The 138456-nt window shown below is 41.3% G+C and overlaps 9 protein-coding genes across 12 annotated transcripts; 5 read left to right on the top strand and 4 right to left on the bottom strand.

Annotated features, from left to right (window-relative positions):
* Positions 1-4402: 4402 nt before the first annotated feature.
* LOC106097835 (scavenger receptor cysteine-rich type 1 protein M130) lies at positions 4403-6944 on the bottom strand. The gene is made up of 6 exons (XM_019361431.2): positions 6716-6944; positions 6283-6588; positions 5910-6194; positions 5423-5740; positions 4989-5071; positions 4403-4893 (listed from the first exon to the last, which is right to left on the bottom strand). The coding sequence occupies exons 1-6, from the start codon at positions 6846-6848 to the stop codon at positions 4789-4791; spliced, it is 1230 nt and encodes a 409-aa protein (XP_019216976.1). The 5' UTR covers positions 6849-6944; the 3' UTR covers positions 4403-4788.
* A 5475-nt stretch (positions 6945-12419) lies between these two features.
* Positions 12420-16793, top strand: LOC102082019 (uncharacterized). The gene is made up of 5 exons (XM_005470593.4): positions 12420-12900; positions 15027-15197; positions 15276-15380; positions 15463-15690; positions 15794-16793. Exons 2-5 carry the CDS (start codon positions 15062-15064, stop codon positions 16066-16068), a joined length of 744 nt encoding a protein of 247 aa, XP_005470650.1. The 5' UTR covers positions 12420-12900; positions 15027-15061; the 3' UTR covers positions 16069-16793.
* A 1875-nt stretch (positions 16794-18668) lies between these two features.
* LOC109202883 (microphthalmia-associated transcription factor) lies at positions 18669-22062 on the bottom strand. Its single transcript, XM_019361418.2, has 3 exons — positions 21900-22062; positions 20453-20568; positions 18669-19828 (listed from the first exon to the last, which is right to left on the bottom strand). Exon 3 carries the CDS (start codon positions 19817-19819, stop codon positions 19370-19372), a length of 450 nt encoding a protein of 149 aa, XP_019216963.1. The 5' UTR covers positions 19820-19828; positions 20453-20568; positions 21900-22062; the 3' UTR covers positions 18669-19369.
* A 224-nt stretch (positions 22063-22286) lies between these two features.
* Positions 22287-23803, top strand: LOC102080245 (trichohyalin). Its single transcript, XM_005466527.4, has one exon. The coding sequence runs from the start codon at positions 22448-22450 to the stop codon at positions 23762-23764; it is 1317 nt and encodes a 438-aa protein (XP_005466584.2). The 5' UTR covers positions 22287-22447; the 3' UTR covers positions 23765-23803.
* Positions 23804-26743: 2940 nt separating this feature from the next.
* Positions 26744-35216, top strand: cfap53 (cilia and flagella associated protein 53). 2 transcript variants are annotated; one of them, XM_003457924.5, is made up of 8 exons: positions 26744-27038; positions 29874-30103; positions 30634-30807; positions 31182-31485; positions 31760-31978; positions 34172-34388; positions 34667-34769; positions 34848-35216. In XM_003457924.5, the coding sequence occupies exons 1-8, from the start codon at positions 26970-26972 to the stop codon at positions 35095-35097; spliced, it is 1566 nt and encodes a 521-aa protein (XP_003457972.1). In that variant the 5' UTR covers positions 26744-26969; the 3' UTR covers positions 35098-35216. The 2 variants fall into 2 exon arrangements, with proteins under 2 accessions (XP_003457972.1, XP_019216961.1); XM_019361416.2 differs by having other exon boundaries at positions 26965-27102.
* A 2310-nt stretch (positions 35217-37526) lies between these two features.
* Positions 37527-86169, top strand: myo5b (myosin VB). 2 transcript variants are annotated; one of them, XM_019361414.2, is made up of 40 exons: positions 40609-41027; positions 53314-53424; positions 54359-54530; positions 55010-55154; positions 56387-56543; positions 56988-57131; positions 57216-57297; positions 57599-57706; positions 60411-60520; positions 60597-60862; positions 60952-61033; positions 61119-61259; positions 62925-63047; positions 63746-63829; positions 64769-64903; positions 64978-65075; positions 66164-66250; positions 66541-66652; positions 67348-67559; positions 67831-67987; positions 68682-68921; positions 69939-70175; positions 70711-70804; positions 71962-72092; positions 72707-72826; positions 73500-73634; positions 73743-73808; positions 73924-74181; positions 75265-75359; positions 76755-76832; positions 77515-77713; positions 77803-77896; positions 78040-78183; positions 78612-78763; positions 78849-78938; positions 79024-79174; positions 81560-81854; positions 82844-83018; positions 83110-83190; positions 84211-86169. In XM_019361414.2, the coding sequence occupies exons 1-40, from the start codon at positions 41001-41003 to the stop codon at positions 84361-84363; spliced, it is 5541 nt and encodes a 1846-aa protein (XP_019216959.1). In that variant the 5' UTR covers positions 40609-41000; the 3' UTR covers positions 84364-86169. The 2 variants fall into 2 exon arrangements, with proteins under 2 accessions (XP_019216960.1, XP_019216959.1); XM_019361415.2 differs by lacking the exons at positions 40609-41027; positions 76755-76832 and adding an exon at positions 37527-37650.
* Positions 86170-100870: 14701 nt separating this feature from the next.
* Positions 100871-110757, top strand: il7r (interleukin 7 receptor). Its single transcript, XM_005470596.4, has 8 exons — positions 100871-101105; positions 103281-103422; positions 103508-103665; positions 103869-104020; positions 104635-104791; positions 104878-104989; positions 105068-105140; positions 105904-110757. The coding sequence occupies exons 1-8, from the start codon at positions 101018-101020 to the stop codon at positions 106303-106305; spliced, it is 1284 nt and encodes a 427-aa protein (XP_005470653.1). The 5' UTR covers positions 100871-101017; the 3' UTR covers positions 106306-110757.
* A 76-nt stretch (positions 110758-110833) lies between these two features.
* On the bottom strand, positions 110834-117589 carry capslb (calcyphosine-like b). 2 transcript variants are annotated; one of them, XM_003457917.5, is made up of 6 exons: positions 117392-117589; positions 114669-114807; positions 113223-113400; positions 112719-112928; positions 112448-112564; positions 111011-111092 (listed from the first exon to the last, which is right to left on the bottom strand). In XM_003457917.5, exons 2-5 carry the CDS (start codon positions 114803-114805, stop codon positions 112463-112465), a joined length of 627 nt encoding a protein of 208 aa, XP_003457965.1. In that variant the 5' UTR covers positions 114806-114807; positions 117392-117589; the 3' UTR covers positions 111011-111092; positions 112448-112462. The 2 variants fall into 2 exon arrangements, with proteins under 2 accessions (XP_005470654.1, XP_003457965.1); XM_005470597.4 differs by lacking the exon at positions 112448-112564 and having other exon boundaries at positions 110834-111092; positions 117392-117588.
* Positions 117590-119752: 2163 nt separating this feature from the next.
* On the bottom strand, positions 119753-137629 carry LOC100700602 (uncharacterized). Its single transcript, XM_019362047.1, has 4 exons — positions 137543-137629; positions 135884-136163; positions 133509-133584; positions 119753-121944 (listed from the first exon to the last, which is right to left on the bottom strand). Exons 2-4 carry the CDS (start codon positions 136152-136154, stop codon positions 120357-120359), a joined length of 1935 nt encoding a protein of 644 aa, XP_019217592.1. The 5' UTR covers positions 136155-136163; positions 137543-137629; the 3' UTR covers positions 119753-120356.
* Positions 137630-138456: the final 827 nt, after the last annotated feature.

Below are 138456 nucleotides of genomic sequence, written 5' to 3'. Positions count from 1 at the left end.
CGTACTGCAGACGACCCTGTCCGACACACAGCCCTGAGTCCTCACATACTGTGGTCGGTCGGTGAGGTAGTCCAAAATCCAGGTAGTGAGGTGATGGTCCACTCCAGAGTTCTCCAGCTTGTCCTTCAGAACCGAGGGAAGAATAGTGTTGAAGGCACTGGAGAAATCAAAGAACATGATTCTCACAGTGCTACCAGCGGTCTCCAGGTGAGCGAGGGAACGATGTAGGAGGTGAATGATGGCATCATCCGCTCCAATGCCAGGCTGGTAGGCAAACTGAAGTGGGTCCAGTGATGAGCTCACAAGGCGCCGAAGCTGAGCCAGGACCAACCGCTCCAGGGTCTTCATCAGGTGGGATGTCAGAGCCACCGGCCTGTAGCTGTTGAGGTCCTTGGGGCGTGAAGTCTTTGGCACTGGAACAACACAGGAGGTTTTCCAGAGCTGTGGGACTCTTCCCAGCCTCAGGCTCAGGTTGAAGAGGTGCTCCATCACCCCACACAGTTGGTCCACGCAGGACCTGACGACCCTCGAGCTGATGCCATCTGGACCCGCTGCCTTCTTGGCTTTAATCCTCCTCAGTTCCCTCCTAACCTGGGTGGGGAGGGAGGACCCAAACGCTGGACATTTGATGAATGCAGTGTGTTTATTTACAGTGACGTAAAGATAATCCACACAACAATAAATCCCCATGCGTCCCTGCCTCCCACTCCGTGTCTTCTCCAAGTGTCTGTGCTCCATGTGGCCGCTCCCTAGTGCCTGTTTACTCCGTGCCTGCTGCCCTCGCGTTTCCGTACTCCTGCCGGGAAATAACAGATGCAGCTGTTAGTATAATTAACTTCACTGTGGCAAGCTCAGACTCACAAACCAACTAGTTGGAGAACTGACGGGAAGTCTCATGCAATGACCCAGCATCGAGGAGCGCTCAGCCACACTGACGAAGCTTGATCACCTCCAGCTGTGTGATGATCTTCAGGTGTCGCCAGCCACCTGGCAGGGCCACACCCACCAGGCCTGAAGGTGCCTGTCACAGCCACACTCACACATGCACACACACCTGCCTATATACATAAGCATGGACAACAATACAGTGCAGCAGCAACACATATAATATGATACAAGTCCATAGCTGCTCAGGGACCCTGGGTCACTCAGATCCAGGTACCTAACAAGAAAGAGAGACACTGGGGAGCAAAATGCTTGGGAGTGGTGCAAAAGGACTTGGTCTGAGTGTAGAGTCCATGTGTGAGTGGCCTGAGGGTTACTCAGACTATGGCTCAGATTAGTGAGGTGGTGGGCAGGGGTGGAGTGTTTGGGGATAGTGTTTGTTAGCAGTCAGAATGGCTCAGTGGAAAAAGCTGTTAGTGAGTCTGCAGGTGTGGGTTCTGATTGACCTAAGGCACCAAACAGGAGGCAGCGGATCAAACAGGTGGTGGGCGGGGTGCAAGGGGTCACCTGTGATGGCCCTGGTTTTCCTAAGATAGGAGGATCTGGAAATGGCCTCCAGGGGTGGCAGAGGGCAGCCAACTATTTTCTGGGCAGTGTTAATTAGCACCAGAGGGACAAGTTCTTGACCTCCACCCTTTACGCTGTTTCATCTCAGCGATGAGCCAATTCAATTTTATACAGCACCAAATCACAACAACAGTTGCATCAAGGCACTTTGTATTGTAAGGTAGACCCTACAATAATACATGCAGAGAAAAACCCAACAATCAAATGACCCAAATTGGCGACAGTGGGAGGGAAAAACTCCCTTTTAACAGGAAGACAAATCCAGCACAAACGGGCTCAGGGAGGGGCAGCCATCTGCCGTTGGCATACTTGACGATGATGTTGGTTGGGTGGGTTGGTGTAAAGTCATTAGTGTACAGGGTGTAGAGTAGGGGGCTGAGAACGCAGCCCTGTGGGGATCTGGTGTTGAGTGACAGTGGGGGCAAGAGGTGGGGCCCAAGTCAGATAGCACCATGATCTGACCAGAGTTAAACTGCCTCCTTTTAAAGAGATGCCCAAGGTGAAAGACTCTGTGTGGGTGAGGAGAAACTGATGAAGTTCAGAGTCCAGAGAACACCTGAAGATCTGTTTTTTGATGATAGCTTGATGCTGGTGGTGGTTGTTTCAAGGCACCACGAGTGCGGGTATTATTGGTGGAACTGTTGCAAAGCAGAAAAGTTTGTTTGCTGAAATAGTACACTTTTTCTAATAGTAGAAACCCAGTCATTTTGAATGGGGAGCAATGCCTCTCTCTCACCTGTGGATTTGTGGCAGAGTTACCACTCATTCACATCAGCCTTGTGTGGTGAAGGTTGTGAGTTCAAATGCAGCATGAAGTTTTTTTTCATGACCATATTTTTATTTTTATTGCAAATTACACTGCAACACACTTTTCAGAAATCTTTTTTTTTTCTCCTCATCATCTCAGACAGGAAATTAGAATTTTTTTCCATGAACAAACAGATTCATACATTCATACATGCAGAGGAACAGCCTTACTGCGACAATGGAAATGTCCCTGAATTTTTCCAGATATTACACAGACTAGTTGTCACATGTTATGAAAAGATGATAGTAAAAATGGTTTTACCTGAACAGGTTATGTCAAATGTCAAAGATGCTGGTAGGTGACAGTTCGCAAGACACTGCACATTGCCCCAGAAGAGATCGAGACAGAAGACCGTCACGACTGATCAACCACATAGATCTCCTCAGGGCATCCTCTCTTCTTCCTACAGAAACAGCAGAGTCACAGTCCACATGTTCACAGACAACAGCTGCTTCATTCTGGGTCCATGCATCGCCCTTCACTGGTCTCCACTCTCCCATATGTTTCAGCTCCAGTATTCCTGCACAGCGACTGGCTCTTCCCAAGCCTGACATCATCAGACTCTGAACAGAAAAGGAATTTATGTCTGAAAATATTAAAATCAAACTTAGCAGATTCTGCTCCAGCAATTCTTTAAATCTCTTTTTTTTCTTCTTACCTGTTGACTTCTCTTCAGCCTGGGCTCCTGAGGAGGACATGAGAGAAAACTCATGAGCACAAAGAACAATTTTGAGTGGAGATCAGTCGAGGACAGAACCAACATGTCAGTGTGCATGTGAGATGAGAATCTGAAAACACTGATCATTTTACAAATGAAGACAGCACAATTAAACGATTTATGAAATAAACAAGAAAAGTCGCTCACAAAAAAAAAAGTTACATACTTAGAAGTGTCATACATTTTTACCTTGTACAACATGTAAGTGTATAAGACTGCTGAACACCTGGATTACACAGTTTTTAGGGGAGTCTTTGGAAATTTACAGAGATCAGTCTAAATAAAGTTTAAATAAAGACAGAACAAACAGGTTGACATTTAATGACAAATTCACATTAATTATGTTATTGTGCACTTTTTTTATTATTACTGTAAGTGTTTATATGAATATTTAATGTGAAAAGGTTTACCTACAGACCAACCTGGTGTGATCTTACCAGGAGGCTTGTTGGAGGAGTGGATAGAGGGTCCACAGATCTATCCTTTGATAGGTGCTTTTACCTGTGCTGTGTAGAAGAGATGAAACACAATTTTTGCTCTTGCAGAGGAATCAGCAGCATTTCTGGATGAGCTTCACATACAGCTCCTTCTTTGCATGATGGAGCTCCAGCCTGCACTTGTGGATGGCAAAGTGAACTGTTTTCACGGAGATGGATTCACATGACAGGATCATTGCTGTTTTTGAAGCAGTGCTGCCTGAGGGAGCGAAGATTTTTTTTCTGGGGGGTTTTTGTGTGTCAGCTAAAAAAGTCATTTAAAGATGTGTTAAGCTCCTTGCAGGTCAACACATAAAAACACAGCAGTGACCCATCTAACCATCTGTGAGCCATGTGAGCTTATCAAACACGTCATCATGATTGTATCGACTCACAAAAAACACAAACTGTCATTGAATGACTGGGAAGCCGTACCATACACCTGGGAAATACAACTGTAGTTCTCAGGGAAACTACCAAGAAGGTGTTTGGTCTATCCTCTGGACAGAGGCTAGATGATATGGAGACTTCATGGTAGAACAAGGAAGTGCAAGAACGTATTTAAAGTGGGATAGTCAGAGAGATAAAGAAAGAAAACTGGAAAAGAGAGAATTCAAATAAGTTTTATTTTTATAAATATTTGTATATATATTGTATATTTTTAACTTAGTTTCAGGGGTTTATTTAACAAATCAGTGGAAAAAAATAAATAAATCTGGAGCTACAAAGAAAAGCTGAAACCCAAACAAAACCAAGAACAGATGTACTTTATTATAATATTTGACAAAAAAAAAGGTAAACAAAGGAAATCTCCACTGAGAAGTACCCAGAGATGCTACAAACTATTCAGAAATGTCTCACTAAAAACCAAAACTGTGTCCCAATGCCTTCTAGGTGTGGGGAGGGGAGCTCACCAAAGGTGTCTAACCTCCCAAACAGAAGACTTCCGCTTCACTAAGAGGACAAACTAAAAATTTTACTTCAGGCTGTGCTCGAAAGCCGATCAGCTAAGATCCTCCCACAGACTGTGGACTCTCTGGATGCTAGTGACGATCAGAAATAGAAGAAAAACCACAAACTGTCTCCATGTGTGAACAGGTGAGATTCAAACTGTATTCATGCTGACATAAAAAGAGCAGAGATTTGTTTCAAACACAGTACGAGAACTACAGAATAATTCCAGTTTTATTAGTAACGGGAAGTAAAATCTTTCACTGAGATAATTGTCGGTTGTGTTTCTGCTGACAAATTAATCAAGATGTTACGTGAGCTGCTCAGACGTCCTGTTCTCCATGAGCTCCTTCATCTGCACAAACACCAACTTTACAGTCCACCATCTCAGTGTGCTCCTGTCTGCTGGACCTCTGCTTTCTCCTGTTCTGGAGTGGCACACAGATTAGACTGACTGCATCGCTCCTCACTTCAGTTCAATGAACAGACTTCATTCCTGCTGCTAAAAAGATCTATTCTTTACCTTACAGCAGAAATATAAGACAATGTTCTCCAACAGCAGAATCAGCGGCAGGAGGATCACTCTGACAGTAAGACCTGTGTGATCTGATCAGACACATCACAACCATCATGAGTCCAACAGCTCAGCAACATGAAAACAGAATAAACAGAATAAACCTGTTTGAGTCAGTTACCTTTGAAACCTAACAAATATTAACAAGCTCAATTAACACTGCTGCCTCTTGGCAAAGGACACTCTTACAATTAATCTTCATTTTTAGTCTCCAGATATTTTATTGCTTGTTAAACTGAAGCTTATAATATGCATGTGAATTAGAGTTTTGTTTGCAGTGTCATCTCAAAATTTATGTTTTGTCAAGTGTTTGTCTTTTTCACTTTTTCCTTTTGTCCTCAAACTCATGTTGATGTTGATGGCTGAAGTCAGCTTCAGCTTACCTGACACAGTGACAGACAGCAGGCGGCTCTCAGAGGAGAAGTTATGAAAAAAAACATGAACGTGATAAACACAGCTGTAGTTTCCTTGGTGGGCGGGCTCTGCAGCAGGAAACAGGAAATGGGCAGAGTGATTGACAGCTGCTTGGGTGTATTTGTATGCTTTGTTGAAGGTAAGCTGAAAGGAGCCTCCAGGGTACTGTGGCTGGATGAAACAACTGATGGTGAAGTTGGAACTTCTGGATACCCGAAACCCCTGCTGCTGGGCCTCAGAGACCCCATCATTGGAGGACAAAGAAATGACTGGCTGAACAAGCAGGTCTGTAAGAGACAGAGATGATGTAGGTAACAATGAAAGGTGTGTCATGTCAGGTGAGGTTCAGTAGTCCATGGAGGATTTGAATCTTTTCGATTCACTCCAATGGAAAACGTTAACTGTCGCTGGACACATGAGTGTTATTCATTATGTCACAGATTATGGTGCGCTTACCTGAGCAGGTGATATTCACAATGGAGGAAGAGTCATTTGATGTTGCACACTCTCTCAGAGGTGATCCAACCTGAACACAGTTAAGTCTCATCACCCACACTGCCAAGTCTGAGGACTCCACCCTCTGTCCTACAGAAACAGCTAAGCCACAGTCCAGTTGTTCACACACAACAGCTGCTTCCTTCAGGGTCCAATCAGAGACATCCACTGGTCTCCACTCTCCCAAATGTTTCACCTCGAGTGTGCCTGCACACCGATGGGCTTCTCCCACCAGCCTGACGGGCTCTAACAGAAGCAGAGAGTCATCAGCAAAGAACAAAGTGAGAGTAAAAAAAAAATCAAAGCCACATCAAAGCTGCAGCTCCTCTTCTACCTGAGCAGGTGAGTCCAACAGCTTTGCCAGGTGAGCAGCTGTTTCTAGCTGAGCCTGAGCTTCTACAGTCCAGGAGAGCAGACTCATGGCCTCCACACTGGAACTCTTTGCTCCACACTGGAGCCTCCACTTCTCCATAGAGCGCCCCCTGGAGGACCGAAGGAGGCCCACAGCCGAGCTCCCTACAGACCACCTCTGCATCCTGCTGGTCAAAGTCAGCTTCACACACTGAGGACCAGCTCTGGTTAGACTTCACCTCCAGTCTGCCTGAACACAGACTGGAACCATTCAGCAGCCTGACAGAGTCTGGAGACATCAGAGAAAGAAAAAATGCTGCTGCTGAAAACCATCATCTAAGAAAACTTGCATATGTGTCAAACTGTTGAATTAATGTCAAACACAATGACACAGATTATGTCACTAATAAGCTCACCTAAACAGGTGAGAATCCGGACTGTATAAGAATTATCTGGTGTTGCACACTCCCCCAGAGTAGATCCTGACCAAACACAGTCAAGTTTGATCTTCCACAAAGGTGCAGGCTGCTGCATTTTCCATCCGAACATAACAGCAGAGCCACAGTCCAGATGTTCACAGACCACAGCTGCTTCCTTCAGGGTCCAGTCAAAGACATTCACCGGTCTCCACTCTCCCAGATGTTTCACCTCCAATGTAAATAAAGTCTACCTTTCCTGCTGATTCTGATTCAGTATTTTAATTTTAATTTTTGTTTTGTTTTGTTTTTTGTTCACCTGTTGAGTTGTGTTTCCCTTCAGCTTGGACTCCTGAAGAGAAAACCAAAGAAAACCATCAGTTTGAAGCCAGATGTGCCAGATCAATAAGTGCAAGCTACATGTGTGGAATGAATAGTGCATTTTAATGATCATGAGCAGAGGCAATAATGGGTAAAAGCAGCAGGAGTAATGGAGGTAGACGGCAGGTGAATTCATGAATGCATGAGTCCATTACATTACCCAGCACGTCGGACTAAAAGCGTTGCACAATAAACTACTTTTCTAAACATACGCTTTGAAACATTCACATCCATCCAGAGGTAGGATATGAAGCACTGGACAAGCTGTCCTCATTCTTTGGGCCAAAAGCTGCGCTCTCAGTGGCTGTGGGGTAGCTGTGGCTCAGGTGGTAGAGCAGATCAGCTACTGATTGGAAGGTTGGTGGTTCGATCCTTGGCTTCCCCAGTCTGCATGCCAAATATACTTGTGTTTAGAAGTGCTTGTATGAGTGGGGGTGAATGAGGCATGTTGTATAGAGCGCTTTGAGTACTCCGGGAGAGTAGAAAAGCGCTATATAAGAATCAGTCCATTTACCATTCAGTGCGTTTTTCCCTGTAACTGAATTTTCTGCAGTGAATCTGTGAGAGAAGAGACTGTCTACCCTGCGTTCTATGGCTGCATCACATTCATCCCCCTGACAGTGAGAGGAGCAGCACAGTTTGATGTTAAGTTCAAATTGACCGATTTTGCAGAGTTTCTTCTGTTATTTTCCTTTGATTGTCAGATATGAGTGTATGCGTGTTTGTATGTGTGTTATGTTGGTGTGTGAGTCTGTTCAAAGTGCTTTAAAGCCAAAATCTACGAGAGAAAGATGCAAATAATGAAAAATGAATAAAAGTACCCATTCAAATCTGAATTTATAATTCGTTTTTTATCATGTAATAGAGATTTGGAAACCAAAGAAATCTTGAGTCTAGTTAATTTCATACCCTGAGCACTAAAACGTGCTTATCTGAAATTGTTACTGATCGTGTTTTTACCAACTGTCTTTTTAAACTGTGATAGATGGATTTATAAGATAAGATAAGATAACCTTTATTATTAAGTTTAAACTGTTCCCATGAGCTCTGACCAGTGTGAGGAGCTGAGCCAGTGACGGTGACAAGAAGAGTATGTGGAAAATAAACAATCATCCATGTCAACTTTTATTTTGACAGCATCTAAAAAGTTGCTACACACACACACAAAATGTATCTGGCGTCAAACAAAACTTAAAAAATCTTTAAGACAAATTAATCATGTAAAAAAAGTTAGAAAAAAGTTTTAAAAATAAAGACATAAAAAGGCAAGATTAATCCGCTCCGTACGCCATACTTACAAAGTATGATGCTGAAATATTGTCTTTGCTCAAAATTACCATGAAATTATGCTGCAGTTAAAATTAGTTACAGTATGATTTATCGTCTTGATGCATTCTCAATCATCCAGGAAAGTAAATCTCCAAAAGTTGAATCTGTTCATCTGGACGTAGCGTTTTGTGGGAGAAACGTTTCGTCACTCATCCACTCATCCAACTACTTATGCAATACTTCATATAATGAAGTATTGCATAAGTAGTCTTTATGAGAAGTCACTTGGATGAGTGACGAAACGTTTCTCCCACAAAACGCTACGTCCAGATGAACAGATTCAACTTTTGGAGAGTATGATTTATCATTTCCTGTAAAATATATGGTGTTATGCTTAAAATTACTCATGTGTTGTGTAAGATTACTTACACATTAATAAAGACTACTTGTGCAATAATTCATTATATATACAGTACATTTTATTTTTTTTAATCTGACTTACCCCCTTATTTTAGTATCCCTACCTTTAAATAATAAAATTTATATGAATATAATTACATTGTAACTTCTAAGAAAATACATAAAAATTCCTTTTAATTACAGGGGAATTATGTCCTTAGTCACAAGCCGTATTATAAAGTGTTGATTTTTTAAACTTAGTTCTTCACCAAATATTACACTGAGATTTCTGATGTTTATGTTACAGTTATTTTAAATAAACTATTTGGTTAAAGAAAAGTTAAATGTGCCAGCAAACCTGTGCTATGCATGGTGTTTGCTTTGGGGTTAGGTAAATAAAGAATGATGCATTTTTCTTTATTGGGATTAAATAAAATGTTTCATGGGTTTTCGTGTTAGTAAGTAAATGTATAAATGTTCTCTGTGTTTCATTCATGTGGGTTTTGCTTGTTTAAACACTAAACATGTTAGAAATATTGAAGTTTAATAACTTTATTTCTACATGTAATTTGGGGTTTATTAAGTCAACAAAGCATTACAGTCAATATCACATGAGCTTATGACAGAAGATTTACAGTATATACTGGTAAATGTAACAGAACGATACTAAATCATAATGTCACCATTTGACCTGTCAGATGTACAAATACATACAATAGCATGAAAAATATTTGTCTACATCATAATGTTGGTGCTCTCAGCAATGTTTATTCAAAGTTTCATCATGATTGGTCCACTAGTCTAGGATGAGATAAGGGACTTACAAACACACATACAGCAAAATCATAATGTATATAATTTTCTCACTGCCATTTGGTGAAATCCTCCAGTCAGATCAGTGAAACCTTACAGATGATGTTTAAACCAGTCCTGCCTGAGCTCCGCAACAGCAGCAGCAGCAGGTGATCCATGTCCAGGTAGATGTCTCTCTGCCTGCTCGCTCCTCTGATCATCAAACCTGCTGTCCTCAGCAAGTATCTGCCTGCAGGAAGAGGCCAATCACATTTATTTTTTTATCGTGAATAGGAAGTGGCCTTACCTCACTGACACATGTTCAGTATTTCCTGGGTGTTTGTATTTCTGCAATGTTGAAAACTATCACATAACCCATAAAACAGAAATTATTTTTACAAATAATAAACTGTTCATTTACCTGTGGGTATAAACACCTGTGGTCATTTCAAATGGTAGGAAAAAAAAGCTCACGCTTTTAAAACGCTTTCCTACTCTGCCGGAGCACCCAAAGCACTTTATACAACCTGACTCTTTCATACCAGCACTTCCTACTATCTAATATTCAAACTCTGATTCATGCATCAGAGAGTATTTTGGGATTAGTATGTTGCCCAAGGATATTTGGCATGCAGACAGAGCAGCCAGGGATCAAACCACCGACATTCTGATAAATAGATCACCTGCTCTATCTCCTAAGCTACAAGCACTTTATAACTGTTTAACCCTACTGATGGTATTGTTTTAGTGGTATATGCATGCTAGGTAAAAGTTCACAAATACACAAGTGTGCACCATAATGCAGGCCTTGAAACTGTGTGCTAACAACTAGATGAAATCTTCCTTCTTCCTCTGTAACTGAGGAGTGAACACAATTTCTGGATCTGATGATTTGTTTTTAATGTAGCACCTCTTTTATTTAAACAGTGTGTTTGTGTGTGTGTGTGTGTGTGTGTGTGTGTGTGTGTGTGTGTATGTGTGTGTGTGTGTGCAGCGTGAAGGAGGATGAGCATGACTGATGTGCAGAAAGCTCTGTTATCACAGTCAGGACAGGAACCCAAAATGCATGATTGAGAATGCATCAAGACGTCAGGACAGGAACTCCACCCACTGAAAGTGAACCCCTAGACCTCTGACAAAACAATCTGTTATCTGTAAGCATGTTTTTTAGTTATTAGTTATTATTATATTTTCTGCATGGTTTGTTCTTCATTCACATCATTCAAGTTTCTATTTTATGCATCATTTAGTTTTCCCAGTTCTAATCTTTGCCTTTCTTAGTTTTAGTTCTCTTATACTCCATCATTTTATTTATTTATTTTACTTTATTCCGTGAGTTTCACTTCACTGAAAATGATCGCACAGCCTTTTTATAGAAACTGCAGAATATTTAAATGAAGAAAAGGTTGTCTCATTTCCTTCACACAGAAAGATGCTCACAAGCAGCACATGAAATATCAGCCCGCTTTAGTCAGACCTCGTCATGAGGGGTCAGTGAGGCAGAGCAGTTTCATCTGTTTCTGGTTTCTGCTGGTTCACAGTTCTGTTCCTGTTTGAAAAACATAAAGATAAAGTTTGTATTTGGAGATTTTCTATTTCTGAGAAAACTGATGATAACCTGGAATTTGATAAGAAGCTGCTGTCAGATTACAGGGCTGTGGTTTTTAACCTTTCCATAAAACAGGAACTGAAACTCTTGAGATTAAGAATGTTTGATGTGAGCGTATCCTGGGTTCACACCGGCAGCAGTGACCCAGCACGACTTTCAATGCAGGAGGAACCAGAGCTCCGGAAGGAACCAGGACAAGCACAGGGAAAAACATCGAGAATCCACACAGAAGGGTCCCACCTGAACGCCACTGCTGCTGCCATTGAGTTACCATGACAGCCTCACTGAGATGCTCTTATCAGATTACAGCTCATTTCAGCTACGAGTGATAACGCTTGCTAAGAAACCAAAGTGCAGCTCAGGATGATGTTCACTGTTTTACTCCATACTAATGTCCAGTTCAGGGTTCCAGGAGAAGGATCAGTTGGGTTTCTTCTGACCGGTGGTCTGGACCCTCAGGTGCCACACAGGGTGATCAACAGATACAAATATAAGTTACTATTAAATATAAACGCACAAAACTTAAAACAGTGTAAATCAGGCAGTCGATAAAACAAGTCTGGAGTTGGACTCCAAAGACATGTCAGAAGGAGTCCGTACCACAAAAGAAGCACCTAACCCATTTCTTTGGAGGTGGAGGAACAGCAAAGTAATTGCTTAAAGGAGCTTGCTTCTTCGACATCTTTAAGAGTTCTAAACAAATGTCTGTCCTCCTCCAGAAAATCTTATGTACGCAAACACACATTGCAACTTCTTATCTGGTGCGCGTCTTTTATTTTGACAGTGCATGCGCACCTGCGGACCACTTATTTGCACCCCTGGTTATAAATTCATCTTTTTATTCATTTTTCAGTTTATTATTTTAATGTAATGATATTACTATTAATTATCTTCTCCACTTCCTGCTGACAGGAAACTTTATTTTTGAAATCTACAGAAAGTCCTGTTGTGTTGTTCAAGTAACTTTTAATGGGTGTGGAGACAGAAGTTTATCTACACAAGGTTAAATGTAATTTGTTTCAGAACCATAGTTTTTCTCCCACAGTGTGCACATCCTGTGACCCGATAAGGTTACCTGTCCTATGAGCTGCAAGTGTTTACATTGCGCATTCACACTGACTCTCCAAAGAACTGCATTTGATGCACAAAGTGTAATGTTACCATAATGGTGGTGCTCTGGTTAAACTGTGCTCTGTTGGTCTGAAGTTTTGATTGAAGCTTGAATCACTACATTTTTTTGATACAATCTTTTTCTTGTGTGTCTGCTGTCTCTGATCTCTCTGTTTGATCTTCTCTGATGTCTCCAGACTCTGTCAGGCTGCTGAATGGTTCCAGTCTGTGTTCAGGCAGACTGGAGGTGAAGTCTAACCAGAGCTGGTCCTCAGTGTGTGAAGCTGACTTTGACCAGCAGGATGCAGAGGTGGTCTGTAGGGAGCTCGGCTGTGGGCCTCCTTCGGTCCTCCAGGGGGCGCTCTATGGAGAAGTGGAGGCTCCAGTGTGGAGCAAAGAGTTCCAGTGTGGAGGCCATGAGTCTGCTCTCCTGGACTGTAGAAGCTCAGGCTCAGCTCGAAACAGCTGCTCACCTGGCAAAGCTGTTGGACTCACCTGCTCAGGTAGAAGAGGAGCTGCAGCTTTGATGTGGTTCAAACTCACTTTATTCTTTTACTGATGACTCTCTGCTTTCTGTTAGAGCCAAATGATGTCAGGTTGGTGGGAGGAGCCAGTCGCTGTGCAGGTACACTGAAGGGAAACTATCAGGTCAAGCAAAGACCAGTCTATGGCTTTCAGTAGATTATCATTCAGTGCATTTTTGACCTGAAAGGTACCCACTAGTGTTAAGAGTTGAATGTGAATGCAATCATGACTATGTTTCCCAGGGTCATATATCAGTATATGATTGCGTAAATAACCTTTTCACATCCACCAGGTATTTGATCGGTTTAGGGGAAGTGGTTGTGTTTATTAAACTCAAATAGAAGTTGCCAAAATATCTTAGACTCAGTTTAAAATCAAAGTTCTAGTTTCTGAAAATCTCCCTTTTTTACCTTGTGACTTAAGTCACACCCAACCCTAAAGCTAACCGTCAGCTGTTTACTGTTGACTTGGTGGATTTTAAAGAGAACATGAAATGATAAACGTACAAATCAGTTTACGTACATCACTTTTGTCTTGCACCTGTGTGTAACAATGAGTTTTTGTTAAGAAAATGAGGATATATTGTCCACGTTCACTGTCTTGAATGAGCGCGTCGATAGGACCACTGTGTACATTTACTTACTTAAGTGCTTTAAGTGAACCTCCAACCTGGACTGCTTCCTCTTGTCTGATCAGTATCACTAAAATTAAAAACATCCTGCCTATGAGTGAAGCTGAAAAACAAGTCAGCGTATTGTTAAATGTCACTCAGAGTGAAGTGTTCTCATCTTTGTAGTAATGTTTTGTGGCACACAGGCGTATCTGTGAGTTCTAAAAGTTCATTCTTGTGAACACCATATTTGGCTGTGATTCCAGGCCATGGACTTAGAAGAATTGTATAATTGCTGAAACATAGAGATGTTCCTGTGCATTACTCTTAAAACTAAAGATAGCATTTTTCTACACATCACATTTTAAAGGGGATTAAACCTAATTTCAAGGAAAGTTTACTGAACTTTCCAGCATTGAATAATAGTTTATGAAAATGTTTCATAAATTTTTTTTCACTAAATGAAGCTGACTGTGGATCATATCAGGCAAAGAAAAACAAGATGAGGGTTTTAATTTAAGTCACTGATGAAAGATGATGGAAGTGACATATATCACCACATATTTCACTGTGTCGACTCATCCTAAATCATCTAAATTACTTTAGTATCAAAAGTGTTAAATGGGGCTGAGGTGACTCACAGTAACAAATAAAGTTTAGTGTCGCTGCCGACCTGCAGAGGGTCGTTCGTGGATGTGCAGAGAGGAGGCAGAACGATCTGAAGCTTTGAAACAAGTCAGACTTTGAAACAAACCAAACTTTGTGCTATAATTACTATACTATGATTTAAAAACCTTTTTTCACTTAAAAAAAACGTTTTAAATAAAAAGAACTTACAAAAAAACTCCAACACTTCACACTGGGCTCACACTGTGCGATTTTTGGCCCATTTTGAGCCGATTTTTGACTCGTGCGACCGTTTTGGTGATCGGCCGAGTTTGGCCTTCATCGTGCGTCGTGCATCGTGTAGTATACATGGGGTAACGAGAAGCAATTAACACCTCACGACCAGCTCCCGATCATCAATCGCTTGGTCGGGAGGGTGTCACCGCAGCCGCTCACACTGCGCACGCGCAAACACATAAACGTCGGTGAAAAAGACAGAGTAGCAGTGCAGCGTGTGATCTGGACACAAGCGATGGAGGCACTTGTAGAACTTTGGAAAGCTCATCCGAGCCTTTTCGATGTGGCCTCACAAAATTATCACGACCACAACAACCGTGAAAATAGGTGGATTTACACTGCTGCTCAATCACAGCTGCCTGATCAATGTTTTTCATTAGCAATTTAGCAAAGTTGATGGTGGTGGTGTGTGTCTGTGTGAGTGAAAGACAGAGAGGGAGAGCGAGTGACAGATTTTCTGTTATGTATCTAAAATGGAGATAAATAATAGATTAACTTCCCAAGATGTCCACTCATTACTGACAGCTACAAAACCTCAGCCAGAGACTCTGGCTCTCTGGTAGTGGCACAAAATGATGGCAATGGCTTTTCATTACAGCATTACAAAGTCATCTATTCCAGTTTAAGAGGAGAAATGATCAAAACATAATATTCACTGCTATAATCTTTAATTAAATGTGTAATTTAAATGTTGTTTTCCATATTTTACAAAGACAGAGGCAGATGACATATTCAGGTGATTGCCACGATGGATGACATGCTCAATTCTGCAGATACGACTGAAAAAGCGTACGATAGAAATGCTGACAAAGCAGCGGTCCACGATCCACTACCTGCTACTTCAAAGTTGCCTGTTACACGTGATTCCACTGCAGACCTTACAGGTATGCTCACATGAAACACGTATTAATGAAAACACACATGCTTAGTACCCTGATTTCTCCTTGTTTCTGCACTTTCAGAATCGTTGACTGAAGTCAATAGTTTTTCAGAGCAGATTTCCACTGAGGACACTGAACTATCTTCAGTGGACCTCTCTGCGAATGTCTTCCCCCATAGAACAGTAGGTACGCTGACCTGTGAGTTCTTTACTTGTAATTTTCTCCTCTGAAAAATGTTTCCACAACAAATTTCTTCTGTCTCACACAGAAGCTCCCAAAAACATGCAAAATATACCAAAGTCAGGAGTGACCAGAGCAGTACCTAACTGCAGTCCACAATCTGTGGAAAAGGAGCAGCCAAAACCTCGCAGTGCCCTGCTGCCGTCCTCTCTGGAGGTCAGCACAGTCCATGAATTGAGCCATCCACCCAAACCAAAGGGCAAGAGCCAAGAAAGCCTTAAAACCACTTCTGCTCACACCGACCCAGGCGCAGAGGGTAAGGACAATAGACTTTAGTGAAATCCTATTTCATCTCATTGTTCCCATATATCTGTTTTCTTTCTGCATCTTTCCTCACTAACCCTTCTCTTCTATGGGAGACCTTTGTGCTGCGATCCTCATGGCCTGCCTCTTCTGCCACCCCCTGGACTGCCTCCTGTCCACGCTGAGGGGGTTTAACGGGTGCGCCTGGTGGCTTTGCTCGTCCTTCTACGACTGCGAGCCTCTCCTGCATGTGATGCACCACTGCAACCTGTGCGGGTGTCTGGGTGTTTCTCGCTGCTTCCAGAGCGACTGTCCACTGTGCGACTTGTGCCTCCACGCTACAGAATGCCTGGACCTCGCTATGGAAATCTCTCAGATGCTTTACCACTGACGCCTACTGCCAGAAAATAAGGCACATCCACACACAAACCGATGGCAATCATTTATTTGTTAAAAATCTTCTCAAAGCCAAATTGCAGTGACAAGACATATTGGTTTGTAGTTAACAGTCAGTGTGAGTATGAGTCACTGTGTATATGCCTGGTTAAGTCAGGGTTAATATTGTGGAGAAGAGTAAAAGCTAAAAAAGTACAGAAGTTCTACTCTGTGATTTACGGGAACACGACGAGCAACGCTGAGTGATGGAGTGGAGCTGCTTTAAGCTGAAAGGTACCTCCAACGTTCTGAACGATCAGTGGAGAGCTTAAAAAAATAATTGTAACCACCAATCAATGCCACTCAAAGCTATGATTTAAATATGTTTTTGGCTGTTTTAACTAAAAACAGTGCATCAGTGTTAGAAAAAACAAACAAAAAAATACTCAAACACACATTCATTAACTGTACACAAGGTTCAGTAAGCATGTGATGAAAAAAAACCTAACATTTGTGACTATTTAATGGAATAATAATTGCATTGAGATTTCATTCAATAAAACATCATACATTGTTATAACAGAAGTGAGACTAGTGGTTGGTTTAAAAAAAAAAAAAAAAAAAGGAGGTCTGAGCCAACTGAATTCAGACTACAATGAGCAGGAATCCATTATTAGATTATATCACTTTTCATCATCCAAAAAAACAACAAAAAACACACCCCACATATTTATTAGAACATGCTAACTGGTTAAAAAAATTATTCAGTGATCACAAAGGTTAATGGAGACAAACTGACAACACACATTAGTCTGCAGAAACTACTTATCAAATGATCAGGTATAAAAAAAAATGTAATGAACTACAGTACTTTTTGTAAAAGGAGAAAATTGTTCTGCATTCCCACTGACTGAGTGAATATATAAAAAAAAAAGAAAGATATATATATACATATATATATATGTATATAAAAAATGAGATATATATAGATAGATATCTATCTATCTATCTATAGATATCTATCTATCTATCTATCTATCTATCTATCTATATATCTCTATCTATCTATATATCTATCTATATAGATAGATATATATATATAAAAAACACCCAGCACGCCCCTGCGGGCGGTTTATCCTTCAAGCTCGGGTCCTCTACCAGAGGCCTGGGAGCTTGAGGGTCCTGCGCAGTATCTTAGCTGTTCCCAGGACTGCGCTCTTCTGGACAGAGATCTCCGATGTTGTTCCCGGGATCTGCTGGAGCCACTCGCCTAGCTTGGGAGTCACCGCACCTAGTGCTCCGATTACCACGGGGACCACCGTTACCTTCACCCTCCACATCCTCTCGAGCTCTTCTCTGAGCCCTTGGTATTTCTCCAGCTTCTCGTGTTCCTTCTTCCTGATATTGCTGTCATTCGGAACCGCTACATCGATCACTACGGCCGTCTTCTTCTGTTTGTCTACCACCACTATGTCCGGTTGGTTAGCCACCACCATTTTGTCCGTCTGCATCTGGAAGTCCCACAGGATCTTAGCTCGGTCATTCTCCATCACCCTTGGGGGCATCTCCCATTTTGACCTCGGGATTAGGTGGATTCACTGAGCACTCGGTCAGTGAATACAGCACAGTAGTGCGTAGTGGTTAAACTACACGCCTTTGGAGCAGAAGATCGCAAGTTCGATTCCTGCCTGGGGCGTCTGTATCCAGTAAGGGTCCTAAGGCTAGACCCCCTATGCTAAAGTGAGCCTACCGCAGACATGAGCGAGACAGATAAATATGAAGGCATGCCGGCTCAGACGTCGCCCGGATCAACAAGGTCCGCGTCAGGTGTTGAGGAACCAGGGCACCCTGACGACAAGTGGGCTACTGGAACAAGAAGGCATCGGTGGGCAAGAGACGAAAACAGGGCGTTGTTGGAATGCTACTACGCAAGTAACCCTGGCGGAAGGGGTTACATGAATAGGATGAGGGACCTATGGATTCTTCGATACCCAACATCCACAATGACGGCGAAACAACTAGTAGCTCAGTGTTCCAACATTCGAAAGAAGGGACTGCTCTCACAGCTAGAGATTGACGAGGTACAACATAAATGCTACGGCAAGGAGGAGTCAGGACGCCAGGTCAGGGGGGAGATATCATCACCCCCACCCGAGATTGGGTACATAGCCCCAAGTGCGATAGGAGAAGGATCGTTGAGTGCGAGAGGAGCTGACCTGAAAGATAGGATCATGGCCAAGCTTGAAACCTGGATCCCCCGTAGCCGGTTACCAAGATTACGTGAAGTACCCTCAGAAGGTCTGCTAGATGATGTTAATGCAGCACTACGGACGATACCTACAACCACGATTACCGACACTAACAAGCTGATCTACACTACGGCAGCAGTGATCAGTGAGATGCTTGGCATATATATATATATATATAATGCTGATTTGTAATTTGTAGCTACTCTGGCTGCAGCAGCAAGTGATTTTTTTTCACCGCCTTTAAGGTTTTATTACAAATACATGCGGCCTGGGCCTTAGCTGTCTGCTGTATGTAGTAGTAATGAAAACAGACACAAGCTTTCTTAAAATGCATAGACTACAATAAAATAAGGTTCAAAGAACTTGCTCAAAATAAAAGACTCTTATTTACAATGTGCTGTAACTACTACACAATATGCCAATTCACTTTTTTACAGAGATCCCTTCTGTAGTTGCTGGTGATACAACCCAACACGCAGGAGCATGCAACTGCTTTTAACAAACCCTGATTCCAGTCAGTTTGAAGAAAAACAAAAAACAAACACACACACACACACACAAAATATATGCTATATATTGGCATCTCTTGACAAGTTAGTTGTGCCAAACATGTCCTGTCACGAAAAAGAAACCTCACAGCTTTCTTCCCTACAAATATGCATATAATAAATTCAAGCAAACCTTATATCCCTCTTAAAATCTCTGAAGAAATCTTAACAACTATTTAAGAATGTAATATTTCTTAATGCTAGGTCCATGCCCCTATTGTACAATATTGCATTTTATACTAAGATTGCATTCAGAAACTCAGACATAATCATCTGATGTCTGACTGGCTCCAAACAGGAACAATAATAATGAATTTGTATAGCAAAAAACAAACAAACAAACAAACAAAGAAAAATTAAAATTTGCTGTCTTCTGGTGTTAGTTTTGTTCATAATTATAGTTAAATTTGACTATTTAAAGTTCAATTGTGCAGTTCTATAAATAGCTATAGTTATTTAAGGATAAACTGCACTTCCCGACATTCTTGTCTCTACAGAGTCTCTGACCACAGGCAAATCATCACAAGTCCTCGTCCATCTCAAGGCTGCTCCTGCGACTGCTGGTTTTAGAGGCACCCGGTGACAAAGGAGAAAACAGCGGCTCGCCAATCCTCTCTGGAGACAGAGTGCACCCGTCATCCATAAGTATGTCTCCCAAACCCATATCGGAGTAGAGGGCGGAGGCCGGGGGGTCATCGAGCTCAGCAAAGCTCAGGCTGCCCAGGTCCAGCGGACTACTTATGGTGAGTCCGGCGGGAGAGTCTGAGGAGGGTGGGGACAGGAAGGAGGCAGGCAAAGGTTGTCCAATGGCTACCGGACCGAGGAGGTTCTGGTTGGAGGCTCCTCCCGTGTTGGGAGCCAGAGACTGGCTGCTCTGTGGAACTGTGGACTGCTGCTGGAGCAGGGAGGGGTCGGAGCTCAGAGCAGAAATGTTGTTGGAGGATGAGAGGCCGTGAAGCCGTGCCTGCATTTCCAGTTCCTGAAAACAAATGGTAAATGGTAAATGGCCTGTATTTATATAGCACTTTAACAGTCCCTAAGGACCCCAAAGCGCTTTACATATCCAGTCATCCACCCATTCACACACACATTCACACACTGGTGATGGCAAGCTACATTGTAGCCACAGCCACCCTGGGGCGCACTGACAGAGGCGAGGCTGCCGAACACTGGCGCCACCGGGCCCTCTGACCACCACCAGTAGGCAACGGGTGAAGTGTCTTGCCCAAGGACACAACGACCGAGACTGTCCAAGCCAGGGCTCGAACCGGCAACCTTCTGATTACAAGGCGAACTCCCAACTCTTGAGCCACGATTCTTTCTGCTGACACCTTGGTTCACACTGACAATTAGAAAAAAGCTGATGGGAAAAGAAGGATGGAAAATGCCTGGAATTTAGTTACACTTGCAAATACTGCTGCCTCCAAACTGCAAGCATCAATAAAATGTTACGGTATTGTTTTCTATATCTGTGGATATCATTATTGGTAGTTTTCTTGAAATAGAAGATCTTCATTAAAAAAAAAAATCGCTGATAACATTGATGAAGCTAGCGCCCAGCCCTACTGCACGTACTGCAAATATAAAACTGATATATACTTACATCATGAAGCAATTGATGTCTGGTTTCCGACAAATACAGTAAAGAGGTGCGTTCTCCCCCTCCATACCAGTGTTCTCAGGCACTGGTACATGGTCAGTGTCAGACACTTCACTGTCCTACAACATACCACATAGAACCACATTAGAAATGACATATATGCAGACATGCTAATTATACCTGGCTAAATGGATGCAGTAACAAAATGTTACTCAGCTACTCTAGTTATTAGTTTCCAGTTGTGTGCAGTTGCTCCAGTCTTACTGACAGTATACTGTTTCAAACACCAGTGCCAACATTTTAGTTTTTAAATCTTAGTACGCTTCTGGACCAAGACTTGTGGCCTATTGTCTGACTACACTAACTGCAGTTCATAAACATCATTCATTTTCTCCTACTTATTTTATTCAGGGTGCATTCCAGCTGTCATAGGGCAAAAGTACACCCTGGACAGGTCGCCAGTCTGTCGGAGTATTATTAGAAAGACGCAGACAACCACTCACACCTACAGCCAACTAACCTAACCCCGCGTATGTCTTTGGAGGAGTTCAACACCAGTCTGGCCGAATCACAGATAAGCAGGGTGTCTGGGCTGCAGAGCACAGCTGTGTCAGAGACTCTCTACATCAATGTAGCGTTAAGGATGAGGGTCAGGACGCGGAGCGATGGGTGCACTAACACAATGTAAATATTAGAGTTCTCGCCATTGTCAATATGCTGTTGCGCTCTTATTCGTATTATTGCAACCATATCCCTATTCTAGCTTACCCTAAAATTTTGGAGAGAATTGGTCTGTTAATGAACGCGATCAATTGTTTGGGACTGGTCTAGGAACCACGTCGCATAAAATACTCTACTTTCGTTGGGAAAACTAATTAAGGGTAAAGTCGCACTAATAACACCTACCACTCACGTTCATATGCGTACACTATGATCACTTCCACGCAGTAACGTTGTAATAAATATAATCCCCGGTAAAGTCAGTTAGCGAACACTACTGGCATGTAATGCCAATGACGACCATTTCACAAACTGTAGAAAATGCTTAAAATGTTGTCGGCACCAAAAGTGAAGGGCTGACAGTTGCGTTTATATACGAACCGTAAGCGCTAATGTTGGTTAGCATCAGCTAAAGCGAGGAAGTTTGACACTTGCAGAGGCTGTGAACGCAGAGAGAGCTTAAAAATGCATTGTGTTTTTTTGTTTAGTTTTTGTTTTGTTGCTTTGATTTGTTTTTTTGTTGTTGTTTTTTTGCATTAAGATGTTGCACACAAAATTAAAGATATAACGGTGACTTAGCTGCCTGTTGGATAAACCCATGGACCTTAGAAAAGATCAACACTACTCGGATGTAAGCACCCGTGTATAACACAATAGGCAAAATTACGCTCGCTAGCCTTTCCACATCATAGGCTTCACATTATATAAATATTTTTTTCAAAATACTCACCATGATCTGAGACCGTTTAAATATTTTGTTACTCTGAAAATATGGCTGTATGAAGCTAAACTTTTAGCTTGACGGCTAACGCAATGCTAAGATTTACACGGAAACGATCAGCGGAAATCGTTAAAGTACTATTGGTCTACATTCTTCTTCTATGGTAGCAGCCTGGGCAGAGTAACACCCAACTTTAAACTGCCGCCATCTGTTGGCACCAATGACCGTAGAAAACATTATTGCGACAACACGTTTTTTGGGGAAAATAACAGAGATTGAAACTTTACTGATAATTTGTCCAAGTTGAAAAATGCCCTCCTCCAAAAATATCATGTGACAACCTCATTGCCTTACAGAATCATGACGTCACGCACATGTAGAATCTTACCACCACTTTGATCCTTTGGTCCTTTGATCCTTAAAACCCATAAATAGCGGTGAAACGCAATGACTTTTAGTCCGTTTCTCGCAGCAATCTTTGCAGCATTGAACCGTTCGCCAGAAAAGCCTTTTGAAATATTTGGATCCTTTGCATAGTCACTGTTTCCAGACCCAACATGTCTCAAACAGAATATCCAAAGGGACAAGAAGTTGACCCCAACGCTGTTCCCTGGGATCAGCCACTAGACCCTTACCTCTCCTCTCTTCCTTGGTGTGACCAAGTAGAAATAGAGGAAAAGCGCTTGGAAGAAATGGAGGATGAAATGCTCACGAACGCAGAGAAGGTTAAGTTATTGATGGAGGAAAATGAGAGAAACAGGGCTGAATTAAAAAAGTTGTCCTACCAGCTTCAAGAAAAGGAAGCTATTATTGAGGAGAAACAACAGGATCTCCGGGACATGGACAAAAAGAACCAGGAGCTTCAAAGAAAGCTTGATCAAGCTCTGCAGCAAAATAAAAAACTCGTCCAAGAGAAGAAACATGAGGACATGAAGAAGAGAGGGATGGACCGCAATCTCCTAGACGCGGAGTTAATGTACAGTATCGAGAAAAAAAGGCTTGGTGACACACTGCAAGCAAATGAAAAGCTTCTACAAGAGAAAAGGCAACAGGAGATCAAACAAAAAGAAATGGATCGCAAGCTTCAGAGCATCAAGCAACACAATGAAAGCTTGCAAGGAAAGCTTGATCAAGCTCTGCGACAAAATAAAAAACTTGTCCAAGGGAAGAAACATGAGGACATGAAGAAGAGAGGGATGGACCGCAATCTCCTAGACGTGGAGTTAATGTACAGTATCGAGAAAAAAAGGCTTGGTGACACACTGCAAGCAAATGAGAAGCTTCTTCAAGAGAAAAGGGAACAAGAGATCAAACAAAAGGAAATGGATTGCAAGCTTCAGAGCATCGAGCAACAAAATGAAAGCTTGCAAGGAAAGCTTGATGAAGCTCTGCGACAAAATAAAGAAATCCTCCAAGAGAAAAAGCAGCTGGACAGAAAGCAGGGAGACATGGAGTGCCAACTCCAGCACATGGAGGGAAAAGACAGGATGCTGCAGGTAAAGTTCGATGAGACACTGCAGAAATATCAAGAGCTGCAAGAACTTCATAACAAAATGAAGTACAAAGTAACTGAGCTGGAAGGAGAAAATGAAAAACTGCAAAAACAGGAGGCAACATCTAAAGTACTGAAAGAAAGGTTGGAAGACAAACAAGCTGAATTAGAAGAAGTGGAGAAAAAATGCAATAAACTGGAGCAGCAAAATACTGAAACAATCGAGGAGTTGAAAATCCTCATCCTCGAGAAAAAAGTGCTCATAGAAAAGCATCTGGAGAAGAAGAAAAGACGCTTCTTCCGCTTCTTCCGGAGGAGGGACACTCCTTCTTTCACTGCTGCCGATGTCACCTCGTCTTCCTCCACCTCCGTTCCAACTTAATCCCCCCCTCCCCCCTTTAATTACTAACACCTCTCCCATCCCCCCCCCCTCTCTCTTTTTTCACACTCACCCCCCAACCAGTCCCGACAGTTGACTGCCCCCTCTAGAGCCTGGTTCTGTCATAGGTTTCTTCCTTTAATCCTTTAAAGGGAGTTTTTCCTATCCACTGTCGCCTAGTGCTTGCTCAGAGGGGATTGTTGGGGTTTTCTCTCCTCTATCTCTTTACCTCCCCCCCCCCTTTCACACTCACCCCCCAACCAGTCCCGACAGTTGACTGCCCCCTCTAGAGCCTGGTTCTGTCATAGGTTTCTTCCTTTAAAGGGAGTTTTTCCTATCCACTGTCGCCTAGTGCTTGCTCAGAGGGGATTGTTGGGGTTTTCTCTCCTCTATCTCTTTACCTCCTTTCTTCCCCTTTACTCCTTTCTCCCCCCACCACCCCCACCTTTTTTTTCTCTTAATAATATAACAATAAAAACAATTGGCTGCATTTTAAATGTGTCACATCAATGTCTTTATTCAAGAATACAAGAAATGGGTAATAGCTGCATGTGTGTTTGTGTGTGTGCATAATATGCATACTTTACTTGTTGGATCCAAATCCCACAAGGAATTAAATAAAACAAGAAGACAAACAAAAACAAAACAAAAATATATTTCTCTCCCTTCCAAGGTCAGGAATCAGAGGAGGAAGAAATTAGGTCAGATCAGTGCAGGTTTTCACACTGCTGACATTGAAAAATGTACGGCGAGATTTCCAAAATACATTTGCAATCAAATAACTTTGACAACATAAGTTTTTTAAATCAGAGGGCGGAGCTGGAAAGACAGCTTAGCTCAACAGGTTACAGGAGATCAGATGCCACCTACTTTTCATGACAATCTTTGTGGCCTAAATCTCCCCTTTGATCATTGATCAGTAAATCACTGCATATAAATTCATCTAACCGTTATAATTTCACGAGTAAAGATTCTCAGATGATTGAATTGCGGTTTTAGTGAATGTTGAACTTTATCGCGATTTCTGTTTTTAGAATCAATAGTCCACATTTTGATTTAGTTTTGCAAGTTGCTGATTTCACACAGATCCAGTGCTGAAACGTGCCCTTTGAGTTTTTCATCATTTAACAAGAATAGGCTCAGGCTATCATTGTGTAATTAGGCTTAGCATATGTGACAGTACATGGCACAAAACAAGAGGTTTCCATGCATCTAAATCCAGATTTTAGTCCCAATTTTTGTTGACTATAATGAAAATATATACTCTTTAGTATATATTAACCACTGGATGCAAAGTAATATATACAAAGGAAAACTTTCTGAATCACATTTAGTGTTACATTTCAGATCACCACAATAGGATATCCACAATTTAGGATTCAGGCATTTGTTTTAGTTCGATATCGCAATCATTCTATGTTTGAGTAGTTTACAGAACCAGCAGTTAGCAGCAGTAACTTCTGCTGCTTCAATTCAAGCATTGCAAGCATTCCTTTATACACAGCATTTCAGTCAGATTGAGGTCTGGGCTTCCATGCTGTAGATTTGCTGCTGTATTTGGGGTCATTATCCTGTTGCATGGCCTAATTTAGGAGAAGCTTTAGCTGTCGGACAGACGGCCTCACATTTGACTCTAGAAAACTTTGGCATACAGAGGAGTTTGTCAACTGCAAGGTGACTATCTCTTGTGGCTGCAGAACAAGCTCAAATCATCACCCTTAAACCAGCATGCTTGACAGTTGGTTTGAGCCTCCAATATGTTTTATAGACGACTGTAGACACTCACTGCTGTAGCGCTCTCCTGACCTCCTCTGCATATGATGATGATGATTTAGACTAAATTTGGAGTCATCACTCCATCAAACCTTTTGCCCCTGACTTTCCGTCCAGTACCTGAGTAAGTTGGCATACTTCAGCTTCTTCTTTTCCTTGTTTGCATTCCTTAACACGATCCCTGCTAATGATAACATGTTCCAGCAGTGTGTCTTTTCCTATCAAGTGTTAAATTTTGAGTTTTTGTTCTTTCTTTTGAGATATATATGTATTCAGTCATTGGTTGACACACCATTTAGTCACTGATAGGCTGACACAATAATATGGCTTCACAATTTCTTGTTAAGATGTGCTTATTAATAGTAAATGTAGGCACTACAGTAGTATAAAAGTACCACTAATATTAGGTAGGACGTAAAAAGTTATTTACAAAAGCAAATATATTACATTTTCGGTCCGTCTCACCGACTCACCCGACACAAACACACTCACAGAGAGGGAAAGAGGAAGAGAGAGAGAGAGAGAGAGAGAGAGATCGTACACGACCATGGCAGCAGTTACACCTCCACCACTGAGAGATGTGATTAAGGCTGCGTGTTGGATTGTCCTCTACAAAATGCTGTGAAATGTAAGTATGCCTTGTTTCCTATGAAGCTAATAAGGAGAGATAAACTGGACAGACTTTGTAGATGCTGATATATTTCCAAAGCACAGTGTTCAAGTATTTATGGCTTGTGACTACAAACCTTCAAATTGATTAAATATACCGAATCTAAATATGTTACTTTTGGTACTACATTGTTTTTGATTTATTCTCGCGCCCCCTTACCTTACCTTGTAGATTGTCTCTCTCATAAATTTCATAAAAAGCAGAAATGTGGATAAAATGTTCTGTATGAAAAATGTCAAAGAAGGTAAGTACTACTTCAAGAAATTAATTTTTAATGAGTGCAAACTCAAGATCTCACTTCCTCATATTGCTGTCAGGATATGAGTGTACTAGCTTTCATCTACATAACCTTCATTTTATGGACGCACAGTGTGAGCACTCAGGTCACATCAGAGCATCGGGCCGTATAGTGTGAGACCCTGCATCGTGACCTACGAACTTCTAACCCCTGCGAGTCAGGCGTACAGTTTGAGCAGAAGGTGAATAACGCGACTGAAAAAATCGCACAGTGTATGCCCAGCAGGGGGCGGAGTTGCCCCGGAGAAATACGGCGGCCACGCTGACGCACCGGAAACCGCAGCCGACATACACTGAGCTGTGACCAACGTCTTCTCTGTTTGTTGCTTCCATGGTAACGGAAAGCGAAGGTCTCCTCTGTGTTTTAACTTTTAACAAAGACTTACGGAGCTCCGAGAGGTGAAACGAAGAGTCGTGAACCGGAGAACAGGGGAAGAAACCCGGACACCAAGAGCCCAACCCCGCGGGATGCTGCTCAGTCAGAGGAGAACGAGGTGCAGGGAGATCACCGGACCCACGCCCCACTCTGTGGCTGTGGTAAGAGGGACACCAACGAAGAAGCAGCACCACGCCTTTAGTAAAAATGGTCCATAATAGTAAGGTAAATAGGTAAATTTACTGCAGGGTAAAAGTACAAAAAAATGCAGCGGTGTAAAGGCAACATTTAAAGTAATAGCACTTATACTGCTGTTAAGTAAAAGTACAATTTCTGCAGTGTGAAGGTAGGCTCATACAGATGAAAGTAAGAATACAGTAAAATCTGTTACGAGTACGCTAAAAGATATACATTCAATTCAATTTTATTTATATAGCGCCAAATCACAACAAAAGTCGCCTCAAGGCGCTTTATATTGTACAGTAGATAGCACAATAATAAATACAGAGAAAAACCCAACAATCATATGACCCCCTATGAGCAAGCACTTTGGCGACAGTGGGAATGAAAAACTCCCTTTTAACAGGAAGAAACCTCCGGCAGAACCAGGCTCAGGGAGGGGCGGGGCCATCTGCTGCGACCGGTTGGGGTGAGAGAAGGAAAACAGGATAAAGACATGCTGTGGAAGAGAGAGAGAGATTAATAACAGATATGATTCGATGCAGAGAGGTCTAATAACACATAGTGAGTGAGAAAGGTGACTGGAAAGGAAAAACTCAATGCATCATGGGAATCCCCGGCAGCCTACGTCTATTGCAGCATAACTAAGGGAGGATTCAGGGTCACCTGGTCCAGCCCTAACTATATGCTTTAGCAAAAAGGAAAGTTTTAAGCCTAATCTTGAAAGTAGAGATAGTGTCTGTCTCCCGAATCCAAACTGGAAGCTGGTTCCACAGAAGAGGGGCCTGAAAACTGAAGGCTCTCCCTCCCATTCTACTTTTAAATACTCTAGGAACAACAAGTAGGCCTGCAGTGCACGAGCGAAGTGCTCTAATAGGATGATATGGTACTACAAGGTCATTAAGATATGATGGGGCCTGATTATTTAAGACCTTGGATGTGAGGAGCAGGATTTTGAACTCAATTCTGGATTTAACAGGAAGCCAATGAAGGGAAGCCAAAACAGGAGAAATCTGCTCTCTCTTTCTCGTCCCTGTCAGTACTCTTGCTGCAGCATTTTGGATCAGCTGAAGGCTTTTCAGCGAGTTTTTAGGACATCCTGATAATAAAGAATTACAGTAGTCCAGCCTGGAAGTAATAAATGCATGAACTAGTATCTGAGACAGGATATTTCTAATTTTAGAGATGTTGCGCAAATGGAAGAAAGCAGTCTTACATATTTGTTTAATATGTGCATCGAAGGACATGTCCTGGTCAAAAATGACTCCAAGGTTCCTCACAGCATTACTGGAGGCCAAGGTAATGCCATCCAGAGTAAGAATCTGGTTAGATACCATATTTCTAAGATTTTCAGGGCCGAGTACAATAACCTCAGTTTTATCTGAATTATACATGCATTGAAAGTATAAATACTCCAGTGTAAAAGTACTCTACTGTGAGTAAAATTAAAAATAATACTATGAGGTAAAAGTGAAAATATTGCATAACTAAAAGGTTGGTGGTTCAACCCCGTGTGCTCCAGTCTGCATGCTTAATATCACTGGGCAAGATACTAACCCCAAGTTGCTCTCAGATGCATCCATCAGAGTATGAATGTGTGAGTGTCAGATAGAAAGCACTTAAAAAGAGCATAGAAAAAAGTGCTTGTGTGAATGGGTGAATGAGGCAAGTTGTATAAGCGCTGTGAGTGATCTCTTAGAGTAGAAAGCGCTACATAAGAACCAGTCCATTTACCATTTACTATGCAAAGTGTCCTATTTCAGAGTAAATCTATAAAGTATTATATTTGCTGTTGCTTCAGTATTAACCTGCAAAGTAACTAAACAGGAGTAGTGGAGTAAAATATGTTTGTGAGTTACAGTGAATAGAATAGAATAGAATAGCTCTTTATTGTCACTGTTACAAGAACAATGAAAGGCAGTTTGGCATCTCTCTGTGTGAAATACACAATAGCGTAAATAAGTATTTACATAATAACACAGACAGCTTTACATTTACACAAGAAATATATGTACAACTTATTCATACACCTGCATACATACAGATACACCCATACATACATATGCATACATACATATATATATATGTATATATTCATGCATATGTGCATGCATACGTACATACACAGACATATTTCCACATACACGCTTACATATATATATACATACACATACATGCCATCTGAGGAGCAGGTGCATTGTGAGGTGCAGTGTGTGATGATGAGTGATATTACACATTGAGTGTGTGTGTGTGTGGGGGGGGGGGTGTTGCTACTATAATAAATACGGTTATAATAAATACAGTTTACAGAGGTAGGAATGTTGGTTGCATTATAGTATAAATAGAGATATGATGTACAAATAAAATGTAATGTCCATGAGTGCAGTTATCCTCCAATCAGGGTGGAGGTAGGGCATGTTTGACAGCCTGTGGGTAAAAACTTCTACTGAGCCTGTTTGTCTTTGACCTGATGGACCTGTAACGTTTACCAGAGGGAAGGGGGGGGGAGTGAGTGTCCAGGGTGCGAGGGGTCTTTGATGATGATGCTGGCTTTCTTCTGAAGTCTGCCAGGATAAATGTCTCTGAGGGGGGTTAGTGAAGTGCAAATTGCCAGCTCTGCTGCCCTCACCACCCGCTGCAGTTTCCTCTTGTCCTCCAAAGTGCAGCAGTTGAACCAGAGTGTGCAGCAGTAGGTCAGAAGGCTCTCGATGGTGGAGAGGTAGAAAATATGAATACTACTCCTCACAGTACTGCAGTGTTACTGATGTCAGTTTCTGTCTGTGTGGTTGTTGTTCTGGATCTGTGTGGTGTCTCAGAGAGCCCGGCCTCCTGCTCTGAGGCCTGCAGAGCAGCTGATGCTGCAGAGGCAGAGGCAGGACGCGGCCCGAGACAAAGTGCTGGAGTTCTCCAAGTACCAGCAGAGCTGCAGCATCAAGACATCATGGCTGAAAGACACGGAGCGGCGATTCCTGAGAGGAGCCGTGGAGAGGGGAGTCCAAGCCGCCGTGAGCCAGCACGAGACTGACGTCGAGCGGAGGAGACGCAGGTTTGATGACAAAGTCCACCCACAGCACCTTTAGTACTCTCATTACTTTATACTCTGATTACACAGCACACATGTAACCTTAGTACCTGCTAATCAAGTGACTTTTTACCGGTTTTCATCACCCAGTATCCCACCTAAAATGAGAGATTATTAAAGCTCAGAATAATAATGCATCATAGTTTTAATCCTCGGCTGTAGTGAGGGAGGAGAGCCTGGAGAGGTGGAGGTAAGAACTGGAGAGAAGAGGAATAAGCACACACGTGTAAAGATGAACATGCAAGCAGCAGATGAAGGTGGATGAGTTTAAATATCTGGGGTCAACCATCCAATGTACAAGGGTGCACAAGATGTGAAGAAGAAAGTGCAGGCAGAGTGGAGGAGAGGAAAACCTCAGAGGAGGTTCATGGATGTAGTGAAGGAGGACATGCAGAGGGTTGGTGTGACAGAGGAGGGTGCTGAGTGGATGGTGGGATACAGTATTTACAGTCTGTGCTTGCTGTGACATCTTTCTCACCCAATCGTGTCCTCAGGCTGGCAGAGCTGCTGGAGGTGGAGGAGCAGCAGCTCCTGCAGGAGATGGAGGAGAAAAAGGAGACAACATTAGAGAAACAGGCAAAGATGAGAGAGAAAGCCAAAGCGCTGAGACACAAGAGAGAGAGCGAGCGGCAGCAGCTGGTGTCTGAGAAGCTGGAGCAGCAGTTCAGGTACCCTGCACCCTCCACCTAAACGCCCACCGTGGCATGTCTTATAGAGATGGTGATTCACTTTAATTAAATAGCAGAAAACAGTTACAAATATTCATCTCAGTTACAAACATTCCCAAGATAAATCATTAATATTAGAGCCAGTGAACTCCTCTGAAGGCATTCATTTCAAACTACTGAGTCACACTGGAACAAGTTAAACGGGAGCACAGCTCGAGGCAGGAAGCTAGTTTGGCCTGCCTGAACTGAAGCTGCTTAAAAACAAGTTCAGAAAGTTAGACTTTAAAAAGCTGATTCGGTCCTTTAACCAACATTAGAAAATCCTTTTAATTTTTAATGAGTAGTCTCAGTTGTGTGGTTGCTGCTGTGCTCAGGGAGCAGTGCGAGGAGGTGCGCAGCATCCGCAGCAGGCTGACGGAGGAGCAGGTGTGCCGGGAGCAAGCCGCTCAGGTGAGGAACCGGCAGGAGCAAAAGCGGCGGCAGCAGGAGGAGGACCTGCTCTTCTCTGAACTGTGGGCGGGTGATGGGCGAGCCAAAGAGGAGCAGGAGAGCGCCCGAGCCCAGAGCCAGCGGCACAGGAACGAGGAGCAGCGCAGCATCCTGTGCAGGCAGATGGAGGCGGCCGAGCAGCAGAGGCAGCGGGAGAGGGAGCTGAAAGAAGAGGAGGCCCGGCTTCTGGTCTGTTCCTCAGTCATTACAGTCGCACTCATCTCAAATCACCACAAGGGGGAGACACAGCTCACAAACACACACAACCACTGCAGCTCATTCTGATGCCTGAAAGATGATTTAAAGGGTCATTCTGAGCATGCGCAGGAGCCTCCTGTTCATATTCCACACTCCTGCTAAACACAACACTGTCTACAGTTCCAACCTAGAGCAGTGACACATTCACCTTTTGCACATTCGGCAGACGTGACAACTGAGTGTATGATAACTGTGTGGCGTGCAGGCGCAGCAGCGGCAGACAAGCCTACTGCACGAGCAGCGGGAGCAGCAGCAGAAGCTCCGGGCGCAGCAGGGCCAGCGGCGGCTGCTGGACCATGGTTTAAGGCTGAAGATGAAGCGCCTGGCCCAGGAGCAGCGCGAGGAGCTGGAGCTGGACATGAGTATCCTGCAGGCACTGCTCAAGCAGGAAATAGACGAGAAACAAGGAGCTGCTCAGAGGAAGGTAAGAGAACCTGAACGTCAAGGCCGGATTGAGCCAGGAAATGTAAAATCAATTCTTTAAATGATTGTTGTCTTGTTTGTAACACTGGTGTTTAATACAACATGAGATCTGTGTCCTCTCGAGGATGCTCACAGACTTAGATTGGTGGCTGTTGGACTTCAGTCAGGGTGCTTTTTATCACTGAATTTGTGAACCACTTCTTTGTTTTTGTGCTGATTATGTAGTTTTGCTGATCTGATTAAGGGAAAGCCTCAAACTAGCACTATGGCAGGAAACAGCATTAACATGTCTGAGCTGTAAAAGGTCAGAGAGCACTGTGCTATAAGTGTCTATGCTCCTGTTCTTCAGTGGGAGAAGGACGGAGCAGCAGGCTGCAGGTGGATGGTATGATGGACTGCTTTGGTAATAAGAGAGAACTGAGTGTAAAAGTAAAGCTGACCGCGAACTCTGGGTAGACCAGAAGAATGAGGCTGAGAGCTGTTTGTCTGCATCAAAAGGATCAGGCTGAGGTGGAATGAGGAGGTTCAGAAATGACCGGGTTCAAGTTTTCGATCTCCTGCTTGGAGGAGGCCTCATTGCAGACACAGGACACACTGCAGAGGTCTGGGAGGTCTGACTACTGCTCCTGAGACCTGAACTTCAGGAACAGCAGTCAGAAGATGGATGAACATTATTTGATTGGTGGATGAGTTTTCTGTGCTGCTCTTTCTGTGGTTCAGTGACAGATTGATTCTTAGCACTGATCCTCTCAGACAAATTCAAACGACTTCAGTGGAAGAACGAAAATATTCAGGCATGGTTACCCACAGTGAGTGCACTTCCTCATTCAGGCCAGCAGGGGGCCTCAGAGCACTGCAGTCAGCTGTAGAATAGAATAGAATAGAATAGAATAGAATAGAATAGAATGCCTTTATTGTCACTATACAGTTGTAGAATGAGATACAGAGCATCTACTCAGTGCAAACATGCTGGGGGGGGGTACAGTTCTGCAGCGCTATATACATATGGACAGTATTAACAGAGGGAAAAAGATATATATATATAAAATGTACAAACATACAAGCCGGTTTTAAAAAAAGTAATATGTAATAAATAGTGTTGTGTATATACAGTTGGGTTATTGCACATAGAATTGGTATTGCACAGTGGTGGTCCATAAAGGAAGTAGGAAGAAAAAAAATTGCGGGGGGGGGCTGTGTTATCGGTGCATGTGTGAGTTCAGGGTGGTTATCGCTTTGGGGAAGAAACTGTTTTTGAGTCTGTGGGTTTTTGTGCTGATGCACCTGTAGCGCTTCCCTGAGGGAAGCAGGCTGAACATGTTGAAACCAGGGTGGGAGCTGTCCTTGATAATGTTTGCTGCTCTGCTGAGGCAGCGGGAGGAATAAATGTCCATCAGGGAGGGGAGAGGGCAACCGATGATCTTTTGTGCTGTCTTGACCACACTCTGAAGCCTCACTCTATCCGCCTTGGTGCAGCTGCCGTACCATACCGTGATGCAGTAGGTTAGCAGGCTCTCAATGGACGAGCGGTAGAAGGTCAGCAGCAGGTTGGAGTTCAGCTTGTACTTCCTGAGGACTCTCAGGAAGTACAGCCGCTGTTGGGCCTTCTTGACGACCGCTGAGATGTTGTCTGTCCAGGAGATGTCAGCAGAGATGAGGACACCAAGGAACCGGAAGGTGTGGACCCTCTCCACACACTCCCCGTTGATGTAAAGGGGGGCTAAGTCAGTGCTGTGTCTCCTGAAGTCAACAATGACTGTAGCTGACACAAGAGTGAACATTGATGAAGCAGGTCAGACATTTACTAAGGACCTGAAGCGGTCTTTAGGCTGAAGTTAATCAGTATGGTCTAACACAGAGTAAAGACTAAATTAATGTTTCAAAAGACGTGGGTTGGCTACATCTGCAGCCTGTCCGCAGTTCAGGACACAAGCATTTCACTACATGTTCACTATATGTTGTACTATATATGTGACACATAAAATTTGTATGGTATTGTATTAAAATTGGAAAAAATGTAAATAAAACATTTCTGAGGTGATGAGAATCGAGAAATTCAGATAAAAGATGATGAACAGCATTCGCAGTTTTCAGCAGCGAAGAGAAAGGTTTTCACTTGTGAAGGAGCACGAGAACGCACTCATCTGATTTACCGCGTGCTTGCTTGTGTGTCTGTGTGTATGTGTGCATTCAGGAGGAGCTGCGTGAGGAGCAGCGCAGGTACCGGAAGTATCTGTTCGAGGAGCTGCAGAGACAGAGGAAAGAGGAGGAGGAGATGGAGCACCTGATCGAGGAGCAGCTGAAGGAGGTCTGGGCTAAACGAGAGGAGAAGAGCCGGCTGGAGAGGGAGGCCAGGAAGAGGCTGATGGAGGAGGTGATGGAGGCGCAGCACCTGCAGATCCAGAACAAATGTGAGAGAAAGCAGAACAGCATTCATGCTGCTGAGAAATGATTTATCCTACATTTCATGACGTCATGTGCTAAAATGAAAACACGAGACATTGTGAGGCCGCCTGATGTGAACGTGTTCCAAAACACAAAGACGCTCAAATGAGATTCACAGCAGACCCGAGGCAGTTTTTATACTTCAATTTGAACTCTTTAATTGTTTCACTGTTTAAATGCTGACTTAGTGTGTGCATGTGCGTGTGTGTGTCTGCGTCTGTGTGTGTGTGTCTGTGCACTCCAGTGTATGCTAATCTGCAGAAACAGGCCGAGGTGAAAAAGGAGTGTGAGGAGCTGGAGCGAGTCATTGAGGAGGAGAAGCAGAAGGAGGAAGAGGAGAAGAGACGGTAGGTCAGCAAACGGCCGAGTGCTGTCTGGGTTGTCTGATGTCCATGTGTCTGACTTACTGTCTGTCCGTCCCTCAGGCAGAAGCAGGTAGCCGGGGCATACCAAGCCGACCTCCGTGCTCAGATGCAGCTGCAGCAGCAGCTCCGCTCAGAGCTGAAGGCTCAGGAGCAGCGGGAGCACCAGCAGGGCCTGATGCTGGAGCAGCTCCTCAGCGCCAAGAAAGAGCACATACTGTCCAGGTTCATGTCCCACAGTGCTGGCACCCACCCTTTTAGGAGAGTGGAGGTCTCCAGGTCTGCGCCCCAGACCCGGCTTACAGACTACTGAACCCCCACAGTTTAATTGGGGGACGGGGTGTGTATCAGGTTTTCTCCACATGTATTTTGTTTGGATATTTCTCTTTTATTTAACACACAAAATTCATTAAAAAGAGTGATTTCAAGAGACGTTTTAGTCCGGTTGTGTTTCTGTGACTATTCAAATTTAAAGAAATTGAATCATAGCTGAAAAAAGTTTGGAATACAGAAAAACAACACTTAACAACAACACTTAAGCTCATGTTGGTATTAATAACAGCGGTTCTCTGAAGTAGTTTTATTTATATCGTGATAATAAACACCTGAAGCAGGTGACAGATTTATGCTGCTTTGGTTTGCCCTTTAAATGCTTCACTGTGAAGTGAGTGATGGGGTGAGTGATGTCAGAGGAGCCTGTTTGTGATTCACACTCTCTGTTGGGTAATATTTACTGAAGGAGAGGGAAGAGAGCAACGTTACAAAACGTCTCAGCCTTTTATTGTGAAAGAATCGTCATGTGGTAAAAAGAAAATAGGCAACAGCAGCAGTTTGATGTAACGGGGTGACTCACTGTAAACCATCTCTAATAATTATAAATGACTCTTCTTTATGAACATCACTGCAAGCTGACAAAGAACTCCCAGGATGAAGCTCCCAGCTCAGCAAGCATCATGTCTTTAATGTATTTAATGAACAGGTAACACTTAACATGAAGGTGCACATACTCACCATTCCTTTCCTGTTTATTAGTAGCATATTGGTTCTTCGTTATAAAGCGCTCATCCTGCATGACTATACTCAGGTAGGATGGGAGGTTTAAGCAGAATAAATGGATAAAACTATTTGACTGTTTTTTGAAGATCGCCCCAAATGGCTTTTGCATTACCTTTGGCAGACGTGTGACCTGCTCTTCTGGTGGAATTTATACTCGGCCTCTTTTTCATATATTTGTCATTAATAAGCTGCTGTGTTGTTTGGATTGCACACTATCAAAAAGTCTCGATCCTAAAATCCTAAGCCTGACTCCACTAAAGTCTTAGTCACTCCAAGAATCGTTCACACTAGTTTTTCTTTAACATTCCCTTCATGCGGGGCCCAAAAAAACATCTCTTTGCCCGGGGCCATACTGTAATGCTGTCCCCTTGCATATGCTTACATCATTGTTACATTGTTAATTGAAGAAGTTAATGAGTATTTAATGTACACTAGAGTCTGTTACTAACAACATACTGTTGCAGTTTGTGTTAATGAAGTTATTCAATCATCGTGTTAAGGAAATATCACACTAACACACTCTGACACACTCTGAGGTTTTCATAGGTAAACTTGTGCAAGCACAAATAAACTCTGCATCATTTCATCATTACATCATAGCTGGAGGTGGGATGGACAGAATAACATGAACACCTCAGCATGACCACAGTGTTTTGTTTTTGTTTTTTTAAGAATGCTGAGAAATAGCAAAACAATCACCTGAAGGTCAAAATGACTTAAAAAAAAACGGTCTCTGCAGACCTGAAATCACCTGAATAACATATTCACTTAATATTTTCATTTATTTCAGTTCATCTTTATTTCACCTGATCGTGTTTGTAAACCAAACATAAACTGTATATCAAAGATGGACACAGCATCTAGGTCAGTAAAGTGAAGTCTTGCACTCCTCCTACTATGCAGGAAAAAGAAGTCAAAAAGGGAGTCTGACTGAATAGAAGTCTTTGACAAAATGAGTCTACTGCTCACCTGATCTCTGACCTCTGTGAATTTTTCTTGAAACTCCACCCTTTCCTCCAAATATGGTCGCTTCTGGTCCCACAGAAAGTAACATGGCAGCTGCCAAATTCCTAAGAAGTAAGCTTTAAACACTTGTTGCTGTCCCTCAGCACACCTCTGAAAACTGGTGAAAGAAATCAGCTCATCCAAATCTCTGAATCATGCACAGCTACCCTTGTAGAGTCAAAGAATAAAAAAAATGCTTACATGTTTATGCTGTCCATTTTCTTGTGTAACTAACTGTGTCTCTATTGCAAAGACTGACCACAGGACTGAACGGTGATTTGTGCAGCACCAATAAAGATTATTTTGAACTGTTAATCGTGCACAGCTCCTCTGTTCCCAAGCATGAAACAAAGAGCTGGAAAACAGTGATATGAATGCTTGTGCCACATTATATTTCACTGATGTCAGAGGAGCACAGGTTCAGGAACATTAATGAAAATCACAGGTCTGTCAGCCTCTGGTGAGATTTCTTCTTCCGTGTGCAGCCTGTTGAAGTTCTCTGTTGTTCTTTTTCACGCCTGTGTTTCACAGCCTTCACGGCTGTGGCAGCGTGATAAAGCCTGTTGTGGGTGGACCGGCGTCTTGTCAGATTCATGTGCAGGTAAACACCTCATACCAGCAGAAGGAGTGGTTTGGGAGTGGACTCATTAGCTGAGTAAGAATAATAGCTGTGCTCAGACAGGTCTGAGATGAGCTGCTGCTTCCCACAATCACTGTCACAGGATCTGATGCAGCTTCCTTCAGCACATGAGGATCTATTTATCAGCCGGAGAGGATGAGTGGAGATTATTACCCCTACTCCAAGGTAAAGGACCCGTTATCGCCTCTGTACTTGCTGTAAGAGCTCATATCTGTGGTTAATGTTCACACAAAATATTCTCTATAACGTTCAGCCTGTCGGCATTACACAACATCTCTGATAACAGACACACTTTACTGATGTGTTATCAGAAGGAAAAGTCTGACTTACATGAGAACATTTTATGTAAAACCAGCTTTATACTTTCAAATTTTATGTCTGTGAGGAGCTATTACAGGAAATAAAAAATGTGATGGGTGGTGGAGCATGAAGGTCAAATATCTACTTTTTCTGGCTCGATAGAATTTTTAGTTTGACTGTGTTTGTGAGAGATTTATCAACATGTCTGAAGAGAAAAGGATAAATTAGTTAGTTGGAAGGATTCTTAGAGGCCTGGATGAGACACAAAGAAAGCAGCCAAAAATCCTACATTTCCCATAGTGCAGCTGGATGGAGTCTTACTGCACTGAAGCAAAACATTAACAGTGAAAGAGACCCAAAATCTTGAAGCAGAGCGTAGTGCTCTTTTAGTGATGAAGTATTAATATCATCTAAGCAAAAGCACTGTATTTTTAATAATACGACTGGAGCTTGTTTACTTTCTATGCTGCTGTGTAGCTTCATCTGTAATAACAAGGCATAATTTCTCTCCAGATTCGTATTTTTAGATTTATGTCTACAAAGTCTCATGCACAGACTAGTTTTAGGCACCCTTTGGTTTTGAATCCTGCTGTGTTAGTTTTTTGTTTCTGGAGTGACCACATTTAGACGAGGTGGCGGAGTGCAAACTGACCACCCAATGCTAGCTAGCATGTTAGCACCAAGTTACATTCCTAGAATTTTACTAAAACTGGAGCTCAGACTTCTCTGCCGATCTGTGACAATAGTTAAACTCACAGCAACCATGATATTGGTCAGATAATTGCCTCCAGCAGCACGAACGCGGCAGCTACAGCCACCTCTCACCACCATAATAATGCAAACTGTAATAATTAGATCAAACCCAACAATCTTCACAAAGTCAACAAGGGAGAAATAGGTTATAGTAACAAAACAGTTTCCTGTATCAGCCTGCAAACATGTTATTTCTGCAGTAAAGCCGAACATTTTAACATGGGAGACTATGGGGACTGACTCAGCGTTGGAGTCTCAAGTGGTCATTAGAGGAACTGCAGCTGTGCAGGCTGACACTTCATCTTGCCACAGACTAGGAAATGCCTCCTGGCAGTTATTTAAAAGACTGAGTCAACAGTAATAAATTCTACGTCAGTGGTCACCAAGTCTGAGGACTTTATCCCAAAATAACATTTAATAGTGTTTTGCTTTTGTTTTTTTTTGTTTTTTAACGGCTGTCCTTGCAGGCTAACTGACATGCACAGGTTACATCGGATTAAGGTGTAACATGTGACATGTTTGCTGGTTTCAGCCTACAGTGTAACTCCTACTGTAAAATAAATGGATTTATAAAGTACATGATTTGCATTTAAAAATAGAAAGAAACATAAAAATTCTTAAGTACAAACCAGGTGTTAACACAGGATTTCTTTACATCCCACCTCATTATTGCAGCTTTGATTGGTCTGGCCTCTTTCTGGTTCCACTGCATTCAGTTTTTGTGGTCAATTTAAACACAAAGAGTTGAAGTGGAACAAAGCTTAAGGTGTGGAAAGAATGACACGACACGTTTGGATGAATGCTGTGAGGTGAGGAGGCGTGGACGAGCGTTAAATGATTAATTCTCACAGTGTGCAGCCTGTTTGCTTTCATGTCTGTTTGTCTTCTCTTTGTGACTGATTGTTTGACATTCTAGTTGTCACTCCGAGCCTTCAAGAAAACATAATCAACAAACAAAAGAAAGATTAAAAATAGAAAAATGTAAGTTCCTCTGAGGGTAGTTCTCTAATCAACCAAATGATGGTGCTATTGTGACAGCACCACAATTCCAATATTTTGCAATGCTTACTTAGACAGCTAATTTTGGTTATTTTTACTTATATTTTTAACGTTTTTTAAATATATTTGACTAATTGTGGTTTATATAGTTTTATTTATTATTGCTTAATAAATAAACCCTTGCACTTAGTGGTAAAAGTGGTACAAGGTCAGCAGTTTGTATTTATAATATTGACCTTTATAAACAGATTTGGTTGTAACTAGATAAAACATTAAAGAGTTACAGCAGTTTGACCGTTAAAGTGGCCACACCCACAAAGGTGTGTCAGCCAATCACAGAAAAGAAGTTTTAGGTTTTTAGAGGTCATTGATTATAATATATACAAAGTTTGGTGAAGAGTGGAAGAATATTGGAGAGCAGGCAGACAAAAGTATGTTTTTGTTTTATGTATGTATGTTACCAATGAGCTTCTCATATGTTGGAGGATTCCCACTGTGGGGTCTTCCTGCTCCATATATGGCGCTCTGAATTACTGTGAGAAAGACTGAAAGTCATATATGTTGTTTTATTACAGTTCATACACATGATTGACGCTGGATTTGCAATAAGTGAAATAAAATTCGGACTTTCAGAGTTTAGAGAAGCAGCTAGGAGTGATTATTTTAGCGGTTTAGCTCTGTTCACTTAGACCCACACAAATAATTCTATATACTGGAATAAACAGGCAGTGGAATTGCTGCCGTTTTCCACTGGATCCACAAACACAATCAGTCTTGTATTAATTAGTTCAGAATATTTTGCAAGGCTTCCTAATTTCTGAACAGTGGTGAGCTATCTGTACCAGATCTGACTGTGTGAGGCAGTGAATTTTGGAGAGGCTGACATAGTGTTGATGCTTTTACAGGGTTGGTATTCACAGAAATTCAAATAAAATGTTAACTTGGGAATTTTTTTAAAAAAAGGACCCCTCAGGTTTCTCTCAGGACCCTCTGTGGGGCGCCACGCCTCACGTTGAAGCACCCCGCGTCGTGTGTGTGTGTGGTTGAAACCTGGCTTGGAGCCAGGGATCAGCCAATCAGCGGGCAGTGTGGGGAAAACACGGCTGTCAGGAAGAACCGGCCTCCTCCCTCCACCTGCGGGTCGCTTCAGGCTTTTCGTTTCCGTTTTTCTGGATTTCGGGATCCTTCTTCCGGTTCTAACACTTTTCATCGGCTCTGAGTTTACCCTAAAGTATCCGAGGGTTCGTTTTTACCGGAGGAAACACCAGCGGGAGCGTGCTCCTTCGGACCGACACTACACCGAACAAAGTGACCGAAACTCGGCCAGACACCTGCTGCGGGGCATGCGCACTGGAAGGTCTCTGCTGGTTTAGGACCGAACCGGAGCGCAGAGGGACTCTAATGGATCATTAATGGGCACAAGAGGAGCTTGTTAGTGTAGTTTGATCCACCGGGAAGGCACAATGTCCGTGAACGAGCTGTACACGAAGGTGAGTTTACTTTTCACCTGGAAAACAGACGCGCACCTGCTGGAGCAGCTCCAGCCCGAACCCCGTCACTTGCGTCGCCTTTAGCCGCTCAGGTCTCACCTGCACTAAACTCTGAGCATGGTTTATGTTACCTGACGGTGTTTATTCAGATTTTAAAGAGATGAGTCACCTGTTGGGACTTGTGTTGGAACATTAGTACATGGCGCTGCGAGTGGAGAGTGAAGTAACGTTGGAGCTATAAATGTTGACGCTACAGAGGTGGGGTAGGGGGATATTTGGGCTGAATGTAAGAGAGGAACAGGTAAAGCCTGGATAACGCCAAGTAAAGAGACTTTACCGAAGAAATTCCACAGAATGCATACTTTACTGTAAAATGGCTAATTTTTGAATGGAGTCTTGCGTGCGGCTGAGCGGACAGGTGCAGGAGGCGCAGATTGAGTTAAAAGGGACCCGTGTTGGATTTCAGAGTGGTTCACAGGACTCAGGCTGTCTGTGAGGCCGTGCTTGACGGTTTCTGTGATCAGGGAATTATCACTGGTTGAATAAACCTTCAGAGCGAGACCGGAAGCTGGATTTCTGCTGGAAGTTTGAACCTGTTATCAGCCTGGAAAAGCAGCATTATTACACTCACTGATGATTCATCACTCAGATCACTGACAGCCCATCATCTGCTCACCTGCACATCCGTGATTAATGATTAAAGCTCATTTTCTATAATAAGCAACAAAAGAAAATCAGAGATGAAGTCATTGTCTTATCTAATGTCTTCATCCTTCAGCCACACGCACATGCACACAGTCAGATCATTAAATTTGTTGTGTTTGTCTTCCAGCTTAATATTCTTCAGCATCATAAACCGACAGGCAGAAATGGGAGAGAGAATAAAAACATAAAACAGCTGATGAGTAACAGGAAGAAAATGCTCAGACAAAAACAAAACAAAATAAAAAAAGAATAAAAGCAGAGAGACTCTAATGCATTGTGGGGATTGTAGGATTCAGCAGTGTTGTGGGTTCAGTCAGGCTGGGCTCTGTCCATCCTCTGATGGTTGGATTTCTTTGATTCGAGGATTCGACTTTGTTGTGTTCTACTCTTTAATCTGAGCTTCGTTCCCGGTCTAATCTGTGACTCTTTATTAACTCAGCAGGAACCTGTTTGAATGTTTGTGAACTTGTTAACCTCGCCTCAGCTTGAGTGAAACCTCTGCTCAATCAGGCTGTCTGAAATCTGAGATGCAAAGACTAAATGAGCTTCCTCCTGCAGCAGAACTCACTGTAGTCCCACTGTAGTCCTTCAGTCTGTACAGTCTCATGAACCACTGTAATCAGGCAGAAAAGTGTCTTCTTACGTCAGCATTTACAGCAGGGGGAAAAGTTGTGAGTTTAATTTTGTGCTTTTTTTCTGAGATCTTCTTGTGAGAGATGAGAATTAAAACTTGTCAGGTTGTTTTGTTTTGTGATCTTGGGCTCTGCTTCATTCTCTGAAAACTTTGAGTGCTGCTGTTTGAGTGCTGGAGTTCAGTGAGTCTTCTTCCTCATGCTGTTATGAGAAGAAAGTGACTCAGAAGCCGACTTTAATCTGTTGATGCTTCATTTTATTACATGCTGCTGATAATGATGGCCTTGACTCTGACACCAGATGTATTTTTAACTGCCGTCATTTTGTCGTAGAGCTCTTCTGCACCAAACTCACTTTGACTTTTGGACCTTTCAGTTTGAACTGAAGCAAAATTTAATGTGTGGACTGTGCAGAAGTGACAGCAGGATCTCTGACAGGTTAGGTTAGGTTAGACTCTGTAGACTAAAGTTAGCCTACAGCTTCAGATTGTGTTGATGGGATGTTTCCACAGCTTATGTTTATAAAGCTGTAGCTTCTTACTAAAATCACATTTTAAAGTTTCCGTGTTGTTTTATGTTGTTTTGCTTCACTGAACCGCATTTCTTTCATCCTTTTTAATTTAAGTGACATCATAAACTCTGGCTGAGACAGTTGTTGTCACAGGTTTTGGTCTCAGGATGAAAACCTCGTAGTAAAGGTGTCATAATTGGAAAAAAGGGGGAAATGAGCTGCAGCAGCACCTGTAGACAGGACGCTGGATCAGCTACGTTTTAAAAAGCTAACTGTAAATAATGACGGCAGGCTGTAGGTATGTTCAGAGGACAGAAGAGAGGTGCACACCTGTCATCGCACCTGTCCATATGTTTAACCTGTGAGCGCAGAGTCTGTGTTCCTGCAGCAGTAACAGTGAAACCTGTGAAGCTGGACCGTACGTGCTGCTGATACAGCTGCTGCTCCTCTACACTGAAAGGAGGCAGTTGAAGTGGCTCAATCATCTGACCAGGACGCCTCCTGTTCACCGTGTTATGTTTTATCTATCAGGGAGGACACCCCAGGACAGACCAGGACAGATTATGTCTCCCTGCTGTCTTAGAAAGGGTGGAGGAGGTGGGTGGGCTTCTCTGCTTGGATCCCTGCCCCCGAGATTAGGGGCAGCGGCTTCTTCCAGTCTTAAAAATACCGATCACATCGTAAAAATTCATTGCAATGAAAAAAATATAAACAGAAACAATCAAACCATCTCTGGAATGGAACAAAAACTGAAAAGTAAGAACTAAATAAAAACACGTGTGCAGGCGTAACCCTGAAGTTCATTCAGCTTTCAGTCGGTCATGTTTAATATTGTTTTACAAACAGTGAAGTTCATTCATGTGAACATTTCCACCAGCTGACAGCAGCACTTGTCTACATCCTCTCCACATTCTGCTGTAACCTCTCTTTTTAACCCATGTCTGAGAAACTGAGCCACTGTGTTTAGATGTGATCACCCAAAGCCAGCGAGGACGGGCGCCATGCAACCCCAACCCCCGCCACCCTGCAGAGGATGAGCGGTTGGACTGAATGATGGAGACTCGCGCAGAAGAAGTCGTCTTCTGCTGTGCAGGCCGGGATTAGCTGAGATTAATTACAGCTCGTTAGTCGCAGCTCTGCTCTGAGGACAGCGTGAGCATATGTTTCAGATTAGAATCAGTCAGACGCAGATTTCCGACCGAACCTCGGCACGTGTGTGTGTGTGTGTGTGTGTGTGTGTGTGTGTCTATGAGTCAGCTCTGAGCTGTAATCCTCCTCCTGGGCTCGGTGGTCCGCTTCATTAAGTGGGGCCACTCTGAACCTCATCAGACTGAGTAATCTGGTATTTGGGAGGGGGGGGGGGGCTTCTTTCACCTGCAGCTCCACCTGTGCTCAGCTGAGTCATGATTGCTGGGCTCTCCAACAGGTTTGGTGTTATCAGTGTGATCTCAGAGTGATGCTGGTCTCGTGGGAATCCGGTGGGCTCAGATCCAGGACTCTGCTGATGCTGCTGAGTCAGAGCAGATCAGGCCTGCAGCGGGACGAGTTTCTTTACTCATTGATCCGATTGATAATCTGATTAATTTTAAGCATTGTTGATCACAAAGTGGTCGGCGTGTCTTCTAGAATCCAGAGAGCTTTGGTTTAAACTCGGACGGTTCTCTCCTTTTTCCAGCACTTTGATGTTCAGGGCAGCAGTGAGTTCACTCCGGGTCAGACTTTTATTATTCCGTTTTTGTATGCTTGTTTTTCCCTCTAGCAGCTCAGTGATTTCCCACTAAGCTGTATTGATCAGCTGATTACTTGATTATGGCGTTAAGAAGAAACGGCTCCATAATTACCTGAAACAAGAAGTCTGAAAGTCAGTTTGAATTTACATTGCTGGTATTTTGGATTCTTCCATCTTTGAAGAAACTGCATCTTCACACTTCATACATCCAGATTGCTAAATCAGAAATACTAAATTCCTCCATTAGGTACCCAAAGGTCAGTGGTCACAAGGATAAAGATTCTGGGAAAGATGACAGACTCAGTTTCACTCATACATTTTGCCATGTCAAGAATTTGTTTATTATCATTGGCAAAATAAATTAGGTGACACATCTCAGCTTAACTTTGACTTTGGGGACTCAGAATTGATATTTTTGATATTTTGATAATTTTTCTTTTGTTCTTTGGTGAATATTAATAGTTCTCATTAAATCTTTCTGGTGCTGGTTGTGGCTGGAGTTTCTTCCTGTCTGGTGATGAAGCAGCTTCGTTACGTTCACTGTCTTCAGTACAAAATGTTAAGTCTGTCAACATATTCAGACTTTTGTTCATTAGGCATTGTGGGAGGTTTTGTTTTGTTTTGTTTTCTGGAGTCGAGTATTATAAAAAAAAAGAAAAAAAAATGTTGACATAAACCCTCCCAGAGCCGGCATCTGTCTCACTCAGTTCTGCTGTTTGCTGCAGTCAGTCAGCTCTTCCAGCTGTTAAATGTATTCATTGGTCTGCTGTTTTGAAGCAGTTAATAACAGACTGTTACACATGCAGGTAATTATTTGTATCCGGAAAGAAGTCTATGTGATTTCTGACTGAGGTTAAATGTGATGTAAATGAGGTTAAATGTGAGTGGAGCTCTCCTGCTGGTGTATTTACATGTTGCTGTGGGTCTGTGAGGAAGCAGGAAACAAACAGACTGCATGTCTCTCCTCCGGAGCTGCAGCTCTCTGGTTCCCACCGCTGTCAGTGCTCAGCCAGCGCTGCAGCTGCTGGATGAATGGAGCACGTTGTCTGGCTCACAGAAACCCTGAAGACTCCTGAATGTGTCTGTGATTGGCACCGAACCTCTGCACTCACCTGTCTCACATATTATAAACAAAATGCAGGTGAACGCTAAGATGAATGAAGTGCACTTAAATATTTAAAAACTAAAATATTTATTGATTTATGTTTTGGACACTGCCTCAGTCTGCCAACAGACCCTCTCTGCAGGTAGATGGAGCGTCTGTAGATCCCTACATTCTGCCAGCAGAGAACCATGTTCACTCACATAACCCATCCAGAAAGTCTGAAAAGTCTAAAGACAGGTGGAAACTCTTCTCGTCAGGACCCCACCCACTTCAGAGCGGGTCTGATAAGAAGAGTTTCCACCTGTCTTTTGATGATTTGGATGAAGACAAGAGCATGATTAATAGCCACCCTGATGGCTCACTGGTGATGTCACTTCCTGTCCCAGATCAATCGAGCCAATACCTGTCAGTCACCTTAACCTGCTAACTGTTTGTGTTTGTCCAGTTTAGTCCATCAGAGGCATCTCCACCTGTGTGTCAATCATTTTTAACACGTGCGTTCCTGCAGGTAAACTAACAAATCTGACAGAACAAACTTTTACACAAAGATCTGACTTCTGTCAGATTTATTATCTCTTTGTTCTGATGTTTGCTTCTCAAACATAAACGTTTCCTTTAAGTTTGTAGTGACTGAATCCAGGAAGTGATCCTGAACTCAATGAATGTTTGTTTGATGTAATAATTAGAGGCTCTCTGTGTAATGTTGTTATTAGGATTAGGCAGAACTGCTGAATGCTGACAGATGAGGTGACCACGTTTGAACTGTTATTGCTGATTAACTGTGGACACAGTGCAGAGGTGTACTGATGGTTATGGTTTCAGCAACTTTTGTCTGTGTGTTAAAGTGTTTTTTGTCCGAGGGTGGAGTTTGAGGTGGAGGAAGCTGGTTGTTTGGTCACATGGTGACAGGATTAGTGGGCTCGGTTTTCAGTCTAACTTAACTTCTGTTCCTCACTGATGAGGCTGGAAGCAGAAGTTCAATTAAATTTTATTTATACAGCCTCAAATCACAACGACAGTCGCCTCAAGGTTTATGTATTGTATACGCTTTATATTGTAAGGTAGACCCTACGATGATGCATACAGAGAAAAACCCAACAATCATATGACGCCCTATGAACGAGCACTTTGGCGACAGTGACACGTCCTTTTAATTTTGGTGTAAACTTCATCACGAGTCCTTCACGCAGGCTGTTAGAAAGAACCGGGGAGTCAGGGAGGTGTGATAGACACTGAAACATCATAGTTGAGGATGTCCATCCACCCATTTTCTAAACGAGTCTTGGGGCAGCAGTCTGAACAGAAAGACTCCCACTCCCACCATGCCCACCAATCTCCTCCAGCTCTTCTGAACAGTGAGGCATTCCCAGGCATTCCCCTGGCTCTGCCTCTGGGCTTTTTCCGAGTTGGAAATGCCCCAAACATTTCACCCAGCACTGCTCCAGGAGGTGAGCTGGTCAGGTGAACCTCTGCTGCCTCACTTCTACTGAAAGGTGCTCACGGTGAGACGGTTTTGCATTTTGTTGATGGAAACACTGAAGTCATATTGGGTTTTTCCCGTCTGCATGATGCAGGATGATGTCATTCAAACAGTCCAATCACAACCAAAGGGAACTGAAACGTTAATGGACCAAAGTACTGAACCTGAAGTCTCTCACTCCTGCTGAGCTTGAACTGTGGATCACGTCAGCAGCTGTTGTGTCTCTGTGTTTGTATATGTGTGGTGCTTTATTGCCTAATCTCAGAGGACGTTTTCCCTGCAGCAACAATAAGGGAGACTCCCTTTAGCTTTAGCACCACACTAGTGTGTGATTAGAGAACATTAGAAGACATGCAGTGTCGTAATGTGCTTGACTAGGCTCTGACTGAGACACGAGAAACGGTGTGTGTGCGTGTGTGTGTGGCCCAGAGATTAAAAGCCTTTGTCAGGGTGAATGTTTGATATGTACGACCTTCGGCCTCTCTTCTCTCTGAGCTTTCAGTGCAGATCAAAGTTCCTCGACAGGTCGTGTTGTTTCTTCCTGCGGGACACACCCAGCGCTCACCATGGGGCTGATGTCACCGTGCCGACACATCACTGGGCGGAGACTCCGCTCACCTGTGCCGCTCTGAATGGAAACCTGATCTGTGCGTATAAAAACAGACAAACTCATTCTTCTTCAGGTCAGACTGAGGCTCAGAGTGAAATACCAGCCTGTGAACTCTGCCCCGTGACTCAGAGCCACTTCAGCTCTTTGTGTGTGCTAATCCAACACCTTCACTTCCCCTGCAGGCTCGTCTTTTATTCCAAACCTGTAGGACGGCTTGTTCTCCACTGCTGGTCCTCTTCTTTCCCTAAACCCTCCCCCAAAACAAAGCACAGCAGCTGAATGTCAACTCCGTCCACGTTTCTGACTAACAGGAGCAAAACAAAGTCTGAGATACAGAGTTTAACCCAGCTGGTGCTCAGAAATCAGACCTGCTGTATTTGTGTTTTTACACAGACGCTTTCTGATTCTGAGCCGCGCTGCCAGTCAAACTAGCCAGAGCTTTAAATTTTGTAAAGATGTGGAAGAGAGCTTTAATATAATGTGGAGCTGTGCAGTTTCTCTGTTGTGTGTTTCTGTGGGCAGATGTAACATTGTTTGAACATGGAGGCTTTGAGTTGAATCCAGCAGCTGATTTTGCTCAATAGTATTTTTAACATGACACTGGCAAGTTACAGATTACTTGTAGAGCTTGGTGGTGACAGGAAAATATGTTTTCACAAATCTGCTCAGCTCTGCCCTGATCAGTGACTTTTTGGGGGGTAAAATGATTTAGACCCCAGTCTGTGGAGACGTGCTTTTAAGCTGCTCTTCTTCACTTCATTGTCACGTTGTGTTACTTTCGTCTGAATGAGTTGAAACTTACCAAAGCTCAAAGGACAATTAGTAACTGTCCACATACTCATGACATGTACAGCCCCTCCCCCGCTGAAGACATGCTCGCCTGTGCAGAGACGTGAAGGAAAAACAAAAAAAATCAACTTTAGAACTGCGTGTGTGTGTGTGTGTGTGTGTGTGTGTGTGTGCATGTGTGTGTGTATGCGTTTGTCCTCATTACTGGCTGAGTTTCCTGCTGAGATGCTCTGCATGCGGACTTCATGCTTCTCAGTCATTGGATAATTACTGATGGTGTCCTAGATAAACTTACAGAGTACACACACATCACACGCACATTTACCACTCACACTACACTCACACACTGTTTGATAGAGATCATGTCATCACACACAAGCTCACAGCATACTTTGTGTCAGATGTTCTTTAGTTCATGTCTGCAGACTGAAGCTTCGATCTGTGGATCTTTCTGTTATTCTCTGTCACACGTCACACCCTGTTCACATCAAACACACCAAAGTTTCTAATAATGATGATAATAATGATCTCAGTTAGGCAGTTTTTTTCTGCTCTTGGATCTGGATGCTGTCATAGAGAAGGGATAGAAGCTCCTCCCATTTGCTGTTCAAACCTTCTGTGTTTAAGCAGCAGAGACAGTTTGTTTCAGACTGAAGATGACCTGACGGGCTGCTCCATCGATCAGTATCAGATATTTTGAACTGTGACTCATGAAAATCTCATTTAGTAGAGTCCAAGAATAAAGAACTGGACCACTTCACATTAAAATAGCAGCATTGTAATGAAACATGATGCCTTGGTGTTTTTCTCCAATTGAGGTTTTGATTTCAGTTGAAATGTTAACCTGCCCAGTCTCAGGAGGCTTTAAATGGTGTGTAATAGTATTCTGGTTCGAAAAGCATGTGGTGACGCTGAACAGGAGAAACTGTTTTTGTTTATGGAGAGCTGAAAAAGCCTGAATCTGCGTTTTTGTGCTGGTTCTGGCTCTTTGAAGCACAGTTTACTTGCCTGTTGCCACACGGATGAAGATCAGAGCTCCAGGACGGGAGGACAGTGCTGCTGCTGGCTTTGAAATCACAGCAGTGAGAACTGTTAGCTCTTATACAAATCTGCTGCTTCTCATAATAATCATTTTTGTGATGTGATTTAACCCCAAGATGGCTCTCCAGTGTGGGGAGAAAACTTTGGGCCACAGAACTTCCTGCATGTTACTCTCCACACGTGCACCTGCAGTGTGCTTCATGCTGTGAACATGGACTGATCCACAGTTACAGGTTTATCTGCCAGGAGACGGCAGATCTCGTCCTTTGGAGCTCGCTGTACAGGAACCTTGAACATGTCGTGTGGGGGGCTTGAGCCTATCCCAGCTGTCAGAGGGTGCAAAAAGGAGGTGGCAGCAGTAGCCTTCTCGTTACAAGGCTAACCACCATGCTCCCCACCACCATCTTACCTTATCTTGTTATTGGTGGCTTTTTTTTTTTTTTAAACACTCCAGCAAAAGCCTAAGCTCTCTGCTCTTCACTTCAGATCCAGATGTTTTGTCCCATTTAGATAAAGATTAGAAAAACATCTGAGATGTGCATTAAATACTCGAAGGCCTGATGAAGTCCACGTTTTTGCTTTGGATTAAACAAGAAATCAAGCTTCTTTAATCTTTAGGTTTATTTGATGGCAATTGGCAGTCACAGGTCTGTGGGACACGTGTAATTTCTGTGTGTCAGGATTTCCTGTAAAGTGAATTTAACTCGGTCACTTTCAGGCAGGGCCTCGTGTTGGAAGCACAGATAGAGGTTTATTTCCTGTCCTGTCTGGGAACATGTCGTCTCCCCCTCTTTCTATGGAAAGTAACCAGAGCGTGCTTCAATTATGTAATGTACATATTCATGATGTCATCAGGACTGATTTGCCTTCTGCCTGGCGTCAGAGATTTTCATCTGTTGGCCTCTCCGTGCTCTCTGTGCTAATGTATGCTGTGTTTCAGTAGAGCTGAACTCCCGGGCTGCTCTCATGAGCGTTTCAGTGGCTTCGGGTCATGTGACCTTGTGTGATTCCTGTCTGTCACACAGGCAAACTGTATGGAAACGAGCTTCTGGTTCACAGGAGTGCGTTTGCATTGAAGGCAGTGATGTAATGCGGGATTGTTTGTCCTCGGCTCTCATTAGTTTCTGTCACAGTGACCTCATATTGTTTGAATGAACAGCATGCAGGCAGATGCTGTGATGTTTCTTCCTTTATTTTTCTCAGTTTGTCTGTTGAGAGGAGGAAGTGACACCATATTGCTGCAGATGAATGAAGAACAGGAACAAACACAAACCATAAATGATGATATCGGGAGGTCACGCTGCAGGTCCACTGGGTTCAGAGGGTCAGTGAGGCAGACAGGGACAACATCTGCTCAGGATCATGTTTGTATCTGATATCAGTCTGATCAGCACTAACACATCTGTGCAGCTGTGGGCTGATTTAACCCTGATCAGCTGTCTGAGGATACAACAACCCAACAATCTTGCGTTACTTACAGGAACTTTAGCCTTTCTTTCCCTGCCTTCAGGCTCACTGTGGTGCACCTCCTCACACACACACAGACTGAAGCTGCATGGAGTTTAAAAAAAACACAGAGTTTCTGTAATGATGCAAACAAAACAGAGACAGAGAGAAACGGGTGAGCATCAGCATTTTCTCAGTCATGAACACGGTTTGCGTTCAAGTCTGAAAAGATTTCAAACAAACTCAGAGAAGCAGCGCTGACCCGGTGCTGTGTCAGCAGTCCTGATGTGTGCTGAATAAACACACATGCTGATTTGTGCTGGTTATATCTGATCCAGCTTTAAGTAGGGATGGGTCTCGTTTAGGTTTTATCCGATACCAGTGCCAAACCAGTACTTTTGAAATGGTGCCGGGGCTTAAACGGTGCTCAAACCGGTGCTTAAAGAATGGAGAACACAAACTTTGTCCAAAAACCTGTTATGTTTTTATTTTTAGCGGTCTCTCTTTTTCTGCAAAATGATAACCAAGTTAGCTTTTTCTGTTGATACAACATACCTTCTTTGGTTGGAACCGGTGCTTAAACAATGGAAAACACAAACTTTGTCCAAAAACCTCTCATGTTTAGCTGTTTTATTTGTAAAAAGATAACAATGTGTGTGAGGTCTCGCAGCAAGCTATCAAACACGGTGCATTTCTGGGCTTTAAAAAAAACCCGCTATGCGTCGCCAGGTGTTTCATCGGATTTGAGGTGTTACCTCCTTTGACAGTATCACAGTATCAGCTTAAAGCACTTGTTGCAGGCTGCTGAGTTTGCATCTTTTGCTGTGAAGTACAGCCAGACTTTTGACTGCTTCGCATTGGGCATTTTTAATCTGTAGCTCTGCTCTACAAGAACGGATGTACCTGGGCCCGCCTACTATCCTTGGAAAGGTAAAATGATTGGCTAGAATCCAAAGTGTATGACATCTCAGGAAAAAAAAAAGCACCGAAATGTGCGCTGCTTTTCGGTCTGGTTACTACCGTTTATGTCAGAACGATACCGGTACCCATCCCTAGCTTTAAGTGGACCTGATGTCGTCTTACACATGAAGACTGATTCTGAGAGATGAATTCATGTTAATATCAGATCAGCGCTCAGGATCATAGCTTACCTGAAGCCCAGGTATCGGCCTGGATCTGGAAACATTTAGATTGGTTTATCTCAGATTATGATCGCAGGAACAATGAGTAACGTAGCACCAACGTCTATCACATTTTAATACATGTGTTTTTCAGAGCTCAGGTGCTGATTTCATGGTTCAGGTTTTTCAGGGTTACCTGGGTCGTTCTGCTCGGTGGTCTTTGTCTAGAGAGAGAACGCTCTGCTTCACCTTTACCTCAGGTGTGCTGACACCTGTAACCTCTGCTCCACTGACACAGAGGCAGAGGAGTCAGCAGACCTAAGACGGGGAGGCACTACGATTCCTGTTCTGCTACAAGTCTGTGTGAATCATGAATCTCATCACAGGGAGGAGCTCACTGACAGGAACAAAGGGAGGAGAAGCTTAGCTGCTTCAAACCAACAACTAAACATCCAAGAGCTCCCAAACCTGCGACGAGGATTCATTTTCCTCCTGAAAGTGAAGCACGGTCCCCAGAGTCTGTTCTTCTATAGTAATGATTTTATTTCTAATAAAAGACCCAGGTATGTTCAGGTGTCTCATGCCGTCATGTGACTGAGCTCCTCTCTCTGTCATGATGCCTCTGCAGGATTATTTCAGATGAAAGCTCGTCTGCTGTAATTTCCACAGAGCTGATAATCAGTTAATGATTCCTTTGATCAGAAGTACAAACGTGTTAATCTGCAGGAACAGATAAAAGTCCAGGAGGAACTTCTGATAATCCCGACAAGCTCCTTCACACTGACAGTAAAGACGACTCCTGTTATCACGCCGCGCGTCCTCGGCGCGGCCACGCTCTAACCTTCAGCCATCTTCTCACTTTTCTAACACTTTGTTTTTCTGAGTTCAGGATCTGTGAGTTTATCCTTCAGCAGGTTCACATCCTTCGCACTCACATACAGGCAGCGCTTAAGTCAAAGATTTACACTGCTTGTTCTCACATTTGTCTGCCCCAAACATGTCACCATGTTTAAAGCTGTTAAACGTGCCTCTGCTCAGTCGTCTCCTCCCTCTTGCAGAGCTGATGCGAGAGCAGTGAAACGTTAGCACTCAAGTGTTTCTTCTTCATGTGTTTCAGTACACTCGGGTCTGGATCCCGGACCCGGAGGACGTTTGGAAGGCTGCAGAGATCGTCAAAGACTACAAAGAAGGAGACCCGGTCCTTCAGCTAAAACTCGAGGATGAAACGGTAACAGACAGATACAGATGTGCCGCGGCCAGTTTGAGTTTTCAGCAGGAATCAGAAAACAACTCTGCACTTCTGCTTGTAAATTCATGCATCCTCACAATGTTCAGCTGCTCTTCAGCCCGTTTAGATCAGACTGTGTGCTTCTCTGCTGATCAGAGGGGAGCGTGTATGGATTAATGCATTTTGTAAATAAAATAAGTTTACATGATTAATTTTGTAAATTTTGGAACTTCACAAGGGGAAAATTTGGGGAAGGAAACAAATATTTCTTCAAATTACAAAATTTTCAAGTAAAAAATTCATGTTGGGTCAAACTGATCACAGCACAGTTACAGGTCACTGTGTAGATGATGCTGTCATAGTGGTTTATCCATAAGAAGCTGCTGATACACTGATTGATTAATGAGTAAATCTATCAGATTTCAGCCCAGAATGATCAGCTAATCAGAAACATGATCAGAGTCATTACTGCATGTTGTTTCTAATCAGGAGAGAACAGCACACAGGTGTATTCATCAGCTCTGCTGCATCTCTCCACTGAGTTTCTCTTTAGGTGTGTGTTTTAAAAATCTCACTAAATCTTAAATTTGTTTCTTAGATCCACAGAAAAGAGTCGTGTTTTTCTTTCAGACGTACTTTTTAAAATTTCCATCAACGTCGTTTTTACCTCATGTCCTGATAAACCTCCTTATGTCACAGCATGAAGTGATTGATGGTTTAAGGCAGAGGCGAAGTTTCTGGTTTCTGTCCAGATGTTGATGTTTGTCCAGATGTGTGGGTGACACATCTGTAACAGGAGACCGTGCAGGGTCCGAGGGAGTCAGGAGTTAAAGGATACCTCCTCTGTCAGGCTTCACAGTGTCTGTGGGACAATCTGAGTCTGTGTGACAACATATCGATTGTGTCTTGATGGCGTATCGATCCTGTGTTTCAGCCTCTGCAGTACCCCGTGGGACCGAAGAGTAACCCTCTTCCTTTCCTGCGTAACCCCGACATCCTGGTGGGGGAGAACGACCTCACGGCGCTCAGCTACCTGCATGAACCCGCCGTGCTGCACAACCTGCGAGTGCGATTCCTCGAGTCCAACGCCATCTACACGTACTGCGGTCAGTGAGCGCTTCCTGTGGTTACTTAGTGCAGGATTATTAGAAATATCATAGAAATATTTATTTGTGTTGCTTTGTGTTATTAGATGTTTATTTATTTAATTTTACTATTTTTAGTATATTACTTTTGTAAATCTCCTATTTTCTCCTTTTACCTATATTTAATATTACATAGTTTCTTTAATTTCTTCATTGTTTTTTTACCTTCACGCTTATTTTGTCTCTTTATTTAATTATTTATAAACTGTATTAAATTGTCATTAAAAATTATTGTCAATATTTGTTGACTAACTTAATAGTTTTTCATATATATATTAGCGTTTCATAGTTGTTGTTGTTTTTAAATTAATGAGTTGTTCTTTTTTTTTTTCAGTTACTTGTATTTATCATTTGCTTTTTATACATTTACACTTTCATCATATCTTTACTCACCGTGTGATTATTCTTGTTCATTTAATATTATGTCGCGTGTTCTTCAGGGATCGTGCTGGTGGCGATCAACCCGTACGAGCAGCTGCAGATTTACGGCGAGGAGGTGATCAACGCGTACAGCGGGCAGAACATGGGCGACATGGACCCTCACATATTCGCTGTGGCTGAAGAGGCCTACAAGCAGATGGCCAGGTGAGACTGTGGGTTCTTATTGGTCGTCAGCACGAGTGCTTCCTGTTCTGTGACATTTGTGGAATTGCTGCTGGAGGAGCAAGATGATTACAGAGCTGAGGAAAAACTCCCACTTTCTCTGTGATGGAGTCTAATTACAGTCACGCCTCTGCTCAGCAGCGTGTGCGAGGCAGCTGGTTAGCGTGGCATGGTGAGATACGTGGGAGGAAACGCACTCTTTAAACGACTTGTATCTGCTGAGTTTATCGCAGAGATGCTGAAACACCCTGAAATACTCACATCCATGTGAAACTCACATCTGCAAAGTGTTTCCAGAGCTGCTGTGAAACACCTCAGCCGATTCTACTCTCAGCTGAATCTCAGTGAATTATTTATTAATTTTAAGAAAGCGGGATACTCACAATACTTTTACAACCGTCTGAGAGAGGGACAGTCTCTACCTTTAAATTAAGAGCACAAGTAAAGGATACAGATAATTTCATTTTATAATTTACTTCCAAGTATTTTTGTGACTTGCAGCCGTTTCAGGAGCTCTCATATGAGCTTCTTGAGAAGGTGCTCGTCAGAATCATTGGATAATATTCATGTTATCTAATGTAAGTGGATGTCTTATCACAAATATAATTTATTGTACTAAATGAAAATGAGATTGGGGTTTATGGTTAAGTTTGTTTGAATCCTCTAAGATTTCTTCCAGTAACTCTGTAATTTAATGCCAACAGTCTCAGTTAACTGTGCTTTCAGTGTTTGCCCAGTTTACACAATAAAAATACTTTGTTGTGATTGGACTGAATTTATTGGAAAAAACCTGAAGGATTCACATAGAGTTATAGATTTACATTTTTAAATGTGAGATTTATATATGTAGACATATTTGTGCTTTGACGGCATATTTAGAAAATGGCAATCTAATCATTTTTAGATTTATATTTTCAAAATTTAAATTTATTAACAACAATAATTAAAATAATTTTAATATTTATAAAGACAAGTCTGATTTTTTTTAAAGTTTAAATATTTTAACAAAAAAGGAAAAAAGGAAAACCTTAAATATTTTGATAAACCTACAGAAAAGTGAATAATTTAGTATTTACATTAGTTAATATTATTTATTATTATTCATCGTTCTCTCAATGCCAAGCGTCTGGTAACTTTAGTAGCAGGAAATGAAGCCCTGCATTGTAGCCTTAGAGGCGGTCTGATTCATTTTCTTCTTCTGTGGTGTTTGTCAGAGATGAGAAGAATCAGTCGATCATCGTGAGCGGAGAATCCGGAGCAGGGAAGACGGTTTCTGCAAAGTACGCCATGCGGTTCTTTGCCACGGTGGGCGGCTCGGCCAGCGACACCAACGTGGAGGACAAAGTTCTGGCGTCCAGCCCCATTATGGAGGTGAGTGGGCGGAGCCTTGTTTCATATTATAAACACACTGTAGTCAGAGAATCGTGGATTTAAAAATTTGTGTGAAGTGGCCCATTTCCCTTGACTTGGTGTGCACCCCTGGACCCCTTCTAGTTTTTTTTTTTTTTTTTTATATGATATCCTGGAGGTCCAGTACTGAGCAGGTGTTCACCAGAGAATCTTCTCTGGTGTTTCAATCTTTCAACTTAATGTTAATTTTGAAGCAGAGGACAAAATCTCAGCTAGAAAAATCAACTTTGTACCTCAAAAACTTCTATGGAGCGTGCTGCAGGCAGTCAAATTAAGCCAAATTAAATGCAACGTTCTGTGTGCATGAGCGACTTGTTTCACATGGAATCAAACTGCATCCATGCAGCAGGAGGAGCTGCTGCACAGTTTTAAAGAACAATGGATGATGTTGTCTTTTTTCATCAGGCGATTGGAAACGCAAAAACCACTCGCAATGACAACAGCAGCCGCTTTGGAAAGTACATCCAGATCGGTTTTAACAGGCATTACCACATCATCGGTGCAAACATGCGCACCTACCTGCTGGAAAAGTCCCGCGTCGTGTTTCAGGTCAGTCTCACAGACTTGCTCAGGATGTTTGATTGAACCTGATTGGTTCGTCTGTGTAAAGAGTTTCTGTCATTTCTTTCTCAGGCTGAGGACGAGAGGAATTATCACATCTTCTACCAGCTCTGCGCCTCTGCCAGTTTACCGGAGTTCAGAGACCTCGCCCTCAGTGAGTCAAAAGTTTGGGAGTTGTGTTTTGGTTGGATAATTATTATTAAATGTGATAAAGTATTAGTCCAAAGCTTCTTTAAGTCGGCCTCAGGGTCAAATCGTTTGAGGATTATTCTTCTGAAAATCATTTTTCATCTCTGAAAGAAAAAATGTGTTTATTTCGAGTTAAGGTTGAAGTCTTTTCCTGCTTCTTCATGTTAACACGATTCAGCTCACTGCTGTGGGAGTTCAGTCAGTATTTATTCTGCCTGTAAATATTCAGTTTCTTCTTGTCATCAGTTCTTCTTCTCCTCTCTCAGCCAGCGCAGAGGATTTCACGTACACGTCTCTAGGCGAGAACATTTTCATCGAGGGCGTGAATGACGCTGAAGATTTTAAGAAGACCAGAGAGGCCTTCACGCTGCTGGGTAAGAGTCATGAATCTGTCCCAAACACCATCTTTGATAGGTGAGCTTTGATTTCTTCAGGCATGTGTTTGTAGACGACCGCTGGTCACTGATGGACTTTCCAGACTCTTCCAGTGTTTGTGCTTTGACTGTCATGTCCTTCACTCCCATTCGTAGCCTCTTCATTGGCTCACCTTAACATTTGAAAACAGCATGTTTTAATTTGCTGTTAGCCTCAGGGTTCGTATGGGTGCTTGAAATCCTTGAAAAAGAATTTTAATATTGTCTTTTCAAGGTTTGAAAAGTGCTTGAATTTCAGATGTGGTGCTTAAAAGTGCTTGAACTTGCTGGAGAAATGATTGAAATGCACTGTAGTACAGCAGCGCTATTATAGCAGTTAGTTATGGAATATGCTGTGAATTTAGCTAACATTACTTAGTAGTAGCACTAATGTGAGTTACTTCACTTAAGTAAAAGCTTTAAACGTTAGTCCGATACTTAACTAGCCAACTTAAGGCTTAAGGAAATAATAGTAATAAGAGGGACTGATCCACAAAGAATATCCACTTTTTTGTGCTACCGGAGTTCCCTGGCTTTCATTCAAAATCTGTTTATTTTTATAAATCATAAATGACTACAAGCTCACACTGAGGCCTGTGGGGCACTATCAGCCACTGAGACATAAGACAAATTTAAGTGTTTTAATATTTCATACTTTAAGGTTGCCCGTTTCTTTAATGGAGATGAACAATACATTATAATTGTACCTAATAATATCACAGATGATAGACTAAGAATGCACAAGCATCTACCTAAAATCTATTTATTTAAAGTCTTGTATTTTGAATTAACCTGAGTATGTCAACTGTTCAAAGCCTCTCCCGTCAGTGCTGTTCTCCATGCCTGGTGTTCTTAGCACAAACACTTTAAAGGTGATAATTTATGACTTTAACAATAATACAGACAGTAATGTGGTTACACAACTTACAGTTGGTTTTATTGGGAATTAACTTTAACCTGTTAGGCCCACAGGGGTTTCCTGAGCTTTCTGCTTGAAAATGAAATGACCAAAATTAATGGAGTATTTCTCTGCAATTACAAACTCTGCGTAAACAATCTTGGTATCAAAATAACACTTGTGAGATGTCATCAGAGGTGTAAATATTACTGCAGATGTCAAAGTTGATGTGACTCAAACATAGAAAAATTTGATTTTTTTTTTTTTTTAAATGACTCGCCTAATTTTTAAAAGTATTTTATAGCATATAACACCTTTGAAAATATGCTTCGGTTCACATTTAACTCCAGAAAATCATAAATCAAAATATGGATATTACTTGTCCACATGGTGACGTAACTGCTCTTTTAACTGTTTGGTGTCTTTGCTTTATTTGGTGCTTATAGAAATTGTTTATATGAGATTTTAGCTGAGAGTCAGAGGTTTCTATGGACACTACTCATGTCGGCACTTATATTTCTGACCTCGTGTTATAACCGATTAAACGTGATCTCCTCCCTTTTGCCCAAATTTTGGGTGTGTCGGTGCTTAACTAGTTAAAAAAAATAAACATCTGTCTCCTATTTCTTGTGTCACGAAAGAAGCATCAATAACTGATGAGAAGACTTACTTATTTGGCCTTGGAGATGAATATCTCTAAGAAGTTGATTTGTTCACATTTGCAAATCTTAATTTTTTAAAGAAATGTGTTTTTTGAGTTTGTACACTATATGCTTATTGCACCATTTCCTTTTTCAGTTTTTGTCTGTGGTGCATTTTTCTATGTTTTAACAAAAGGGGAACTAAGGACATTTAAGTCCACCTAAAATGATTTGTTTTAATTTTTACATGGCCTTACTGAGGTGATGCTAAGTGGAACATGCATTTTTTTTGGTAATGTGCTGGAAAAGCTTGAAAATGGACCTTCAACGTGCTTAAAAAGTGCTTGAATTTGACCCTAAAAAATGCGTATGAACCCCGTAGCCTGTTCTGTTTCAGTCTCCTTGAGTCTTCACAGTCACTTGTCTCTTCCTGTGTGGACGTCCCTTTAATTTAAGTCAGAAGGGGCAGCGAATATTCAAGCTTCAGCTGGGAGGACAGTTTGAGACCATCTGTTTGACTTCATGAATATGAAAGTCAGTTCAGTTCCATGAATTCATCCAGGACATGAGCTGTTGTGAGGTCTTTACTAGAGGCCTGATCATTTAGGGTCTGTGTGAGGAGAAGGATTTGGATTATGGATTTAAATAAAAGGAGCCAGAGAAGAAATAAAGTGTTTTCTAAAAAAAAAAAAAAAAAAATCCTGTGTATGCTAAGTTACAATTGTGCACAAGTAGTAAAATAAAGGTGGGACAAAAAGCACAATTGGCAAAAAACTCATCAGTGAATAAAGCACAAAAGTGAAAAAAACTTGAAAGTCAAAATAATAAAATGAATAAAAATACAAATATAAACTTAATTAACATTAAGATGTGGGATGCATGCATTAGAATGAGGCCATTTTTTGCTAGTAAAAACAAGTAAAAGGATTTCAAATTTAAAACTGCTCTTCGGTGTTTTGTCTCCATGCTGGTAGTAAGAACTCTGACTCTGGATCAGTTGTATGAAGCTGATGGTCGAGCTTTCAGCATGTGCTGGTTTCAGATGCAGTGAAACGTTAACAGAGACCTGCTGGCCCTCCTGTGACTTCCTTTAAACAGACACTTCAGTCATGTTTTGGATCTGCAGGTATAAAGGAGAGCAGTCAGAACAGCATTTTTAAAGTCATCGCGTCCATCCTTCATCTGGGGAACGTCGAGATCTGCTCGGACCGAGACGGGGAGTCCTGCCACATTTCGGTATGTCTGCGGCCTTTCTTTCAGTCTCTTCTCAGCTTTTATCGGCGCTCTGACTCAGACTCTGTTCGTGTTTCAGAGGAAGGACGTCCACCTGCAGCACTTCTGCAAACTACTGGGTGTGGAGCTGCAGCAGATGGAGCACTGGCTCTGCCACAGGAAGCTTGCCACCACCTCCGAGACATACGTTAAGACCATGTCCACCAAGCAGGCGACCAACGCCCGCGACGCCCTCGCCAAGCACATCTACGCCCGCATGTTCGACTGGATTGTAGAGCACATCAACCTTTCCCTGCAGACGTCCATCAAGCAGCACTCCTTCATCGGAGTCCTTGACATCTACGGGTACGAAGCCCTGCCTCGAACCACCTGTTTCACCTGCTGTTGTTTGTTTTGTTGGACTGGATAAGAAGGTTTCTGTGGTTTTTCTGCAGGTTTGAGACGTTTGAGGTGAACAGCTTTGAGCAGTTCTGCATCAACTATGCCAACGAGAAACTCCAGCAGCAGTTCAACTCTGTGAGTTTTCTGATGAACTTTAATGTAAATCGCCTCACCTCTCAGGATTTCACTGATTCAAACCGTAATCCTCCTACGTCCTCAGCATGTGTTCAAGCTGGAGCAGGAGGAGTACATGAAAGAGCAGATCCCCTGGACGCTGATCGATTTTGCTGATAACCAGCCATGTATCGACCTGATCGAGGCTCGGCTCGGCATCCTGGACCTGCTGGATGAGGAGTGTAAAGTAAGACTGACCGTCACACACATTAATGTCAAAATCACAAAAATAGTTCTTTTCTCCAAATCCAATAAAACACAAAAGAACGAAAAAGTGATGTTTTGACTCTACTAAAGGATGGAATCAAGGAAAACCCTCAAACTGTCTTTGGGTGCTGAATAAAAAAAAGTAACAATTTTTTTTGTTTAGCACCCAAAGACAGGTGTGGTTTATTTACTGAGATCTAGTTTAATTAATCAAATGGCCCAAAATAATAACAAAATGCTCCGACTGTTAAGTAACACATTAGGTAAGTAAAACTTTATTTATATAGCACCCTTCAAAATATTGATCACAAAGTGCTGTAAAGAGGAAAACTAAAAATCAGTAGATTGAAATGGTTCATTAAAAGCAATTTTAAAAAGATGAGATTTTAGTTGCTATTTAACAAGCTCAACAGAGTCTGCAGACTCAAACTAAAGGGGAGAGACTTCCAGAGTCCAGGTGCTGCTGTTGAGCTCTGTCGCTTTCAGTTTTCAGCCTTGTACATGGCACGACCAGCAGGCTTTGGTCACATGACCTTAGAGACCTGCCTGGACATACATCAAATAACTTTTACACCTGTATGCTGGTGCTTGACCATTCAGAGCCCTATAAGTGAGAACCAAGATCTTGAAGTGTACTTTGGAGTGGATGGGGAGCCAGTGGAGCCGGACGAGTAGCAGTGACGTGAGAAAACTTTGGTTTGGTCAGAAGTCTGGCAGCAGTGTTCTGTTTAGGCAGGTGAATAATGAGTTAAGTCACCCTAACTCTGTTACCATTTATGCTAGAGTGATAAAGGGTTAAAACTTCTTCAAAAACTCTCCAACAACACAAAAACAGTCCAGAGGGTCCAGTTCAGAGACTACTTAGCTGAGGTGAAGCCTAACAGACTGCTAATGACTGCAGTCACCTGTTTAATAATGCAAACTTTAAACAGGTGAGATATCAATGAACCAACCATTACCACCCATCCATCTCTCTGTAAAGTTGTTATGAAGGAGAAAAAATAAGTTATAGAGATCAAAACTGTTGATTTCTGCTCACTTTTGGAGCCTCAAGTGGACACTGGAGGATGTGCAGTTTTTGGCGTCAGTGTTGGCTTCGTTTTTGTGTCCTGGAAGCTGAAACTTAGTTTCATGTTTCAAATATGCTTTGTTTAGATTGAAAGTTTGAGCTCATCTGTCACTAAAACAACGTATTTCCACACATGTGAGACAGCCTCTTGTAATCTTATTCTTTCCTATTTTTTTGAGTGATTGCAAACACTTAGTCCTTTTTAATGGGTTTTGTGGAAAATGTAAGATGGAGAACTTTCCTGTAATATTTAGATTTTGATGATCCTTGGCGCCCTGACTCTTAAGGTTGTGATGAAATAGGGTTCATGTCTGCTCCAGTTCTCCCAAGCTGCTGGCGTGTCTGAAACTCTGCTGAGTGCTGCACTTTCTTGCATTTCCCTCTCTGTTGCTGATCCGTGTGTTTATCTGGTGTAAATCTCTCAGATCAGAGCTGATGATTTATTCATCCTCTCTCTGTCTTTGAAGTTATGATGATGTGGGACAGCACAGGAGGAGGAAACAAATGTTATTCAGCGCTCAGGTAACCTGAATAGATCTCCTCCATGAGCTGTTGTGTAATATGTTTGTGTTTCAGGTGCCAAAGGGGACGGATCAGAACTGGGCCCAGAAGCTCTACAATAAGCACTCCAGCAGCGCTCACTTCCAGAAACCTCGCATGTCCAACATCTCCTTCATTATCATACACTTCGCTGATAAGGTGAGCTGAGGACTCCTCCACCAGCTGTTTGATGAGATTCGGAGTTTCAGTATCCAAACACTGTACTCTCAGAGGAAACCCGATCTTTTTACTGCTTTTACAGAACTTCACAGGATGTCAGCGAGAGCGAAAAACACCGAGCTGAAAATAAGCAGAATAGGTCAGCTTTAAAGTTTCTAGAGTCTGGGAGTAGAAATGAATGAAAGTGATCATCTGAAGGCAGAGATGTGGAAACACACACTGTTTGTGTCTCCACTGACAGTTTAAAGCCGAGTGAGGACGTTCACCCCCTGCAGAGGGTATTAAAAATAGTCCTTCTCATGTCCTCAGGGTTTCACTTCACAGGAACTCGGATTCCTTAAACAGTCTCCTCAGGCTGTGGTCCAGCTGTTTATCACATAATAAAAACATCGAATAGTTTCATATTTATATCACTTGGACAGATCTAGAATTATGAAGGCAAGACTATCTGATTTAAAAGGTGACCTGGAGAAATGTATTTTAAAATAAATGACAGGTCTCCTTTCACACTTACAGTCAAGCTTAGAATGACTCAATAAAGCCCTAAACATGATCACTAAGAAATATTTAGATTTGCAGTAGAAAACACAGAAGCTGTGTTTGTATGTGAGCTTACAGTCTGAGTCCAGCTGCTCATCTTCATCTGATGGTTGACACACAGCTTGCCCTCTCTGCAGGTGGAGTATCAGTGTGACGGCTTCCTGGAAAAGAACAGAGACACCGTCTACGAGGAGCAGATCAACATCCTGAAGGCCAGCCAGGTACGAACCAGAACCAGGACTCAAGTGCATCCCCATTCACCTCCTGTCCTTTCAAAATAAAGCTCCTGTTTTATGGACAGCTGAGTACCATCCATCCTCAGAGCTGCAGTGTTAAAGATGTGTGTTTGTCTGTCTTTAAATTTGAATTTGTGTGCATAAAAAAGAAAAGGGGAAAAAAAAAAGACGTTGCCATCACAGCAGCACCCTTTGCTCCAGATTTCGAAACCTCTGAAGTGCTGAAGTTTTCATTCCAGATGCTTGGTTAAAAAACACATTGCAGTCCCCATCTGTCATGTTCGGGTCAAATAAAAAACCTCATAAATATTGTGTTTTACATCCGATTGCCTCGAGGCCTTATGACATCCTCCACACTGTGCACTTGAACATATAAAAGTGATGAGCACCTCTTTCACTGAATTTTGAGTGTTTTAATTAACTTTGTCACATCTGTGGTGATCCCGGTCAAAAGTGACCGCCATAGAAAATGAATGGGAATCCACCCCCGACCCCCCCTCTTAGCCTTTGACCCCCTGAATGGGCCACTGAATGACAAAATGAAAGACAAACTTTTGTGACCTACTGAACAACCCACTGAATGTCCCATTGACCCACCCGTGGGGTGGGGGTGAACACAACCAGAGGGGTTTTTAATAACCTCTCTATAACTTTATTGTCCTGAATGCAGTTTTCTTTCTGTGAGATCAGAGACTCCAGCTCTGCTTCATCTGTTTAAGCTGCACGTTTTGTACATTTTTGTCATTTGTGATGATAAATAATCATTTTGTCCTTCCTGCTGGTTTCTTTGACCTTTGTCTGGGTTTCTTGGTTTAGCAGGAATTCAATTTGCTTGTTTCTGATGAACCGGTGAACTCGAATCTTAAGATTCTGCACGTCGCATTTCTTTGACCTCCTTTTTTTGTTTTTTTTTCTTCCCCTCAGTTTCAGCTCGTCGCCGACCTGTTTAGCGACAAAGACGACGTGGTCCCCGCCAAGTCCGCCAGAGTGAACGTCCGAGCACTGAAGACCGTTCCCAAAGCTCCGAACAAAGAGCACAGGAAGACGGTGGGACATCAGGTGAGCTCTGCAGGACTTTCAGGAGCATCGTGGTGCTTCCTGCTGCGGTTCTCACACGTTTCTGTGTCTTTTAGTTCCGGACGTCTCTGCATCTGCTCATGGACACCCTGAACGCTACGACTCCTCACTACGTGCGCTGCATCAAACCCAACGACTTCAAAGAGGCCTTCTCGTGAGTCAGCTCACTCAGTCTCATTTTCTATTTGAATCAAAGGAAGTGATCCGAGGTTGTAATGCTGAGTCAGTTCAAAATGCTGACGAGTTCATTGTCGCACAGCCCAACAGGACGAGCAGGTCTGATATCACAGAGGTCATGACGAACAGGTTCTGCATGGGCGTGAGAACATCGACCTGCTCGAACAGGATCCCCTTCCAACTAAATTCTTATTCAAGCAAAAAAACAAAAAAAAACAGCCTGAATCAAACCAGTAACCAACCTGCTCCTCTCCCTCCAAACGCGGCGAGCCACATTCTTCCACAACAGCTCACCTCAAAAATAAATGTTTCGCTAACGGCTGTCACAGCGGGCAGCGGTGCTGAATTTTTACACCAAAGGGATTCCCCCTAAAGCGCTTTTTCCTGCAAGTCACAACACACCAGGAACAACACGTGTGCCTCACAATAAACTTGCAAATTTACTTTAAAGATATCCATCAGTTCAAAGCATACCACAAACTTAATGCTGCATAGTTTACATCAAAAGGTTGTTATTAGTATTAGTAGATATAGTGGTAGTAATAGTAGATGATGATGATGATGATGATGAAGAAGTAGTAGCAGTAGTTTCTGTTAATCCTCTCCACTTAAACTTTAAATAGTGTCTTTTGTGTGCTGTGTCGATGTCGGTGTATATTTGAGTAATGACAGGATTCATTTTCAGACCGATTACAAACAGCCGTGTTTATTTCTGAAAAGAATCACATTTCTGTGAACATTTTCAGCTAAGTTCAGTTTTTGTGGATTTGAAGATTGATGAGATGATTCTTTGAGTGTTCTCTGGGAGCGGTCGTCGTGTTTGTGTCTGCTGATGCTGCTCAGCACAAACCGCTCTGTGTCAGCGTGGGTAAATTAAATAAAGCGCCTCAGTCACATGTCTGAGTCCCACTCGGCTCTCAGCTGACCGACTCGCTCAGTCTGCTGTGAGCTGACTCTGCAGCCGCTGTCGTCCTGATGAAGAGGATGAGGTGAGAGGAAGAGTTCGGGCTGCGAGACTTTAAATTGTTCTGTTTTGGGGGTTTTGACCCGTTTCTGGTTTCGCAGGTTTGACTCGCGGCGAGCGGTGCAGCAGCTCCGAGCCTGTGGAGTCCTGGAGACAATCCGGATCAGCGCGGCCGGGTATCCGTCCAGGTGAGTCCAGCTCTGCTGCCAGCTGGCATTCAATCATGTGACCCCTCACCTGGTTTAACCTTCATGGTCAGAGCGGCAGGAAAATCCAGCAGCTTGTCTATCTGCTCCGTTTCCTCGAGGCCTCAGAGGGTGGAGAAGTCTGTGCCGCCATAATGATCTGAAATCTAATAACCAGTCATGTGAACGAGAAACAGAACTCATGTTTTTGACAGTTTAACCAACACGACATGAAGTGAAATCACAAAGTTCACAGAACTGATGCCCGCATGTGTCGTGTGTCACTCCTCCAGGTGGACGTACCCAGATTTCTTCAACAGGTATCGAGTCCTGATGAAGAAATCCGACATGACGACAGCAGACAAGAAGCTGGTGTGTAAAAACCTGCTGGAGACGCTGATCAAGGTGGGAAACACAGCAGCATACACACCGCTTTCATTAAAGCTCAGTGACGTGCAAAACAATATTTGTCCAGACTTTCTGAAGGTCTTTTCATTCTCAGTCCGGTCCTCGCACCTGACCATTTAACTCTCAACTCTGACCTATGAATGATTCAAACATAAACCAGCCCCTGACTCAAGGGATGAACCAGTGTTGTGTCCACACAAATTTACATTTTACATTTAAATTTTGTCTTTAGGCTCTTTATTTCTGACAGCCGGTCACAAAAATGCACCATTTGTTTCAGAATCTATGAAAAATGCCCCCAAAACCCCACAGTTGGATATAGAATTAGTATTTTTGCCTCAACAAGGTGATTCCTAAAGAGCTGTTTGCGTATCTCTGCACGCTGTGCACCGTGTCCTCGAACGGGTTCAGATTGACCTCAGGGAGGAACGAGGAGCCTCGTTAAATAAAAATGAGTCTGTGTGAAACAAACTTTCTGATTTGATGCTTGATAATTTTTTTCAGTTGAAACTTTTATTCACATTTTGCACACCAACCTTTTAGAAGGTCCACTTTAAAGAAAATGTCATTAAACTTGTGTCTGGATGTCATGTAGAGGGATTCTTTCATGTCTGTGCTTTTACACGTTTCACACATTTTTTTATGTGGTAATTATTCTGATTTAATCACCCTTGTTTAAATCCGTCTTTCAGGAGCCCGACATGTTCCAGTTTGGAAAGACAAAGATCTTCTTCCGAGCGGGTCAGGTGGCGTACCTGGAGAAGCTCCGGACCGACAAGTTCCGCTCGGCCTGCATCAAGATCCAGAAGACGGTCCGAGGCTGGTTGCAGAGGATCCGATACCGCAAGATCCGCAAGATGGCCATCACTCTGCAGAGATACGGCCGAGGATACATGGCCCGCAGGTGAGCCTTTACCCACACCAGGAACTCTGTGAGGGATCCAATAAAGAGGCTGATTTGGAAAATGAGCTGATCATCAATCAGCCGACATAATTAATGATCATCTAGGAATTAAACAGTTTTAATTCACTGTGTAAAGATCAAATTAATCCATGCTTCTTTATTTTCCAGTTCTTTGTGTCAGCCAGTCAGAAAGTGAGACTTCACAGCCGCCATGTTTAAGGTCACATTGCAGCGTATCACGTAGTGATGTTAATGAATGTTCTTCCTGCAGGTACGCAGAGTTCCTGCGTCAGACACGAGCGGCCATCATCTGTCAGAAGCAGTACCGCATGGTGAGAGAGAGGCGCGAGTTTCTGAGAGTGAGACGTGCCGTGGTCACCATCCAGGCGTACGCCAAAGGGATGTTCACCCGCAGGATTTACCAAGAGGTACAGCCGGCATTACTGCTCGGTGTTAGCAACGACAAAACTGTGTTAAAAAAATGAACAAGCATAGAGACAGAAATCTGCATAAAATAAAAACGGCTGCATTAAACACTGAATGTAACTTTACTGAAGTTTTCATGAAGCCGTGAGCAGAAATATGTATGTCTGCTCGTACATTCATTCTCCTGGATTTCACTTACGGTAGTTTGAATGCTTTGACTCACATTTGGCTGCAAATGAAGAAAAAAAATCACAATCTGTGCACTACTGTTAAAACTCTGCATTTGCTGATAACAAATGCAGAGTTTTTTTTTTTTTTGTTTGGTTTGTTTTTCCCAAAGATGGGTGTTAAGTATTAAACGTGCAGCTTTTAAGTGCCTCATGAAGCAGCTGTGGATGAGAGAGAAGTTCCTCTTTACAGGAAGCCCCTTAATGGGACGTGTTCATAAATGTATGTGCTTGTTGTGTAATCGTTGGACTTTCTGACTTGTTCTTTAGTCTGTATGAACTTTATGAGTGTTAAAGCCGATTCTTTGGGAAGACTCGGCTCAATTTGTGATGTCTCATTAAACTGGAAACAAAGTTAAAGGAGGAATGTGGTCAGGCGGACGCTCTGATTAAATGAATTTGTGTGTCTGTCTGTCTGTGCGTGCCGTTAGTCCTCCAGCCATGACCACCTCTTCTTCTACTTCTACAGTTCCTGCTGCATCACAAGGCGATGATCATCCAGAAGAATGTCCGCGGCTGGATGCAGAGGAAGAAGTTCAGACGAGCACGCAACGCTGCCATCACCATCCAATGCGCCTTCAGACGCATGCACGCCAAACGGCAGCTGAAGCAGCTGAAGATCGAAGCTCGCTCTGCCGAGCACCTGAAGAAGCTCAACACGGGCATGGAGAACAAGATCGTTCAGCTGCAGAGGAAAATGGACGACCAGGTATGCCACCCTTCAGAATAAAAGCATGCTTTTATTCTGAAAGCACAATAAAACATAACACACAATAAAACATAACGTAATTTATTCAAATGAAGGTCGTCTAATTTGATAATATTCAGTCTTCTAAATTTTAGTTGAGCAGCAGCTTCAGGAGTTTGTGTCCACGCTGCTGCTGTAATAATGTGAACGTGGGGTGAAGAAGGGTTCTTTTATTTTAGCTTGTCCGAGTGAAGAGTTAGAGTAGAGCAGAGAAACAGAAATGTGTATTGATGATACAATAGTAGGTAATTTATAACACTTTGGACCGTCCCCCTCAACACCAGCTTCCTCTAAGATCTGTTAAGTGTCTTCAGTGGAGAGTACATCAGAGTACCACATGTCTCCCCCTAGTGACAAGTAAGTGTTGTGAACAAGTAAGGTTCACAAACTGCACTTGTTTAATTAACAAATAGATCAGAGTAGATCTATGATGTTATGTTTATGTGACTACACACAGACAGCGTTTCTCTAAACAACTCAAACATAATGCTTCCACTCACGTCCTCTCCTGTGCAGTGATACTGGTTTAAAACGCGATTAAAAAATGTTTTTGTCTGTGAACAGTCATGCGGACTGATGTCAGATGCTCTGAATCATGTTTTAGCAGTATACAAAAAGAATAACAGAAGCAGATTCATATGATTACAGTGAAGTTATCACTGGAGTTATTTTGGGTAAAGAGCTTATTTCATAAAATAATTTAATTTAAAATCAGCACACCGGAGAAAAGTCTGTTAAATACAATTATTTTTGTTTTTCTACTATAATCCTTTACAAATCATCACGTGTGAGCTCCTGCGTGCACCAAACATGTTGATGAATAAGATATAACGATCCAGGTCTAAGTCGTTGATTAGCGACAATAAATATGAGTTATGATGAAGTATTGGGCCAGTGCACATTACTTTGTATCAAAGGCTGTGATGTACATGATAATCTCACTGCTGCTTCACCTGCTCACCGGTGTCTCTGCTTCAGTCCAAAGAGCTCCGCACTCAGAACGAGCAGCTACAGACGGTAAACACCTCGCTGGGCTCGGAAGTGAACAAGCTGCAGAAGCAGCTGGAGCTGCTGCGCAGTCAGCAGGAGGATGGAGGCCAGGTGAGGTCGCTGGAGGAGGAGCTGGAGCACTTGAGGAAGGAGCTGGAGGAGGCGCACGCCCTGAGGAACAAGATGGAGGAGGAGCATATCAACGAGAAGATGGACCTCACACAGGTGGGCGAGGGAGACAGACAGACACAGCACACAGAGGCTTTGTTGCAGTAAAAGTGCTCATACTACACAGTAAAAATACTCACATCCAAGGTGTCTGTGAAGGTTCTCAGTCATCCAGGTCATCGTAGTCTAAGGAGCTTGGAAAGAAAAGCGTCTGGACTTCTTTAAGTTGCTTGAAGACGTTTCACCTCTCATCCGAGAAGCTTCTTCAGTTCTGAACTGAAGAAGCTTCTTAGACTCACGTCCGAGACTTAGACTCACATCCAAGTAAAAGTCCTGCAGTGAAAGTCAAATTATGTGAATATAATCAGAAAATATTACTTCAAGTACTAAAAGTAAAAGTATTCCTTGCAGAAAAGTTTCCTCTGTGGGATTTTAATGTGCTCGCAGTTCCAGCTTTGACTCATCAGAGGTGTTAAAACTGATTCAGTGTTACCGTTTAAAACTGGCACACAGCGATGTGTGTGTGTGTGTGTGTGTGTGTGTGTGTGTGTGTGTGTGTGTTAATCACTCTTTGTTTTTGTGTGTGGTTCAGAGGGTGGATGAGCTGGAGAGAGAAAACTCCCTGCTGAAGAGCGAGAAGGAGGAAATGAACCGACGCATCCTGCAGCACTCAAAGAGCACAGAAGGTAAGTTACCTGGAAAACACACCTGGATTAAAGATGTGTGCGAGCATACGTGCAAGCGTCACACTTGCACAAGAGTCTCTCTGTCTGAAACAGGAAACACGAGTCAGACTGAGTGAGTGACTTTTCCTCTGTGACTGTCTTTAAACTGAGAACAATGATTTATTGATGCCTTCCTGCAGACCTGGTTCTCAATGGCCAACAGAAACAGGAAGTAGGAACGAAGGTGAATTCAGTCAGAAAGGCAGACTGGAAGCAGAATAAAATCAAAAAATTTATCGGAGACTAAAGCACTGATGACTAGAATACACACACAACTTGCCTTGTATGTCTTAGTGAGGACATCTAATTGACATAATTCTTTCCCTAACCTTCAAAAATGAATGCCTAACCCTTTGGTTATGGTTGGCCTAAACCTCACTGTGAGACTGAAACCACATTTTGAGCCTCAAAAATGCCTTCAAACTCGTCGGGCCTGGAGTTTGGGCACCACAAGTATAGTAACAGACACATTTTTGGTCTTCACAAGGATGCATAAGTGCGAACACACACACACACACACACACACACACACACACACACACACACACACACACACACACACACACACACAAACAGTCTGCAGAGTTTATTCACATTCATACTTTCACTAAATGAATTCATTCAGCCAATCAGCAGCAGGTAAATGTCTGTGTACCTGAAAGTTCACCTGCCGTCTGTGCCGATGAATTGCTGCACCGGTGGCAATGAGCAGTGCAGGAAAAACAAACCAGACTGGAGACGCATCAAATCTACTTAGTTATTTATTTTTGTTTGTTTTTACCCGAGTGAAAACAAACGATTACAAGCGATTACAGCTGAAACCACAGGAAGCTCTTCAGCTCAGCAACAGCTCAAGCAAACAGACCTGTGTCCTTGTGATGGACTTTTCCTTCGTGGTTTTAAATGGAAAAAGTGTGTAAGTGTGTCTTTTATGGAACTTAAAGCAAGCACAATTAGAACATTCAGTTACAGTTCAGAACTTAATCATCGATGTGAGTTTAACACCTTCATGTTTGGGAACTTTTTTCAGCTTCTTCTGAAGTGAAGCAGGCTGTGAAGAGTTTACAGCTTTACTTACTGAAAGCTGCTGTTCATTGATGGATGTGTGTGTGTTTCAGAGGAAGTGAGCAGTATGTCTCTGCAGTCGGAGCTGGATAAGGAGAGGGAGCGCTACCAGAACCTCCTCAAAGAGTTCTCCAGGCTGGAGCAGCGATATGACAACCTGAAAGAGGAGATGTCGCTCAACAAGGTGACCTCCTGACCTCAGAGAGACGTCATCACAAACACACTCACACACTGAAATTTATATTTGGAGGGTAACAATGAACTCCAGGTCATGGTGCAGTCCTTTAGGCATTCTCTGATTTAGAGTTCTGAATTAGGAGAAGGTAAAATATCTTTTTTTTCCCTGCAAATTGTTGGACCTCTTCCATTATGAAAAGAAAAAAATGGTTTTGTTAAGTAAAAGTATTAAATTGCAATGGTAAGGTAAGGTTGATCCCTGCACAGATGCAGTGGATAAACTAATCAGCGTTCTTTGCAGTCTGATCTATCAGTAAGAAAACTGTTGGCACTAGAATGGTGAAGGCATCGGGAAAAGTTAGAGCTGAAACAGACTTAAACACTACAGAAAAACCTACAGCCCTTACTGCTGTTTGTTGGAGGAGTCTGTGATTTGTAGAGTCTTGAAAAATGAAGCTATTTCCCTTCCTTACAAAAGTTAAATGAGTATTTTTATCTGAGAACTTCTGAGGTTTTCAAAAATTGTATGGTTTATTCTAGGTTTTCTTCCTAGACTTTCAGTCTATATATCAGTAACTTTAGTACATCTGTGGTGACGTTTTTCCTCCTGTCATCCTGCAGTTCCAGCCTGGCCACAGGAGGAACCCGTCCAATCAGAGCAGCCTGGAGTCGGACTCTAATTACCCATCTGTCTCCACCTCAGAGATTGGAGACACTGAGGACTCCATTCAGTTGGTGGACGTGAGTCAGTTTGAACTTTATCTGCACAGAGCATGCGTCAAAATACACAAGCAAAGAGTCAGAGATGGAAAAATAGAGGGCGTTCAGGATTTAAATCAGTAATGATGTGGGTAAAGTGTGATTATAGATTCTCCAGAAGTGCATGCAAGTTTGAACAAATGTTTTGCTGCAGTATATTCATTTATTCATTTAAGCCAGGGGTGTCAAACTCCAGGCCTCGAGGGCCGGTGTCCTGCAGGTTTTAGATATCACCCTGGGTCAACACACCTGCATCACATGATTAAGATAAGATAAGATAACCTTTATTAGTCCCACACGTGGGAAATTTGTTTTGTTACAGCAGAAAGTGGACAGTACAAAGTTACATAGAAAAATTAGAAGGAAAAACAAAAGATTAGTTAGTTCGTTACCAGAACTCTGGAGAACTTCAAGACATGTTGAGGAGGTAATTTAGCCATTTAAATCAGCTGTGCTGTATCAAGGACACATCTAAAACCTGCAGGACACCGGCCCTCGAGGCCTGGAGTTGGACACCTCTGATCTAAGCTGATGTGATCTGAACATAAGAAAAAAACATTGGTTTTAAATCTGAGTCACCTCATGAAGAGTACAATTGGCTGATTCAGTGTTCAGAGATGTGTTAAATGCTGGCTCTGATCATGCTGGTTTACAGGAGATGGGTATAGACAAGGCCGCTATGGATATTAGTCTATTCATGAAGCTGCAGAAGAGAGTCCGAGAGCTGGAGCAGGAGAGGAGGAAACTGCAGCTCACTGTGGAGAAGATGGAAGAGCTGGCCAAGCGAAAGGTGACTGAGCAAGGATTTACCAGAGGGGCTCAGCTGTTTCCTCTGAGTTTTTATCTGCAGGAAATGAATCGGGTTGTGATTTTTTTCTTTGTGCTTCCTTCATTTTAGGGCTCTGAGTCAAGGCTCTCCACCTCTGAGCAGGAGACAGCCGATCTGGCCTACAATAATCTCAAGGTACAAAACTTCTAATGCCATTTCATGGCATCAGGACTACTTCTTCTTTCAAACGAAGCTGATGTGTAACAAATCAACGTCTAAAACTTAAACGGTGAACTTTGTATCTCTGCAGAGGCAAGAGCTGGAATCGGAGAACAAGAAACTGAAGAACGACCTGAATGAGCTGAGGAAGACGGTCGCTGAGCGAGCCTCGCAGAACAGCTCATCTAATGAGCTACAGGACAGCTACAACCTGCTGCTGAGCCAGCTTAAATCAGCCAATGAGGAGTTGGATGCTCGCAAGGAGGAAGTCCTCATCCTCAGGACGCAGATTGTGAGCGCGGCCCAGCTGCAGGAGAAGAACGAGAATATCCTGAGCCTGAACACAACGGTATCACATTAACAAAGTTCTAAACCTTAGGAGGAGGCCAGATTTTTATTTGTTCTTCATCATGCTACACCACACACAATAGATGGACCAAAGCTTCACTTGTTCTCTTTGGAAAAACACATTATCATCAGTGTAGAAGCTCAGCTTTGTGTTGGCAGCGTGTCTGCACGTCTAGAAAAGTGAAATAAGCTTTGGCTGTGAGGTCAGTTTAAACATTTTAAAAGGCAGCCAAGACAATTTCTCTCTGTGGTGTTTCTGTTTGTGATTACAGCTCTCAAGAGACATTCATCTCTTAAAGAATACGATTTTTCTGACAGAAGGTTCTTTTAAAGGAAACTATTATTATCACCATTATTATCATAATCATCATCATCATCATCATCATCATTATTATTATTATTATTATTATTATTATTATTATTATTATTACAACAAAGACAAATGGCCCCAGAACCAAACCTTGTGGTGTGCCCTTATGCAGCTTCACAGAGGTGGAAATCTGCTTATTCCCTCCTTATTCAGAAGTAATGAGGTCACTGCAAAGTGATGCAATATTAAATCATTTGATATTTAACTCGTATTACACAGTGGTGTACTCACTTCCACTGTTCGACCTACTTCCACATACAGACGTGAGTATAAATAGGCTTTGCGGTCTCAAGTTCAGATAGGAAGCACTGTCCAGCCCGATTCCAACAGAAACTGGAGTTTAAGGTCAAAGAGGAAATTTAAAAACTTTTATTTATGGAAAGAGGGTATGTTACAATATTACGGATCATTTAAAGGCGCAGTAACAGCTGGCTCAAAGTGATTGAAAATGTGACAGAACACTTTCCACGAGGCTGCAGCAACGAGCTGGATCCTGCTTTAGACATTTTGTGAGAGACATGAAGTCTCTCACCTGCTGCCGTTGCTTTCAGACAAACACACAGTCTGCAGTGCAGTGGATGAGTCAGAGGGCTGAGCATGTATATGAATTTATCGTGTTCATGTGTCATCTGTCTGTGTGTTAGAGTGATATTAAAATCAGGTCAGAGAGCTGCTGTTGTGGTGATGTGACATGCTCTTTCTGTGTCTGAGCAGGAAACTGATTCTAGTCCTGTGGTGAACAACAGCAAAGAGCCTGTGGACAAAGAGGAGGCGCTCAAAGCTTACCATGGACTGTGTGAGTCCAAAAAGTAAGTGACTAAAGAACCGAAACCAGCCAGCTTTACCACAGTGAGGTATTTGGAAAGAAGAGATTCTTTATACAGGTCACGTCAGCTGATCTCATCTTTAGTTATTGACACAAAAGGCTTTGAATGCACTTTTGTGCTCTGGCTTTTCTCAGGTATAAGATTTAAAAATCCTTCTTTTCTTCTCTAATGAGTGATCCTGTTTATTGAAACTTTCTGAGACTTTAAATCAGATTTCAAAGCGACAGATTGCTGGATTGCTGGACAGAAGTGAAGGACACAAAGACTGCGATAGACAGTCCTCGTGTCCTTCACTTCTGTCTTTGTTGCTGTCAGCTGTACTGAAGCGTCAACAGATCACAGTTCTCTTTCCTTTACACATCTTCAGTCTCTACTCATTTTTAATGTCCAGTTTGAGAGTCTCACGAGACTCTGAGGCTTTCCCCAAACCTACATAACGATCAACGGGTAGCTCCTTACCTCTGAACACAGAAACAAAACCACAAAACAGAAACAAACTCCATCCTTGAAAAAGCAAAAAAACAAAAAACAAAAAAACAGCTGGTTTAAATTTGGCTCCTTCTGCACATCTGGGCCACATCCAGCTCGTCTCTAGAAGGACTGTTCTGACAACTTGAAATTGCATATCTGTGATTTTTACCACAAACTCTGAGAAAACAAAACTGATCTGACTTCATGTCGAGCATCATCACTGCTGATCTGAGCTCTTCTATGGAAGCTGGTTCCATTGAAGAGGGGCCTGCAAGACTCTGCCTCCCATTCTACTTTTAAATACTCTAAGAACAACAAGTGCTTATAGTGAAGTGCTCTAATGGTACTATAAGGTCATTAAGATATGATGGGGCCTGATTATTTAAGAACTTGTATATGAGAAGCAGGAGTTTGAATTCTGGATTTAACAGGGAGCCAGTGAAGGGGAAATATAGCTTCAGAACACATCATAGACACACCTGCTGAACCAGCACAGTCTCACTGCACTTCATTTCACTTAGTCACATCAAATCTGTTCATTTGTGTTTCTAGAAATGAATTTCCCCATTTTTGATTTCAATCTTTGGTCTGATATCTCCTCATGTGCACGTGTTACATTTTTAACGTGCAAAAAAAAAATAAAAAATTGTGGTTTGGGTTAAATTAAAACACCTCTGGGTCATTCTTTTCCATCTGATCCATGAGAACACAGGGCTGTGATCATCATAAATATCGAGTGTAGCTCTAACTGTTTTAGTAGCAGCAGCTGAAGTTGTGGTTTTTCTCTTGTTTATGTGGCGACTAACCTCTCTGCTGCTCTTCCTCCTCTCTGTTCGCTGCGTTGCTCCTCACATGCTGCTTTTATCTGCTTCTGTGTGTCCTCTGCCTGCTGCTGCTGGACACCAGTAACCATCAGGACTGGTGTTACCTGAATGAAGATGGAGAGCTGGGCTTGGCTTACCAGGGCCTCAAACAAGTGGCCAGGTTTCTGTTTGCTCACTTCCTCTGCTTCCTTTCATGTTTTCATCTCTTTCTGCACTGTTCATCATTGCTGTAATGTTCTGGACCTCAGTCTGCTTGTGAAATGCCGCTGTTACACCCAGTGTGTGAAATATGAGAATGCTCTTAGCCCCTAATTAAAACCCGCCATGTGAACTCGATCTGGATTTGAAGTTTGTTTATGAGCCCAGAAAGCAGCTGTTATAGTTCAGCTTCAGGCGACGATTATCCTCAATATTCTCTTTATATGCTTGAGAGTTGCTGATGAATCATTTGCAGTTTAATATTCATGCAGCCTGAAGAGGAGGACACCATCCCTTTACAATACCCAAACATCAGCGTCACCTCAGTATTAACTCAGTGATTCACACAGTCACATGTCAGTGCTGACTCAGCGACTTTTAGAGCAAAAATCACATAAAATTATTATTTCCAGAATAAAACAAACAAAGTAAACCTTCATCATGAACCTTCAGTGTGATATTATTTCATGGGAAGGTTAGTGAAAATGTGTCTGAGGCCTCAGAGGATGTTTCACACGCTGGCTGTATCACCGCTGATCTGTCTGTGCTGTGTTTTGCTGTGGTTTTTTTTTTTTTTTGGTGTGTGTTCTTTGTGTTGTTTTCGGTATCTGTCAGTAACACTCTGGTCCTCTCGGCCATGCCAGGCTGCTGGAGGCTCAGCTGCAGACTCAGTCCAGGCAGCACAAAGACGAGCTGGAGGCCCTTCACACTCAGATTGAGCTGCTGAAGGGTGACATCGAGGACAAGCAGGAAAAGCTCAGCTACATGATGTCTCTGTCTCCAGAGGCTCAGGTGGAGTACAGCGTCCAGCAGGAGATCACACGGCTCACCAATGACAACCTGGTAAGCAAGACTGCAGCTGCCGCTGCTGCCGGACTCCCTTCCTGTTTCTTTTTTTCTGTTTTCTGACGCTGCTCTGTGTCTTCCTGCAGGATCTCAAAGAGCTGGTGGAGAAGCTGGAGAAGAACGAGAGGAAGCTGAAGAAGCAGCTCAAGATCTACATGAAGAAGGTCCAGGAGCTGGAAGGTAACAGGAAAACAAGAAGCTGCTCTGTAGAGCTGCACCTGATGGTCAGAGGCTAAGTGTGTGTGTGTGTGTGTGTGTGTGTGTGTGTGTGTGTGTGTGTGTGTGTGTGTGTGTGTGTGTGTCTCCATGTGTCTGTTTTTCAGCTGCTCAAGCAGCAGTTCAGAGCAGCAGGTCCAAACCTGAGCTGATACGCCAGGTGACCGTCCAGAGGAAGGAGAAGGACTTTGAGGGGATGCTGGAGTACAACAAGGAGGACGAGGCGCTGCTGGTCAAGACCCTGATCAATGGTAAGAACATCACCCCAGATTCATATGATCATTCTGTCTTACAGCAGGTTTCATATTGTGGGTGAGGTATTCCCTGAATTTGTTGTTAAGGCACTGCATCCACCTGCCTTTATGTTCAAACCACATGCTGGATAAGAAGACTTCTCCCACAGCTTTTCAGAAGTTAGAATATTTGTTTAGCTTCCATTCTAACTTAAATATTTAATAAATCAGGTAGTTAGAAAAGCAGCACAAGAAGCTGTCTGGTTTCCAGCTGTTTCTTTAGTTCCCCAACTTCCCTCACAGTGATGGCTTTACTGTCACTAAAGTTGAGCTGGAGGTGAAGTTGAAAATATGTGCTAACAAGACGAGTAGCAGGATGCATGTCCTCAGGATAAAAAAACCAGAGTTATTTCACCCATTGCATGGTTACAAACATGTGATTTCAGACATCCGCCCCAGCAACGTGTCGGGTACAGTGCCCTGTCTGCCAGCTTACATCCTCTTCATGTGCATCCGCCATGCTGACTACATCAATGATGACCAGAAGGTGGAGTCTCTGCTTACCTCTACCATCAACGCAATCAAGAAGGTCCTGAAGGTCAGTGCTACTGCACACACAGCCCACCTGTCTGATTCCACACACAGGTTCTTTTATTTTGAAAGTGCTTTTATTCATTCTGCAGAAGAACAACGATGACTTTGAGATGACATCCTTCTGGTTGGCCAACACCAGCCGACTACTTCACTGTCTGAAGCAATACAGTGGTGAGGAGGTGAGGACCTGATCGATATCTGTAATGAATGAGCAGACAGAAGCAGCAATTAACCACTCTCACATCCTGGCATCTTCTTCTTCAGGCATTTATGACACAGAACACGCCCAAACAGAACGAACACTGTCTGAAGAACTTTGACCTGGCTGAGTACAGACAGGTGTTGAGCGATCTCTCCATCCAGATCTACCAGCAACTCATCAAAGTGGCAGAAGGCATCATTCAGCCCATGATCGGTGAGTTTCCATCATTAGAGACACCAAAGAGGAGAATTTTATGGTTTGATGCATTTCATTACAAGATGTATAAATGCACAAAATGCATTGGTTATGTTGTGCTTAAAGAAATATGCAGCTTGTTGTGTTATTTCAGCATGGTTAAAAATAAAGAGCTCAGGACCTTATAGAAAACTTTGCAAAGCTCCTCTCTCGCTGGATGGTCAAGTGTCTTGTAATATAAGTTGCATTCATCAGTCAGATTTCTAGAAGTATAAATATCCAGCCAGTAGAAGGAGACTAGAAGCAGTTTGAGATATGTTTGATCAACTCTGCCTTTCTCCTGTTGCAGCAGCTTCATTTACAAAATTCTTAAAGAGTTATTTCACATTTTTCCACAAAATATTTGGGGCTTATCCAGGATGTTTAACCTGACTCCTACAGTGAGAATTTTAATCTTTAATCTGAAAAGCCTGAGGTTGTTTTCTTTAAGTATGTGGAAGGTAGTAATATATTGTTTGACCTTTTTTTTTTTTTTTTTTTTCCCACCGGAGTTGTAAAATTGTGCATGTTTAAAATGGAAAATTGCATTTTAATTTCTGCGTGAGTAGTTGAAAAAATGAAAACATGCTGGACTTTGCTGACTGTGTGTTCAGGACATGTAACTGTGTTCCTTGAGAAAGCCAGCTGCTTGACATACCCACAGAAGTGGGTATAGAGTCAGTTGTGGGGAAAGAGGTACTTTCCCCCCCCAAGTGCCTTTATGAGAAACACAAACATGTTTGTGCTGAAAACAGCTGACAAAACCATCCGTTAGTGTGTTTAAACCAGATGGACAGTAGTCTGGTGGTAAATTAAAAAGAAGAGAAAGTGAAAATAAAGACTTCTGGAGCCCACAGGATAAAATGATGACAACGACAGCTGTGTCATATCTGTCATGAAGCCTCATCTCTGTTGTTGTATATGAAAAACTGAGTGACTTAACCACAACCCGAATCTGCAGTCATCATTTTCAGTCTTATAAAACATGCAGTGTGCATTATTGAGCAGCTGTCAAAGATGTTTGGCTTTCACAGATCATTGCTCTCTATTGCAGTGACATTTTAGAGATGAGCCTCACTAGTAGCTGCTGTTTCAGCTGCTGTCAGCCAAAACATTAATGCAAAGGTTAATGGTGCAACCAAACCAAATAGTGTCCAAGGAAACATTTCTGTGTTCTTAATTCACAGCTGAACGAATGGCATCATTTATTTTAACTCACTGCTGTAACCGCATCATTGAAGGAGCTGAGGACCACCCAAGAAGACCTGATAGAATTACACAGAAAAATAGAATCAGGTTTCTAATGTACTGTCAAGCAAAACCATCATTGTGTAGTGAGAGCAGCACGAAACGGAATCGAAGCTTTATTTAGATGCTAAACTAAATGATAAATGTTCTCATTTGTAGTGTTTGGTGAAGTGTCATAACACCAGGACAAAGCAGGTTATCACAACAACACCATGGTGAAATCTTCTAGTCCCACTCTCCTCTTGTTTTTTGTTGGTTTGGGTTCTGGTTGAGTTTGTCTGTTGAACACTTGGGGAATTTTTTTCAGAAACTACGTCACTCTGAGGTAGCAGCTGACTCATTTCGTCCCCATATGAGTCATCATGTGACTTTCTGTTATCTGACTCTGCACAGTGGTTACCGCAGGAACCACAGAGTTGTGGTCAGTGTGAACTTCGTCGTTATTAAAGGTATTTTTATCTACCAGAAGTCTTTAAGTTGAACAGAGTACACGCAGGTTAAAAAATCCCCTCAGAGCTGCAGGACGATTATCAGTGGACAGATGAGTATCGAGTTCGGGTCAAATCGCAGAGTAAACCTAAAACACGGTCCAGAGCTTGAAGACAGAAGAGTTTTGGGTTTTTCTGGCGAATGCATACCCTCCACCAAAGCAAATGAGTCTCTGAGCTGCTGCGGGAATTCAACCACAATCAGCTGGATGTTCTTGAAGTGAGCAAAGTAAAACTGAATTGAAGTAGCTAACAGCGAACATGGATTCATGGTTCAGATCAAAGCAAGCAACTCAAGACTGCCTCAACATACCTGGAGCTGCAACCTCATCGAAGATCTGAGAACTCTGGAGTCTAAATGGAGAGAAGCCAAAACCACAGAGTGACTGGAGAACAACGCAACAAGCGTTGGAGGAACTAAGTCTATATAGCACCATGCTGTTTTGGGTTTTTTTTTGTTGTTGTTGTTTCTAGATCTTTTTGCTGCTGGTGTAGGTCTGTACTTTCCCATCTGTTCAATACACGTTCTTCTTTGTATGTCAGCGTCAGAGTTTTACCTCCAGTTTGGCAGCTTTTATCTTCATGATGTTTTCTGAACTCCTTTTCTGGTTTCTATTTTCCCATCCAGTGTCAGCCATGTTGGAGAGCGAGAGCATCCCCAGCCTGGCGGGCGTGAAGCCGATGGGCTACAGGAACCGTTCGTCCAGCATGGACACGGACGCCGACGGCCCCACCAGCTACACCCTGCAGGCCCTGATCAAGCAGCTGGGGCAGTTCAACAACATCATGCGAGACCACGGCCTGGACCCCGAGATCATAGGTCAGGTGGTCCGGCAGCTCTTCCACTGCATCAACGCCGTCACCCTTAACAACCTGCTGCTGCGCAAGGACGTCTGCTCCTGGAGCACCGGCATGCAGCTCAGGTACTGCAGCCGACACCCACAAGCTCAACTTTATAGTTTGTACTCCATTACAATGCAAAACTGTAGCAACAAATTTACTAAAATCTGTGAATTATGTCGAGTACCATATAGATTTTATAATTTTGTCTTTATACTTGATATTGCAGGTTTTTCATTGAATTAGAATCCAGTGAAAATTTCTGTGCAGGTTAAATGAACTTGAAAAGAAAAAACTAAAACTTATCCTCTACATTTCTGTATAATCACCAAAACAAAAAACAGACAGACAGTTAACAAACATGTGTTTGTTAGCTGGTTGATGGTTTGACACGTCAGTGAGCTGAGCTCCTCTGTGAGGTTCTTCCCTCGTTAGTTACAAGTTCTAGAGGTAAATGGTGCAGATAGCTTCAGCTGTGGTTATTGGCTCATTTTTTATCAACAAACCTAACAATAATCCCAAACAGGTCACTAATTACACAGTTAATTTACAGCCAGCTGTTCCATCACTACAGGCTGCGCTTTTGTGGCTTTTTCATGCAGTACACAACAACATATCACCTCAATCCAACATGACTGTGTCAGTTAAATAGAAAGAATGGAATACAACAGCATCAAGTTAATGATTATGTTCTAATATATTCATATCATGGAAGCTTAAATTGAGTTTTAGGTTGTGCTCTGTCCAAAATAATAATTTTAAAAAGTCTCTTAAGAAGTGAAATTATCACAATACTAATCTTTCTGGGGCGACAAGAAAGAACAAGACATCAAATTCCTCATGAGAAGCAGTGGTAGAAGAAGAGCATTGACCAGGTTACATAATGTGCTGGTTTCTTGTTAATGTTCAGATTCAGGTTGGAAAAAGATCGCGCAGAGAGATGGAGGTCGGCTTTAACGTCACTTTGAGCTAAAACCATGTTTGCCTGAACCACAGATGGGTCTGTCTGTGAGCCTGAACTCTGTGGGTCCCCCATAAACCCCATCCCTGATTTTTTTGTGTGTGTGTTCAGGTACAACACCAGTCAGTTGGAGGAGTGGCTCAGAGGAAATAACTTGTATCAGAGTAAAGCTGCAGCCACTCTGGAGCCGATCATTCAGGCTGCACAGCTGCTGCAGGTCAAGAAGAAAACGTCGCAGGACGCCGAGGCCATCTGCACGCTGTGCACCGCACTCACCATGCAGCAGGTACGCTCAGCTCATCTGAGCCCCAAGCAGCCAGTCGATAACACAGACCCAATCAGATAATGACAAGATGTTAACCTGCTGTCTCCTGCAGATCGTGAAAATCCTGAACCTCTACACTCCTCTGAACGAGTTTGAAGAACGAGTCACCGTGTCCTTCATCAGAAACATTCAGGTGTGAATCACACAGTGTTTAGCTGCTTATACCTCTACCAAACACCAGAGGGAGGATTCCTCTGGGACATAAGAAGAACAAATGTAAATGTTTTTAAGCATAAAAGGTGGAATCTGAACGTCAGCTCCACTTACAGCAGATGTGATGTTAGAAGTTTTAACACCTCATGCTGCTGGTGCCAAACAGGGAACCAATCAGATCATTTAAAAACAGAACTGCAGCATATTACTGGGAAAACAAACCTTTGTATGCTGTTGCAAAAAGCAATAAAAATATTGTTTTAAAAAAAACAAAACAAAAAAACAGAACTGCAGAATTATTTTTGCTTCTGTGCTTCTTATTCTGCTTTGGAAATAGTTCAGTTTGGTGGTGTGAAAAAGAAAAAAGACTCTGTATGAGGACCTCTGCTTTTACTTCTGTTTTCTACCGAAGTGTTTCCAACTTTGTACTGCCCACGTCCAATGTAGATATTTGGGAAATAAACAAAACCAGGAGCTCCCAGCAGTTTTCAGGAAAACCTGATATCTTACACAAATCCTTTAAAATGCCCACGTTCAGTCTGATGAGGCAAGTGTAAACATACTTATCCAATAATGTAAATTCTGCGAAAAACTGTTTTGCTGTCTTCCGATAAACTGAAACTGTTTGACTGTAAGTGCAAACTTAAAGATTGTACAACTAAAAACAGCTGAATTGCTTTCAGCTGCCTCGGTCCTGCTGCCAGAAACATGGCAGTAGTTTTCCAGAACAAAGTTCATGAATCCAGGTCACCAACTGTCCTGGAACAGGAGAGTAAGCAGGAGCCACTGCCTCCAGAAACTAGAAGCTTTCTGTTTGTCTGCATTCAGATTCATTTCAGCTGTGTGGAACATGAGACAGCAAAAACATGAAATATAAACAGGTTTCTGATGTCTGTTCGTTTTGGTTTTTTTGTATTCTGAATACTTTGCCTCTACGGGACCAGTGATGTCAGTCTGTATGTACCTCATGTTTGACTTCTCTCTGTCTCTGTGTGTCCAGAATCGCCTTCAGGAGAGGAATGACCCTCCTCAGCTTCTTTTGGATACCAAACACACCTTCCCGGTCCTCTTCCCTTACTCGCCGTCTGCCCTCAGCCTGGAGATGCTGCACTTTCCTGCCTCGCTCAACATCGACTTCCTCGTCAGAGTCTGATGACCTGCTTTTAATCCGAACTCTCACTAATCTGACTGTTTCCCAGCAGCGTCTGCTGCCTGACACCTCTTATTGTTCATAATGTTTCTGTCTCCATGTCTTCCTGAGAGCGGCACGTCTGCCTTTCTGCCGAACAAGTTCATCTCCTCACGTTTCTCTGAAGTTAATCCTCCACATGTTTCTGAAAAAACCTGCAGAAGGTTCAATCCCGTCTGTGGAGTCCACATCACAGTTGTTCTTCTCTGATGGAAAACTGTGCTGCTGTTTGAGTAGATAAAGAGACACAGAAGCTAACAGAAGGAGCAGGAAGGTGTGCAGAAGGATGAAGGAGGTCAGGAAGAAAGTTCAGAAGGCTCATTTAAACTCAGAAGAAAACAGAAGGAAAAACAAGATTTTTTTTTAGATGTGCATGAAGGTTTCTGAAGATTTCAAACACAGACAAACATCAGCGACCCGAATAACTGACAATATTCAGCGTTTAAAAGTTCAGGCTCAATCAGTCGAAATGGCATGAGATTAGTTGGATGTGTTAGAGGAGTAACAAGTTGATTTCTGTAGACTCTTTACGTCCTTTGAGCCTTAAAGGTTGTGGGTCGTATTTATTTATTTATTTAGTTATTCAGTAGCATTAACAGGCTGGTTATCTCCTTCTGTCCTGATATAACGACACCTTAAAACACTAAAATTACACTAAACTAAAACCAAGCTGTTAACAGTTATTTAATCTCATATTCGCTCCTGCTCCTCTGTGATCGAGGCTTCTGGGCTTGTAGAGATTTTTGGCATTGCAGCCAAACTCTGTTACTACAGACCAGTCATGTGACTCTCAGCGGCTCCTAATACACAGTCAGCTGTGGAGGATCCCAAACGTGTGAGAAGAAAACAGAAGTTATCAGATCTGTGATCGTTTGGCCAATTAAAAAACTAAATGATAAAATAAAGCTGCAAACGAAAGCAAATGTTTAACATGAAACTAACTGCTGGGACACGTGAGGGTTATTCAGGTTGGCTGGTGCAGAGACGTGAATCTTGTTTTTCTTGTATTTAAAGAGAGAAAGATGTTTGAATGTAGGCGAATAAATGAAGCGATGAAGATGAGACGGTGTCGTTTTTAATAACAGCTGCTGGCAGGTGTGAAAGCAGTTAATGAGCTAAAGAGCAGGTAGGTTGTTCTCCCCCTGATTTTTGCAAAACCTTGTTGTTCACTCAGCTGGTGCAGAAAAGTCTGGAAAACACAAATCAACACTTTATTTTCTTTTCTTTTTTTGGACTTTTTCTTTTCTGAGCGATCTCCTCTGAGAGTCTGTGCAGGACTTTCACTTTGTCTCTCTGTGATGTTGTTTATTTCTGTGGGAAATTATTTTTTTTACCATTTCTGTTCTTCTGTTTCTCTCTTTTGCACCACATGTGGAAACACTAATACGTAAAATACTAAATATGCACAAGATAACACTGCAAACCATCACACCCTCACATTTTTCCTTTTCCTCCAAACCCACGTGCCATTCTACGCTGATGATGTTCATGTTTCTGATCATGTTGGATGCCATTCATCTTCATCTTTTTATGAAGTGCAAATGTAACAAAATGAAGTTTCACTGCAAACCTGCTGTGCACAAGTTTAATAATTCAGGTCATTCATAACACAAAAAGTGCAAAATGGATATTTTTGTGCTGACTTCACACGTAACTGAATGTTTGGTTTTATTCTGCAGTAAAGTTCTTCAGTTTGGGATGTTTGTTTGAATCTGAATGAATTGAGTCGCTCACTGTAACTCAAAGAATATATTTTGGAATTGAAGTCTCGCTGATGTTCTGTTAGCGTCTTCTTTGTCATTACCTTAGTGAAATGCTTTGTTTATGAAATGAAATTTCTTATTGAAAACATTTTTGGCAAAAAAATATAGACGTTATTTCCACAGTTTAGATGAAGCTGATGGGAGTTTAACTTATCTGAGTTTACACACTTGTAGCTGCTCTGATCATTCAGAGAGCTGAGCTGAGCCCCTTGTTTCTGCCCCAAACTCACAGCTGGGGCATGTTTACAGGTTTGTTTGTTGACTCGGCTCACTGCTTATAGTGGCAACCTGAAACTGCTGAAGCCTATATTAAAAACAGAAGATTTTTGAGAATATGAAACCACTAAATGCACTTTGTTAGGCCTAGGTGTAAACTTCAGTTTAGACTTGAATCAGAACATAAAAGAAGTGGATTTGGAGAAAACTGCAGTCACAGCAATGAGCTCATCACTAAAAATGAAAGTCTGACAGGTTTTTAATGTGCAGAGAACTTTTACAAATGACAAAAATTTCACATTGAAATGGTCCTTAAACGCAAATTATATCAGGATTCTTTCCCCTAACAAGAGATACAAAAGCAGCCTGATGTCAGTGCATTAATCTTCTCAGTGTGCCGTCTTCACAGAGAAGATTAAAGTAAGAAGATTTATTTGCAAGTGATTCCAAACATCTAAGAGCAGCACATATATGCACATACCTGGTGTCTGATTTCTGAAAAAATGTTTACCTTAAAGTGTTGCGGAAAAGCTACAAACTGGTGAAAAAAATGAACCAACACCGAGATTTGAGCATCTAATGCCCCAAAAGGACTCAAATGCTTCACCTGATGTGTTCCTCCAAAAATACTTTCTGAGTTACAGTCAGAATGAAAAACACTGAATTAAAAATGAATCTGCAAAATATAAACATGACTAAAATTAAACCTGATTAATAAACCCATTCAGTGCATTTTACTTAACTTTATCCTCAAATAACTCAGTTATTCTGCAACATTAAGAATCTAATTTCTTTATATTCATCTTCAACAATCACAAAGTTTCTTCAAACTGCAAAAGAATAAAACCCAGTTTTTAAACCCAGTCTGATGATGGGGCACTTTGGTGCTCGACACGTCACTGATGTTGGAGGAAAATAAGATTTATCACCCTGAAATAAAACTACAATGTTCTCGAATGTTTCTGATCTTTAACTGAATAAATAGTATAAAAATGTCTCCCTCCCTGCCTCCCCACAGTCTGCACTGACTGTTGGCAGAGAAGAAGAAGAGCAGCTCTGTGAACGAGGATTTGGTTTGCTTCCCACAGCAGCTCGCTGTCAGTTGTGCCAGCTGTCGGCCTGCGAGGTCGTCCGTGGTTTACCTGTCGCTCAGGTGGCTCAAAGCTTCACAGGACGCCCACTGATCTGCTTCACACTCTTACACACACACTGTGACTGCAGGCTTATTAAAACACTGAGTCACTGTCGGGCAAAAGAGTGAATGTTTTTAATTAAACAGTCGTATTTAATAAAATATATTCACCATCTTCAGTTTGTTAAGGTTTTATCGTAAAACAAAACTAAACAATTGTGGAACAGAATTTAAACTGGATTTTAGAAAAGTGGAAACTACCCGAAACAATAATGTACACTTAAGGTTAAATATAAAACTAGAGGAAGTATCTTTAGTTTTAGTTTCTTCTTCTTCATTTTAAAGTTTGACAAAAATCAAAAATAATATTATAAAAGCTGAAAAAACCCCACTGAAACAAACTCCATCTTGAAACTCCAACAACCAGTTTCAAACCATTTTCCTCTTCATGAGTCTGCATGTTATTTATCATCAGTTACCTGCAGCTTCTACTGTGACTGTCACACCGCTGCTTTAACGATTCATTCACTGTGTGTGGAAAAACAAGTCCTCGTAATCCACACGCGTATAATGGACGTGTTAAAATAATAAGCATTTATTTTAACATTTTAAAACCAACCGTGTTGTGTCAAATCTGACACGTCTGTTCTAAGAGTGCATAACTTACAACAGTCTCCTCAATAAATGCACCAGTTATGTCCTGTTTAACTTCAGCCCCCCTGAGAACAAGTCCACCAGAGCTTATCTTTACATTTTTATATGCTGTATTTTTTTAGAGCATTTCAAGTTCCTATACACCAATACAACCACTCTATCCCAAATTTTAATAATATGTATACATTAAGTCCATATTAACTACATAAAATTCTAAAATATGCAATAAACTACAAAGAAAATGATTGGGGTTTTTTTTTTTTTTTTTTTACACATTTTTTGTTACAGAAATTTCAGAGGTTTATCCCTCAAAACTTTAAATGCAAAAAGTTGCACAAAATAGTTTCCAACCACAGGGAATTTATTTTGAGTGTCTTCATAGTTTCATTTTCGAGATACACTATTTTTTGTAAACTGCGGCAAAAACGAAAATAAATATCATTGTGCACAATTTGCAAAAAAATCAGCATATGCAGCAAAATAAACCATTTCCAGCAGTGTCGTTTAAGTTCTGAGCACCAGGAACTACACAGAAAAGCATAAACATCATCAAAAAGTAGTTTTGAAGAGCAAAGGTTTATTTCTAATTGTCACAAATCATTATAGTCACAATAATGAGGGTCAAAGTCTATTGGAAAACTTAACAAATGTGATTTGAGTGTTTAAAGTTATGTACCCCACAGATTGTACTGTAGTATGAGGAGATTGGAGCATGAGACCAGATGAATGGATGGACAGGTGAGAACTTTGCTTGTGGTAATAATTTCACAGACATTTGGAGACATGTGAATCCTGGAGTTAAGAATTATCTGTGGTTTAAACCTAATGAAGAAATTTGTTAAATTCAGGATCAGAGAATTTACTATAAAATTCTGCAAAGAACTGAACGGGGAAAAACGAGAATATGAAAATAATTTACTTTGGGAAATAGCCCAGTGCTGTAGTAAAGAAAACCTAAACATGCAGGAGAAAAATAGTTACAGACTAAATTAGATTATCTTTACCTTGAGACGGCCCGGCGTGCTTTTTAGATCGAGAGCCAAATGGATTAAAAGCTGGAGAAATGTAGCCAGCAGAGAAATTTATTACAAGCCTACTGATAAACGGGACTGAATGCAAAGATTTCAGAAAGTTTGAAAGAGAAGTCTTTACTTTCTATTCTAAGTTGTACTCCTCAGAATATTCGCCAGCTGATGATGACGGTTTCTGTAATAAGATTCATAATCTCATCCTGTGTATTGACATATTGACAAAGCATTTAAATATTTGTGTGATATATTTGTTTCATCAGTTCTTCTGGAAGGACTTAAGAACCTTGCCACTTGACGCATTAAAAGACGCTATAGAAAAGAAAGAACTGATGCCAAGTATGAAACAAGGGTTAATTACCCTGATTCCTAAATCGGGTAAAGACAAAAGAATTTTAGACAATTTAAGACAATCACCTTACTAAACACCGATAAGATCCTGTCAGGGGCTGTTGCCGAGAGGCTGAAGAAAAACATCTCAAACATAATTAGTGAAACACAGTCAGGTTTTTTGAAAGGAAGACTAATTCATAATATTAGGCTGGTTTTCTCCTTGATTACAGTGACATAATCCAAGAGAGGGGATACATGCTGTTTGGGTTTTTTTTAAAAAGCACTTGACTCAGTTGAACATACGTTCATATTAAAAACCCTGCAGTCCTTTGGTTTTGGAGAGGAATTTATCAGTTTTGTAGGGATGTTATATAATGATATCAACAGCTCTATTTTGCTCGAATGTGGCACCTGTTCAAGGTTTGAGGTTAATAGAGGAATAAGGCAGGGATGCAGCAGCTCACCACGTCTGTTTATCATGCTGAGCTGTTATCTATTCAGTTTAAAAACAGTCACACTGACGGGTTAAATAGGATTGGTCAACCAATAATAATAAGTCAGCTGGCAGATGATACCACCTTGTTTATGAAAAATGAGGACCAGATCCCTTTAGCCTTACAGGTGATTAACCACTTCTCCAAAGCTTCAGGTCTACAGCTGAATATAAATGAAAGTGAGATACTAGCTCTGCATGAGTGTCCCTAAGAGTTATAAAACACTAACTACAGCCATCCCAGTCCCTTTGAGATCAATGATTAAAGAAGACATTGTGCACTCTAAAATTTCTCCTGGACTGAGACAGCTCTGCATAGCCGGTGTTGACTTTGTTGACAGCAGGTTTACAAACAGGGCGATCACAACTATGTTGATAAATTAAATCTATCCGGTGAAAATAAATTATATACTAGAGAATTTGAGGCAATGGAGGTTAAGGCGATATGGAGAAAGTATATTTCACTTCCCCTTCCCCCTAAAACAAAAGAGGTTAATTTTAAAGTCATAAATGAGATTTATCCAACTAATGAATTCCTAAGACTGAAATTTAACCTAGATGTGAACACCTGTGTATTCTGTGAAAATATCATTGAAAGTTTGGATCACTTGTTTTTCTATTGTGAATCATTGCACGCTGGTTACAGTCCACAAGCCGAAACGCATTGGTCACGAGGCCACAAATTTTTCCTGGACTGTGAAACGTGTTGGTCAGTCAAAAAGTTGTTCCTCTTCCCTTTAAGTGTTCCTGGAGTTCCTGCATTGTGGTTTTTTCATCCTGGAAGCAGGTGAAGTTGTGCCAGACATTTTTGCTGTGATTTAAGAACAACAAACATCAGAACATCTATCCTCTACAGTCTTGCATTCAACAGGATAATACAAATACATCAGATTAACAGCAGCTTACAGATGCTGTTAATCTGGATGTGAACTTTCTTTATATAAAGTTGTTGTTGTTGTTTTTTTTTTTAAATCTCACAAGTTTTTAAATTGCCATTCCCTTGGTGTAGGGAGGAGGTCGAGGTGGATGAGTGGGTTGACAAACCCTGGATTTTAACCACAGACTGTGAAGGAGAACTGAACACAGACACCATGACATCACCCATGGGAAGTAACAGAATAAAAATGCACTGAAAGCACTTTGTTATATAACGTTTTTCAGTTTTAAAAGATGGACTTCCTTCCTGCCTTGCAGTGGTTTAGTCCACTGAGTTCCCCTTTTCTACACTATCTTTGGTGGAGGTGATCTTAAAATAAGAAGCTATTTTCAGTTAGAAGGAATAAAATTTTTTCATATTTGGTCCTTTGACCAAGATTCAGAAAAAACTGATTGCTAAAGAAAACAATCCTGTATTATAATAACACAGGTTTAGTGTTTAGAATTCAGGTTATTGTTGATTATGACCTCACATGGTTGACATTCAAATTGATATTAGTGATTTTACGGCCTTGTGTCCTAATGGTAGGAGTAGTATGAAAAGAACGGAGGTTGTTCATGATTGGTTAAGTTTCTCTGTTTTTCAGCTGATGGATTACACTAAAAGTAATTTACATGAAAATGTCCCGAAGGTGGAAATTTGCATGTGAGTAACTCTTGGAGTTGATCTGAATCATTAATCATTAATCTTAAATCATTAACAATTATTATTGTCATGGAAACAACTTTTTTCTGCTTTGTAAGTAATGTTGTTCAGCAAGAGCAATATGAGGCACTGGCAAGTAGGCCTATTTTTTTCAGCGGGGACCCATCACCATGGCAACCAATAACGTAGAGGTTTAAAAGAAACGTCAGCAGCTGTATGTTAAGCCAAACTATGAGCTCTGTCTAAACTTAACCAAGCGGTTTTTAATGAGAAATAATGGGAAGTATGAAAATTTGTGACGTGTGTGGTGGACTGTGTCTCTGCTGGGAGTCCTGAAATGATTCACTCCACCAGAGACCCTCTCAGCCTTCAAATGAGGAATTTCTCATTGATTTTTGTGTCCATAGTGAAAGAAAAAACAATATATATGAGACCAGACACACAGATCAAAGTTTATATCCAAGAAGATGAAACAATAGATCAGAAGTTGAGACTGTGTCATGAAATGCCCTGAGAGTGCACTGAAATCACAAACTCATGTGGACTCAGTTGGTGCTTGTAGTGGAGGCAAATGCAGAAATGCAGTCTCAGATGGATCTGGTTTGCCAGTTTCTCTGGAGGGAGGAACAATACCAGTGCATGAAAATCCCCTTTCTGCTTTTTGTTTTCTTTTTCTTTTTTGTGGTAATTTCACAGATAGACTTTCGTTTCTCGGATCAGGAACTTGGACCAGTCTCGTTTTTTAGGCTTCAATCAAACCCACAGAGGCTGATTCTGCAGGTATGTATGCTTTTGTCATCATCATTAACATCTTACTGTTTTCTAATTATCACTGAGTTTTATAACATGCCTAGCTTGCATTAGTTAGTGTGTTACTGGAGTGACAGCTGCTGAAAATGGGCCTCTGTGTACGTGTATATCTATTCCAGAAGCCTTGTTGAGAGGATGCGGTGTTGGACTGCTGCTGTTTTCAGTTTGTGGTTTTGTGTTGGTTTGCTTTATGGTGCGTCTTATTTAATAAAATCATGTTCATTACTAAGGAGTTACACATGGTCAGCGTATCAGTGCACTGGGAGGAGCGCTCGGGGCCTTTACAGCTAAATTGGACCTCGTGAAAAAAAAAACTTTTAAGAAGTAAAAACTAAAAAGCTACCATATTAGTAAGAGCCTCCTGGCAGACCTCTTTTGTCTGTCAGTCTGTGTGAATCATCAGTTATTTCAGTGTTTGTGGTGCAGAAACAGAAAGTTTCGTGCGGCCTTCAGCGCGTCTCTCTGCAGCTGAATGAAACCTGCACCTGTACGCGAGCTCGTCCGGTCAGCGTCCTCTGCCCAGCAAATCCTCCCAGTGGCTCGGAGGAGTTTCACTGCACTCATGTTTCACTTCAGCTGCTTGTTGTTTTCAAAAGGATGAAGACAAATTATGAGGGAGGAAGAGGATGTGGTGACAAGTCATTTCTAAACAAGCCTAACCCTACCCTGTTTGCACAACGTGCAACACCTTTCTACAGAAATTCACTGTTAGCTGTGCACTCACTCTTTGGCTGACACGCACTGAAGTGATGAGGACGAAAAAAAAAAAGCAGTCGGGCTGAAAAAAGCGCAAACAAGACACGAGGAGCAGCAGGAAGCAGCGTTTGTACCAAGGCTGTACGGAGGAGACATTCATGTGGCTGCTGTAGCCCCGGCTTCAAAGACTCAGTCATTTTGGTGTGGCTTCACTCAAATTCAGCACCATGAGATTTTACACTGTGGTTTCATGTATGGGTGTAGGTGTAAAGACATAAATAGCTGTACATTCTGTAGGTATATGTGGAGGCAGGTATGTGTATGTAAGGGAAAGACATCCTGAACGTGCAGTGTTTAGTGTCTCAGACCTGCAGTCAGTGACCTCCTCCGGGGCGCCTATACATGCAGGTGCCATCATTTCCACAGAAGTGCTGAGAAAACAGGCCTCAGAGGTTCGTGTCATCATTTCATTCATCAGAGTGACAGATTCGCTGGTAGTTCAGTAAAAGTTTGCGGGTAAAATTAAACTTTTGTAAACTTTAAACTGTTTGTTTCCACTTTGGGCCTTTTTCAGTTTTTCATGAAACTTTATGAATCAATCAGTTATTAGATGTGATCGGCAACCAAAGTTTTTCACTTCAGAATGGGTAATACATCCGCGCTGGAGATTTTTTTATTACTTGAAACAGAAAAAAGAAAGCACCCAGCTTTAACTTTAACTCGTTTGTTCTTTACAACTTTCACCCTGTCAGCAGTTCATGTTTCTGCATGTATCTGAAAGCTGCAGTTACTTCAGTAAAAAAAATCTCAAAAAGCTTTCATGATCATGGAGTTTATATAAAATCTGATCAGTTTGATGACAGTGATGTGCAATTCATTTTCTCCTGGGGCCACGGGAGAAGCTAGAACCAGATAAAATCATTTCTGCTCAATATTAATTTGATCTCTTTGTAAACTGCTGCTGATAACACTAGATCTTACAACAAGGCCCTAATGTGACCCACTGCCGATGCTGTGGGCCTGTGCTGGCCCACAGCATTGGCAGTGGGTGAACTGTGGAGCTGTTTGGGGAGGAAAAACACAACATAGCCCATGTGTGCTCCAAGTGGGTGTCACTACACAGACCCCACAGCTGTTTTGCCCTTTGGGACCTTGTTTGACTTACTCACAGAAAACCCATGTAGACCCGCAGCAGTTTTGCCCTTTTGGAACGCTAATAGGGAAGTCTATTGTTATCCCACTATAGACTGCCCATAGAAAACCCTGAATCCCATGATGGTTTTCCGTGGACCATCCATAGTGGCAAAACTGCTGACAGCTCATGCTCACTTTGGGGCCCAAATGTAATAAGTGTGGATTGGGCCCTTTTGGGCTGCATTGTATTTTCTAAAACAGACTCATTTTTTTTCATCCCTCCCTTGAGAGCATGCTCCACAGTACAGTGGTTTATGTGTTTGACAGTCAAGCTACTGACTAGCAGCTTTTTTTTTCTTTTTGAGTAACATTATGGTCCACGCACCATACAAGCAAATGTTGGTCATGTACGGTCCCCTCACATGGGCCCCTGCGTGTCTTCTTTGCTGTGATGTTATTTGGCTGTGGTAAATTAATATATGAAAATAATCTGTGCAGGTGTTATTAAAGTTCATCACTTCAATTTTTACACTTCAAAGATGAAAAAAATCAATTTTTGAACATATTAAATACAACAGTGAGGAACATATCTCACATCACTGACAGCTCAGGATTTCATTTATCTGTTAATTTTTACAACAGTACAGTTTAGACGTGATAACTTCTTTATTACATGTTTATCCTCCACTGCGACGCAAACTGCACTCCAAGGTTAGATTAAAGTGACAAAACACAAAGATTTTATTATAATTTTATTGTCGTTTCAGACACACTTTAATCAGCAGCTGTAATCATTTGTGCAAGCTGACAGTTCCTGAAACTTGCGATCAGTTTTTATATAATTAGAATAAGATAAAGGTAAACTACAATAAACTGATAAGCTCATGTGTTTGTACTTTTGGGCTGTTAGATAAGCATGAAAAAAACAGGGTTAAGTGAAGAAGCACTATGTCAGAACAAAGTACAGTTTATATTTAAGATGATTTTCAAAATAAATGTAATAAAGAAGGAAATAAAGTTGTTCAAATCAGAATACTGAACTGCTGTTTATAACATGATGTTGTACTGAGCTAAATATGTTTTTAAATGTCTATAAAGGCAGTTTATTTCCTTATTTTATCTGTTAGGTGGACATACATGTCTGCGGCTTTCCTAATCCATTTCTGTCATTTTACAAACAAAAACAGCTTGAAACTATTTAACTTTAGCAGTTGCATCTATTAGCTCTCAATGGACTCTGTTGTCCAGATGCTGATTTATTAAAACTGATATTTTTCTATTACTTGAGTGATTTATATTAATGCAGGTACAGCTAATCAGTACAGTGCGAGTTCTCTAATTATTTTTGCAGTTTTTTCTTTTAACTAAAATTATGACTTTATATTATAGATTTATATTTAGTGTATTGAAGCAGTCATAAAAACAAAACCATAATCTCATGTTAACTTAGCTTGAATCAGAGACAGTTTAGTTTTACATTCAGTCACAGGACTGAAGTCACAGGAGCTAAAACACTTGTTTGAGGAACAGGGTGGCATAAAGGAGCAGTACAGTCATGCAAAGCTGTTCTGTTGGAGGAAAGCAGAACAGCTTTGCATGAAGTTAAGCTTTCAGACCTGAAGCCATCTTTCAGGCTTCACCTTCACTTCTACTATATGGCAGAGCAGCAGCCTGACTGTGTACATCCTTATCTTCTTTGTATACATTCTATATGTTGTGTGTGTGCAGGTGATGCAGAGTTCCCTCCTTCTCTGCTCCCAGTATCTTGAACCCCCCAGGATCCAGAACCGCAGCACTCAGCATAAACAGGTGGCTCATCAGATTCCCATCAGCGGCTCAGAGGGAGGCGACTGAACACATGAAACCACAGCTGAAGATGTTTTGCGATGCTGAGTGGAGATAGGAACCTCAGGCGTGTGGTTTGGTGGGGGCGGGGGTGAGCTTCTTCTCCCAGATAAGGTGCAGCAGAGAGAGCGCAGCACGTCCTAAGACTGAAGCCTTGTGCTCTTTCAGCACAGCGGCTTCCTTAAATCTTTACCTCCATGAACGTTGTGCAGGCAGCTGCTCCTGCCCCGCCTTGTGTTGCTGCAGTCGAAGGATCGTGCCATCTCCTTCTTCCTTCCATGATTTTCTCCAGGTTGCCTCCTAAAAGCCGAAAACTGCATGTTAACCACAGCTGCCACCCACAGATGCATTCGAAAGCTCGACGCCCCACCAACACCTCACCTTCGTACCCACCGGGTGTTATCTCCACCCACCACTGCCTCATGATACACAAATACAAACAGCATGTAAACACAGTCAGTGCAACAAACTAGGAGGCAAATATCCGCTTAGAACCCAACATCAGTGGCCACAGCTAGCCTCATCTGAAGCTAGCCTATTTTTAGCCTAGCTGTTTATTATACAACATAAATACAGCACTTCTACATGTTACCTTAACGACAAAAAAGATGATATAACGTTAGCGTAACAGCTAACTGTCTTTGAGAGGGTTCTCCCTCCCTTGGAGATTTTTAGAAAGCAGATGAATCCAGAAATCTTTGAAGGAATCTAAAGTCTGATTTCTTCTTCTACATGTTCAGTTTTTAACATGTTCAGTGTTTGCTCTAATTGTTGGTTGCATCCATTGATCAGCACATTTCTCTGAGTCATACTCTCATGTGCTCTGTCACTTCCCACCATACTTTCCCCCCTTGATAAATTCAAAAGTCAAACAGGGTAAAACCCCTGTTGGAGCCACCTTCCACCCAGCCTCACCCAGTCAGTAGTTCCCTGGTCTTGATTTAAGTTGTGTTTCCTTTTCATTGTGATAGTTTCTATTATCTTCTGCATAAAGTTGCATAGCTTGTGGCTTTGAGGTAATTTTTGCCTCTTGACAGGAGAGTAGGCACCCAAACAAAGGTGTCATGTTAACTGCAGGTCACCCCAATGACAGCCATCCTCTCCTTCTCCACCGCTGGTGGATGTGAGCGGATGTCAGAAACGTGACTCACAGTTTGAACAAGCCCTGATAAAATAAAGTTTGTTGTTGTGGGATGGAAAAATGATGAAAGATTTTGATCAAATCAAACTACCAACAGACTGCATGTTTTCCTGTTGGAGGCCGTGCTCGCACCACTGCCCTGGGAGGTTGTTTGAAGCTGTGATGGTTTTCATGGCTCAGCGATGGAACAGCTGTGATTTTCAGTCCAGCGCACTTTTATTTTGTTGTTAAATACACAAAACTGTGAAATACACTGAGTCTGAAGTGTTAGTACAGTCAGAGATCAGATCCATCACAGTTCATACACATGACAAGACATTTTCCCCGTGTGTGAGCGTGTGTATTTTGCTGCAATCAACGTGATTTTAAAACTAAACTTAATTCAGTTTGAACGTTGTTTCATGCCGGCACCAGGATACTCGAGTCGTGAAAAAAAAGGAAACTGTTCTATCACAACTCAAACCGTGACCTTGTTTCTGTTGTTGAGTGACTCGTTTGGGTGCCTAAACTTAACCAGACAATGAACACAAGTGCAACTTTGAATTTCAGTCTCTGACGTGTCTGGAATATGGATTTTCCCTCCTTAAAATGGGATTTTTGTGCAGAGATTGACGGATAAAGGTTTGTGTTCATGAAAACATGAATCGACAGGTTACATTTAGTGTTTCTCAGGCTTCTGTCAGAATGTGTTCGCTGGGTTGAAGAGGCTTGTGAAGCGTCTTCTTTTTGCAGTTTGTATCTTTGTTGCACATTCGTCATGTCCCGCCATGCCTGCAGCTTTGTGCACCAAACCTTAAAGTAACTTCAAACTGCAGATTTGCTGGTTGTTGTGAGGGTTAAACCCCGCTGGTGTTCCTTCAGACTCTCTGAAAAGTCATTAGTGTTGGATTTTTCCAGTTTTGTGCGTTTTGAACCTCATGACTTGTGCTGCTGAAGCCATCGGAGGCTTAAAATAAACCAGTGCTGCTTCAAACTTTAACCCCTTTTCTCCTCCGACTGCGGTGTTTGTGCAGTTCCTGCTGCCTTCATACCGTCGACTCTACAGATTAGAGGTTGAGGCAGCAGGTATTGCACCACAGTTTTCCCAGCATGCCCTGCGTCACGACCTGAAACATGCAGCGCGTCTGGCCCTGTAGCTGAGAAGGAAACAGAGCAAACCACGCTGAGGCTGCGGGCTGCAGAGAAACTAAATACTCATTTAGGGAAACAGAGAAGTTGTTGGTGTGAGTGGAATGAAACAAGACTACAAACTGACAGAAATCTGAACTCCTGACGTCAAAGCTGATGTCTTTAATTTTTCTGTAAATAATGGCGCGTTAACATGTGACCAAGTTCGGGGTGACCGGCAACCTTGCCTCTGAATTTGAAGCTCGTAGTAAACTAAAACAGATGCTGGCCTCATTTGAAAACAAACCAGAGTAGACAGGAAGTGGTTTGTAGGTTACTGGTTTGACTTTCAGCTCCATGGTTGCTGTTTGGCAAAGGTTCGCTCAGAGCTGCACAAACTTCATCCTCTCAGAAGTCTGGAAGACGACAGGTCTGCGCACAAAGATGGCAAAAAAGATAAAAAGTGTACAGTCTGGTCACAGCAGAGAGAACATTTCCCACAGACTGATAACTGCTATTTTTACCTTCTGGCTCTTTACATCCGGCAAGTTGAGTTTATTTATACAGCAGATATGTTTATAGTCTGTGCAGTTTTTGTCAGCTCTGACTCTGGACGAATAACAAACCCCCAAAACGAACCTTAGACACAAAGCTCCACATCGCCTCACCACTGTCGAAAGAATTCCTGTTTTCACTCTTTTCCACCTCTCATGACACTCAAGTTTACACTCAGAACATTTGATCTGAAGTCAATATACCACATAACACAAACACTTGTGCCGTACTGTGGGTCCATCCCTCTGCCCGTGGCATACCTGTGCAGACCTGCTGATGTTTAGTTTAAAGGTGAACACGAACTCTAAAAACAGCAAAAATATCACCAGTGTGATTCTAAGGGACAGAAATATGAGAGATAACGCACACACAGTCTGTGAGCACAGTTTCCATCTTTTTTTAACCCATTGATTTGTTTTGTTTTTCAGTTGTTTCTCACTTTCACTCACGGCTCGGTCAGAGTCAAGAAAAGACGCAGCAGGTCAATCGTTAACAAGTCGGGAGTGAAAGACCTGTGGGACGTACAGCACAGAAATGGGATAACGGGACCTTTCGTGTTCTTCATCCCTCTAAAGAAGAAACAAACTATTAAGTGAAAGTGGAAGCCATGTTCTCAGGTACTGCTACGCTCCTCATGTTAGAGCTTTGACATTCTAAACATCTAGATGATTCCAGAAGGTGTGAATGCATCCGTCTCTCCGAAGCACTGCTGCTGTTCTCGGTCTTACTAACACGACAAAAACAGTGACCTGTAATCATCACCGAGCTGCTGCAGCATCTGTCTGACCCCAGATCAGCTCCACCGCTCATTAAATCATCAGTGAGTCTGAATGTTCAAGACAAAACTTCATTCATGCTCATTTCTTTTCATTTCTTTCTGTTTTGGGGGCAAATCTCAGCCCTCTGCAGAGGAACGTTTTCTGTCTGTCAGTCAGTGAGATCACACATGAGCAGGTGGGATGGATTTCATGAACCTGGTCACAGTTCTGGTTGTATGACTTCACGGGGACTTTCTGAGGGCAGACTTGTAGGTGGGGAGTGATTTGGGAGGGGGGGGATCTGCTCAGGGGGTCTTTAGATGACTAAAGTAGGCATGTGTGAATGTAACCAGAGGGAAATGTGGTTTAAATATATGCTAAAGATGTATTAATAACTTTCACCTTAATGTGCTTGTGAAGAAGAAGCTGTTTTCCTCCATCAGCGACTTTGAGCAGTTTCTTCACACCTTCATCTCGGGCGGTGTGGTCCCTGCTCGGGTGTCAGTCTGTGGTTACTTTCAGGACTGCAGCTGGTCCAAACACTGCTTCTTCACCTCCAGTCCCTTTTAGAGTTCTCTGCTTGTTTTCCAGTCATTACTCTGCACCCGCTCACCGCTCTGCTCTCTGAACTTGCACGCTCCCTCAGATCTCAGAGGTCTGCTGGAGGGACGGTCCTGATCGAGGTCCAGGTTAAAACATCAGCTCGTCACTGTTTCTGCTCTTAAACTGAGGAGGGACTGAGTCTCTTCACATCAGGATACTTTTACACGAGACTGAGCACTGATTTTTTATTGTATTTTATAATTTTTTAAAGCTTTTTATTATGCTGCTAGCTGTTTGATATTGTCTGGTTTGGGGTTTTTTGTGATGTTTGTTGATTGATCTAAGATGATTTTCTCCTGTCTGAGACAATAAAGTAATCGAATCTTATATTAATTGTTCTTTGGTCTGCAACTTTTGATTTTATATTCGCTCAAAAATAAATGAACTCAAACATGTTTGCTCTAAATGTGTAAGCTGTGAGCTTCATTTCATTTGGTGTCAAAAAGAAGTTGCTGTGTCCATGTGACTGAACCCTGAATGTTCCTAATAATCTGTAATCTGAGAGTTAACTGTCCGTCAGCCTTCTAACCACACAGACCCCGCAGTCTCCTAATCAAGGATGTCTTCTGATTTACAGAGAATCTTGTAAGACCTCCACTACCCAGCATCGCCCCCGCCTCCTCCTCCTTCCTCTGCAGACTAGCCACTCCTCCTTCCTCTCTCCCAGCCTGCTGACGAGAAAAGCTCTCAGCTGGTGTGACGGCGGGTTATGAAAGAGCAGAGCGGCAGGTGAGCGTGTGTGCAGCTGGACGGAGACTCGGTGAGGCGATGCAGTTCGGCTGGAGGATCGCCGTGATGCTGCTGCTGCTGCCAGCTGTGTGTGAGGCTCAGAGCGGAGATGGAGACACCGACATGGGTAAGAAGATTTTATAACATGCGGTTAGCACAGGAATGTGGGAGGTTATCAGAAGCACCGTGAGGGTTGTGATTCTTTTACATTAGTATCTTTCACGGAAATAAAAATACAGAAAAATATCAGAAAATGTAAAGTTTGGATCTTTGATGGGGACTATATTAGCAGCACATATTATCTGAGATGAAGTATTGCACCTGTGGAGCACTTACCTGAGCATAATGGCTCAAAATTAAAAAGCTTCAAGAAGAGACTCTTTAAAATCTTTAAATGACTTTGGGCTCAAGTGTGGTTACGGTTAACTTTGAAGACCCGTGAACATTTGTATCTCTTAAGACAAAAACAAATGAATAATAATCATTTCAGGAGTTTATGAGTGACTCACTTCATCTTTGAGGCACAAATTCGGAAGAAAAATGAAACATCTTTGAAGTCCCATCATCAGCTTTCAATATCCGGGATTTACTTAATAATCAGCCTTCTCGTGCACATCGGCTCATAGGCACAAACAAAATCAGAAGCAGTGATGTTATCAGCGTGACAGTTGGAAGTAAACACAGCTCCGTCTCTGAGCTCGTTGGGCGCCGCTGATGCTCTGCTTTCTGTTCCATCAGAGCTTCACTCGGTTCAGTTTCTGCACAGCGGTGGACTGGATCAGGTGCTTAAAATTCCTCCGGTGGTTAAATCTTCCCACATAACTGACAGTTTAGAGGTTCTGCTTAGTGCATGCAGTTTTAGTGTACTGGAAATACCCTACGTAAGCCATCCATTTAGCAGTAAAAACACATAAAAGCAGTTTATAATAAGCAATGGTATAAATAAAGTTACATGCATGTATTTAAGGTGAGCAATGATACTGTTCAGTGTTCAGGCAGTTAGAGTGAAGTAAAACAGTGACTGTAAATAACTGCAAAGTCAGGAAGAAAAGTTGTGGTTATTTTAACAACTTGTATAACACGATTTAATCATGCTGGCAGCTTCAAAGTGTTGTGGTGTTGAACATGGTTGTAAGGTCAACATGTCAAGTCACTGGTGAGATTTTGTCATGCAGCATATTGTGTTTGGTGAACAGAGACATCTACAGCCTCAGCGTTTTCTCCGTTCTCGCTATGGCAACCCGACCTAGTTTATCGTCCTGGGGTTGCCAGAGTGAGGGGGGGTCTAACCTAGCTTTCATAGTGTGGGAGGCGGGCTACAGGTAATCAGTGCTAACCACTGCACCCCCCTGTCCCAGATTAAATGCTTCCAATTAGTCTTATAATTAAAAACTGAAGCAAATTCTGTATTCATTTTTATGCAGATGATGCACAGTCAGTTTTCCTTCAACAAGTTACTACAGCATAATTATTTTTATGTTGCATCCTGAAAATCAAAGAGAATTATTTAAAAAGTATCAAATTGGAATAAAAATGTTCTCAAAGCACTTCATACTGTAGTGACAGGCAGCTGCAGAGGCGGGGTTTCAAAATTATGCTGATGATGCAGTTATCTACGTATCAGGAGGGACTCCAGTGTGCTGCTGAGTTATGTGATGGTTTCTCAGTAACTTCTGATTAGAAAGAAATCAGTTCAGCTATTTGGATATAGTCTATCACACCTTTCATGCTATGTAACTGTTTGTAGTAACCAAGACAGCAATAAATAATGTTCATATTATACCAGAAGATAATAAATTGGCATCAACATGAAATTCAGTAAACGTATAATATGTTAAAGTTTTACATTTTCATAAATGAAATCACCCAAGATCTACTCAATCAACACACATAACCACAGGAGGAACAGTCAGTCGGGCTTTGAACAAGCAAAACAACATTTATTCAGTCTTTTTTCACTCTTAAAGATCTGAAACACTTAGAGATAAAAGCATAAACTGGTGTGAATGACAAAGACAAATATTTGATCAGTGACATGGAAGTTTTCGATGTAGTTTGCATTTATGTCACTGCTGTTTCCTTTCCTGATTGTTTTCATGTCTGTGTTGGCATTTTGTATGTAAAGCTTAATCTTAAATCAGCTTAAGGCACATGGACTGCAAATCAGCCATGGTTAGACATCTTTGGTAGTATATGATATATATATACTGCTAACTGACAGAAAAAAAATTAAAAAGAAGAATAAGACAAGAGTGCAATACTCAAAAAGTGGAGAAATGTCTGAAAGTGTTTTTTCTCTCAGAGCCCAGAATCAGCTGCACATCTCACATCATGGTAGAAAGATGCAATTTGACCTGCAAGCTGGCTGAAGGCAGAAATGATGACGAGGACGATGAAGACGGTGGAGGTGATGGAGGCGACAGCATTGAGAGGATGACCCTGTGGTAAACCTTTGATATAATGCTCAGTACTGTGCTGCATGTCAGAGGAAATTCTGATACTGATGCAGGTCACTGCTCTTCTGTTCAGCTACCTTGATTATGACATCAGCGTAAAGAAGAAGTGCTTGGAGACATCCAGTGACACATTCAGCTCCCCAGACCTGAAGCCCTTGTCGGAACTCAGTCTGACCGTCCAGTTAAAGAGTGGTGTCAACATTTCACAAACACTCTACCTGAAGAACATAGGTAAACATGGCATCTGGTTACATTTTCAGACTTTACAAATACTAATAAACATCAGTAGCTGCCTGGTGAAGAGTCACCACTGCACTGCCTGTCAGACTTTATGTTCATTTCTTTTTTTCCAGTATAGAAATGTAAAAGTGTTAATTTCTGCCTGCCCAAAGCTGCTGTCATTACTGTCCTCTCTCTGTGTGCTGTCCCTGCAGTTAAACCAATGAGTCCTCAGGTGTTTAACATCACCTTCCAAGAAGAGTCTAACGAGGCTAAGATTTGGATTCAGATTCCGTACCACAAAGACTACCTGAAAGTGGACAACCAGGAATTCCAGTTTAGGATCGAGACAGCTGAGAAAACCCTGGTACAGTGATCTAAAAAGTATATTGTAGCACGAAAAGAAAAAGCTCAGAAGTGGAATCTCATATTCTACTTCAAGACTTTCAGGTTTTCGCTATAACATCAGACACAGTTTCTCCTACAGAGACTGTTGTATTGTGGGTTCTTTTTAATGTTAAACAATCTACTGAGTAAATCTTTCAGTGTTTGGTTTGCCCAGTTAAACCAGTAGGAGTCTCGGAAGCTCCTGTGACGAGCTATTAACTGGAATGCAGACAAATCTGAGAGCACCGTCTTACCTTTTCTCTGGTAGAATGCACCTGGTTCCAAAGTGATTAGGTCAAACTGATTTCCACAGTTTCTCACGCAATGCTAAATTTTAAGCATTCTCCTGATAATTTAATGGTTCCAATCACCAGTTTCAAACCTTACTGTGTAAAACATGTTGTTTCTTTTGTAAATTGTAGTCCCAGTAGAGTCAAAAGGGACCAGCGCTACATTACAGGTCACCTGGCATTTCTCATACTTATTGTATCTTGTACGAGGATGTGCTTCAACACAAAAAGCCTGTTTTACATCAACAATATCTAAAAATGTTTTGTAATGACTGAAAGTTCTTTATTTTCTCTTTGACCACAGACTGAGAACACCTCATCCCAGGACTTCATAAAAATTAACTTTGAACCCTTTGAAAAAGGCTCAAAGTGTTCCGTTAAAGTGCGAGCGCGAACACTCCCAAAGACTTTTCAGGGCACGTGGAGCGAGTGGAGTGAAACGTTCACTTTCCTTACCCCTGGTAAGAACAATAGTCTAGTCCTGCTGCACGACCTTTTTTAAACACATATATATCAATAATGATTTGTGTTGTTCTCCTTCCTGAAGAAAACCCCCAGAAGCAGACCAGTGGAGTACAGGTGGAAGTGTACCAAGTCGGAGTGTGTCTGGTCTCTGTGCTGGTGGTGACCTTTAGTATCATCGTCCTCTGGAAAAACAAGTATGGTGTCTGCTTTCTGTCAGAAAAATCTGTGTAGTGAGTTTCCCTCACTAAGTTTCTTTCCTTTTTATTCCACAGGATATTTACCTACATGTGGCCAAGCATCCCGCATCCTAAACAGACTCTGGTGCAGATCTGCAAGCCAAACAATGTGAGTTATCCTACTGACAGATTAAAAAAAACAACTTTGCAAAGCAACATCATGTCATGTGTGTGCGACAGGACCACTTGTAGAAATCACAACACAAAATCTATAGTCAGTGTTGTCTTTGTGCACGGCGTCATTGCTGGTGTGCAGTGCACTTAGATGAGATTTCAGGTGGTGGTACCCCTACCAAAGAGCAATTGTAGTCAAAACTGTGGCATCAACATAGTGCCATAAACATTCATATTGAAGATACGTTTCTATTGACCAACTTGCTGAGCTATGCTGAGCACACCAGCTTATAAACACAGTTTGAAAAACCTCAAGCATTGCTTTGTTTTTTGATGTGACACCAGGATTTTACAGCACAGTGAGCGGTGCATCAGTTGTACTGATTAATGCTGACATTGCACTCTTGACCTCTCTGGTACAAACGATATCAAACAGGAACTACAGGTTCATGAAACTCATTTTGACATGAATCTTTTGAACTTTCAGTTTGACTGGTAAGAAACACAAAAATTAGCTGTCTGCAGCAGACATTTAACTAACTATGTGAAATTCTGGCGTGCCTCTGCACCGCCCGTTGGTTTTTGCTGTTTGGCATAGTGATCAGTTTTTTTAGAGGTGTTAGATCAAACTGCTTTTAACTGTTGCACTGTAAGGCAGTTAGAACCAATGTATTTAATTGTAGTTGTTAAGACAAAGAACATGACAAAGGAGCTTTTGATTGGCCGTAGACAAATATGATGTCATTCTGGTTTTGCAGCCTCTGTTGCTGACCTTCAGACCTGAGGTGTTCAGTGATCTCAAAGTCTACCCTGTGAAGACGACAGCATGTGAGGAAACAGAGCCTGCGATCAGTCCTGCATCTGCTGCTGCTTACAGCGCTCAGTCGAGGGAACCTTGCTCCACCGAGAGCTCAGATTGCAGGAGTACTGCCAGCGCCAGCACCGAGGAGCTGGAGATCTCTGCCTTGTTGAGCAGGAGCTCGTCTGAAGCAGAGGACAGCCTGTCGAGCAGCAGTCCGTCCCCCGTTCACATCCTCCAGCTTGGGGAGAGACCCGAGCAGCCTGAGCAACAAGTTGAAGGCAATGAGTTTGAGGTGTTTGGAGTGAATCGGCAGGAGGAGGCTTACGTCACCATGTCCAGCTTCTATAAGATCAAGTAGGTGATGCATTGGTGAGCTAACAGGATCAGAGACTGTACTTATCAAACTTCAGGATGCTCTAAAGCAAAGAGCTTCCAACTTCGCGAGGTCTTCAGAACAAAGTGAAAGAACAGGAAGACAAACATGCTGCCTTTTAGTCCGGATGTGCCTATCTACCACTTATATTTTACCTGGATTTCAATGACACTGGACCTCTGTCCAGAGGATGAAACCTCTGGCATTCATTACCAAAAGAAAAATCACTGAATGGAGTGCTGAAGTTTGTTTCACTTTACAGAAATCAAGCTTTTACTGGTGAAGCATCTCATCTGGATTCCCATTTGCGCATAAACCTAGGAGGATAAATTCCTTCAAGTTTTGTGATCCTTTGACATTTATTTTAACTCCATCTTGGCATTTTGTAGCAAATATACACAAGAATTACTCAGTTTCTGCTATGACGTTTGGTTCAGACATTCCCATCAGGATGAACTGTGATAACATTTATTAATTTCACACCATCGTCATTCATTATGTTACACATCCATCACTTCGTCTCAGCTGCACTCTGAGTTTAGCAGAGTTTTTTAAGCATAGCAGCCTCAACAAGCTGCTAACATGAGTGGAGACTCTTATTCCCCATTGCCACTAAAGTGGAATGGGTTCTTTTTCTGATTTATGAACATATTTTTGCATCTTTTGCACCAGCATTTTAACTCAAAATAAATCGGCTCATCTTTGTATAGAAGCTGGCTCCCAGCTGGGACTTTAGAAAAAGGTTTTGAAGTGCTAGCCGTGATAGGATTAGCGGGAGTGTCACATTTTACAGGCTGTAAAGCGAGAATAGACAACACCTTATGTTAGAACCCTTAAATCCTTAGTTGGAAATTCAATTCAGTTTTATTTATATAGTGCCAAATCACAACCTTAAGATCACCTGAAGGTGTTTAATATTGTAATGTAAAGGCCCTACAATGGTACAGAAAAAAACAACAACAATCAAACAACCCTATGAGCAGGCATTTGGTGACAGTGGGAAGAAAACCTCCCTTTTCATAAGAGGGAACCTCAGCAGAATCAGGCTCAAGTGCCGCCATCTGCTGCGACCGGTTGGGGGTGAGGGGAGTCTCCATCAGTGACTCTTTTCAAAAAATTCACCAACGTGTAAATTTGTACTCACTTTGGTGTTTCTCTCTGTTCCTGAGTCATTTTCTTGGACAGTCAGCCATCAACAAGCTTGCTAAGAAAAAAACAGAAAAAAATTCGTTTTATGCAGTGGAGCTGCTCGAAGCTCATATTCAAAGACAGCAAAACATAGCGTGTGGTTAATTTTTGTGACTCATAAACCAAAAAACATTTGAGACAACTAAAGTAACGATGTGTTACACGTTATTCTACCAACATGAACTTAGTTTGTCTCTGCTCATTTATAATCAGTTTTATTTTAATATGTTTAGTCACTGCTGTTATTTTGAAAGACTTCATTGTGATCAAGGAAATCTCGGCAGAAATGTGATAAATTGGCTGTTATTCTTGTGCTTGTACCAACAGATTTATTTAGCTTTAATCTTTCACTTGAACCCAAAATGTAGCTTTGAGTAGAGCAGGCTGTTGACCTGCAGCTCTGAAATATAGGATTTATTTTGTTGCTTTGAGGCCAACTGTGTTTTCATACATGTTTTTACTGACATACCTCCACATGTAGTCATTTGTCGTTGGAGGAATCATATATACCTGTGTTTTTGCCTGTTTTACTACATATCATAGAATAGTAGTTTTCAGATAAAACTACCTCCCAGGCAGCCCAGCGTCTAAATGATCACTTCATCTTTTAATTCAGCATTATGGATCGTGTTGGCTGCCTGGGAGGTGGTGAACAGCTTCAGTTGACAGATGAATGACAAATGAAAGTTAACTTGATATTTAAGAGTGTGGCTCACCTAAAGAAACCCTTTAAACCTCTAAAGTACATCTATATTGACCCAGTGTACTACCTAAATGGCCAAAACACCCAAATGAAAGAGCCTTCAAAGCACCTAACTGGTTGCTAGATCAAAGCTCCTACTTTACCCATCTAAAGGGCCACAAGAAATAACTAAAATATTACTAGAAGCTCGTACTGGAGGCCATTAAAACCACATAAAACATCCCTGATACCTCCTGTGTAACCACAATCCCCGTAAATGAACCTGAGTACATTCTCAGTGTCCAAAAGGAGCCACTACAATTAACCAAGGAACCACAAAGAGACCTATAGAGCCCTATAAAGAAGAACCACCTAAACGATCTGTGGAACATTTTTATCGGTTAAAAGGACCTGTAAGATCTCTACAACCTAAACTTTGAGTCACATGACCACAACCTGAAGGACTCTTGGGACCTGCTTTTTATTCTCCAGGTGTTGTAGAAATGAATTTAATTAAACTCCGGCTCATGGATTTACTCATAAATTCTCAGTGCTCCACCTCACAAAAACCACAGTCTGGTATAAGAAGACCTGCATATCAGATTTTTCAGTTTGTCACCATCTGTGTTTTATTTTTTTCTCATTCCTGAACCAAAAGATTGAACAACATCAGTGAGGTCATTTAAAGCTGCTTGTATTTAAACTCATCTGCACTTCAACTCTTTGGGAACTAAAACTCATGCTGCAGCGTTCACCATGCAGGTCAAACAGGATCACATGTAAAGCCTCCTAAAGCTCGTCTGAATCACAGTACAACACCCAAAGCTGAGGGTTACTTAGAAGTTACCATGTTTTTGAAGGAAAAGCTAATTTGCTTTAATTTATAGTTAAAGTGAACATAAATAATAACTAACTAAATCATGAAACGTAAATTTGTCTTGGAATATCTACATCAGACACAAGAATGAAGAAGTTTATCACATTAAAAGGCTGACTCATTGTTAGAAAAACCCTCCAATCATGTTAGTAAAGGTGCTGTACTAATTAAGTAGTTACACACTGGCAATCTCCTGACATCTTCAGGCCACTAGGCAAAAATGTGCATACTCACTTGTTTGGCAAGTGGTTGCTAGCTGTTGCTGGGTGAAATCAACTGCATGGTTGCACTATGTCATTGCTTTGGTCACTAGCAGGCTGCTACGGTCGCCTGCAGTTTGCATGGAAGACACAGACTTGTCTGCAAACACTTTTCAACTGCTTTCTGAGTGGAAATGAAAATGAAGTCAGACACAAACTGCAAACGGTGAATGTTTGAATTCAGAGTAAAAGTTGTGCCTCAATTAACACATTTCAAAAGGCACATCTTTTATTTTGAAGGGAAACTTGCTCTGTTTCCAGTTTGTGTCTGACTTTTTTACAGTTTTACTTCCACTCGGCAAGTAGTTAGTAAATGTTTGCAGAGAAGTCAGCAGCCTCCATGCAAAGTGAGGCGGCCGCGATAATCTGCAAGTGACCAAAGCCACAGTCACAATCAGCAACCTTCAGCAGCTGCTCACCAACCGGGCAGGAAATACACACTTTTCACCAGCAGCCGCTGGTTGACAGTGAGTCACTCACTGGTCTCTAGGCCTGTATGACTGTGGCTTTAGTTTCAGAGCAACTGCCAGCAACCAACAGCAACCACTTGCCAGCCGGCTGGGGAATACACCTTTTTCTCCTAGCAACCCGTGGTTGCCGGGGGCCGGCCACCGACCGGTCTTAGCAGTGCTCTCTTGAGAGTAATACACACCAGTGTTATTTTGTTTGTTTTCTTCTTGTGGCTGCAAGGCATCATCTTCATTTCTTAGAACACGAACACAGCCTGAACACCACAGCCATTTTAAAGCTTCACATCTACACAGAAATTCTCCAGAGATGCAACTCGCCAGATTTAGTACACCTATAATCAGTATAGCAGTTTTTAGGTGTGCCATCATGGTGGGAAAAGGTTTTTCTAATAATCAATAAGCCTCTTAATATTATCAAACTCCATTCGAGAACATCACGTACCATTAGAAAATAGATGATTGCTTTACATGGGCCTCTTTACACATACATAGATATTCCATTAAAAGAATGATTAGTTAGATAGCAATCACTTAATTAATCATTATTTCTATTTAACATCCATTTATGACTCTCTCAATCAGCTTTTCCTTCTGAAAACATGACATTTCAAAGTGATCTCCAACTTCTGAGCAGTCGTGTACGTCAAGTCCACGCACGCTCAGCTGTCTGTAGGCGGGTTGTGGATGCGTTGCTGTAGCAACTGTTTCTGTTTGTAGTCATGGAGATGCTAAACCCAATGCTGCTGCTTCAATATCTGACACAACCGACCTCACAATGGCTGAAACAAAAACAGGAATGTACGCTTTGTACTCAGAAACAAGAAGTCTGTAATCTGTACTAAATACAACGTAAATACTTTATGGAAATGTCTAAATGTACTTGTGTTGATGTAATGTGGAATTGTTTTTATTTAATCACAATGCATATCAGTGTATATTGTAATAAAGTGGAAAATGAAATCCTGCTGTTTCCCTGTGATGTAATTAGTGATAAAAAAAATGTGCACAGGATCCAAAATGACAAAAGTCAGACCAATCTGTGTAACTGCATTTATTTAGAATATGACTTCTAACTGATAATATGACAGAACTCAGGCTACAGATCTGATCAGACACGTCAGTATGATCATTTAAAACAAATCCCGTTTGTCGGAAATCCATGAGGTGCTTAGATTCTGGAGTTTTAATGTGATTCACAGCTTCCAAGCGTTTTTCATCATTAGTATAAAGTAGACGTCGCTGTCGATGGAGGCGCTGACACCACTGTAATAGTTCATAAACTCATCATGGGTCACCTGCCAAGTACAAGAAACCTGCTTTAATGACAGCTTTAATACATAGAGATCAAACACAACAGTGCATAAAAGTGTTACTATGAAGACAAACAGCAGAGATGAAGAGGAAGGGTCCAACTTTAATCAGTTCATTGGTTAGATCAGAATGAAACAGTGGTTGGTTTCATCTTGTGTGGCTTTAAAGTTTAAAAGGAAAATGTTAAAAAATGAGGCGCCTCACCTGATTGACATCCATCCATCCACTCGTTCATCCAATCATCCATACAATTTAATCTCTTTTTTCTTGTTTAAAATTGGAAAAAAAGTGACAAAGTAGGCCTATTTTGATTTGCTCAAAAAATTATAGAAAAAACAAAAAAAACCTCAAATCAATATAAGGCAATAATCTCGAGGTGTTCTAATGTGTATAAAAAAATTAAATGAAGCAAAGTATGAGGGTAACATTTCTAACAGTTATGAAATTCCGTAAAAACAGCAAACACATTAAATTACAGTCACATGGCTCTTTAGGCAGAGGCCATGTGAATCTAACTGTAAATCTTTAAAGACAGATTTATGGATAGATTTGAAGTCATTTATGAAAGAGAGGAACTGTTACTTGGGGTATACTTATTTAATAAATAAAGAATAAAAAGATTTTTAATTTTTCTTCACCTTATTTTCCACATTCTCCAACATATGCATGATATTATGGTGTCAGATGTTCATGCTAAAGTTTAAAATATAAAGGTAATGATATGTAAAAGCACTGGGTGCTGAACCAAGGCAGACTTCACAAATCATCCAATCAGAAGAAAGTTGATTTAAAAGTAGGAGGAGCTAAAGCAGCTTGTTTCACACAAAGGTTGAACTGCAGACTGCATTAAGTCCCAGTATAAGATAAAGAAGGATTATTAAGTGTGAATCATGCAGAGCTGCTATGGCAGAGTGCAAGAATAATAATGTGGAACAGGAAATGATGAGAACTGATCACCTCTGAGCGAGTTTCATATCTGCATGGAAACAGCGCGGCCGTGTTTGTTTACACAGCAGTTTGTTTACATCCAGAAAGTGAAAGAGAAAAAGCTGATTGGTTAGATCGAACCACAGTAAGAAGCCAGAGTGAAGCAGCCTGCAGCGCGTGGACTAACACACTAAATGAACGACTTCACTGCTGATTTTGTATGTTGTATGGTTCTTTGAGTCCATCTCATTGGAACACATTGAAAGTAAAACCATACAACATACCCTGCAGAACATTACCAGATTCCCCAGTGAGGAAATTTAATCACAGCTTTTCTACAATGGAAAACATCTCAAAATGGAAATACTCGCCGCCCTCCTACCACCACCCAAACACCACGGAGCTCGATTACCAGAACGGCGCTAACTCAGAGTTTCCAGGCATTTCTCATCATCACAATAAAGTAGACGTCTGTATCGATGGAGGCGCTCACACCAGCGTAATAATTCATAAACTCCTCCTGGGTCACCTTCAGAGAGGAGCATACAGCTTCATCAACGCTGAGGAAAGTTTCACACCTAAAGTCTGTTTCAGTGCAGGAGCTACTGGTCTGTGGGCCACAGTCACTGACCTCCACCCACACAGACACCGCCTGACTGGCATTCCTGTCAGAAGCTCGTTACCTTTCCGTCTTTGTCATACGGAGAGTCAAAGCTTTCCAAGAACGTCCTGAAGACCTGGTCCTCTGTCCACTCCCCGTTCTGGTACTTGGGGTGGTACTTGGCGTTGTAAACACCCCGCAGGTCTTCGATGGTGATCACCCCGTCACCCGTTTTATCCAGCTTCCGAAACGCCTGCATGACCACCTCCTTCCGGGCCTTGGACATCGGTGGCTGCATTTAACAGAAGGGGAAGTTAAAGGAGCGAAGATTCAGTTCAGTCCAGCTTACAGCACATCATTCAGTGGTTTGAAACAGACGATCGCTCACTGTAGATAAAAACAGTCGTGCCATGCAGGAGCCTTCACAACTATTTCTTATTCAGAGCAGCTGTCTGCCTGGAAACACGAGCACTGAAACCAGAGTTGTTAAAAACGTATGGAAGGAGGACTTTGAGGGTATTTTTTAGTTCTGGCTGACTGATGGGAGGCGATCCCATCTCATGCTCTCATCGTTGGTCTGATTTACCCTCAGAGTGATGAGGAACTCGTCGAAGTCGATGGTCCCGCTGCCGTCGCGGTCAAAGTGCTGAAACAGAGCTGTGGCCTCGTCCTTCTCCATCAGCACCCCGTAGTCGTTTAACCCCTTCATGAACTCCTTGAAGTCCAGCGAGCGGTTGTTGTTGTCGTCCATCACTCTGAAGGTCCTGACAAACAAAATCAGCAAATCAGACAGCAGCATTTCAGTTTTATACCATCAAAAAGAAAAACTTTATTTAAAAAAAACTATAACTGTCTGTATGTCAGTTAAAGTAAAGAGGTAGTAAACTGTAGTTTTAGTCCTGAGTCCCCTGATATTTGAGCTGCTTTAGAACTGACAAGCAGTTTCACTTCTGTCTTTACTGCTTTCATGTAGCTTTAGAAAACAGAAACATTAAAGTTAAAGTAACTCTGAGTTTCCGTCAGTCAGCGCTGGATGAAGGATTCAGATCTGATGTCTGAAGTATGAATACTGTCATTACTGACTGCAGCTCACCAACTGATCTTATAAACCTTAAAAGGCTCTTTGTGTTTTTAAATTATCATCCTCAGCTCAAACTGAAAGTACTCCAGTACTGCCGTGCTGGGAGTAAATGTGTGTATTACAGGACCTGAGGTTACTGCAGAGTGTACAGCTGAACATCAGCGGAGTAAAAACCACAAGAAGAGCAACAACACGACGAAGACAAACACAACAACATCCTGCAGCCGCGCCGACTCAGCGATGATCTGACAGGAAAACCTCAGCGTAAACATCGATGTGAGTTACTCTCATCTGACCCCGAAACCCGCCGCCACTGCATTAAAGGGACAAATCACAGCCCGGGAGAGGACCTACACTTCACTACATTTACTCCACTGCATTAAAGAATAACTGCGAATGTCTGCCTGAGTCATGAACCGATCTGAGGGAAGGGCCCAGAACAAATACAGACGACTGCAGATGGAAGTGACAAGCTTCGGTTGACTATAGAGGTCCCTATAGTTTCTGATCATGGAGAAAAGAGACCTGTGAAGGACTCTGAAGCAGTCTGAAATTAAAAACACAAATTTAATTTACTTCTAAAGAGAAAAAAAAATGTTTCTTTAATGGTCCAGGGGTTTTACATTAGGGGGGCTAACCCAACAGAAGATTTAGCAGCTTCGCAGCAGGTTATCGTGTTTGTAGAAGCTGATCTTTGTTGTTCAGTTTGAAAAAATGGAAAAAGGAACGAGTGACTGGAGTCGTTTTTCAGCATGATGATGAAGCTCGGGCATCTTTACGTGTTTGTGAACTTTTAATAATTTTGATTCTGTTTCTTAACTCAGATTTTTTACATTGGTAAAAACATCTTTATAAACACAGAATTCCCTTTTTTAAAACGATGCAGGAACAACGGGCCCTGGACTGGAATGTTGGATGTGTGAGCACACGTGTGAAGTGGGCGGAGCTCACCTGCCCAAACCTTTGATCCCAGATGAGCCTCGAGTCAGACACTGCAGCCGGAGTCTCTCTATGGGGTCTGAACACTCGGACAGCTGGCGCTTGGCGTTCATCGCCATCTCTCTGTCGTGTCTCGATGTGCCCGCCATCCCTGACATCACACGGACCAATCAGGTTTCACTCTGACAGCTGATCTACGCCTTAACTCACCTACAGTGCACTGTGTGTGGCTGTCTGACCTCAGCCAGATAAAATATAAAATGTTATATTTAAAAAAAACTTTTAAACATCACCTCCTGGAGGTGTGACAGACGTCTCCTAAATCATGTTTAGACAAAGTGTCATCCTTTGACCCGCCATGACCAGCCAACCAGGACGCTCCAGAAAACCACATTCATGGATGTTTTTCTATCCCTGTGATCATCTTCACTGTTTACTGTGTGCAGGACCAGACTTTAGATTGAGGACACCACCACACCTGACTCCCTATTAGCCCTGTCTACAGGCTCAGGTGTGTTTGGACATGAGGGCTGTGGTCAGATAGTCTGTTTTGATAACTGTTTCTTCATTTCTTTCGTATTTCTATGAAGATCATGTCACGGATCTGAGTATTGAACACTGAGATCGGTATTGTGGGACTCTTTCTTATTAATTCTTATTGATTATTATCCATCCTGTGTTTTGGTTTTAGTTGTGAGCTTGGCCATTTAGAGCTTTTAGTGTATTACATTTAAGTTTTTCTGTATTTTACTTTTCCCTGTGTTTTTCTCTGAGCTGTCTGGATTTAGTTATTTTGTGTCTTGGACTTTGCATAAATTCTGCTTTGGACTTGATCAACCTAATATCAGTGCTTCATTGTCCATTATGAATTTCTCACATGCTGACAGCATATGAACCAGTGTGGCACATGAGGTCCTCAGAGTCTGCTGGTAATTTGCAGATAAGTGCAGGATGAAACTCTGTGAAGACACAACTTTCATCTTCCACTCTCTGAGCTGTTGGATCAGTTTGAACTGAGAACCTGCGAGCAGCAGGACGGGTCAAAAACTCTTCAGTCTGGATTTTTACTGAGTCTGCGTTATAAGCATTATTTCCTTTATTTTATTTACTGTGATTTATCTTTACTGTAGAAGAGTGACATGGTTATAATGACATTAACTATGATATTTTTTAAAAAAAAATCAATATTATCAATAATGCACATATTAAATATTTAAATAATGCAAACAATTTTGTAATCTTTCTTTTTACACGTTCACTGACTCTATGAACTTACTTATATTGCTATTTTACCAAAACATCAAAGAAATGAAAATAAACGGTGAAAGCCCTCTGTATTTATTGTTTTGGCTTTTAAATGAAGTTCCGTTCAGCCTTACTTTCATGTATTAACTGATTAGATTTCATGTAAATACATTTAAATCTAATTTAAATTTTAATGCTGCTATATTCAGCATTTGTCTTGTTTTATTTATTTTTGTTGCCTTTGATTTTATTGATGCAATCCTTTTGTTCTTATATGTTAATGTTATATTCAAGTTACTTGTACTTTTTTTATTATTTCTTTTGTTTTTTCATATTACGCTTTGTCTTGCTGTCAGTCATCTGAAGGCTATTTTAAATTCACTCACCTGGATGAGAGGTGTTAAAAGAAGAGAGGCTCACTGAGTTTGTATATAAACTGATCCAGATATTTATTAAAAAACTGATCCACAGATCACACATCTTCTTACACTGTAATGTTGCTGTCAATTTCTTGATATTTATTTATAATCACATCTGTCAACCCTGAATGTTTATTACTTGGTGACTTGTATATATTGTGCTATTTCTCATATCTTAACATATTGTATTGATAAATAGTCTAGTTTGTTTTTGTTAATGCTACTGTAGTGGAGCAACTGTAACCTGCATAATTTCCCTAGGTATTAATAAAATATTCTGATTCTGAAAGACAAACAGATCCACCTGCTGGAGGCTGGAAGCACCTGCAGGCTGAACATTAAAAATTAAAGAAGGAAAAGTTTTCATTTCATTCCAGGAAAGAAGTTAAAAAGGAGAGCAGGTCCACCAGTGTGTGTATAGCTGACAATATCAGCAGCAGTTTGTAATGAAGCAAAATATATATTTATTTACGAAATGATTGATAAAATTAAAAACCGTATTATTTCAGATTTGAAGTACATTATATCACAGTACCACACAGAGTATTTCTATTTTATTCTACAAATAAAGTTTGTACAGTGAAATATTTCAGATTTCCTTCATTTTTCTGACAGCTGCTGCTACTTTCAGCAGAATAACCACATGCGTTAAACAAACGCAGACAGCAGGATCGTTTTCCTGCTCTGTGGTCACACTGAATCATTTGAATGTTAAATGAAGCTTCAGCCTCCTTCACCTTACTGCTTTGCCTCCACTAGATGACCTCATGATATTATATGTGTGTGTGTGTGTGTGTGTGTGGAGTGTATGGTGGCATTGTGTGCATTTATTGTGTCGTCTACGTGCAAACTGTGTGGACCTGTGAAAACAGTAGCTGCTCTTTATACAGACATACAAATCAACAACAGCCGAGGCTCCAGCTGTTAGTGTGAGGCTCTCACTGTTGTGTCTGCTCCGTGCTTTTATTTTGAAACCTCCACACTTCCTGCTGATTCTTGTTCATCCTCAAAGGTTCTGATTTCTAAAAGCGAGAAAATGAAAGCGTAATGGATGATCTGAAGGTGTGTTACCTGTCCTGGTGTGTGTCCGCTGTCTGTAGCTCAGTGAGGCTGAAGAAGTAAGCAGGAGGCCCGAGAGGATGAGGATCAGTGTCAGCACAGAGAGGAGTCCGATTGAGGAGTTTTAACACTTCAACCTTCAGATTCTCGCTTTCTCCCAGTCTGCCCCTCCCCAAACGATACTCCGTTACCATGGAGACTTGCTGCCCCATTCTGCGTTGTGATTGGTCCCCCCCATGCTAAGTGGGAGGAGTTCCGGTTTTTCTCAGTGAGTAATCGGAGGTGTATGTTTAATTCAACAGAGACCAAATTTATGACGTTAATATCCGCTAAACTGAAGAGACTGTGATAGTATTTTTTTTAATTAGGTATTTTCCTTTTTCCACAGTCAAATATATTAATAAAAAACATGTGATGTGGAAATATATATTAGAATGTATATTTTAAAATATATAGTACTGTGAAAAAAGTTTTAGGCAGGTGTGAAAAAATGCTGTAAACAAAGAATGCGTTCAGAAATTTAAATGATTGTTTATTGGCCACAAATTAATTCTGCAGCAGAGCAAATACCCCAAACATACAGCCAAAGTCATTAAGTCTTTGCTGTTTTGAAGGCAAAGGGTGGTTATACCAAAAATTGATTTGATTTAGTTTTCTCTTTCATTCATTCACTGAATTAAGTTATGTTTGCTTAATAATAATAATAATAATAATAATAATGATAATAATAATAATAATAATAATAGATTGCATTTATATTGCGCTTTTCTAGACACCCAAAGTGCTTTACAATTCCACTATTCATTCACTCTCACATTCACACACTGGTGGAGGCAACCCACAGTTGTAGCCACAGCTGCCCTGGGGCAGACTGACAGAAGCGAGGCTGCCATATCGCGCCATCAGCCCCTCTGGCCAACACCAGAGGTAAGAATGATAAATGTCACTTTCATTGTAAACAATGATTATTACTGTTTAAGCTGCTTATGTTCTTTATTGTGATATAATTGTGATCAAACAATTTGTTACTGCAAACAGCAAGTTACTGTAACTGTGGTATCTTGGTAAAGCTACAAGGAATACCATTTATTATTAATACAGACACCTCACCCTCACTACTGGAACTTCAACATTATGCACTCCATACTGTATAAATACCACTGTTTTGCACATACCAACCTCTGTATATTTTATATATCTTATTTTATTGTTTACTTTATTTCATTTGTAAAACATGTATATACACACTATATACACACTCACACACACACACACGTAGAAAAACATATTTAGTATACACATTCAGTAATGTATATACCTTTATATATTGTACATATATTTATTACTTTAGATTAACCATTTTTATATTTTGCTTGTTTTACGTTATTGTATTTTTGCAAAACTCTGTTGCTTGTGAAGCTCGCACACAAGAATTTCACTCGCATGTACTGTACCAGTGTACCTGCACATGTGACGTGACAATAAAAGTGATTTGATTTTGATTTTTGATTTTTGATTTGAATCGAAGTTAATGAGCTAATGTTAAGAACACAAGATGGAATAGAAATTAATTGTTCTGCACTGTTTGTGTAGATTGTTTTTTTGAACTGCTAGAAAGGATTCTGGATGACCACCGATGGCGAGCCCAGTCCAAATGAGATCCTTAATGATCTTGAAATGGTGTGGCCAGCCATGCAATCGGATTATGGGGATTTGCCTGAAGAACTGATTCAAGCCCAACCTTGGATTTAGGATAAGCCCGATGCACTATTAGTCCTACCCGGGTAGTAGATAATAGGATCTGCACACTGACATTTCCTCTACAGTACACCTGTTTGGGTTTTGACAAACTTTGAAGGACAATTCAAAACTTCAGGACAGGAACACTTTAATCTGCTTTATTCATTCAAGAGAGCTCTGATACAATTCAGTATATGTCTTTTCATTTCAGTGTCTTATTTTATTTTATTTCATTCTGTTTTACATCTATTCACCCTTAAACAGCAATGCCTACTGGCTGAAGAAGCTGACTGCACTCCACGAGCGTCTGGCAGCACAAATGAACCAGCTGCTAGTTAACGAGAGACACCCGGAATGGCTAACCGAAGGTCGGATGGTCCTGATCCCCAAGGACCCCAAGAAGGGACCGGTCCCATCCAACTACCAACCAATAACCTGCCTCAGTACTACATGGAAGCTCCTGTCAGGCATCATATCGGCTAAGATGAACAGACACATGGGTCAATACATGAGCGGGGCACAGAAAGGGATTGGCAAGAATACCAGAGGCGCAAAACACCAGCTACTGGTAGACAGAACAGTCAGCCGAGACTGCAAGACCAGACTGACCAACTTGTGCACTGCCTGGAATGAAAAAAAAAATCCCTCCACACGAAATAACAATGATAAGAACAAAAATACAAAAGATAGAGATCAGACATGTTTAATCTGATTTACTTAAGACTACGGGGTTTCACAAGGTTGATATTTGGCCTTTACATTTTTTTTTTTTATATAAATAAGATTTGATAAACTTTACAAATGGTACTCATTTGTATTGCTCTGATATAGAAGTTTAAAAAAATGGATTTGGCATGTCTGTGGGCCCGAAAGGTAGAGTCAAACCCAGGACCATTGCATGAATCAACCAACTTTGTTCATTAACTTACATGCTCCCAAATATTTAATTGAGCTAGTCACTGCATGTACAATTCTCAAATGATTTCTTTAAAATTAGAGTCAGCCTATATGAACTCACAGTGGTTAGGTCAAATAACTAAATGAATTATAGTACATTAATTAAAATTTAACTATTAGTTATTATTTAATTACATTTGATGTGGTATTAAATACTTTTAGCCTCTAACTTTTATAAAGAGAAATTTACTTGAGCCTGAAGAGATTGAAATCAGCTTGGCAGTTGTTCTCACACACTGTTGTACTGATCATTAAACAGCAGGGGGCATCCTTACTACATTTAAAGCAAAGAAACTGTTTCATTATCATGTTTGTACCGCAGAGCTGCTTTGGTTCCATCATCCACTCTGCTTCTCATCTCCTCCAGTTTCTGGACCTTCTCTGTGTCTCCTCTCTCCTTCATCTTCTCAATCAGGAAGTCCAAGTGGACAACAGTGGATGCTGAATCAGCTTTCAGAGCGATCTGCTCCAGTCTGACAACATGTTGGTAGGACTCATCCAGTAACTGTGACTTCTCTGCTGTCAGCTGTTTCATTTCCCCTTCGAGATTTCCCAAAAGACTCAACATGTTCTCACTTTCTGATTTATTCTTCTCGTACTTTTCTTTCATTTCTTCGTTGGTCTTCTGAACTTTCCTTGTCTTGGTCACATATCTCCAATTTCCTTTCACATGATCTGAGGCAGGACACTTCTCACGACAAACAGTGCAGCGGCCATGTTTAATAATCTGACAGTATTTAGGATACCAGGCCTTTGTGCATGCAGGATAGTGACAGGTCTCCTCACAGACTGTACAGCAGACAGCTCCTACATAAAAAATGAACCACATTCCTCCATCAATCGGTTCTTTGTCTTTGTAGACCTCATCAACTTCTACAGTGAAGTTTTTATTCTTCTTAATTTTTTTTTCATTTTTTTTCAGAGCTTCTTGAATCTGTCTGATTTCTGTTTCTTTCAGTTCAGTCAATTTGATTTTCTCTTGCAGGTTTTGGATGCAGGCTGTCAGTCTAATGCGTTCATTCAAAACATGCACAGTTTTCTCCAGTCTTTGAGGTTTGGACTCTTTCAAAAAGGCAGTGAACTTCAGCATTCCTCTTTCTGATATTTCATTGACCACTTTCAGGTCTCCTTCCTCTGTTTGGTTTTCATACTGGCAGTTATTAAACAGAAAGTGAACAACCTGATTCTCCTCATTTTTGGCACATTTTGTCTTTCCAGTTTCAAGAGCTTCAAGAGCATTTCTAGGTCTTTTTCCATCTGAGTGTGTGATGAGAGCTACAATGTTTTTCTCCAGGTCTTTTCCAAACAGAGACATTGCTGAATTTAAAACATACATCAGTCGGTCACTCAGTCGATTATCTGTTGCCTTCATTACCAGACCCACTGCATGAACTTCATGGACTCCATCCTCTGATTGAAACATCTCCAGTGACCTTTGACTAATGATGCCATCATGTTCGATCGTTTTGGTGTTTCCATATCCAGGAGTATCGATGATGGTCAGAGAGTAGGGAAGAGTTTTATCTTCAAAACCAAAGATCTCGTACACGATCACATCTGATGTCTGACTTTCTGCTTGCTGTTTTTTCTCCTCCTTTACGATCTGAAACCAGACTTCATCCTCCCACCTCACTCCTATGCTGTAGTTGAACAGAGCGTTGATCAGAGTAGATTTTCCTGCTCCTGTTTCTCCCACAAGTAAGATGGTTTTATTTGTCTTGTTTAGATTTTTTTCACCGACAGTCATTCTGGTCAGAGTTCCAAACTTCTCCTTCTTTGGTTTCAGCTGGTAGACAGCAGGAGGTCCTGAATGGATCAGATCACTGTTGGACGTGATGTCTTTGTATTTGGATGAGGGGTTTGTATTTCTGGTTAAAAGAAAAAAAAAAAAAGAAGTTGAAAACATTCGAATACGTATGTGTTTTGTTTGTTGTTGCTTTTTATTTAATCAATTCTTTTAACGATAATACTAATACTAATACTACTAATACTACTACTACTAATAATACATATTATTTAAAACGCCCAAATAAAACAGGCATAAAAACCTGAAATACAATACAATAATAAGAGTAGCAGATAGAAAGTTTAAGATCATGGATAAGTTATATGGAGTAGGCAGGTGGAGTAACAGGTGGGTTTTGAGGTTGGACTTAAAAAGAGGGAATGAAGTGATGTTTCTGAGGTCAGGGGGTAGGGAATTCTAACGTCGAGGGGCCGAGTGACTAAAGTCACGAGGTATGGTGGGGAGAGAGAATGAATATATTCATTCTCTCTCCCCACCATACCTCGTGACTTTAGACTTTAGTTTAAAATACTCCTCCATATGTTTAGGGCTATAGCCCTAAACATATGGAGGAGTATTTTAAAATTAATGCGAGATGTGACCGGGAGCCAGTGAAGCTGCTTCAGAATAGGGTTGATGTGGTGGGTAGAGGGAGTCCTAGTGATAATACAGGCGGCTGAGTTCTGGACATGTTGAAGCTTATTGATGGATTTTTGTGTAAGGCCAAATAAGAGTGATTCGTTTAAGTAGATTCGTGCATCCATGCCCAAAACACTTCACCCAGGCAGCATCCTTGTGAGATGCTCAGACCACCTCAACTAGCTCTTTTTGACGTGGAGGAGTAGCCCCTAATCTCTGAACTCCTCACACTACCACTACTCTCTCTACATTTTGCTGGAAATGCGGACCAAGCTTCTAGAACAGTTGTACATGCATCGTGGCTTATAGCAATGAGCCAAGCAACCTCCACTCCAGAGCTACTCACCAAGGATAATCCGAGGGACATGGCTTTAGTTCCTTGCAGCTGCCTTGGCAAATGAGGTATAGAACATTTTCTTTTCTGAACAGATTTGTCCTTTATTGGCTTCCCTTCATTGGCTCCCTGTTAAATCTAGAATTCAAAATCCTGCTCCTCACATACAAGGTCTTAAATAATCAGGCCCCATCTTATCTTAATGACCTTATCAGGGCTCGTAAAATCGCTAGCCCGACGTCCCGGGGCTAGCGATTTTTCCAGTCGGGCTACCAAAATCTAACTCAGCCCTGCCCGTCGGGCTATCATAGGAATAGAGCATCAGAACAAATGCAAGAAATGCATTATTGCTCAGTCTGCAGTATCTTTCCCAGAACAAACACCAATTGCAAAAAACACACTAAAGATAAACCAAGTACAACAAGAACTCCTGAAAAATCTGTTTAGAACAGCGTACTATGTTGCAAAAAGTGAACTACCATTGGCAAAATTTAGCAGTCTTTGCAAACTTCAAAAAGCAAATGGCCTAGATCTTGGTTCCACTTACCTCTTACCCGTGACTTCAGTGGAAATGTCAGATTCAGGATCTGACACAGACTGATTCATGTTCTACACAGTTCTTACAAATTCATAGAAATTTCTGTTCAATTTGAACCAAGTACTTGAGTTGATGGTTTTAATTTTTATACAATTTGTGTTTTAACAATTTTTTGATTGATGTTTTGTTTCCTTTACAATATTATACTTTAATGTATAATGTACTTAAATGTATAATATTGTAAAGGAAACAAAACATCAATCAAAAAATTGTTCTCTTTTTTTATTCAGGCTACTTAAATTTATTTTGGGCTACCAAAAACTGAAGAGTGCCTGCCCGAAGGGCTAGCAGGGATTTTGAAATTTTGCGAGCCCTGACTTATAGTACCATATTACCCCGTTCGAACACTTTGCTCTCAGACTGTATGCTTACTGAATGTTCCTGGAATATTTAAAAGTAGAATGGGAGGCAGAGCCTGCCAGGTGTTGCATACTTCTGTGTACTTGCGGTCTCGTGGACTTGTGATACGTCGTCAGTCGAAGACCACATACTGTTCCAATTCAAAGTACGCATCAAGCCGAGAACGGGAAAAATTCCCGGATGTGGTTTTGCTCCTCCCGTTTTATCGAGCATTCATCGGTGGTGGCTTGTGTGGACTTGGTACAGCCAAATATCCCAGAATGCATTTTGTCCAAAACTCAAATGCGGCAATGGCGGAGGAGCGGCTAAATACTAAATATTACTCTTTCAGGCAAGAATGTAGCTGTGTAAACTTCAAATATCTGCTTGATTTATCAAGACATCACATATTTGCAAAAGTGTTCCAACGTTTGTGGAGACATCCATTACTCTCCAGCTCGATAACAGACTGGGAGGTCAAGGCTCACTGGAGCTGATGAGAACAGTGGACTCCCGTCACATCGTTTTCAAACACCCCGCGGTGTTTCGCTACTCAGGTTAAACATGATATATAAGTCACTTAGATAACTTCTAAATGTTAATGTTTGGTTTATTTCAGTGTGTTATTTGTTCCTGAGTAAATCAGTTTGGCTGAGATTAGCTGACTCTGGATTTAACCTAAAGTTAAAAATATTTAAATTCAGGAGGAAACATTTTCACCAGGACCCAAAACAGCATGTTATTAGGTGGAGATTCTGAAGGCTGCTCCAAAAATGATCAGATTATATTTTAAATATTTGTTCAGTTCTCGTCCAAACCCCAGCAGCCGTCTATTGTAATTTTTGAGTGTCCACTAAAACAAAAATAAAGGCATTCTAACATCTCACCTGTTTGTTTTTATTCAGGCATACATGTATACTATTTTTATTAATAGAGAGCTTAAGCTTGTCTTTCTGTCATGTAGTGATTGTGCTTAACTGTATGAGGCTTATTAGACATTATAAAACAGATGATATGTAAGTGATATGAAGCAAATTTTGCCAAAGTACTTAAGATCTTCTTAAAAAATCTACAACATCATGTGTAATTTTTTTCATATCATATGTAATTTCCATTGCAAATATGAATATTAACAGTTAAATTAAAAGGGGAGGGCAGTAAAAACTCCGGAGCTGTGATGTCATCAAGTACACTGGCGTTCCAATTGTACATAAATCGCGCCACGTTCTCGCGTTATCAGCAAGTCCGGACTCCCATGCGAACTTACAAAGTCCGGACTTGCCGAGAATGCGAGTACAGACACTGTCTTTACTCTTTTGCTAGTTTAGCTTAGCTTGTAGCTGACTCGCAGGCATCACGGCCTCTTTATCTGTCCCCCCTACAATTTGCTGCTCATTGTGTCAGATGTTTGGTTACTTGGCCTCCTTTAGCTTGTAATCATACTTGTAACAAATGTAGCCTATTTGCTGCTCTGGAGGCCAGGATCACTGAATTGGAGACTCGGCTTTGGACTCTTGAAAAATTCATGGCTAGCCAGGCGCCTGTAGCCAGTGCAGCTGAATAAAGCGTAGGCCCCGATAGCTGTCTCCTGGCAGACTGTCCTGAGCACCTGGGGAAACAGAATGGCTGGGTGACGGTGAGGAGGAAGCATAGTCTTAAACAGAAGCCCCAGGTACACCGCCAACTTGTTCATGTGTTGAAGAGTTTCAGTATTTGAAGAGTTTCAGTCAGGTTTCAGAGCTCATCACAGCACAGAAACAGCTTTAGTGAAGGTTACAAATGATCTTCTTATGGCCTCTGACAGTGGACTCATCTCTGTGCTTGTCCTGCTAGACCTCAGTGCAGCGTTCAATACTGTTGACCATAATATCCTATTAGAGCGATTAGAACATGCTGTAGGTATTACAGGTACTGCACTGCAGTGGTTTGTATCATATCTATCTAATAGACTCCAGTTTGTTCATGTAAATGGAGAGTCCTTTTCACATGCTGAGGTTAATTATGGAGTTCCACAGCGTTCAGTGCTAGGACCAGTTCTGCTTACATTATACATGCTTCCCTTGGGCAGTATCATTAGAAAACATAGCATAAATTTTCACTGCTATGCAGATGACACGCAGCTCTATCTGTCCATGTAGCCAGGTAACACACACCAATTAGTTAAACTGCAGGAAAGTTTTAAAGACATAAAGACCTGGATGACCTCAAACTTTCTGCTTCTTAATTCAGATAAAACTGAGGTTATTGTACTCGGCCCTGAAAATCTTAGAAATATGGTATCTAACCAGATTCTTACTCTGGATGGCATTACCTTGGCCTCCAGTAACACAGTGAGGAACCTTGGAGTCGTTTTTGACCAGGACATGTCCTTCAATGCACATATTAAACAAATATGTAAGACTGCTTTCTTCCATTTGCACAACATCTCTAAAGTTAGAAATATCCTGTCTCAGAGTGATGCTGAAAAACTAGTTCATGCATTCATTACTTCCAGGCTGGACTACTGTAATTCATTATTATCAGGATGTCCTAAAAACTCCCTGAAAAGCCTTCAGTTAATCCAAAATGCTGCAGCAAGAGTACTGACAGGGACTAGAAAGAGAGAGCAGATTTCTCCTGTTTTGGCTTCCCTTCATTGGCTTCCTGTTAAATGCAGAATTGAATTCAAAATCCTGCTCCTCACATACAAGGTCTTAAATAATCAGGCCCCATCTTATCTTAATGACCTTGTAGTACCATATCACCCTATTAGAGCACTTCACTCTCACACTGCAGGCTTACTTGCTGTTCCTAGAGTATTTAAAAGTAGAATGGGAGGGAGAGCCTTCAGTTTTCAGGCCCCTCTTCTGTGGAACCAGCTTCCAGTTTGGATTCGGGAGACAGACACTATCTCTACTTTTAAGACACGTTTTAGTCACAAAAAAGTTATTGATCATTTAGTAAAGATAAAAAATAGATTTCCGTAACCTTTCAGAAGATGAATTACTTCAGTTTTTATGTCTAACACTTTGTATACAAATGTTGTGATGCAAGTGTCTTTAGAAACTCATTTAGTTTCTATCATGCCTTAACCCAGTAACTGTGCAATTCAAGTGGTTTCATGGCATTTAAGTTACTCTGACAGCAATATGCAATATTCATCATACAGTATATTTTATTTCACCTGCTTTATCAGCCTTTAAAATGCCCCTCTTGTTGTTATAACATGCATGCATGTATACGACATTCCCTTAAAAAGTTTGTGGGGGGGTTTCAAAAGAAAAATTTACAATTAATTTTAATATTATTGAGGAGTGACAGAAAAAAAGAGAATTTGAATAAATAAATTCCAAATGTTTCCACGCAGACAGAGTCATGTGAAATATTTCGACGAGTCATTCAGAGCTTGAACACACATGAAGAACACATGGTATCAGTCAGATGAAAGGCTAACTGATCATTGCAGAAAAATATTTCACTCAAGATCTAGAATTCATCCTAGCAAAGAAACAGCAGTCATAAAGGTTAAAATCATATGGCCTCTGACAGTTAGACCTCAGTGCTGCATTTGAGCCAATGCATCATAAAATTTTATCTTTATTTTTTCTGTCCATGAAGCCAGGTAACACACACCAATTAGTTAAACTGCAGGAATGTCTTAAAGACATAAAGACCTGGATGACCGCTAACTTTCTGCTTCTTAATTCAGATAAAACTGAGGTTATTGTACTCGGCCCTGAAAATCTTAGAAATATGGTATCTAACCAGATTCTTACTCTGGATGGCATTACCTTGGCCTCCAGTAACACTGTGAGGAACCTTGGAGTTATTTTTGACCAGGATATGTCCTTCAACGCACATATTAAACAAATATGTAAGACTGCTTTCTTCCATTTGTACAACATCTCTAAAGTTAGAAATATCCTGTCTCAGAGTGACGCTGAAAAACTAGTTCATGCATTTATTACTTCCAGGCTGGACTACTGTAATTCATTATTATCAGGATGTCCTAAAAACTCGCTGAAAAGCCTTCAGCTAATCCAAAATGCTGCAGCAAGAGTACTGACAGGGACTAGAAAGAGAGAGCAGATTTCTCCTGTTTTGGCTTCCCTTCATTGGCTTCCTGTTAAATGCAGAATTGAATTCAAAATCCTGCTCCTCACATACAAGGTCTTAAATAATCAGGCCCCATCTTATCTTAATGACCTTGTAGTACCATATCACCATATTAGAGCACTTCGCTCTCGCTCTGCAGGCCTACTTGCTGTTCCTAGAGTATTTAAAAGTAGAATGGGAGGGAGAGCCTTCAGTTTTCAGGACCCTCTTCTGTGGAACCAGCTTCCAGTTTGGATTCGGGAGACAGACACTATCTCTACTTTCAAGAGTAGGCTTAAAACTTTCTTTTTTGCTAATGCATATCCTCTCCACACAGACAAGCATAAACACACTCGACTATCACTAAATCAAATTTAACGCATACACAAACGCGATTTGTAATGACGCTAGTTCAGTTTACAATAGGGCTCATTCGCTCGGGCACAAAGTGGCGGTATCCTCGTACACTGGGGAGTAAACTGCCATTAAACGAAACAGAAGAAGAAGCACATGCGCGGTAGGGATCAGGGAGTCCTGATCCGTAACTATCTTTTTTTTTTTGTCTACATTATATTGAAATGTTTCATTACTGCAAACATTTTAAGAGATACTTATTATTGTTAACATCTTAACAGATACTCTGACCGGTAACTATCGTAAAATGCTTCGAGCGGAAGTAGTGGCCTTTCGCACATGTGTGGTACCGATCGGGTTCCGGTACAGATCGGGTAGCGCGACAAGCTACAATATGTGTAGGCTCCTGGGGGATTCCCATGATGCATTGAATATTTCTTCTTCACTGACTATGTGTTCATAGACCTCTCTGCATTGATCATACTTGTTTTTATTCTCTCACTCTCATATTTTGGCCTGTCTGCCTGAGTAAATGCTAAAATTTTAAATGCTGTCTTTTTCTCCCATAGTTTGCCTTTTCTCGCTTCTATTTCCCATCACCCCCAACCTGGTTTTCATGGAGCTTTCTTTTGGTTAAAGGGAGTTTTTCCCTTCTACTATTGCCAAGTGCTTGCTCATTTGAGGTTGCCTGATTGCTCTGTCTCTCTACTATGAGTGTTTACCATATAAAGCGCTTTGAGGCAACTGTTATGCAATTGTTGCTATATAAATTGAATTGAAATTCCTCCATAAAAGGAAACAAATCCATCTGTCTGCTTGTCCAGTTCGGGGCCATAGGCTGAGAGGCAGGGTACACGTTGGTGAGATCACCAGTCTCCCACAAACTAACAGAAAGACAGGCAACCAGTCACTCACATTCACAATTTTGGGCATTCTCCAGTTTACCTAACCCTACCATATGTCTTTGGACTGTGGGAGGAAGCCAGAGACCACGGAGAGAACTCATGAACAAAGTGAACATCTGACTCATGAGCATTAACAAAGCATTAACAGAATCTGGGTACGTAGTGTTCCCCAGTAAGCAGTTATTATTATTATATTTTTATATCTCACAAATTATTGTGTGTCATGATATTTATGCTTTTGAAGAGTGCTAGTTTTAACGTATTCCTTGTTGTTTTCATGTAAATGTTTGTATTATATGGGAATTAGACATGTTCTTAGGTGCTTTTAGCTTCTTCTCACACCCTCATCAGTGCAGAACTCATGGCAATAGTTAAAAAGGTTTACACATGTCCAGCCATCCTCAAGAATAAAGTAAATTCTCAATGCTAATCATATGATTATCCTGCAGAGTGATCCTGAAAAAGTAAGATGCAGCCATAACACAAAATAACTGATCATCGTCATATAGTCATGTAATCATCATATAAAGATTCTTTGTATCTAATAATACTTGGTAGTAATTTTTTGTTACAATACATTGAATCTTTTCACATTGTAAAGTTACTTAATTAAGAAAATACTCAGAATTTTTCTTCTCCTACTTTTCTGTTTAATGTTGGTAGTTTGTTGATAGAAAGAACTATGATTGTCTGTTTATGGCAGTAGTCAGAAATATGTTGGCCAAGTTCCCTGCTTCTGTAACTGCTTTTCCATGTGCTGTTTGTATCTCAGAGCTGCTCTGGTTCCTTCATCCTGTCTACTTTTTATCTCCTCCAGTTTCTGGACCTTCTCTGTGTCTTGTTCCTCCTTCATCTTCTTAATCAGGAAGTCCAAGTGGACAATAGTGGATAAAGAATTGTCTTTCAGAGCGATCTGCTCCAATCTGACAACATGTTGGTAGGACTCATCCAGTAACTGTGACTTCTCTGCTGTCAGCTGTTTCATTTCTCTTTCGAGATTTCCCAAAAGACTCAACATGTTCTCACTTTCTGATTTATTCTTCTCGTACTTCTCCTTCACATCTTCCATTTTCTTCTGAACTTTCCTTGTCTTGGTCACATATCTCCAATTTCCTTTCACATGATCTGAGGCAGGACACTTCTCACGACAAACAGTGCAGCGGCCATGTTTAATAATCTGACAGTATTTAGGATACCAGGCCTTTGTGCATCCAGGATAGTGACAGGTCTCCTCACAGACTGTACAGCAGACAGCTCCTACATAAAAAATCAACCCCCACATCCCTCCATCAATCGGTTCTTTGTCTTTGTAGACCTCATCAACTTCTACAGTGAAGTTTTCATTCTTCTTCATCTTTTCTTCAGCTTTTTTCAGAGCTTTTTGTATCTGTTTGATTTCTGTCTGTTTCAGTTCAGTCAGGTTGATTTTCTCTTGCAGGTTTTGGATGCAGGCTGTCAGTCTGATTCTTTCATTGAGAACATCCACACTCATTTCCATTTGTCGAGGTTCTACTTTTTCAACAAAGGCTGTAAACTGACTTATTTCTGTTATTTCCGTTGCCTTTATTCGCTCTTCATGCTGGCAGTTATTAAAAATGAAGTAAACAGGCTGTTTCTTCGTATCTTTGGCACATTGAATTTTTGCTTCTTTAATAGCCTGAAGAGCATTTGTAGGTGTTCTTCCATCTGAGTGTGTGATGAGAGCTACAATGTTTTTCTCCAGGTCTTTTCCAAACAGAGACATCATTGCATCACAGACATACCCCAGTCGATCATTCAGTCGGTTATCGCTTGCCTTCATCACCAGACCCACTGCATGAACTTCATGAACTACATTATCTGATTGAAACAACTCCAATATGTGTTTTGTGGTCAAGTCATCATGTTGGGCCCCTCTGGTACTTCCATACCCAGGAGTATCGATGATGGTCAGAGAGTAGGGCAGAGTTTCATCTTCAAAACCAAAGATCTCGTACACGATCACATCTAATGTCTGACTTTGTGTCTGACTTCTCTTCTTCTCCTTTACAATCTGAAACCAGACGTCATCCTCCCACTTCACTCCTATGGTGTAGTTAAACAGAGCGTTGATCAGAGTAGATTTTCCAGCTCCTGTTTCTCCCACAAGTAAGATGGTTTTATTTGGCTTGTTTGGATTTTTTTCACCGACAGTCATTCTGGTCAGAGTTCCAAACTTCTCTTTCTTTGGTTTCAGCTGGTAGACAGCAGGAGATCTTAACTGGATCACCATACATTTAGAAATGATGTCCTTGTATTTGGATGAACTGTTACGGATCCTGTAGAAAAAGTTGAGATTTGCTGAAAATACCCCAAAACTGTAAACATTATTTTGTTGATATGTTGATACCATGACTGTTGTTGTAGACCATGTTATTAACATTGGTTTGGACATGTGCAAAGAAGTTACAGTGGGCAAAGGGTGAATATGAAGGCATAAAGAAAACACAAAGACCAAAGAGAATATTAATGGATGTAATGAAGGAGGACTTGCAGAGGATAGCTGTGCCAGAGCAGGGTGTTATAGACAGGGTGAGATGGAGACAGATGACCCACTGTGAAGATCCCTAAAGGGAGCAGCTAAGAGAAGAATTAACCAGAATAATTTATAGACATATTTTAGACTGTGGATAGAGGTTGAATATGCTCGAGAACATATAGAGGACACATAATCTTCACAGAAAAGAATACAACTGGGATTTGATCCAAAAACTCTCTTGCTTTAAGGTGATAGTGCCAACCACTCCAACACCATGCCACCCTTTCAGCAAAAGAATGATTAGACACAACCAATCACTCATTTGTTCACGAACTTCAGAGAAAAGACTTTTTGACCATATTATTTGTTTGCTGAAATTCTTTTAGTGATTTTATTTTCAAATGTCACCTTTTTTTCGATCTGTTACTTCACATTTGGTTGTAATTGTTTCAGTGTACATTTCACCCATTGCACCAAGTAATATTAACTACTGATGTGACTGTCAGTTGTGACTTTAAAACTTAACACCATGGGTGCTTGTGCCTTTAGCTCTGGAACACTACTCTGAACTACACCTTCGTCAGCTCAACTCTTTGACGCAGTTTAAATCTCATCTTCAAACCCATTTGTTTTAATTTGCATATCAGATGCCAATAAAAAACATTATCACTGATTATATTATTGATTATATTATATTAGATTATATGTTGGATTAACTTTGGCTAGTCATGTCAGCCTCAGCTGAAGTCATTGTTCTCATAAGAAATATTGAAGTTAGGTGTAAATTTAGGCTAACTACAGTTGTAATCATGATATCATCTGTGTTCACATGTCCTTGACAGGATTTCAGCAGAGAAGTCATCAAAGAAGTTTATGACTATGTCATACCCTTTGTCATCCAAGGCAGTGGAGCAGACCTGGCAACTAGCAAGTATAAACTAGACAAGAAGGGTTGTCTTTAAAAAATTTTGTTGCCCACTTTGTGTGGTTAGAACTTTTGGTTAGAATTTTTGCACAATATTCAAACTGCTGACCTCTGGATATTTTATTACAGATATATATGTATATATATATATATACATATATATATACATATATGTATATACACATGAAAACACACACACACACACACACACACATATACATACATATATATACATACATATATATATGTATATACACATGAAAACACATATATACACACACACACACACACACACACACATATATATATATATATCTACATGTACAAATTTGGTATACATATTTAGTAATGTGCATACATTCTTGTAAATATATTTATTCTTATAATTATATTTGGCTTGAATCTTATGTTTCTTGTATTTTGCACACCACTGTTGCTTGTGAAGCTTGCACACAAGAATTTCAGTCATATGTGCTGTACCAGTGTACCAGCACATGTGCGCATATTTTGTTACTGCACTGGTTACAAACTGGAGTTGCAGGTCTGGATGATACAATATGTTGTGAGCTGTTGGTCAATCAGACTGTATATGTTGAAGCTACTGTAATCAGTGCTTAAAATTATATAAATGCCTTGTTTAAAAGAATTTATGAGTCATACAGGTTTTATTTAAGACAGTAAGTATAACAAGGGAAAAGAAAAGAAGGAAATACAAAACATACACAGAATAACGTTGTATTGGTAAATGAAACATTATTTATCACTCACTGTCTCTCATTACTATCATTCACGGCAAATAAATCAATAAGTGATTATTTTGGGTTTCACTATAAATAAGCCAAAATACTGTAGAGGCCATAACTTTGATTGAAATAAATATTAATAAACTGAGCTTCTCTTTGAGCTGCTTCATCTTGCAGAAGAAGTGATTAAGAGGCATTTAAATGCAGCCATTTTATTGTTTTGTTTTTTTCAACTTACGCTTTATTCTGTTTGACCTGGGATGTCCTCAGCATGGCAGAGTCTTGCCTCTTGTCAAGCTGAGTCGAATCTCTTTCTGAAACAAAGCATTTAAATTATATTTAAGAACAAAAAAACCTTGGAAATCATTTTCATACTCAACTAAAACATTTCTTCTAAATTCTTTTAATTTTCAGACAGGTCTCTGGTGTGATTCCAGAGTAGATTCTGACTGCAGTCTGGAAACAGAAAATAACACTTTGTGGAGTGTTTGAATAACTGTCAATAGTGTATAAAACTGACTGTAGTCAGTTTAAGAAGGGTCCTGGCAAAACATGGAGATGCTCTGGCAGCAGAATTCTGCCAGGAATTTCGGGAAGAGAATTGGATCATCACTGGGCTGAGTTTGACTCGTGTCATTCATCAGTCCCCAGAAAGATGGAAGTTCAGAATGATTTTTGGACCTAAGGGGGTTCAATAGATCTTTGAGATCCCTGCGTTCTCGAGAGCTGAGTCCCATGCCAGCCAGTTTATTGAGCTGTGCCCCTTCTGCCTCCCCCAGAATGGTGAAACAAAGGCCGCTGGGACATTTTGAACCTGGGTACACAGTAGAACAGATGAGCTGTTTGACTGTAATAGAGCTAATTACAAGGAGATACAGGTTACTAAGACAAGGCTTTCTCATTGGGGCCATGGTTCTGTAGATATTTATAAATAGTTGTGTTAATGGGACAGTATGTCTTCTAAAGTCACTGTACAATGGAAGAGTAGACAGATAGAAAGGTTGGATACATTATAACCAAGTTTCTTTGATTGGAGAAATGACTCTTCTGGTCCATTCCTCTTACAAACACATTCCAATCAAAATTACCGTAAAAAACACACACACACATAGTACTGTGGTCCCCCATTTATCGCAGGAGTTATGTTCTAAAAATAATCTGCGATAGGGGAAATCTGTGAAGTAGTCAGCTTTATTTTTTACAATTATTATAGATGTTTTAAGGCTGTAAAACCCCTTAGTAAACACTTTTCTCAGACAGGCATGAACATTTTCACACTTTTCTCTCTTGTTTAAACACTCTCAAAGTTCAAACCTTCATAGAAAAATAAGTCCAGTATTATAGAATGAAACCAAAGATCAAACCCTGTTTTCAGGTCCAGAACATTTGTTTGAGAAATAAAAATATATAAGTTTTCCTATAAATAATAATGATGGATTTAAGAACTAGTGAATTATTATTATTATTATTATTGTTATGATGAATTATTATAATTATATAATACTTATTATTACTATTAATGGCGCTCTACAGCCATGTACCATATTTTTCGGACTATAAGGGCACTTAAAATCCTTTAATTTTCGCAAAAAACGGCAGTGTGACTTCTGTATGAATCGTGGTTGTGCTTACAGAAGTCAAAAATCTGTCAAAAAATGTTTTAGTACGACTTTGGTAAGCGACGCAGCCGCACCGCTTGATGGATTGTCGGAGCATTATGGCTACCGTAGTCAGGAGCCTCGCGGAGTAATACGTACTGTGCTTCAACATAATATTATCGTATTGTGTGTGTATAAGGACCCCAAGATGGAACCTGTTAAGAGATATGCTTACGAAGCGGATTTCAATCTCAAGGCGATCAGTCACGCAGTAGAACATGGGAATAGAGCAGCTGTGAGAGAATTCAACGTTAATGAATCAATGGTACGGAAGAGGAGGAAGCAAGAAGAATGAGTAAAGTTTGACTTATCTAACTGTTTTGTTTTGGTTAATGTGCCTTATAATCCAAAAAATACAGTAACTTCTACCTTACTTTAGCGTGTCCAGTCCAAATTTTTGCGCAATGGTTAGCATCTTCCTCTGCCTTTTGGGTGCTACCGCAGGAGCCTTTGACGGTGCAACACGTTTCATTGACATTGTTGTGTTTGTTGTGGAGAAAAATTACAAACATACAGCACAGCACTTCAGAGTCACACTGCTAGCGATTGAAGATTTATGTAAATTTGACAAGTTGAACACATTCTGTAGTGTACAGGAGACACGGCATGGAGGAGATTGATTGACAATTGTCTACAGCCAATCAGGAGGCAGAACACAATGAGATGTAACATACCCATAGTGTTAATTAGTGCCTGGTCACCACTGGTGCTGTTTCTTAAATTCACTTCATGTCAGTTGTACTTTGGGTCCCCTTACATGCAGTGAACCTGGACTCTTGTGTAACCAACTTTTGGAGCTGTTCAAGCTTTTATGGATTTCATCTCATTTTGATCTTTCTACAATATTTTTAAGGCTTAGAAGCAAACAAATCTTGCACGAAGCTTGTTCTAATCATTTTTTTAAACGGTACCTTTTTGAACACACACAAAGTACAGATGGCCACACTGTGCTTACCTTGCACTGCTGTGCAGAGGTTTGTCAGTTTCTCCACCAAATCTTTTCTTCTGATCTTCTTTAAGATTTCCTTTGCCACCTCGACAGACTGCTGGCTGTAGGTCTGTACTATCATATCGACTGTTTGCATCCTGTTTGCATCCTCTAGATTGCTCTTTGGGATATTTGGAAGGCCTTCTAAGCAGCCCGAATGCAAGAACCACCTAAAACTCTCAAATTCTTTTTGTTCTAACTCATTAAGAGTCTTTAAAAGCCGCTCTTTATAAGCCATCCCCCCATCCTGTTTAAACAAAATGGAAAAATTCAAGTCAAATGACAACCAAATAGACAATCAGAAAGATTCTTCAGTTTACTTTATACTTCTCATTAAATAAAAAAAAAAACTTTTTGATTTCAATTTATTTTTCTTTAATAGAAAAAAGGTTGTTGTTTTTATGCTACATACTTATGTTCATCTGAAAAACATGTTTTCTGAGGTCCTTATGCAGTTTTGGAAAAAACTAAATGCATCTCACGATTTTGCTTGTAGGAGCATCCTTGGCTGTTATAACTTTTGATCATTTTGGCTATGACTTTTTCAGTCTCTCACCTTTAGTGGGGAGTTTTTCCCCACTAAAGTTTCTTCACTCCATTCGTTTATGCACAGTTCTCTTAAGGTCCCGCCACAGCACTTCATTCAGGTTGAGAATGTTGACTGGGGCATTGCAACACCTGGGACTTTGCTCCAGACCAGACAAATGCCAAAACCTCTGCTTTTATAGTGGTGCTAACCAGGCTGATATTCAGTGAATCTAAGCCATTTGATTTGCAATGCCTGTTACCTTCCTATTCCTATAGATACAGAGGATGTACTTACGTTTTCCACATGAATGCATTCAGTCGTGTGCATTTTTTTCTTTTTTGCCTATATGTATGGAGATATTATACTTTATATCTAACTTGTCAAGCATTAATTGGTGTCCTTGGTTTAGAGGTAAGGTAAGGGTTGGAGTAGTGCTCTCCAGCCTTGGTCTTGTTGTTCTCTTTGTAAAAGAATTCCCTGAAATATTATTTTAAAAAGAAAGCTCAAAATAGAAGTTTATTTTATGAAGAACAAAGTGCATGCACATGCTGTTTTGTTAGTGCAACCAGTAATATTTTGAGATCACTGCAGAGTCTCTGAATGTATTTTATAATGCATATAACACCATGGTAGCATGTATAATATTTAGATATGATCTGCTGCTACAATGCTGGCACTAAAGGTCAAATAAATGTATAAATATGTAAGATCTCCTCCCTGTAGTGCGAGTGTGAGCAAATTTATTAGACCACCCGTCGTAAAAGCAAGAAAATACAAATATTTTAGAAACATGCCAAAATCTTTTTAACACAAACATTATGTTATTTTGTTAGACAATTGACAAACTGAATTAATGTTTTCATACCCAAAATTAAGCCGGCACACTGAGAAATTAGAAATCAATCAAGTAAGCAAATAAATAACTCTAAATTGGCATCTTGCATAAAAATAATAATAATACTAATTGAGTTCAATTTTATTTCAAAATATCAGATGGTCACTCAATGAAGGCCATTGTTGAATTAAACTCTAATAATTAGAATAGATAATATGTAATTTAACCAATAATTTTCCCCTTTGATAGAACCTTTACTTACCAGTGAGCTTTATTGTCTGGAACACCAGCTGGATACCTGTTTGCCAAGTCAAAATGAAACCAAGTATGCTGACCTCTCTTTAAAATGTAATTTTGTTATACTAGACATGTCTCCTGTTTCTGTAAGCTGTGACGACTTCCTCATATGGTTTGTGTTCTGTGAAAAATGCCAGCATTGTCACAACAGACCACAGCCACCACTGAAAACTCAAGATAAACTTGCACATCTTTTCAATTCATAAATAGTTCTTATAATTTCTGATTGTTCTTTTAAAATTATTTTAGATGTTACCAAAGATAGAGGCCTTCTAAGACAAACAAAAAATACTGTTTCTCATTATATTGAAAGTTAAAAAAATTTAAAACTCATAATGGTCAGTCGGTATAATAACTGGTGTTTCTTATAGAATGATATTTTTTTTAAAGAATATCGCCTTTTTTGTGTCAGTCTTTCAGTTTTGAGTTCAGTTTCATTTTATTTTAATTTTTTTTTTAAAGTTTAATAATGACACTAAATCTAAGAAGTAAGAAGCTCTTTCATGAAACTCTTTTAAGGCAAAGAACTTTACCTTTTCATTAAAGATGGACAAAGCTTGTAGTAGTCAATGCTGATGTACCTTTCTATAGTTCAGAAAGGAGCAACTCATCTGCAGGCAGCAGTCTCAGCAGACACACCCTTAACACCTGCTCCTCGTTCTCAGACTCTTCTGTTGAGACACACACATTCAAGGTTCAAGGTTCTTTATTTGCCATTTGTGCATAAAACCAGCAGTCAAGGCACATTGAAATTCTTATCCAGAGCTCTCATAGTCATAGGAAGCATGTCAGGAAAATAAACAAAAATAAATAAGACAAGACAATATGAATGTAAATTATAAATTATACTGTGTTTACAAGAGGGTGACAATATCTACA

This window comes from Oreochromis niloticus, linkage group LG7 (assembly GCF_001858045.2).
Source record: "Oreochromis niloticus isolate F11D_XX linkage group LG7, O_niloticus_UMD_NMBU, whole genome shotgun sequence".
Lineage (NCBI taxonomy): Eukaryota > Metazoa > Chordata > Actinopteri > Cichliformes > Cichlidae > Oreochromis > Oreochromis niloticus.
Note: the sequence above shows the minus strand (reverse complement) of the source record. Positions and strands in the feature narration are given on the sequence as shown.

Bases quoted from the DNA above. Each gene is read 5' to 3' on its own strand.
- LOC106097835 (XM_019361431.2), bottom strand. From the start codon at position 6,848: ATGTTCGGATGGAAAATGCAGCAGCCTGCACCTTTGTGGAAGATCAAA. The intron at 6,589-6,715 runs GTGAGCTTATTA...TGATGTCTCCAG, and splicing joins CCGGATTCTCACCTGTTTAG to ACTCTGTCAGGCTGCTGAAT. The intron at 6,195-6,282 runs GTAGAAGAGGAG...TGCTTCTGTTAG, and splicing joins TGTTGGACTCACCTGCTCAG to AGCCCGTCAGGCTGGTGGGA.
- LOC102082019 (XM_005470593.4), top strand. From the start codon at position 15,062: ATGGATGACATGCTCAATTCTGCAGATACGACTGAAAAAGCGTACGAT. The intron at 15,198-15,275 runs GTATGCTCACAT...CTGCACTTTCAG, and splicing joins TTCCACTGCAGACCTTACAG to AATCGTTGACTGAAGTCAAT. The intron at 15,691-15,793 runs GTAAGGACAATA...CTTCTATGGGAG, and splicing joins CACCGACCCAGGCGCAGAGG to ACCTTTGTGCTGCGATCCTC.
- LOC109202883 (XM_019361418.2), bottom strand. From the start codon at position 19,819: ATGCAGGCACGGCTTCACGGCCTCTCATCCTCCAACAACATTTCTGCT.
- LOC102080245 (XM_005466527.4), top strand. From the start codon at position 22,448: ATGTCTCAAACAGAATATCCAAAGGGACAAGAAGTTGACCCCAACGCT.
- cfap53 (XM_003457924.5), top strand. From the start codon at position 26,970: ATGCTGCTCAGTCAGAGGAGAACGAGGTGCAGGGAGATCACCGGACCC. The intron at 27,039-29,873 runs GTAAGAGGGACA...GTGGTGTCTCAG, and splicing joins CGCCCCACTCTGTGGCTGTG to AGAGCCCGGCCTCCTGCTCT. The intron at 31,486-31,759 runs GTCTGTTCCTCA...TGTGGCGTGCAG, and splicing joins AAGAGGAGGCCCGGCTTCTG to GCGCAGCAGCGGCAGACAAG.
- myo5b (XM_019361414.2), top strand. From the start codon at position 41,001: ATGTCCGTGAACGAGCTGTACACGAAG. The intron at 56,544-56,987 runs GTGAGTGGGCGG...TTTTTTCATCAG, and splicing joins CGTCCAGCCCCATTATGGAG to GCGATTGGAAACGCAAAAAC. The intron at 63,048-63,745 runs GTGAGCTGAGGA...CCCTCTCTGCAG, and splicing joins TCATACACTTCGCTGATAAG to GTGGAGTATCAGTGTGACGG.
- il7r (XM_005470596.4), top strand. From the start codon at position 101,018: ATGCAGTTCGGCTGGAGGATCGCCGTGATGCTGCTGCTGCTGCCAGCT. The intron at 104,021-104,634 runs GTACAGTGATCT...CTTTGACCACAG, and splicing joins AGACAGCTGAGAAAACCCTG to ACTGAGAACACCTCATCCCA. The intron at 104,990-105,067 runs GTATGGTGTCTG...TTTATTCCACAG, and splicing joins ATCGTCCTCTGGAAAAACAA to GATATTTACCTACATGTGGC.
- capslb (XM_003457917.5), bottom strand. From the start codon at position 114,805: ATGGCGGGCACATCGAGACACGACAGAGAGATGGCGATGAACGCCAAG. The intron at 113,401-114,668 runs GTGAGCTCCGCC...TTTGTTTGTCAG, and splicing joins GGGATCAAAGGTTTGGGCAG to GACCTTCAGAGTGATGGACG. The intron at 112,565-112,718 runs GTAACGAGCTTC...TCCTCTCTGAAG, and splicing joins CGTATGACAAAGACGGAAAG to GTGACCCAGGAGGAGTTTAT.
- LOC100700602 (XM_019362047.1), bottom strand. From the start codon at position 136,154: ATGGCTTATAAAGAGCGGCTTTTAAAGACTCTTAATGAGTTAGAACAA. The intron at 133,585-135,883 runs GTAAGCACAGTG...GCTTTGTTTCAG, and splicing joins CCTCTGCACAGCAGTGCAAG to AAAGAGATTCGACTCAGCTT. The intron at 121,945-133,508 runs GTAAGTTGAAAA...TCTTTTAACCAG, and splicing joins CAGGTCAAACAGAATAAAGC to AAATACAAACCCCTCATCCA.